This window comes from Jaculus jaculus, chromosome 8 (genome assembly GCF_020740685.1).
Source record: "Jaculus jaculus isolate mJacJac1 chromosome 8, mJacJac1.mat.Y.cur, whole genome shotgun sequence".
Classification (NCBI taxonomy): domain Eukaryota; kingdom Metazoa; phylum Chordata; class Mammalia; order Rodentia; family Dipodidae; genus Jaculus; species Jaculus jaculus.
In genome coordinates, this window is record NC_059109.1 from 108,888,901 (window position 1) to 109,031,528 (window position 142,628).

The 142,628-nt window shown below is 45.5% G+C and overlaps 4 protein-coding genes across 13 annotated transcripts in view; 1 reads left to right on the plus strand and 3 right to left on the minus strand.

Annotated features, from left to right (window-relative positions):
• The first annotated feature begins 15,100 nt into the window (after positions 1-15,100).
• On the plus strand, positions 15,101-30,767 carry Sdcbp2 (syndecan binding protein 2). 3 transcript variants are annotated; one of them, XM_045156839.1, is made up of 9 exons: positions 15,101-15,160; positions 20,363-20,435; positions 22,235-22,304; positions 23,045-23,145; positions 26,691-26,849; positions 27,403-27,578; positions 27,659-27,830; positions 29,788-29,879; positions 30,304-30,767. In XM_045156839.1, the coding sequence occupies exons 2-9, from the start codon at positions 20,382-20,384 to the stop codon at positions 30,356-30,358; spliced, it is 879 nt and encodes a 292-aa protein (XP_045012774.1). In that variant the 5' UTR covers positions 15,101-15,160; positions 20,363-20,381; the 3' UTR covers positions 30,359-30,767. The 3 variants fall into 3 exon arrangements, with proteins under 3 accessions (XP_045012774.1, XP_004668099.2, XP_045012775.1); XM_004668042.2 differs by lacking the exon at positions 15,101-15,160 and adding an exon at positions 18,820-18,881; XM_045156840.1 differs by lacking the exon at positions 15,101-15,160 and adding an exon at positions 18,820-18,881 and having other exon boundaries at positions 29,804-29,879.
• Positions 30,768-31,294: 527 nt separating this feature from the next.
• Snph (syntaphilin) lies at positions 31,295-81,933 on the minus strand. 4 transcript variants are annotated; one of them, XM_045157560.1, is made up of 6 exons: positions 81,791-81,933; positions 81,436-81,545; positions 46,028-46,124; positions 45,279-45,485; positions 41,329-41,478; positions 31,295-35,411 (listed from the first exon to the last, which is right to left on the minus strand). In XM_045157560.1, the coding sequence occupies exons 3-6, from the start codon at positions 46,075-46,077 to the stop codon at positions 34,241-34,243; spliced, it is 1,578 nt and encodes a 525-aa protein (XP_045013495.1). In that variant the 5' UTR covers positions 46,078-46,124; positions 81,436-81,545; positions 81,791-81,933; the 3' UTR covers positions 31,295-34,240. The 4 variants fall into 4 exon arrangements, with proteins under 4 accessions (XP_045013495.1, XP_045013493.1, XP_045013494.1 ...); XM_045157558.1 differs by lacking the exon at positions 81,791-81,933 and having other exon boundaries at positions 45,279-45,386; positions 46,028-46,695; positions 81,436-81,600; XM_045157559.1 differs by lacking the exon at positions 81,791-81,933 and having other exon boundaries at positions 81,436-81,599.
• A 9,080-nt stretch (positions 81,934-91,013) lies between these two features.
• Positions 91,014-129,681, minus strand: Rad21l1 (RAD21 cohesin complex component like 1). 5 transcript variants are annotated; one of them, XM_045156893.1, is made up of 14 exons: positions 129,538-129,681; positions 124,553-124,728; positions 122,806-122,935; positions 121,058-121,151; positions 118,444-118,547; positions 114,832-115,002; positions 111,490-111,585; positions 110,003-110,110; positions 108,488-108,714; positions 107,940-108,039; positions 106,125-106,240; positions 102,531-102,620; positions 97,827-97,904; positions 91,014-91,623 (listed from the first exon to the last, which is right to left on the minus strand). In XM_045156893.1, exons 2-14 carry the CDS (start codon positions 124,694-124,696, stop codon positions 91,435-91,437), a joined length of 1,647 nt encoding a protein of 548 aa, XP_045012828.1. In that variant the 5' UTR covers positions 124,697-124,728; positions 129,538-129,681; the 3' UTR covers positions 91,014-91,434. The 5 variants fall into 5 exon arrangements, with proteins under 5 accessions (XP_045012828.1, XP_045012827.1, XP_004668101.2 ...); XM_045156892.1 differs by having other exon boundaries at positions 102,531-102,617; positions 110,003-110,113; XM_004668044.2 differs by having other exon boundaries at positions 110,003-110,113.
• A 12,436-nt stretch (positions 129,682-142,117) lies between these two features.
• C8H20orf202 (chromosome 8 C20orf202 homolog) overlaps positions 142,118-142,628 on the minus strand; it is a 5,120-nt gene continuing 4,609 nt past the window's right edge. Inside the window, exon 2 of the mRNA XM_012951059.2 lies at positions 142,118-142,628. This exon is cut by the window's right edge and continues 19 nt beyond it. Coding sequence (XP_012806513.1) covers positions 142,414-142,628 — 215 coding nt within the window. The 3' untranslated portion in view covers positions 142,118-142,413.

Below are 142,628 nucleotides of genomic sequence, written 5' to 3' on the forward strand. Positions count from 1 at the left end.
TTGTGGGGGTAGCCAGCAGTTATGGGTAAGAGGCAATGTCTCTGTGCATAATGTCCCAACATGTGGCTACAATAATCTTTCCATCCCCTCTTCTGCAAATTTCTCTGAGCCATGATGGGTTTGTCTTAGGTCTACTTCAGAGATGAGGTCCTGGGAGCCTCTGCGTCTCTGGATATCTGTTTTGGTAGGAGTGTTCTCTGTGTCTATTTCCTTCACCTTTGTGCTGGTCCCAGGTTCACCAAGAAAGCAGCACTTTGCTCATTTCCCCAGTTACTCTTGATTTCAGTTGGGGCCCTGGTGAGGTGCAATGGGTTGTTTCTCTCCTCGGGATCTGCATCCATCTGAAAAAGAGAAGAAAATTCTCCAACAGAGAGTGAAGTCAGCATCAGATTAATGGGATAACCATTATTTTAGAGTGAATTTAATAGTAGGCCCTCTTATAGCCCACAATTGGTGGGAGCTTGATAATGGAGAGTGGAATCAGTTTTTTGGATATGGCTCTGACTTGTTTCTCAGTTCCAGCTATGGGTTCCATTCCACTGAGCAAATCAGTTAACCTATTGTCTGGTCCTCGAGATGTTTATTAGGTATGTCAGCATCTTGGGCAGATTCAGGTTAGGAGCCACAGATGAGTGAGACCATGCGACAATTATTTTTCTGTGATTGGGTGAGTTCACTGAGAACTTTTATTCAAATTTAATTGTATCATTTTTCCTTATGGCTATGTAGAATTCCATCATGTAGATATACCACATCTTGGTTATCCATTCGTCTATTGATGGACATCTGGGTTGATTCCAGCTCTTAGCTATTATGAATTGAGCAGCTATATTTGAGGTAGGGTCTCATTCTAGCCCAGGCTGAACTAAAATTCACTATATAGTCTCAGGCTGGCCTCAAACTCATGGTGATCCTCCTACCCCTGCCTCCACAGTGCTGGGATTAAAGGCGTATGCCACCACACTTGGCACTTTTTATTATTTTAAAAAATATTTTATTTTTATTTATTTGAGAGAGGCAAAATAGAGAGAATGGGCATACCAAGGCCTCCAGTGGCTGCAAATGAACTACAGACACATGTGCCACCTTGGCTTACGTGGGTCCTGGGGAATTGAAACTAAGTCCTTTGGCTTTGTAGACAAGTGCCTTAACCTCTATGCCATTTCTCCAGCCCTAAACAACTTTTTATAGGGGCACATCACATGCAGTTTAATTTAAAAAGCACTGTTATTAAGGAGATTTGTTATTTTGCTTTAAAAACAAACTTGGGGTATGGCAGCCACCTCTCCACCCAGCCCTTTCTGCTCTTAGGGATCCCATTTGCAGTGGGGGCAGGATGGTGACTAGGATCCCCAGCCTCAGATCTCTGGTTTGAAGTCTTCAGACTTCTCTACATTTGGGCAGTCTTGAGCCTAAATGATACTACTGGCTAGAATGTAGTGACACGACTCCACCACCTCTCAGACTTGGAGAATGAAGTACAAGATCCCTCTTTCTTCTTGGAGCCAGAGGTAGAGGATGGAAACTTCCCAAGAAGAAATCTAGAGACAGCTACCACGGGGAAAAGTGGGTGTTGATGGGTTCAAACAGTTACCCTTAGAAGATAACATATGTAATATTACTATCTACTAAGGACTTGGATGGGTGACTTCTGGATCACTCATCCAGCACCTTAGGTGTCTTCCAGAGGGCAGCATCCTTGTTAGACCACCTGGCTTGGGCCACAGTGCCGCCCACAGGCAGGAATCAAACTGGAGCCCCAAACTGATCATTTTACAGACTATGCTCCCAGGTGGCCTCCAGTACCAAAAGAAGGCTGGAGGGAGGGGCCAGGCTCCAGCTGTGTATCACCTCTCATCAGTAAAATGGAGCCAGGTAATAAGATGTGTCTTGTGGACCTTGCCAGTGAGTGATGAATAAAAAGGTTGAAGGGTGGGAGAGATGGCTCCATGGTTAAGGTGCTTGCCCGTGAAGCCTAAGGACCCAAATTTGGCTCCCCAGAACCCATGTAAGCCAGAGGCACATGTGCACAAGATGGCTGCTGAATTACTCCAGCCCAGGCCATTTCCCTCCCTGGAGCGCTGGGCTTGACCTCAAGCTCGGTCACCTCCCAAAGCCTCCTCCTCTTTCACATCGAGGGTTTCAGTACATGAATTCTGAGACCTGTTCAGACCTTAGCAGGTGGGGAGTGGGGCTGTTTGGTATCACAGCCTCCCCACCTTCTCTTCCGCTCCCTCACTTGGTAGGCTTGGTACAGATACCCAGAAATATCTCTTCCCCCAAACAGGCGATCAGAGCCACTGGACAGATACATGGGATTATGGTTACAAGGTTAGCGCCATCCTCTATGCTCCCCATGCTCTGGGTTCCATGCCTGGAAACCAGAGCATGGGGCGGGGAGAGCATTTCTGGGCCCTTTTGTGATTGGGTGGGTTCATCCAGCCAGTGGGATAGAGAAGTGACATTTGGAGCACTTGTCAAGTGGAGACTGCCTTCTTTCTGCCACAGGTGCTGACAGCCTTTGGGATGGAAGTTACACTCCTACCTTGAGGCCTGGAGGGAGGTGACATGGAAACCCCTGCCAGGCCTTGGAGGACTTGTGATGTGTGTAAGAATCAGAGCAGTGTTTGTTGCTCTAGTGTGATCTAGTCCAGCTTGGCTAGAACAGATGGCCAAAAAGCAAAACCAAAGTGGCACTGAGAGATGACGAGGAGCACACCTTTTGTCTCTGGGGACCAAATGCCCACATGGGCCATTTGTGGGGTCTGGAGCTTAGCAGTGACTCGGGGTGGCAATGAGTTGGCCCTTTGTGGGACCTTAGATGGGACAATCCACTCAAATTGTTCCTTGGCCAGATGTGGGAACAGGCCCAGAGAGAATAGGACTTGAAAGCCCACTCTGGCAGAGGAACCCTTCTACAGACCCTCTCCAATGGAGCCAGGATTCTGTCCATCATGGTTCCCACTTGACAGATAGGAAGACTGAGACCTGAGGAGGAACAGAATATGGGTCCAAAATATTTTGAGTGTCCATTCAGGGCTCTTCCACACCCTTCCCTGCAGGAGGATATCCTCTGAATGCTGACTGGGAAGGTATAAGCAGGCACAGGGTCAGGCAGAATCATTCTGGCTCAGACCCCAACTACATCTGGGCAAGAATGGCTGAGACTGACGCTCCATTTCCCAGCCTGCCATGCAGCTCTGTGTGTCCATGTAATAAAATTCTTGCTACCCATCAAAGTGGAAGTCTACCTTGTAACCTAGGACTCAGCGGACTCCTCTAGAGAGCCTATGGCTCATCTGCACAGGGCTGGGATGCAGCAGCTGCATTCTGTTGGCCACACTCAGCTGTGTGGCCCTGAGCACAGGACGACAGTCGGAGTCTAGTCTGGGGTTACTGTGAAAGAGGTGAGAACAGCTGTGCCCAGTGCCCAGCAGAGCACGCATGCAGGCGCTCCACCTGACCTGGTCCATTACCATCACCCGGCAGGTCAGGGGCAGCTGTGGAGACCTCAGCCCAGGTTAGGTTGCATCTTCCAGTCTCCGTGGGTACATCAGACTGCCCAGTAGCTTCTCTGCCCAGCAGTTGTCTTTTCATTTATGGGAATTTTTTTAAATTATTTATTTATTTATTTATTTGAGAGAGACAGATACAGAGAGAGAAAGACAGATAGAGGGAGAGAGAGAGAATGGGCACGCCAGGGCTTCCAGCCTTTGCAAACAAACTCCAGACGCGTGCGCCCCCTTGTGCATCTGGCTAAGGTGGGACCTGGGGAACCGAGCCTTGAACCGGGGTCCTTAGGCTTCACAGGCAAGCGCTTAACCGCTAAGCCATCTCTCCAGCCCTCATTTATGGGAATTTTAAAAACAAAAACTATAAAATTTTAAGGCACAATGAATAACTATATTTATAAACATTATAAAATGGTTGCTATTAGAGAAGCAGAAAAAGTAAAAATCAAGAAAGGCCACTTTTGTAAGTTACTAACTATAATAGAGAAATTTCTAGGTCAATTCTTTTAGATACTAGTATCTCTAGAAAGAGAAAGCTCAGAGGTAACCATTAGACACAACTATCTTCATGTGATCCCTTAATAAATAGCCAAGTTGGAGGTAAAAACAAACTGGGAGAAAGCAGGTAACATGTTTTTTTTTTTTTTTTTAATTTGTGTAGTTTTATTTATTTATTTGAGAGAGACAGGCAGAGAAAGAAACAGGCAGATAGAGAATGGGTGTGCCAGGGCCTCCAGCCACTGCAAACCAAGTCTAGATGCATGCACCACTTTGTGCATCTGGCCTACGTGGGTCCTGGGGAATTGAGCCTCGGACCAGGGTCCTTAGACTTCACAGGCAAGCGCTTAACCGCTAAGCCAACTCTCCAGCCCCCAGGTAACATGTTTTACAGCTTTCAGTGATCTATAATTTATGGTGACATTAATTAAGTACATAATTTGAAGATTAATCTTCTTGGCACTGAGTTATATAGCTTATAGCCATGAATGAAGATTACAGCTATGCACTATGAGCAACACATTCTGAAGCACATATCTTAGACTCCTAACGAGTTTTCACATGAACTTTAAAAAAATTATTATTTATAAACACAGAGAGAGAGATCATGGGGCTTCTAACTGCTGCAAATGAACTCTAGATGCACATGCTTCTTTGTGCATCTGGCTTTATGTGGGTACTGAGGAATTGAACCTGGGCCATTAGGCTTGACATGCAGGTGCCTTACCAGTTGAGCCATCTCTCCAGCCCCTCAGTTGAACTTTCAATTTTCAGTTAAAAACTCCAGCTTAGTAACCCAGGCCCAGAAAGCCAAGCGCCACATGTTCTCTCATATGTGGATCCTAGCTACAGATGATTGGGCTTCTGTGTGAGAAGGAAAATACTTGGTAGCAGAGGCCAGTAAGTTAAAAAGGAGACATAAAGGGAAGAGAAAGGAAGGGAGGAGGATACTTAATAGGTTGATATTGTATATATGTAATTACAATGATTGTAATGGGGAGGTAATATGATGGAGAATGGAATTTCAAATGGGAAAGTGTGGGGGTGGGGAGGGAGGGAATTACCATGGGATATATTTTATAATCATGGAAAATGTTAATAAAAATTAAAAATAAATAAAAATAAAAAATAAAAAAAACCTCCAGCTTCTTTTCTTTTTTCTTTTTCTTTTTTTTTTTTTTTGTTTTCGTTTTATCAGGGTAGGGTATTACTCTAGCTCAGCTGACCTGGAATTCACTCTGTAGTCTCAGGGTGGCCTCGAACTCACGGCAATTCTCCTACCTCAGACTCATGAGTGCTGAGATTAAAGGTGTATGCCACCATGCCTGGCTCTTATTTATTTATTTGAGAGAACAAAATTTATTTGAGACAAAGAGGCAGATAAAGAGAGAGAGAGAGGGAATGCATGTGTCAGGGCCTCCAGCCACTGAAAACAAAGTCCAGACACGTGTGCCACCTAGTGCATCTGGTTTATGTGAGTCCTGGGGAATTGAACTGAAGTCCTTTGACTTTGCACGCAAATGCCTTAGCCGCTAAGCCATCTCTCCAGCCCTCTTTTTTTTTTTTATATATATAATGTATTTTTTAAAAAATTTATTTAGAGAGAGAAAGAGGCAGGGGGGAGAAAGAGAAGAAGAGAGAGGGAGAGGGAGAGAATGGGCACACCAGGGCCTCCAACCGCTGCAAATGAACTCCAGATGCATGTACCACCTGGTGCATTTAGCTTATGTGAGTCCTGGGGAATTGAACCTGGGTCCTTTGGCTTTGCAGGCAAGTGCCTTAACCGCTAAGCCATCTCTCCAGCCTTCCCAAAACTTCAGCTTTCAATTGAACCAACTTCATGTTCTCAATAGATTTCCACAATATGCTCACTGTTTTGAGTTTCATTTAAGCTATATTTTATATAAATTTAATATTGAAAACACTGTTAAGGTATCTGTTAACCATTAATTTCTAAAAGATCTTAAATTGATGAAAAGGTTTCTAAGATCACATTTGTAACACCATATTTTGTTTTATCCACAAATCAAAATCATACAGGTAGCCTGGCATGGTGGCACACTGTGGCTTTAATCACAGCACTCAGGAGGCCAAGGCAGGAGGATTGCTGTGAGTTCAAGGCCAGAGCCTAAGATTACATAGTGAATTCCTGATCAGTCTGGGCTAGAGTGAGATGCTACCTCAAAAAAACCAGAAAAAAAAAATCATTCAAGTATTTTATTTGGGAGATTATTGATAACTGTTCGGATCTCCATATTTGTTATAGGTCTATTTAAGTGATTAATATTATTTTGATTTAATTTAGGTAGGTCATATAGATCAAGGAAATCATCCATTTCTTTCAGATTTTCATACTTTGTGGAGCATATGCTTTTATAGTATGTCCCTATGATTCTTTGAATTTCTCTGGAATCTGTTGTGATGTTACCTTGTTCATCTCTGATTTTATTAATTTGTGTCTCTTCTCTCTTTCTTTTGGTCAGATTTGCTAAGGGTTTATCAATCTTGTTTATCCTTTCAAAGAACCAACTCTTTGTTTCATTAATTCTTTGGATTGATTTTTCTGTTTCTATTTCATTAATTTCTGCCCTAATCTTTATTATTTCTTCCCACCTACTGATTTTTGGTTTGCCTTGTTCTTCTTTTTCCAAGGCTTTAAGGTGAAGCATTAGGTCATTTACTTGCGACCTTTCTAATTTCTTTTTTAAATATTTTTTAATTTTTAATTAATTAATTATTTATTTATTTAAGAGCGACAGACACAGAGAGAAAGACAGAGGGAGAGAGAGAGAATGGATGCGCCAGGGCTTCCAGCCTCTGCAAACGAACTCCAGATGCGTGCTCCCCCTTGTGCATCTGGCTAATGTGGGACCTGGGGAACCGAGCTTCAAATCAGGGTCCTTAGGCTTCACAGGCAAGCGCTTAACCGCTAAGCCATCTCTCCAGCCCCTAATTTCTTAATATAGGCACTTAAGGCTATAAATTTACCTCTTAGAACTGCCTTCATTGTGTCCCAGAGATTTTGATATGTTGTGTTCTCATTATCATTTGACTCTATAAATTTTTTGATTTCCTTCTTGATTTCTTCATTGACCCATTCATCATTTAGTAGTGTATTGTTTACTTTCCATGATTTTGTGTATGCTCTATAGCCTTTCTTGCTACTGATTTGTAGTTTAATTACATTGTGGTCAGATAGAATGCAAGGATTTATTTCAATTTTCCTGAATTTGTTAAGATTTGCTTTGTGTCCTAATATATGGTCTATTTTAGAGAATGTTCCATGTGCTGCTGAAAAGAATGTATATTCTGCAGCATTTGGATGAAATGTCCTGTATATATCTGTTAGGTCCATTCCTCTATGACCTCATTTAGTCCAGATGCCTCTCTGTTTATTTTTTCCTGGGATGACCTGTCAATTGATAAGAGTGGGTGTTAAAGTCACCCACCACCACTGTGTTTGGTGTTATCTGTGACCTTAGTTCTAATACTGTTTGTTTGATGAATTTGGGAGCCCCCATGTTAGGTGCATATATGTTTAGGATTGTAATGTCCTCCTGTTGGAGTGTGCCCTTAATCAATATAAAGTGATCTTCCTTATCTTTCTTGACTAATGTTGGACTAAATTCTACCTTGTCAGATATTAGGATAGCAACCCCGGCTTGTTTTCTAGGCCCATTTGCTTGAAACACCGTCTTCCAACCTTTCACCCTAAGGTAATGTCTATCCTTTGTAGAAAGGTGAGTTTCTTGGAGACAACAAATTGTAGGATCCTGCTTTTTAACCCAGTCTACAAACCTATGTCTTTTTGTTGGGCATTGAGGCCGTTGATATTAAGAGATATTATTGAAAGGTGTGTATTTATGTTTGCCTTTTTTTTTTTTTTTTGTGGTTCCGATTCTACCTGTGCTCTCTTGTGTTAACTAGTATTTGAATATTGCTTGTTTTTTCTAGGTTCCTTATATGTGTGCTTTTCCTTTTCTTCAGCTTGGAGGATTCTATCAAGTATTTTCTGTAGAACTAGTTTTGTCTTCAAATACTCCTTTAACCTGCTTTTGTTATGGAATGTCCTTATTTCTCCGTCTATTTGAATGGATAGCTTTGCAGGATAAAGTAACCTTGGTTGACAGTTGTTATCTTTCAGTACTTGGAATACAACACTCCAAGCTTTTCTGGCTTTAAAAGTTTGTGTTGAATAATCTGCTATAATCCTGATGGGCTTGCTTTTGTAGGTAACTTGATTTTTCTCTCTAACTGCTTTCAGTATTTTTTCTTTGGTCTGTGTGTTTGGAAGTTTGACTATAATATGGCGAGGAGATGCTCTTTCCAGGTTTTGTCTGGCTGGTGTTCTAAAGGCTTCCTATATCTGCATTGGCACCTCTTTCCCAATTTGGGGGAAATTTTCTTCTATGATTTTGTTGAAGACGCCAGCTATGCCTTTGGAGTGAAATCCTTCTCCTTCTACTATGCCCTGAATTCTTATATTTGATCTTTTCATAGTGTCCTGAATATTTTGAAATTCCCACTCATACTTTTCTATAAGTTTGTCTTTCTCTTTGTTGGACTGCATTAGGTCTGCCACCTGGTCTTCTAGCTTAGATATTCTGTCCTCTCCTTCATCCATTCTACTGGTGAGATTTTTCTACAGAGTTTTTTATTTCATTAGCTGTGTTCTTCATTGCTAGTAATTCTGACTGGTTTTTCTTTATTATTTCTATTTCCTTATTTATGTCTTGTATTGCCTTCTTTATTTCATGATATTGGTGTCCTGTGCCTTCTTTGATTCCTTTGATTTCCTCTTTGAGTTCCTCTTTGACTCCTTTGATTTTTTCTCTGACTTCTTTGAACATATTTACAATCATTCTTTTGAAATCTTTCTCAGGCATTTCCTCTAACTTGTTCTCACTGGAGGTCATTTCTGATGCATTAAAACTTTTAGGTGGATTTATATCAGCTTGCTTTTTAGTGTTTCTTGTGTTATAATGTATATATTTTTGCATCTTGGATTAAGTTAATGCTTGGATTTTCTAGCTATCTGGGTATTCTTAGCTGTATCAATTGATTTGATGTTATATATTTTCAGGGTAGGAGCTTAAGGTGTTAGGTGTGGCTCTTAAGACTCTCAGAGTATCTGCAAAGGTGCTCCTAGGGGTTGAGTTTCCCTGCTATGGGAGTATTCAAGTAGGCTGAGTGGAATAAAATACAGGTAGATTCTAAAATTTAACTAACCACTGTACCCATTCAATCAGAAATAGCCCCAAGTATGTATGCCAGAGTAGTTATTATAACAACCAGATCCTCTATCAACAAAGAGGTTAAGATTTCTGGTCTGTTGAGGGATTCAAGTCAGCTTGTGACCAAGTGAGACCCTTCTCTGGTGCAATCCCAGTTACCTTGGATGATTTTGGTCTCAGTCAAGTTGCTGCCTGGGTCGTCGGCTGCTGTTCTGATTTCTGGAGCTGGGAACTGGCTTTTCCTGTGGGGCAAACCGAGCCTGGCAAGTGTGGCCCTGCAGATCAGCACCCCTGCTGCTGGAACTGCTGCTGCTAAAGCTGCCTCTGCTGGGTCGGTCAGCAGCTGAAGCTGCTGCTGCTGAACCCACCACTGCTGCTGCCTCTACTGCTGCTGCTGCCTCTGCTGTAGCTGACACTTCTGGAGCCACTGCTGCTGCTGAAGTTGCTGCTGCTGAAGTTGCTGCTGTTTGGTCCACTGCCGCTGCTGCCACTGAAGCTGCTGCTGCTGCCGTTACTGGATCTGCTGCTGCTGGGGCCGCTGTTACCGGTGTCAGAGGCACTGATGTTGTTGCCAGACTCTGCTCCTGCTTGGGTCCCGCTGTTGGCGTGGCCGGGTCCCGGGACCGCTGCTCTGTTTGCCAGAGCTGGGCTCAGGCTGTGGGGTAGGGGAGGGAGCTGCAGCTGCTCTGGTTCTCTCACTGTTCCATGTGTTCTTCTACCTCGTGGTCTGTTCCTCCGCTGCTCACTGCCGCTCTCCCTTCACGTTTCCTGAGCTGTGGAGAGCGCGGTGTGAGGGGAAGCTCCTGCACCTGGCTTTTCCTGTGGCTGGAGCTGAGTCTGGCTGCTTTCTGGTGCGCCGCCGCTGCCGCGGTTGCCAGAGCTGCCGGGACTGCTTTTGCCGGCCTGTGTGGGCTCTGGATGCTCTGGATCTCTTCTACTTCTCTGCTGCTGCTTCAATTTCCTATACACCTCACTTTTTAGTAAAAGTGTGTATTTTGATGAGTTTTTTTGGTCTTTTTTCCCCCCTAGGCTGCTTTGGCGTGGTACCTACGCCGCCATCTTAACTGGAAGTCCATACAAGTATTTTATAAAGTCTGTAAGATATTTAGGAATGGGGTCTTGCTGTAAATCCTTGGCTGGCCTGGCACTCATTATGTGGCCCAGGCTGACCTCAAACTTGAGGCAATCTTCCTGTCTAAGCCTCCTAGGTGCTGTGATTTCAAGTGAGCACCACTGTGTCTTCTTTAAGAATATTTTCAAGGATCTGGAGAGATGGCTTGAAAGGCCCAAGAATTCAGAAGCCCAGAAATACTATCATGCTCCAAAGGGAGCTTAAGCGGGCCCCTGCATACCTCAAACTCCAGGCTTTACTCTCTGTTGGAAGCAAGTAAAGAATCCCTCTTCTCATTATATCAGAACCTGCTCCTAATATAAAACTAGGTAAAAAGGGCATGAGATAGCCCTCAAGGATGGGAAATGAATAATAAAGTGAACCACTTATTTGGTTTCTGTAAATAGCCTGCACCATAAGCCCTAATAGCCTGCACCGTAAGCCTTAGTAGCCCGCACCATAAGCTGTAGCAGCCTGCTTCAGACCACCAAGGTCATAGGAGACTGATACCACACTCTGCTACTCCCACCCAAGGACCTGTGCAAATGCTGACCACCAAGGTCATAGGAGACTGACTGGTCCACAAGGGGCTTGAACAAATTAAACTAATTGGCTTAAAAACTATGGAGTGGCACAAACTGACTGGCTCGCACCCCACGAGCTCCTGATGTTAAGAAATGATTGGTCTAATGCACAGGCTTTGTTAGAAACCCTATAAAAACTGTCCCGTTCCTGCATTCGGGGATCTGCAGTCTTCTACCCCTGCGCAGTGTACGACTGTGGGCCCCAGCGCGCTTGGAATAAAAATCCTCTTGCTGTTTGCATCAAGACCGTTTCTCGTAAGTGATTTGGGGTGTCGCCATTTCTGGGCAAAGCGTGGGGTCCTCGTTCTGGGGGTCTTACAGGCTCATCAGTTAAGGCACTTGCCAGCAAAAGCTAAAAACTTGGGTTTGATTCCCCAATACCTACATAAAAAGCCAGATGCACAAAGTGGCGCATGCATCTGAAGTTTATTTGCAGCAGCTAGAAGCCCTGGTGCATCCATTCTACCCACTCTCTCCTTGGAAATAAATTAAAAAAAAAATATATATATATATATATATATATAATATTTTTAGAATTAGAGTCTGGGGAGATAGCTCAATCTGTAAAATGCTAAGCTCACAAGCATGAAGAACTGAGTATGATCTCCAGGATCCCTGTAAATTCCAGGTGTGGTGGCATGCACCTGTAAAAATTCCAGCACTAGGGAGGTAGAGACAAGAGGATCCCTAGGGCCCACTGGCCAGCCCTTATCTAGGAACTCTGGCCAATGAAAAATTCTTGTCTCAAAGGATGTGGATGGATACCTGAAGGAAACACCTGAAATTTCCCTCCATACTCACATATGTGCACACACACAAACATGTGTCCACACATATGAACATACAAATAAATAGATCACACACATACATGTACAAAAATATTTTCAAAATTAGTTTCATATTGTACAACTTTGTAAAACTTGAAATGGATTAGTGCTTAAGGAACTTGCCTCTGAAGCCTAAGGACCCATGTTCGACTCTCCAGATCCCATGTAAGCCAGACGCACAAGGTGATGCAAGGGCATAAGGTAGTACACCTGCCTGTACTTCGATTGCAGTGGCTGGAGACCCTGGCATGCCAATTCTCTCTCTCTCTTATTAATAAAAAACAAAAAATACAAGATTAAGTGACTTGTATTTAAATGTGCAAGTTGACAACACTAAATAATAAACTCAAAACAAGTCTGTAAAATAGTTATTTTCAATGAAAGAAAATTAGGCCCCTGGGCTGGCACACACTTTCAATTCCAGAAATTTTTAGAAAAATATTTTATTTATTGGAGAGAGAGAGAATGGACATGCCAGGGTCTCCAGCCATTGCAAATGAACTCCAGACACATGCACCACCTTGTGCATCTGATTTATGCGGGTCCTGGGGAATCAAACCTGGGTCCTTTGGCTTTTCAGGCAAGTGCCTTAACCACTAACCCATCTTTCAAGCCCACCAGAATTATTATTATCATTATTATTATTATTTTGGTTTTGTGAGGTAGGTTCTCACTCTAGCCCAGGTTGACCTGGAATTCATTATGTAGTCTCAGGGTAGCCTCAAACTCATGGCGATCCTCATACCTTGGCCTCCCAAGTGCTGGGATTAAAGGCATGTACCACTATACCCGGCTACCTGTATGATTTTGATTTGTGGGTAAAAGAAAATGTGTGGTTGTTAGAAATGTGATCTTAGGAATTTTTTTAAAGATGTATTTATTTATTTGATACAGAGAGAGGGAGGGTGAGTGAGTGAGAATGGGCATGCCAGGGCCTCTAGCCACTGCAAATGAACTCCAGATGCATGTACCACCATGTGCATCTGGCTTATGTGGGACCTGGAGAATTGAACCTGGGTCCATAAGGTTTTGCAGGCAAGCACCTTAACCACTAAGCAATCTCTCCCACCTGATCTTAGGTTTTTATAGTATTTTTGGTGCTTTTAAATTTTGAGCTGGGTGTTGTGGCATACACCTTTATCCCAGCACTCAGGAGGCAGAAGTTAGGATCATTGTGAGTTTGAGGCTAGTCTGGGACTACAGAGTGAGTTCCAGGTCAACCTGGGCTAGAATGAGACCCTGCCTTAGAAAAAAAAATATTAACAGATAGACTGGATGGAGAGATTGCTTAGCAGTTAAGGCCTGTGAGGCCTAAGGACCCATGTTCAACTCCTCAGATCCCAAGTAAACCAGGTGTACAAGGTGACACATGCGCAAGGTCACACATGTACAAAAGGGGGCACACACATCTGGCATTTGATTGCAGTGGCTAAAGGTCTGACTGTACCAATTCTTTCTCCTTCTCTCTCTCATAAAGGCATGTACCACCATTCCCAGCAAAAAATTGTGTATACACACACACACACACACATACACATACATATATATCAGAAAAGGAGGATCACACTTCTAACACACCACACACATGAGTGTAGTTGGATGAGGTGTCTGAGAGGAACCCAGTTGTGTTGGGCAGTCCCAGGAGGAATGACGCAGTGCAATCACTCAGGGTGGGGTGCTGATACATCACAGGCCCCATGACAAAGCTGGTAGAACTGTGCTAACCCTGAGCACTAGATCATGAGACAATGCTTGCATGCGAGGACCTACAGTGGCACATCACAGGAATGGTTGGTGCCTCTCCATCCACATGGCCTCTTGCCTCTGAGAATTGTCATCTTCTATTATAGCTAATGTGTGCCTAAGGCTGCTGTTAACCCCATGGTTCCTTGAGAGCAGGACAACTATTCTTTTCAGAATATTGGAACCAAGATCTCTTTCTGTTTTGTTTAGAATTATTTTTTTTTCAGTTTTTTTTTTTTTACATGGGGTTTCACTGTAGCTCAGGCTGACCTGGAATTCACTATGTAGTCTCAGGGTAGCCTCAAACTCATGGTGATCTTCCTACCTCTGCCTCGCAAGTGCTGGAATTAAAGGTGTGCACCACCACACCTGGCTCCTCTTTTTGCTTTGTTACAGACTTGTCTGTGGTATCTTAGCAGTTCTAAATGCAGATGGCCAGCATGCAGCACTCACTGAGAACCCTCCCTACAGAACCATGGCAGGTCTAAGTGATCCACTACTGCACTGGTCCCAGGGAGCCCACACGTTGCTCACAGTATGCACATCAAAGTGCCACAGGCAGTGACTGCCACCTGGGGTTAGCTCATGAGCTAACATCCCTGAACCTCCACAGTGGCAGCACTTTGTCTTGTGAGTGATTCCTAGGTCTATAACTCCACCTGCCACATGGTTGCTAGGCTGTCATACTGCGTGAATAAATGCCCCTTCCAGAAAAGAACTATAGTTATAAACCTAACTATTCACCCATTTTTAAAAGAGGGGTTGGCTGGGGCAACAAAGGTCAATCCCAGATTTGTGACGTAATGCACATTACTAAACTCTCAGAGCTGCAGTTTCTGTATCTGCTTGCCCTGAGGATTAGATGAGTTAGTCATGTAAAGTACTTGGTGATGGTGCCTGGGAGGAATGATGGACAGGCCCTTCCATAGCTTCATGGTGGTGACTAAGATGGTTTGGGAGTTGGTGGGCTGTGTGGAAAGCGAAGCAGACACGGAGTTGAAAGCTGTGGCTGCCAAGGTGATTTGGAACAAAATCCAAGAGGAAAACTACAATACTAAGTTTTCATCACTTCACTAGTATCTCAGGAGCATTTCCCCATAGCTCTTTCCTTAAATGATGTAATGGTTTTGTCACCTTCCATAGAAGATGACTGATTTAGCTTGTGATGGGCATTTGGGATTTCCAGAAGCAACACAATGATGGGTCCTGAGTTCTGAGACCTCACTGTAATGGATGTCTAGAAGAATTCTAGGTGATAAAGTAATGGCCACTTTTTAAGACCCAGGACACCCATCTAACCACCCTCCAGTCAACTGTCTTCCCCATCAGCAGGAGGCGGCCTCCAGTGCTGAAGCAGAGTTCCAGACAAGTTCACACCCACAACACACCTGCACATATCAGCTGTGTGCCTGAACCCCACCTCCGAATCTAGAGTAAGGTAAAGGCCTCCTGTGGACCTGGCACTACCTTGTTTACTCAGCCTTAGGGCCTGACCTGGCCCATCCCAGTCCCTGGTGAGTCAGATGGACAAGAGGCGTGTAACACCTGTCCCAGAGCAGGAACCAGCTGGCACAAGGGCTGCCACCACCACACTCAGGAAGGAAACACTCTGCAGTGACTGGAGGACGAAGGACACCTTCCTGGCCCGCAGGTAAGCACAGGCCTGTACTGGCTGGGATAGACTGAGCTCAGCAAGACCCACTCTCATCCTATCTCCTTCTCTCCCTTGTCCCTAGCGTTCTGGGACTTCCCAGAAAGTGACAAGCTTTTCAACATTCCTCACTCCTAGAGTGAAATGGGAACAAGGGTTTCTTCTTCTGATCCCAGACCAGGTCTAGTTTGAGGGCTAAGTGACTTTCTGTACTACGAGCTTCCACTCTTGTCTCATCTCTAGTCCCTAAAAATCAGTTAGGGGCCTGATATAAAGTTAAACTGAGGCTCTGTTCTGCTCAGACTTCCCTAGTGGCTCCATCTCACACAAGGAAATGCCCAGGTCCTCACCAAGACCTACAAGTCCTCCAGGTTCTGTCTCCCACCTCTTCTCCAGCCTCTCCTCAAGGCTCCCCTTTGAACAGCTGTCTTCAGCCTCAGTGGCCACTCACCTCAGGGCCTGTGCAGCAGCTGCCCCAGTGATCTGTTCTTCTCAAGTGACCCCCATTCTCAGGGGCTCACATGGGCCTCCTGCCACTCTCCACCCTGCTTCATCTTCCTCCCCAGTGCTTCCACCACCCAACACAGCCTGCAAAGTCACAAGACTTTTCAATCCAGCTCCTCACTACAAAGTGCCTTCTTCAAAGACTGATTCTTTTGTTCATTCCTTGCTGTTGGAGGCGGCTCAGTAAGTATGTGTTGAATTGAATGATTGAATAGCTATTGTTGGATGTCTGTTATGTACAAGGTCTATTATGTTAAATGCTTTCCAAATGGAGTCCCTTTAAAAAAATCTTTTAATGTCCAGATAACTATGTAATTACTTTTATTACAAAGTAATGGCATTCTAAAGGGCCATCCATTTTCTCTCTCATGAGTCAGAGGTAGTCAGTTGGTCTACTCTCCCTTGAAAACCCTTTGGCCTTGGGGGGGGGGGGAATCTGCATTTCCCAAAATCCACTTTGCCCCTACAGGCAGTACCTCCTGAGAGGCAGGAGAGGGAGGTACATGTCAGGGGCTTAGCAACAGCCTCTTGTGGCGGCTCACCAGGTCCCTGGGCTAATTTGGCCTCCCAGGAGCTAATCCTCCACAACACAAACCCACACCTCCTTCTCCCACACTGTTCTGAAGGACTGATGAGTTGTCCACAGGAACAAGTAGGAGTCCCAGAGCTTTAGCAATTTGGAACAAATGATTTTCATTCTAAGTTCAAAGATGGGGGCTGCAGGCTCCCTTCCAGCCCTGCTGATTTCTCAGGGCCTGCTCACTCATTTGCTGTGGGTGTTATTGCTTCTAATATCAAGTATAGAAGCTCACAGATGGAAATCTGGAAAAAAGCTGGGGGAGAGGGAAATTCTGCTGGGGGGGTGGTGGTGTTGGATGAGTTCCTTTCAGAGAAGCCAATTAATTGCAGGAAGCCATTAACAGAACTGAGCCAACTCTTCCACTGCCAGAGGGAGGAGTGGTAGTCTTCTGGTGGATCTCAGCAGGGCTTTCTTTCCTCCTCCTTTTCTAGGCAGGGTTATCCTTCAAGACTTTCTATTGACTGGTTTTAAACACAGGTGGGACTGAGAAGACCAGGTGTTAGATGCCTTGCCCTGGGAAGATGTGTGAATGATGTCTACTTGTGGCAGAGAACAAATAACAGACCAAAGAAATGACTCTACTCAAGTCAAGCATGGTGAACCAGGGTTTTTTTGGGTTACTTACAGGATAGGGGACTCACAGAAAAGCCCACCCCCCACAAAAACTGCATCCCTGGAGCTCTTTGTTCAACTTAAAAGATACTCCACAGAAGAGTCTCTTCCCAGCAACTGTTTACTGCTTATATAACCTTGAGGAGGGCTTTGTGAATCTGGAAACTTTCTGAACTTGCTTAGTCTTGTAAGATCTCTTAACTTTAGCCCAGGCTGATCTCACTATGTAGTCTCAGGGTGGCCTGGAACTCCCGACAATCATACCTCTGCCTCCTGAGTGCTGGGATCAAAGGCGTGTACCATCACGCCTGGCAAGATCTGTTAAACTTTCTTATGAGCATCCCTCCCTGCTCCAGAAATGAGTGTTTCAAGTTGGAGGAAGTAGCTACCAATCACTAGGCTTTCGGCTGCTTTTCTATTGCTTCAAGAAGAGTGACTGGATGTCTGCTTTGTGCAGGCACTACTGTGCTCCCCACTGGGGGTTCCCAAATGAGTGGCATTCCCTGGCTAGTGAGGATGACAGGCAAACAATTGTAGCTCAGTGGTATTTCATCCAAGGAAATGCAGAATGCCTTGCTCATAGTAGGTGCTTAAAATATGTGTGGAATGAATGATGGCTAGCTGAGTCCATTAGATATGGTGGTCCAGGGACTACAGGCTTGATGATCCCTGCGGTATGTGAGGGTGTGGGATTTGGGGGTAGGCTTTCCATGAGCTGGGACCAGCAAGCTGTTTAGAATGAACATATGTACAGTGAGTGGACAAGATTGGAGATAGTGTCAGGAGTCAGTCGTAAAAATTTTAATGACACGTTGAATTTGAGATTCATCTTGATAACATGAGCTGGGTGGGGCTGGGCCTTCAAAAAAAAGGGGGGGGGGAAGAAAAAGGGAAAGGAAGCTGAGGGTAACCCCAGATTTCTGGTTCCGCCCACGGGTGGATTCAATGAGGGGAGGTGCAGCAGAGCTAGAGAAAACTTCAGGAGGTGGTTAAGTCTCCAAAACCCCGTGAACCCTCAAGTATGGACACACTGCACTCTCACGGGCTTGAACTTTCCATCCTTCAAGGACACATGAGGAACCTTCCTCCAGCAGGCGAATCTGGTTCCCTGGGGACCCCATAGACTCAACCGCCCGAGTCCCTTACTCAGGGCAGCGCGTCCGAATTGGCCAAGGGCAGTGTGGCGCCCGGGGACGTCAGCGTGGGGTGGGCGGGGCGCCGGGTCATGCTCCGGCCAGATTCCCGAGGGCGGGAGAGGTGACGTCAGAGCCTCGGGATGAAGGCGCTTCTGAAACCAACGGGAGGGGACCTCCGCCTCGGTACCGGGGACGGCGGCGTGTGCGGTGCCCTTCTCTGCCCGCCGCGGCCTCGACCAGAAGCGGGGGGACGCTCGCCCACCTTAAGTCCCAGCAGGCCTGCGCGGTCTCCAGCCAAGTCGAGAGGGACGCAGCAGGGCTCGTTTCACCTTCCTAACACGTCACTCCGCGACTTAACCTGGACACAGGCGCCGGGCAGAAGCTCGAGGCTCGGTCCACTCTAGTGACCCACCCGGCAAACCACAGCCACCGCCACGGAGGCCGCCATTGTGGGCTTCGCGGCCGCGAGGCATCCTGGGAGCCGCTCTCAGCCGAGCAGGCCGAGGGGCGCATGCGTCTTGGCGGCGTCTCTGCGCCGGCGCGGTAACTCGCAGCTGACCGGAGATGCCGCTTCCGGCCGGATTTGGAGCGCCGGAAGGGGCGGAGTACGAGTGGTGTGGGGATTGTGAAACTGTGATCTGTGGGAAAACTGAGGATAGATCCCGGGGGCCGTTGGGTCTGTGTCTGCTGTCCAAGAATTTGTGCACGGCTGTGACCATTTCCCAAAGGAAGGGACTGGCTCTTTCTGATCTCCTGCCCAGACAAGGATGCCTTGTCTCTAAAGGAGCAAAGTGAGGAGAATGACAGCAAGCTGGAATAAAATGATAGGCGTTGCCCCTGTCAAACCTCACATGTATCACAACTGACCATGCTTGCACTTCACTTACAAGTAAGCTGAGATTTAGTAGAAGACGATATGAACTGAACTTTAAAGGTTTACATTTGACCCCTTGAGCCAAAGGCTACCTAGATGCTGAGTGTTGTTATCCCTAGAAAAAGTCTCCCCGGAGGGTGTGCACAGAGGTTCAGGCCCCAGGTAAAAGGTGGTCTCTTTCCTCAGCTGATCTAAAGGAGAGCAGAACCATACTCCCTTCTCCCCCTCCCCACCCGCCCAGGAACTTGTCTGTGGGGAAATTTCTGGCCAAAGGTCAGCTTAAGGTAAGGGGTTGCAGCCTCCAGAAGCTAAGCAGGCAATGTGAATCAGCAAAGGGCTGGTTGGATGCTTTAGGAAGCAGGTGCCATCCCACCTATGAAGGAGCCCTGGCAGGGTGTGGCTACCCGTGGTTCATTCCGTGCATGCTAAATATATTTTTTTCAGTATAACTTAGAAATCAAGAATTTTTTTGTTTTTTTTTTTTTCAAGGTAGGGTCTCACTGTAGTCCAGGCTGACCTGGAATTCACTATGTAGTCTCAGGATGGCCTTGAACTCACAGTGATCATACCTCCCAAGTTCTGGGATTTCTGCCACCACATCTGGCAGAAATCAAGAATTTTATATTTCCATATTTCTGAATGTTGGCACTATATCAACTTCAAGGTCTAAACTAGAGCCTCAAGAGGCAAACAAGGAACATTTGGACCCTGGGTCCTTTGTTCCATCCTAAGAAGTGGGTGGTCTCAGGATACCACAGCTTTGCTTTATAAGGGAACAAGAGGGCCAAGCCAAATACACTGCCTCTGGTATCTTAGCCTCCATGCTGAACGGTAGGGATTCCCAGTGAATGTGAAGGCCCAGTTGTTGCCCTATTGGGACCACCCCACTCTAGTGAAGCAGTCAGACAAGTGGGGCACCTCAGGAGTAGTGAACAGTCAACAAGAATAAGGACAGAGCCAGTGATACAAGCAAACTGCCTGCAAGAAAGATCTGGTCTTGGATTTGAAAATTGTTAGGAAGAAGCCAGGTGAGGAGCAGGAGTTGTAGGAGTATTCCAGGCAGAGGGGCTGGTACACTGCTGTGGTGGTGAGAGGAGCTGTACAAGCACCTCACCTGGGCCTGGGATACAGAGATAGATGCTGCAAACACATGTGTGGATTGACGTTAGGTCTTGAATGATTAAGAGAAGGGAGAAGAGAATGTAGCCCGTGATACTGTCTTACTTTGCCCATGTGTCCTGGGTAGTCCCCTGGGCCTGGATTCCAAAGTCCAAGGGTCAGTGAAACATGGTAGAATTATGTGGGTGGAGATCATGTGCTTGAGAACCAGATGGATTTACACAAATCCCAGCTCCCCATCACTGATATGGGAATAGTAACTCCTCATGATGGTCTCAGAGTTCTGGGGGCACATGTGACAGGAGGTAGCTGTCATGCCATCTCTCAGGAGGGTGGGAAATGAATTCTCATCTTTACCCACCCTCTGTGCTTTGTAGGGCATTTCAGGGAGCAGTCATGTCTGCCTTGTACCCATCTCTGGAAGACCTGAAGGTGGACCAAGTCATCCAGGTAAGACATCAGGTGCTCTGTTGGTGGCCTCCCTGATGGTGGCCTTGCAGATTAACCCTGAGGGAGGCTGGATACTGAGGACCTTGGGCATTTCTGGGAGGCCCAAGGATATTCAGGGCCTGCTGGACAGAGGTGTCCAGAGGTCAAGGGTCATGGGACTCCAGCAGAAGTGGAAAGACCAAGCAGCACAGACATGTCGCTCAGTCTCCTTTCCTCCACCCCCCACAGGTAGACCCACGTGTCTAGCCCAGCTTCCCCAGGAATTCCAGGGGCATGAGCTTTGATCTGCTCAGTCCCTAGAAGCCTTTCCCTCCTGTATCCCACTGCCCTATAGTCCTGGAGGCTTTGAAAATTTGAACCTTTCCCCATGAACTTGGCTAAGAGATAGGGTTTAATGCTCTGGCTGTGATACACAGCAAATAGCTAGTCACAGGCCCAAGGAGAATAAGGAGAATGTCCTGCTAGAAAATTGCATGTCCACAGAGGCCATGTTTTTAAATTAAAAAAATATATTTAACAAATTTTAAATTTAATTAAAAATATTTTATTTATTTATTTGTGTATGAGAGAGAGAATGGGCATGCCAGGGCCTTCAGTCACTGCAAATGAACTCCAGACACATGTGACCCCTTGAGCATGGCTTACATGGGTCCTGGGGAATTGAACCAGGGTCCTTTGGCTTTGTAGGCAAATGCCTTAAACTTCTAAGCCATGTCTCTAGCCCCTACTTTTTTTTGTAAAGTGTTTTTATTTAGGCGGGGGGGGGAGAGAGAGAGAGAGAGAAAAGGAGAGAATGGGTATGCCAGGGCCTGTAGCCACTGCAAATGAATGCCAGATGCATGCACCACTATGTGCATCTGGCTTACATGGGCTCTGGGGAATCAAACCTGGGTCCTTGGGCTTCTCAGGCAAGCGCCTTAACTGCTAAGCCACCTCTCTAGCCCTGTTTATTTTTATTGATACCTTGGAGTGATACATGTTTATGGGGTGCACAAGACAGTTGGGCAGTTCAGTGCATGTTCACACTGTGGATTGATCTTATCAGAATGACTTGCAGGCATGTCCATTCCCTCAGATCTGTATCATTTCATAGTGCTGAGAACATTCCAGCTCCTCTCTATCAGCTATTCTGAAATAGCCAAAATGACTTGATGTCAGCCATAGTTACCCTACTGTGCAGTGGAACATTAGAACACTCTCCTACACCCTTTGACCATCTTCTCTCCATCCCTCCCCCCCCTTTCTAGGCTTTTTTTTTTTTTTTTGAGGTGAACCCCACAGACTGGCCTTTTTTTTTTTTTTTTAAATGTTAGTGTGAGAGAGAATTGGCATACCAGGGCCTCCAGCTGCTGTAATCAAACTCAAGATGCATGTGCCCCCCCCTTGGGTGCCTGTGTGATCTTGCACATTTATGTCACTTTGTGCATCTGGCTTATGTGGGACCTAGAGAGTTGAACATGGGTCCTTAGGATTTTCAGGCAAGCATCTTAACCACTAAGCCATCTCGCCAGCCTTTCTAGGATTTGATAGCCATGTTTTCTTTTTTAAATCTCTACTTTCCAATCAACCATTTAGCTTTTAGCAACAGGAGTGAAAAAATGTGATTTTTGTCATTTTGTGTCTGGTTTATTTTACGTAAGAGACCGCGTTTACACATGACTGGAGCTTGAGGGTTCTGGACACCTCCAACTGCAAGTTTACAAACTCTTCAGTGCAGAGTCCCCTGCCTCAGGGAGCTCTAGACTTCCAAAGTTCTTGGGTCCCAGCCACAACTGAGCAGTGTTTCTTGACTTTCCCAGGCCCAGGCCAGAGCCTCGCCCAGGATGCCCACCATGCCAACCCCAGTGGCTACTGCCTCCACACCTTCAGGTAGGTGAGCTTGAAATGTCAAAACCCTCACCCCTGCCCCAGCCTTGCTGGGCGTGAGGACCCATGCATGGGAGCGGACTTGGAATCCGGCTCTCAGGCCTGGGCAAGCCCTTCTTGCCTGGGGTGTGGCTTGGCTCTTCTTGTCACTTGCAGTTGTCTGCACCTCACTTGTCACTGTGAGGGTGCTGGGCGTGCTTCATCCCCACCGGGTCCCTTAGAGGAGACTTTGAGGAGCTGTCCTAGTGAGGCAGTAGGACCATGATAGTGGCCACATGGGAGGCCCCTAGAGGAGCCCATAGCAGTAGTGAGTCAGTCCCGTGAGAGAAGCTTGCAGTAAGGACTGTGCTTCCCTTCTGCCATGTACTGCTGGCGTGCTGGGGATACGCTTGGCTCAGAAACCTGCCCCTACCTGGCCTGTGGACCTTATGTGGCCTGCACTGCACTGGCTTTGTGTCCGATGTCTGGCTGCCGCCAGAGTTGGCTGTGTTGAATACCACAGTGGTAGTTGAGGGTCTCGTTATCTGAAGCTATTCGTGGACAAAGGCATCTCAGGCCATCTGTGGAAATGGCCTACATTACTAGTAAGCATTCCTTGGGACTCACAACATGTTTAGGGGTACAGGGTGCTTTTAGCAATGAAGCTTTTCCAGCTCTACTGAGAATGAGCAACTACTGAGGGGCCAGGCAGGGTGGCTCGACACAGGTCTCTGAGTAACACCTTACCTCTTCCTCTCCACCAGTGTGGTACCCAGACCTGGCAGAACTGGAGAGCTACATGGGGCTTTCCCTCTCCAGCCAGGAAGTCCAGCAGAGCCTGCCTCAGACTCCAGAAGGTGACACTGTAGGTATTCATCTCTTGCCTACGGTGGAGGCCAAGTGTCCCGGCTCTCTTCCCTCTTGGCCTTGCCTTTTAAACAGACTTCCTTTTCCTCTGTGTCTGACTCTCTTCTTTCCCCAGCATTCTTACTCATGACTTTGTTTCTTTGTGTCCCTTTTCGTTTTGAATCGATTTTTGGAAAAGGTATGAGGTTTAGGTCAAGGTTCACAGTTTGGCCTCCTGTCACCCAGTTGCCCCAGCAGTGCTTGTGGAAGGCAGCCTTATGCCTTCGGACTGTGCTTGACTTCTGTCATGAAGCAGCTGTCCCTCCTTGTGTGAGGTCGCCTCTGCATTTTTCTGTTCTGCCCACCAAGCCTAGGTCCAGCATCACACTGTCCTTGTTGCTGCAGCTGTAGGTGTCTTGAAACTCAGCAGGGTGATTCCTCAAGTTGCATTCTTTCCTTTGTCCAAGTTGGGTTAGCTGTTCTAATTCCATTGTCTTTCCACATAAAGTTGGCATTAACCTTGTTGGTATCTCCAAAATAGCTTGTAGAGATTGTGATAGAAATTGAATTCTGTTTGTACATTGTTTTATGAGCTGACAGCTTTACTAGTTCTTTAGATCCTGAGTATGGAAGATCTTTTGTTTATTCACATCTTGTTAGTAATGATTAGTTTTGTCACTTTGACATGCAATTCCTATGTTTGTTAGTTTCATATGTGTCTCTCTTTTTAGCGATTAGAAAGGTTTTTGCATATGTGGGCTACACATGTGTGCATGTTTGTGTGTGTGAGGTTACACGTGTGTGCAGATGCATGTGGAGGCTAGAGGCTGATATCAAGTATCTTCTTCAATTCTTCTCCATCTTGTTTATTTTGATAGGGTCTCTCACTTGAACTAGAGCTCACTGATTTGGCTACTCTAGCCAGTCAACTTGCCCTGGGGACCTCCTGTATCCCCTCCTGAGCCTTGCCCTATGGATCCCCTTTATCCATCATATGGGATGATGGGTATGCCACCATACCCTGCCAGCATTTAGGTGGGTGCTAGCGGTCCAAACTTGGGCCTTCAAAGTATTTTGCCTGCGGAGTTACCTCACCAGCCCGGTACTGGGTTTGTGGTTTTAGTTTCTGCTTGTTTTTTTGTGAGTCACAGAAATGCAACCCAGTCCCACTGAGTTGCACAGGCTAATTTCAATCTCCTGTGTTCAAGTGGTCCTCCTGCTTCAGCCTCCTCGTAGCTGGGACTATAGTTGTATGCCCCTCTTCCCAGCATAATTGGTTTTTGTATATTGACATTGTATTCTGTGACCTTGATGAACTCATTAGATCTAGGAATTTGTTCATAGTATCCTTGGAATTTTCTACTGGCCCACCATGTCATCTATTGATAAAACAGTTATTTTTCTTCTTTTCTGGTCTTTATGCCTTTTTATCCTTTTCTTGCCATTTTGCACTAGCAGGGTCTTTTGGCATTATATTTAATGGAATGACAGAATCCTAGGAGGAAGTGCTCCTGATAATAATAGAAATTATTAATTATTATTATATTATCATATTATTGTATAATAATAATAATAATAATAATAATAAATTATTATTATTTTGTTTTGTTTTGTTGAGGTAGGGTCTCACTCTAGCCCAGGCTAATCTGGAATTCACTGTGGAGTCTCAGGGTGGCCTTGAACTCATGGCAGTCCTCCTACCTCTGCCTCCTGAGTGCTGGGATTAAAGGCGTGCGCCGCCATGCCCGGCTATTTTTTGACAAATTATTTTCAAGACAAAAATTAGGGTTGGAGAGATGGCTCAGCTGTTAAGGCACTCGCCTGCAAAGCCTAATGACCTGGGTTCAGTTCCTACATACCCACATAAAGACAGATTCATAAAGTGGCTCATGCATTTGGAGTTCATTTGCAGCGGCTGGAGGCCCTGCCACAAACATTCTCTCTCTCTCTCTCAATCTCTGTCTTCTATCTCTCTCTACTTGCAAAATAAATAAAATGAAATAAAATACAAAATTAAATAAAGTCTTTTATCCTCATGCAAAATGATTTACTATTTTAAACAATATTTTATTTGCAAGCAAAGAAAGAAAGAGGAGAGACAAATGGTATTGCAAATGAATTCCAGATGCACATACCATTTTGTACATCTGGCTTTACATGGGTACTGGGGATTCAAACCTGGGCTATCAGGCTTTATAAGTAAGTGTCTTTAACCAATGAGCCATCTCTCCAGCCCATGTTTTACTATTTTAAGTGGCTTGTTTGATATTTTAAAAATGTTTTATTGGGCTGAAGAGATGGCTTAGCAGTAAAGCCTAGGGACCCCTGTTCAAGGCTTGATTCCCCAGGACCCACGCAAGCCAGATGCACAAGGTGATGTATGTGTCTGGAGTTCGTTTGCAGTGGTTGGAGGCCCTAACATGCCCAATACTCTATCTATCTGCCTTTTTGTCTGTCTGTTGCTCTCAAATAAATAAATAAATATAAACAAAAATGTCTTATTTATTGAGAGAGGTTGGGGGAGAGGGTAGCAGCATGCAAGGGTCTCCTGCCACTGCAAATGAACTCCAGTCACATGTGCCACTTTATGCATCTGGCTTGATGTGGCTACTTCAGAAATGAACCTAGGTCATCAAGCTTTGCAAGCAAGTGAACTTAACCACTAAGCCATCTCCCTAGCCCCTTAGGTGTATTTTATTTTATTTTTTTGAGGTAGGGTCTCACTCTCGTCAAGGCTGACCTGGAATTAACTATGTAGTCTCAGGGTGGCCTTGAACTCTCTGTGATCCTCCTACCTCTGCCTCCTGAGTTCTGGGATTAAAGTCATGCGCCACCATGCCCGGCTTTTATTTTTTTTGGTTTTTTGAGGTAGGGTCTCACTCTAGCCCAGGCTGACCTGGAATTCACTAAGGAGTCTCAGGGTGGTCTCGAACTCACAGTGATTCTCCTACCTCTGCCTCCCGAGAGCTGGGATTAAAGGCGTGCGCCACCATGCCTGGCAGGTGTATTTTAAATGGATCATTTCTTGATATTAATTGTCCTCAGAAAAGTGAGGTCCCCTTCCTGTAACCGACCTCATTCTTTTGGCCCCATTTTTTTTTCAAGGTAGGGTCTCACTCTAGCCCCAGGTGACCTGGAATTCACTATGGAGTCTCAGGGTGGCCTTGAACTCATGGTGATCCTCCTACCTCTGCCTCCTGAGTGCTGGGATTAAAGGCGTGTGTCACCTCCCCCGGCTGGCCCCATTTAAAAAAACATATTTTTGTTTTGGCTTTTCAACATAGAGTCTTGCTTGTATCCCAGGCTGACCTGGAATTCACTATGGAGTCTCAGGGTGTTTGGCCCCATTTTTTAGGGGCATGGACTCTGATGCCCTCTAGTGGCTGAATTGATGGAACTGTATTTCCTCTTGGCCTATGTGCGTTGAGAAGGGATGGGAGTGGGACCAGAGGTGTGGTCCATGGACTATCCCATCCTCCTTTCTCCATTCCCACTGGGACCCTAGTTTCCCCTGGGGGCATATGTCCCAGGACCCTAGTTGATTTGCTCCCCTGGTGTCTGCAGGAGGTGGTCACTGGTTCCCAACCTGGCCAATTGGTGGCACCAGTGTCTGGGAACAACCTGGGTATGCTGCGTAGCGAGATCAAGCCTGGGGTGCGTGAGATCCACCTGTGTAAGGACGAACACGGCAAGACTGGGCTGCGGCTGCGGTCCATCGACAAGGTAGGGGGCTGGTAGAAGAAGAGCCCTTGGAGGAGAGCATTCCTGTCCGGTGCTGGCCCGCTCCAGATGCACAAGCTTGAGCTTTGGGCCAGTGGCCATCAGCCAGAGGTCAGACAGTGTGAGGGGATCTCCCACCCATGGACACAGAGAGTCCCTGTCCACAGTAAGGAAGGTGCAGAGCAGGCATCCTAATGTTGGGGACCTCCTGTAGCACCTTACAGGGCTCCTGCCACTTAGAGCCCTTTTTCCCTGCACCCAGACTCCTTTAGCTCTGGTTCCTGACAACTACAGACAATGGAAGCCAAAGCCATGTGCTTTTGGAAAAGGTGGTGCAATGAATGGTTTTGGTGCTGAAATTCTGACTCAGCTTGCTCTAGCCAGGTGATCCAGTATGTTTCCTCCCCAGGAAAACAGGGGAACCATGGTGTCTCCCCTGCAGAGCTGAGGACCTGCTACATTGTAGGCATCCAGGGTGGTGGGGAAAACAACAACTCAGATGAGGGACCTTAGCTCAGGCAGTCAGGGGTGCTGACTCTGGGGCTCTGCTTCCCAGGGGCTCTTTGTGCAGCTGGTTCAGGCCAACACCCCTGCATCCCTTGTGGGGCTGCGCTTTGGGGACCAGATCCTGCAGATCGATGGGCGTGACTGTGCAGGGTGGAACACAGACAAAGCTCGCCGGGTGTTGAAGAAAGCATCATCTGAAAAGATTGTCATGGTTGTTCGCGACAGGTCAGTAGCCAGGTTTCAGCACCCTCTCTGCCTGGCCCTAGTCACATCCTCAGGCCTAGCTAACTGTCCCTCTCCACCAGGCCATTCCAGAGGACTGTTACCATGCATAAGGACAGCTTGGGCCAAGTCGGCTTCTTCATCAAGAAGGGGAAGGTTGTGTCTGTGGTGAAGGGGAGCTCCGCGGCCCGCAATGGGCTCCTTATCAACCACTATGTTTACGAGGTGAACGGACAGAACGTCATCGGGCTAAAGGTAGGCAGTGGCCCGGCCTCCAGGCACTGTGGTCTCTGTGGAGTTGTCTGGGAGGGAAAGGCTCTCGTCTGCACAGGCTGTGGATCCTGTCTCAACTTTCCCATCCTAAGGTTGCTGGGGGTTCAGTAAGATCCTGTGCTTGGCACTCTGAGCACAGTGTCACAGTGTCACAGTGTAAGTACTAGTTACAGTTCCCCATGGAGGGTGTGACAAGGGGTGTAGTAACATGGGTGAGGACACAAATGACCCAGATGTACTGGTCATGTGGACTTCTTCCTCACTGTGTGCCACTTGTCTGTGTATGATGATCAGTCATAGGGTTTCTTTCAGAAAATAGCTCTTCAGAGAACCAGTCATTTCTCAAGAAAGTGTGTGATGAGTTTTATTTTTTACAAAGCACAAAGGTAAAAGTGACCTGGGATCTTTGCTGTGGGTGTGGAATGAAGGGAGTGTCTTCTGGGAGTCCATCGCCATGGAGGATGATGACTTGTGTGGTTTTGGACTTGAACGAGCAAAAGTGGCTTTATCCTGACTTGATGCCACTTGGATCAGCCCCAGTGATATGGAGTCTCTCTCTCTCTCGTGGCCAATGCTTTATACTCATGGGGCAAGGCTGCCCAAACAAGTGGTTAGGCAGTGGCATCTCACTCCACACTGGGCACCAGCCATTCCTGTTCCATGACTGTCTTTTCTAAAAAAATATATATTTTATGTATTTACAAGCAAAGAGCGAGAGATGGAGAGAAAACAGAGAATGGGCATGGCAGGACCTCCAGCCACTGCAAACAAACTCCAGACAGATGCATGCATCACTTTGTGTTGGCTTTTCATGGGTACTGGGGACTCAAACCAGGGTTGTTAGGCTTTGCAGGCAAGCACCTTAACCGCTGAGCCGTCTCTCCGGCCTGTGGCTGCCTTGTGCCCTACTATCTTCCCTTACCTTCTTTGGTGGCATTTTTCTGGTGGCCTGTGGCTATCGAGATCAGGAAATTTCTTCCTAAAACATGTCCAAGATCCCTTCTGGTGCATTCTTTCCCCTGTCTCTGGGATGGGGCGTGGCCATTCAAAGGGCACCCGCATACTTCAAAAGCTGAGAACAGTAACATCAATTCTAAGCCGCCCAGCCACTGAGACAGTAGTGAGTCGACTCCATCCAAAGCATTGCAGTTGTTCGATCTTAAGTCCTTCCTTCTTTCTCTATTTTTAAACCTTAAGTTGTAAGAACATGTGGATATTATTCTTACATCTGCATGGATGGGTCAAGGCATCATTGTGAACTATGGGTTACTCTGCAAAGCCGTGATGCCAGGGTTTGTCCCTCTGCTGAGCAGCTCCAGGTGGCTGTGATTCTTGAGATCATTTGTCTTTTCAAAGTCTGTCTCCATCCTCTGGTCATCAGTAGCCTTCCAGGGCATATCTTCTCCCATTTACTCAGGAACTACTAAGAAACCATACAGTGGAATCCACATACATGCAAAGTGACGCGCTGCAGTCTGGGCTGGTCAGCAAACTTGGCACGGACAGGCTTCCTTTGTCACTCTCCCAGCTGCCCCAGTGCTTTCTGCAGCTCTTCCTTCTTTTATCAGTTAGCGCTTGTGGGAGACGTGGCGGGCTCAGACTGGTGGGCCGGCAGGATCCTGCAGACTCAGGTTGCCCTAGTGTCTCCCCTAGAACCTGTGTGTGGCTGGGGTCAAGGAGGTGAGTGGGCAGTGCAGACCTTTGAGAGGGGACGGGCAATCACATTTGAGGGGCAGTGCTGGTGTCAGGCCCATACAGCTGGCCCTCAAGATGGGAGTGGGGGTTAGCATGCACCTGGGGACCCCACAGATCCTCAGGTGTCCAGGGCAGCCTGCCCTCTGCAGACAGGTGTGAGTGGTCTCCTCCAGTGCTGCCCCACCAGAGGGGCTGTAGCGCTAACCCTACTTCGTAGGGGAAATCACTGTTTCCTCTTCTCCAGGACAAAAAGATCACAGAGATTCTGGCCACAGCTGGAAACGTCATCACCCTGACCATCATTCCCACTGTGATCTATGAACATATGGTCAAAAAGTAAGGCCACACCCCTCCTTGCCTTCTCCTTCCTTCCTACATCCCCACCTCCTTGCACCAGTAGTCCTGGCCTACCCTATCCCTGCTTTTCCTTTTTATTTGTTTATTTTATTTATTTGAAATAGAAAGAGTGGGCAAGATAGGGCCTCTACCCTATGCAAATGAACTCTAGATGCATGCACCACCTGTACATCTGACTTAGTGGGTACTGGGGAATCAAGCCTGGGTCCTTAGGTTTCGCAAGCAAGTGCCTTAACTGCTACTTGCTTTTCCTATTCTTTCAAGCTGGCTGGTAGCTTCTGGTGACTTGAAAGCCTTAAAGTGGGGGTAGAAGGCAGTCCCCATCGGGACCACAGGCTCTGGGGGCAGAGGGAAGGGAGAAGCAGCTGCCAGTTTCAGCCACTGTCACTGTTGCCATATCTAGGTTGTCCCCATCGTTGCTGCACCACACCATGGACCACTCCATCCCAGACGTCTGAAGCCACTGGAAGGCAGCTCGGGCTTCCCACACTCCTGCAGGAAAGAGTAGAGGATCTTGGATGACAGGTTGCAGCGGGCCTGCTGCCTGGGTTGGAGGTCTTGAGGGAAGTGTTTCAGGTGGGTGAACCTCAGTGGTGTGGGCCCATCGTTGCTATAGAGGCTTTCTTGGAGCTCCGACTCCTGGCTAGGCTGGGGTACCACTCATTAGATGCTAGGCATTTGTGCCAAGCAGCTAGCCATGTTTCAGGGTTGAGCTGGGTCCCTTTGGAGATTTTCTTCTGCCAGGAAATCATGTAGCTGACTCAACAGAGAAGCGCGTTCTTTGTGAGAGTGACCTCTTTGTCTCTGTGGCCTTTTGTCACAGGCTGTTTATACCTTAGCTGTAATCCTTTACTGACTTCTGAATAAAGATCGGATTTTAAACAGTTCCTTAAAGGTTATTGGAGATTTCCGAATCCTTGGTTGCACGACATGTCGTGGCTACGTTCCTTTCTGCAGTGGGAAGGCTAAGGCCTTTTGTGGTCACTGCCCCTGAGAGCAGTGGTGTGCCAGTGCCTCACTGGCTGCCTGCTGGCTTGGCATAGGAACATTAGAGCTGGTACAGGGAGCTTAGCACTGACTTGGGGCTCTCCTTCAGAGTGACCATGGCTGGGTTTGCATCTGCAATATGAGCCTGAGGAGTGGCTTTAAGAGTATTGGGGGTGGAAGAATGACAACGTCCAAGCAGTGCCCAGTAGCGCCTGCCTCAAGGGGAAGAGAGAGGGGATTGTAGACTGTGGCTGAACTGGGGTGAGCAGATGCCCAGTTCCACTCAGCAGGGCCTGAACAAGCACACAGCTGGGTCCTGTCTGTGCTGAGTGCCACGGTGGGTCTCCTATCCCCTTCTCCTCACCTCAAGAAATGTACACAGTACAAAGACACCAGGCCGAGGAACGTGCTGTGTTCATGCTTTAATTCAGAGCTGTCTGCTACAGGCACAACTCTGTTTGAACAAAAGGACCAAGGAGACGAGAATCAAGACCCTTCCCAGCCCCCCTTTCCTGCATCCCATGAAATCTCTGTGAAGGGGATAGCCTAAGATGAGAGTGCATTGTGGCCCAATTGCATTGTCCCCTGGGTCAGACAGTGTGAGTTCCCTGGGTGGAGGCCCTTGCTCCACAGCCTGGAATTTGCCCCCCAAATGCTGTCAGATGCATGTGTTGGGAATTGGAAAGATACTCCAGTGAAAAGCTACACCCACTTGGAGACACTGTCTGTTAACTCTGGTCAGGGTCGGCTCTGTGCAGAAGTCCTGCCTGAGCGTGGGTCAAAGGGTCAGCAGGTTGCTCGGGCTCTGGCCCTGGCTTCAGAACTAAGGAGCCACTGCTGCAGGCCACTGGGCCCCAAGGGACCAGCAGCTCCAGAAAGTGTTTCCTTACGCCCTCGATTGGCTCCAGCTGGAGGCAGGGGAAAGGAGGTCTTAAAGATTTCTGCTCCAAAAGCTGGAGACAAGAGGGCAGGTTACAGTCCACTAAGGGGCACCAAGTGGAAGGGAAGGTGAGCTTTGGGGACGAGTATTCACTGTAAGTAGGGAGGGGGGAGCATGACACAGCCCCAGTCCTGCTGGGACCCTCTCTTTTAGAGCCGGTACCAGCAGGTTGCTGTGTGCCCATCTGCAGGAGCCTCATGGGCATCACAGCCCTTCTGCATAGATGCAAGACTCTGAGGACGCGCAAGCTAAGGGCACATGCTCAGGAGTAGGCTGGGACCACCAGTCCATGGGGCCCAGAGGCTGTCCCATGCTGGGCAGCGAGCTGCTCCCCCTGCTGGCCAGGAGAGCTCTCTAGAGGTATCATCAGAACCCACAACCCCTCGCTGTGGGTTAGGTCCCCCATGACCATGTGGGTAGGTCCAGAGCCAGAGCAGGAGCAGAGGGTGGTGGGGGAGCCTCACTCACCGCCTCTATACGTCCAGGACCACCCACAGCCCAGCCCGTCACAATGGCTTCTTCAGCAGCAGAAACTGAGTAGACCTCAACCCCAGCCCCGCCCAGCTCCAACAGAACAGGAGACACACCAGGAAGGCCCCAGACAGGAAGACACCGACAGAGACAGAGGGGCTCTGAAGCTGGACTAAATCCCAATGGTGAAAAATATATTGATTGGATGTTGTCAAATATAGTTCATACATTTATTTTCTCAGCAAAGCTTTGACTGTTGCTAGGGAGATACTGTGCAGCTCCGAGAGTGCACGGTGCAGGAGGCTGGGTCCGTGGCCAGTCATGGCTTGGCTTTGGATTGCTTTTGTTCCCTGCCCCTCCATGACGCCATCCCAGTGTCCTTTGGGGCAGCCCCAGCCAGGCCTCAGACACTCAGATTTGGTTCAGCAAGGGTAGAGGTGCTCCACAAAGGATGGCTGGTCTGAGGCCCAACTGAGGCGGGGGAGCTTTGGAGGCACAAAAGTATGTGACAGAGGGCTCTTGCCCCCATGGCTGGGCTAACAGCCCACTCCCAGTGCATGCAGGCGACCATCAGGGAGGGCAGAGTGGAGGGACAGAGCCCATGGAGTTAGGCAGTGCCGTCGGGGGAGCAGGGTGAGGGCAAACAACCTTGGCAAAGAACCAGAGAGGCCCCCATGCCAGAGGGATGAGAGTCAGGATCCCACCGACTCGCCAGATGCGAGGTCTAACCTGTGACAAGTGGGTGGGCTGGCCAGGGAGGTATGACCCCTATCGGGGAAGAAGAGGGAAGTGGGGGGTCCATGTACCTTCCCAGGCTGACCAGGCCTCCCACTTGCCCTGCGACACTCCGGCCTGGAAGGCACAGCCAGAGTACCCTGCTTTGGCCTGAACAGACGGACATCATGGCTTCAGAACTCCATGAGGAGAGTCATCCTACCAGACTGCCCGCCCTCCACTGGAGGCAGCCAAATTGGAGATTTGGAAACCCTCATCCCAGAAAGCGAGCAGCCACCCACTGGAGGTCCTGGGGTGGGTAGGAACCACACCCCAAAGAGAACATAGTGCAAAAAAGAATTGGGCCTGAGGCTGGAGGACTGTGGGGTGAGCTCAAGGGCCAACAGTGGCATTCGGCTTTTCAAACCCACCTGGGATTCCTGCTCCTGGCTTCTCCTTCTGCAGATGATGTGAGTTCATCTCAGAAGGTAGAGCCCTGCCTGTGCAGAGCTACTGGTCCTGCCTCATGTCTGCTAGGGGATTCTCCCATTGGCGGCTGGGGCTTGAGCAAGGGGTCCCAGCCCCACACTGAGCAGGTCAGGCCTGGTGAGCTCACAAGCAAGATCTGACACACCCACAAGCCAAGAGGAAAACAGATTGTGGGGAGGACAGACGGACACAGAACCCACCCTGCTCTCTGCTTCTCATGGCCCAGCATGCTCTTCCTGCAGCCCGTGGTGGGGAAAGGGAGCCCCTCAGTTTGAGGATCCAGAGCCTACTCTGAGTCCTCGGGTCAGTTCTCTGCCCTTTGGGCCCTGGGTGCCTCCATCCGAGGAGAGAACACTGGTCCAGGAGCTTGAGGACAGAGTGGCTTGGGAGAGATGACATGGAGTGGAGGGGCCTGGATCAGGGAAGGTCCCCAGGTCAACATAGCCAGAGACTTCCTGAGCAGGGCCTGTCCTCCTCAGAGGCTGGGTGGACGGAGGGTCAGGTGGAGGCTCTCATAGTTGATGTCCCTTACCTTCTCTCTGAGTTTTGGGATGCCTTTCCAAATGCTTACTTCTAGCCCCTGTTAACATCCGGGGGTGGGGGAGGAAAAACTATTCCAAACCTGAAAGTAAATAAATATGGTGACGCCCGTGGGGATGTGCGTGGGGGAGAGTGGACAGCATCCTACAATCAGTGGTCAGGCCGCGGCAGCGGAGCAGAGCTGCCCACGTGGCCCCCCTCAGAGCTGGGAGCTGCTGCCTGCTGAGCTGGAGCCCGGCTGGCTCAGCGAGCGGCAGCTGATCCTGCGGATGGAGTGCAAGGCCACCGTGCAGCAGCCCCGCAGCAGGGAGCTGATGTTGTAAATGGGCTGGCCCTGGCGTCGCTGGGAGCGACAGAGCCAGGCCACCGTGGGCACAGCCGGCACCACCACGGCCAGCAGATCCACGATGTAGTGGCGACTCCAGTAGCTCTTGGGCTCCTTTTCCGTGGGGGCTGTCTCCTCCTCCTCTTCCACAGGACACACCACGCTCACTGGTAGCCCGGGGTTGGAGCTGGTTCCGGGTCGCTGTGTGGTAGGCCCACAGGTGATGGGTTCCGGGGCCTCGAGCTCATCACCCACCGTCACCACCACTGCTGAGTTGGGGTCTCTGGGCCCTGGGAGGTGAGGACCTGGCTCGGGATGCCTGTCCTCAGGGACTGTCCCACAGACCTGAGCCTGGCCCATCTTCTCCATGATGGCGTCCAGGTCAGACTGGCACTGCACGAAGTCCGTTTGGATGGCTCTCTCCTGCATGCAGCTGGCCTGCACGCCAGCCTCCATGCCACACAGCAGCTTCTCATAGGTGTTACTGGCAGGGAAGCGGGGGCCCAGGTTGAAGGAGCTGTGTAGTGAGGCTTCCTCGGGGCCACAGTCCACCCCCGATGACAGCAGGCTGCTGGCCTCCAGGGCATCCGTCCGGCTCAGTGTGTCATCGGCAGCTGCAAATCCACTGTCAGGTCCATCCTCAGCAGACACACTGGGGGCGTCACCGGGCTGGCGGTCACCACAGACAGCTGGGTCACTCAGCTTGGTGTAGGTAGAACTGCGGGTGAGGGAGCGGGCAGGGGATCCTCCCGCTGACTCCCCGGTGCCCTCCTCCTTGGCTGTGCCATTTTGGGCCACCTCCATGCTGTGCAGCAGCGTTTCCAGCTTCTTGTTCTGGATGTTGATGTCCACGAAGTATTTCTGCAGCCCCTTGTCCTTGTCGATGAGGTTGTTCTTGACAGTGTCGATGACCTGCTTGAGCTGTTTGATCTCCTTGCGGGCCTCCTTCAAGGCCAACTGCGCCTCCACTCGGTGGCACTCCTCCTCAATCCAGTCCTCTTGCATGCGTGACAGCTGCGCCTTCAGGTCATCGATCTCTGTGTCCCTGCAACAAAGAAACACACGTGCTCTCTGCCTGCCCTCCATTTGATGAGGCAAGTGCAGATGGCCCTGGGTTGAGGTAGCTCAAAGCTAGAAACCAAGGAAGGGGGAGTCAATGCCTCTTCTTCCTTTCGTCCTGCACGGAACAGCAAGGATAGTGGGGCCAGGAGTCATGACAGGCAAGGTCTCTTCTGGGGAGAGGGAAGAAATGACAGTAGGGACATCACCATTCTCACCCCTTAGGCTGAGACATCTCTATCTACATAGGAGACTAAACAAAGGTTCTTTTTTGTTTGTTTGTTTTGTGGAGATAGAATCTTACTCTAGATCAGGCTGACCTGGACTTCACTCTGTAGTCCCAGGATCGCCTCCAACTCACAGCGATCCTCCTACATCTCCCTCCCAAGTGCTTGAGATTAAAGGTGTGCACCACCATGCCCAGCATGAACAATGATTCTTTTTTTAAAAAAAAGATTTTATTTATTTATTATAGATAGGGAGAAAGAGAGAGAGAGGGAGAGAACGGGCACACCAGGGCCTCTAGACACTGCAAACGAACAGCACATGCATGTGCCACCATGTGCTTACATGGGACCTGGAGAATTGAACTGGGGTCCTTAGGTTTTGCAGGCATGTGCCTTAACCACTAAGCCATCTCTCCAGCCTGGACAAAGATTTTTAATTAATATGTACTGCTGCTATCAAAGCATAATAAAATCTTGGGCTGGAGAGATGGCTTAGTAGTTAAGGTACTTCCCTGTAAAGCCAAAGGACCTAGGTTTGATTCCCCAGTACCCGCATAAAGTCAGATGCACTAGGTGGTGCATGTGTCTGGAGTTCATTTATAATGGCTAGAGGCCCTGGTGTGCCCATTCCCTTTCTCTCCTCTGCCTCTTTCTCTCTAATAAATGTATAAAATATATTTTAAAAATAAAATCTTGCCAGGCATGGTGGCACACACCTTTAATCCTGACACTTGGGAGGCAGAGGTAGGAGGATCACAGATAGTTCAAGGCCACCCTGAGACTACATAGTAAATTCCAGGTCAGCCTGGGCTACAGTGAGACCCTACCTCGAACTCCCCCCTACAAAAAAATAATAAAATCTCAATGTAAAATAACAAAACACCATACATGAATATGACCAACCATTAAAGCAAGTTGTGAACATTTTTTTGCATGTGTGTGTATGTGGTATGTGTGCATATACATTGTGCGCATGTTCATATGTGTGTGGGTGCATGAGTACATGCATGTGGAGACTGGAGGTCAATGTTGGTCAATATTTTCCTCAATTGCTCTTCATGTAATTATTATTTTTAAAGTTCTTATTTATTTTGGGGCTGGAGAAAAGGCTTAGCAGTTAAGCACTTGCCTCTGAAGCCTAAGGACCCTGGTTCAAGTCTCGATTCCCAGTACCCATGTAAGCCAGATGCACAAGGTGGTGCATGCATATGGAGTTCGTTTGCAATAGCTGGAGGCCCTGATGTACCCATTCTCTCTCTCTCTTTCTATCTCTGTCTGTCTGTTGCTCTCAAATAAATAAATACAACTAAACAAGAAAAGATTTAAAAGTTTTGTTTGTAAGTAGAATGAGAGAGACAGAGAGAGAGAGAGAGAGAGAGAGAGAGAGAGAGAGAGAGAGAGAGAGACATGGGTATGCCAGGGCCTCTAGCTGCTACATACTCCAGACACATGCATCACTTTGTACATCTGGCTTTTTGTGGGCACTGGAGAATTGAACCCTGGTTGTTAGGCTTTGCAGGCAAGCACCTTAACTGCTGAGCCATCTCTCCATCCCTGTTACTACTATTATTATTGTCACCATCATCGTTTTGAGAGAGGGTCCTTCACCGAACCTGGGGCTCACTGGTCCATCTAGACTAGCTAGCCATTGAGCCCCTGTGCTGAGATTATGTGCTGCCATGCCCAGCTGGGAATCTGAACTCAAGCCCTCACTTTACCAACTGAGCCATCTCCCCAGCCCCAGGTTGTGGACATTTTAAGTGGAGAGACATCTGGCTAGAGACCTCTAGGGAGATGGTGGTGATGTGAGGGAAATGACTGCCTTCAGTACTGGGGTGGGGGAAGCTGATGATTTTACAACCACCCCTCTTCCAAAGGGATGAAAAATGGTAGATGAATTGGAAGAGGGTGAGGAGGTGAGGAGGACAGGGTAGCTCTCTTGTATCCATGCCCAAAGTTTCTTCTTTGCATCTACTGTCAAGGGGAGAGGCTGGGGGAAAAAAAATGGATGACAAAAGTTACAGAGCTATTCCAGAGAGAAGGGACTTGCCTCCAGCAAAATAGATATAAGGCTTTTGCTCCAAAATGCTGAGGCTTTTTCAGATCCCTCAGTTATAGATGGAGAGATGGAGCTGGCGGGCAGGGGGTGGGGTTGGCTGCAGGAGAGGGAGATGGTTGGCAAAATGTGCCATCCATCTAGACGTAAAATCAGGATGAGGCCCAATAGAGACTGGCTGCAAGCAGTGGGCTAGGAGGAAACTCACTGAGGCTTAACCAATACCTGGGGCCTTCTTCCCCCAGTACCTTCTTAGTGATGCCATCCACATGCAGCCCTTCAGCCCTATGCCTAGGTGCACGTGAATAAACTATTGATGGTGTGGCCAATCCTGTCATTGGAAATTTATGAGCTTAGCAAATTGAATGTCCCATATGAGGCACCTTTTTGTTTGTTTTTGTTTTTCAAGGCAGGGTCTGACAGGGCCCAGGCTGACATAAAATTCACTGTGTAGTCTCAGGGTGGCCTCGAACTCATAGCGATCCTCCTACCTCTGCCTCCTGAGTGCTGGGATTAAAGGCGTGCACCATCCCACCTGGCTTTTTATTTTTTTTGAAATATTTAATTTATTTGACAGAGAAAGGGTGGGGGAGAGAGAAAGAATGGGTATGCCAGGGCCTCCATCTACTGCAAACGAACTCCAGACATATGCTTCCCTTGTGCATCTGGCTTACATGGGTCCTGGGGAATCAAACTGGGGTCCTTTGGCTTTGCAGGCAAATGCCTTAACCACTAAGCCATTTCCCCAGCCCAGTCACTGATTCTTTTAAAGCCAGATTGAAAATGGGCCCAGGAACCTCTCTATACGATGTGCTGAGGGGGCTGCACCAGACCAAGAGGTCAGCAGTGACCTCCTCAGGACCACCCAATAAGGCACAGCTCAGCAATAGGTAGGTGGGGGGGGGGGTCGGTGAGCTGGAGCTGCTTTGAGTGACAAGGACAGATGGATCAACAAGCTTTTCCTTCTTCCTGCCTCTGGGTGGGAGCTCACTTGAGGCTGACCCTGCTGGTGTCTCTCCCCACTTCTCACTCATGACTGCCCCTAGAAAGAAGAGAGTGTGGAAGAAGGAACTGGGCATGCTTGGTTTAGCTGCCCCTCTCTTCTTGAAGCCAGCTGGATGCCAGGAAGCAACAGCTTCCCGACCCTGAGTAGACCTCACCGGGTGGCAAGGATGCCTTTGTATTCTATCATGACGGAGAAGGTTGGCAAGGCAGTGAGATGGGTAAAGGGCATATACAATGGAAGGGGGGCACAGCATCTGGAAGTACAGAGTGCTTGACAAAAGTACATGGTGTCTGGGATGAGGAGGCAAGCCAATGTGGGGATTATGGACATGAAATAATCTGCAAAGGAGCCAGGTATTAGGGCAAGGAGAGACTTGCCATGGCGTCCTGTGAAGGTAACTGACCAGCTGGGGGTGAGGTGAGGATGCCCACAGGAGAGCCCTCTGCCAAACTACACAGGGTGGGTAGTCTACATGCAGCTGCAGGCTGGCCTAGAGATTAAAGTAGAATGATTGCTGGCCCCATGAGGAAGTGAGTGCAAAAGGCCAGACCCTGGGCATCACTGGGAAGACGAGAAGTAAAAATAGAAACTCTCTGGCTGGAGAGATGGCTTAGCAATCAAGGTGCTTGCCTGCAAAGCCAAAGGACCCAGGTTCAACTCCCCAGGACCCATGTAAGCCAGACACACAAGGTTGCACATGCCTCTGGAGTTTGCAGTGGTTACCTTTCTCTCTCTCCCTCCCTCTTTCTCTCTTAAATAAAATAAAAATAAAAATATTAAAAAAAAAACCCCTAGAAACTCTCGAAGATTGTGGGGCCCACAGACCACTACCAGAAACCTGTACTCCTAAACTACTACAAATTCAAAATGGACCGGCTGAGCTGGGCGCGGTGGTGCATGCCTTTAATGACAGAACCCAGCCTTGGGAGGCAGAGTTAGGAGGATGGCCATGCACTCGAGGCCACCCCGAGACTGTGTAATGAATTCCAGGCCAGCCTGGGCTAGAGTGAGACCCTACCTGGAACCCCCCCCCAAAAAAAAAAAATTAAAAAATAAATAAATAAAACTAAAAACGAAAATGAAAAAAAGGGCTGGCTTCTTGGCAAAGGCTGGTGAAGAAAGACGTGGTCAGGCCATGTTGTATTCTGAAATGCCAAAGAACACAGATCTATAGAGAGACAGAAAGATCAGTGGTTGCTAGGGGCTGGGTGGCTGAAGAAGAATGGGGAATGACCACTGACGGGAATCGAGCTTCTTGTGGGGGTGACAGAAATGTGGAATGAAATTGTGGTAATGCTCACACAAGGGTGGGACTACCCTACAGCCTCAGAAATGTATGCTTTAGACAGGTCAATTATATGGTAGGTGAGTCACCTAGGATGGGGTACTATATAAAGCTAGTATACAAGAAAAGAAAATAGAAAGGGCACTGTTGTAGTGTCTGCCCAGAACTTTCGTGCCCAGCTCAGCACACATGCCTTCTCCAGCTCACGGAGGCTATGTTTCGTAGACATAGTTTAGAGGGAGTGTTTAAAGTGATGAGAGAAGAAGCACCCACCCTAAAGGTAGGTTTGCTTTTGTTGTTGTTGTTTTGCTTCCCCCCCACACCCCGCCCCAGGTTGGGTTTCACTCTAGCTCAGGCTGACCTAGAATTCACTATGTAGTCTCAGGGTGGCCTCGAACTCATTCACGGTGATCCTCCTACTTCTGCCTCCCAAGTGCTGGGATTAAAGGCGTGTGCCATCACACCCGGCTTGTTGTTGTTTGTTTTGAGACAAGGCCTCACTGTGTAGCCCAGGCTGGCCTTAAACTCATAATTCTCCTGCCTCGGCCTCCTGAGTGTTGCAGTGAGAAGCATATGCCACAGTGTCCAGCCTTCGAGTGTGGGCCTTGCAGCCAGCACCCCCAGGAAAGTCCACTGGAGTGTTGTGGGGACCTGAGAATAAGCACAGCTGGGCCTGAGCTCCTGGAAGACCCTCAGGCTGGGCAGGAGATCAGCTACAGTGTTTCCTGTTTTTTTTTTGTTTTTTTTTTAAGGTAGGGTCTCACTGTAGCCCAGCCTGACCTGGAATTCATTATGTAGTTTCAGGGTGGCCTCGAACTAATGGCAATTCTCCTACCTCTGCCTCCTGAGTGCTGGGATTAAAGGCATGCACCACCATGCCTAGCTTTCCTGATGTTTTCTATTTATTGGAAGGAAGCCAATACGGAGGGAGACTTCTGGAGCCCCCCGTGTGCCTCACTGCATGGAGGCAAAGGAGGGTTAAATGGCTGTTTCTCACCCCAAAGGGATAAGCTAGAAAGATATCCTGTGTTCCAGCTTCTTGGAAAGATATGAGCCAGGGGATCAGATGAGATCAAGACAAGCTGTGAGTCTCTGGGTGGGAGAAGAGTGCCACAGGAGGGCAGCCCATGGGACAGCACCTACCAAAAACCCTCCCACCAGCCCAAGCAGCTGCGGGAAGCTGTCATGGGAGTTAGGGGCCGGGGTCTCTACAAATGGGCCCAAGCAGGTGGATGGCAGAAAGCCACAACCTCTTCCTCCCAGGGACTCTGCAAAACCTCTTTGTGAGGGTGGTGTGTGTCCTCAGGGCTGCTCTGGTCTGCCACTCACCGGTCCTGGAGCCGGTCCTGTGTGTCCTTGAGCCGGGCCTTCAGGTGCCGGATGCACACCTCCTTCTGCTGTAGTGGAGTCAGGTACTGCTCTGGGGTAGGGGGCTTGATGCCATGGTTGTCGCTGCATAGTGTGTATTTCATAGAGCGCCTGCAAGGGGACATTCATAAGGGACGTGGGGAAGCAAGAGGACAGGCAAGGCGCAGGGGCTGGACCAGGGAACAGGCAAGCCAGCCTAATTATCTTCAACCCATGCCACCAGGCGGCTCTGGCTCCGAGCCAGGCCTACCGTATGGACCACGCAGCCATAGCCTGAGGATAGACAACCTTCTAGGAGGTGGGTTTTTATTTTATTTCTTTGAGGTAGGGTCTTAGTGTAGCCCAGGCTAACTTGGAATTCACTATGTAGCCTCAGGCTGGCCTTGAACTCACAGCCATCCTTCTACCTCTGCCTCCCAAGTGCTGAGATTAAAGGCGTGCACCACTACACCTAGCTAGGAGGTGGGTTTTAATAAAGCTCTTCTGAATGAAGACCAGGGTGGGGGAGTGGGGGAGTCAAGGCTCTTCTGCTTGTAGGAGAGGAGATATTATGTGGCACATGCATGCTAAGGACATGATAGTGTAATGGGCATGTCCTCAGAGCAGCACTGGGTGTAGGGACACCTTTATCTTTAGGGCTGGCTCCCCCTAACCCCCATGGGGACTCAGTGTGTGTCCAGAGCCCAGGCTGCAAGTGTCTATCCCAGAGGATGTGTGTGGGGGCTGGAAGTGAGGAGCAAGGGCAGGCTCTGGGTGGACATGGATGGAGGGCAAGAACTCATCTTTAGAGGAGGCGACATCTTCCAAGGTAGGAGAAACTCTCCTCCCCTGAGCTGAGAGCCCATTCAACCCAGGGACGGGCATGGGGAGAGCAGACGTGTGTAAAGTCACAGCCGTCTCCACACACGCTACATGCACACACACACACTGGCGGCAGTGGCAAGCCCTAGCCGCTTCCCTGCTCTCAGGAGATTCATGACATCTCAGTTACATGGTTCCTGCTTGGCCCTGTGCGTTCTACCGTCCTCATAGGCGAGTCCCCGGGCCAGGACACTCACACACCCATGCTCCCGTGGCCGTTGCTAGCACACGTGTGGACACCTACCCGGTCTGGGCAGGGGCCGTCAACAGCAGTACCCTGGGTGGCAGTAGGCATGGAAGCAACCAACGGCGTGTGCAGCATACCCAGACACACCAGTGCCAAAGAAGACGAGAAGATTCTACTGAGCAGGCCAGCTGCAGCCAGGGCAGAAGGCTGGTCAGGCTTTCCCGGGAAGGAGGGAGTTCCTGATTCCACAACAGACTACGGCCCGGACGGTTCCGCCCACAGCTTCCTGGCTGCCGGTTCTGTTCCTTAAGAAGCCTGCTTAGCTTCTGGCTTCAAACCACGGGAGTGTTCCCATACCCCGGAGACAGCGGCCTGGGGCCCCCACTTAACTCCTTCAGGAGGTGGAGACGCTCAGGGCAGATATATTTCATGGGTGTGGGAAAGACAGGTCCTAAGGAGGACCATTTGCTGAAGCAGTCAAGTTCAGGACAAGTTTAAGATTTCATGAAAGCTGTCTCATGTTTACTGTACAGTAGGAATGGAAGCCAAGTCACACACACACACCCTTTTGTTGTGTGTGTGTGTGTACATGGGCGCATGTGCCAGAGGACAGCCTCTGGTGTCATTCTTTGGGTACCATTCACCTTCATCTTTTTTTTCTTTTCCTTCCTTCCTTCCTTTCTTTTTTTTTTCCTTTCTCTTTTTTTGAGACAGGATCTCTCAGCCTGGCCAGCAAGTCACAGGAATCTGCCTGTTACCACCTCTCTAGCATTGTGATAACAAGACTATACCACCATGGCTAGCTGGGTTTTTTGTTTGTTTGTTTTTCTTTTTGGTATTTCGAGGTAGGGTTTCACTCCAGGCCAGGCTGACCTGGAATTCACTATGTAGTCTTGGGGTGGCCTCAAACTCATGGTGATCCTCCTACATCTGCTTCCCGAGTGCTGGGATTAAGGCATGCGCTACCACACCCAGCTTTTTTTTTTTTTTTTTATGTGGGTTCTGAGGATTAGACTCAGGTCTTCACAGTAGTGAGGGAAGCAGTTTACCAACTGAGTTATCTCCCCAGTTTCCAGGATTCTTTCCTGCTTGACAAGGAGCAGATGGAACCTGGGCTTTCTTACTCTGGTCTAAGATCTCTCTTTCCAAAAGAGAAGCAATCTACACAGCATCACCAGTGTCATTTGTGTAGCCAACCTCCTGCCCTGCAACGACCTTGGCAGGAAGATACAGACCTAAGAAGAGTAGAGAGAGTCTGTGGCGGGTAGGGGGGAGCGGGGGGGCGGGGGGGCGATGATCCGAGATTAAGCTGGTAAGAATGGAGGATTATAAGGAAGTGATTACTTTGACTCTGCCCATGTGCTTTTATAAGGTATTATATAACATTTAGCACTCATGTGTTTTTAGTCACTAGCTCTATCTCTGTTGAAAATTATACATGCATACATATATACGTACATACATACATATACACACACAGCAGATAAGAGAAATATGTCGTGATGCAGGTCTCTTGGCTATCCACACCCTGGTCAGCCTGGTTGTTTACAGCAAGGCTCTCAGGGTGGACTTCCCTCACCCTGAAGCAGCAGCCCCATTGGGCAAGAGGACTTTTCCACAGATGCAGTGTTTAGCCTGGGGGTCTGGGACTCCCCCAGGGCCTCAGAAATGCGATGTGTTAGAAAAATCTGATACTAATGACAAAGCATTGAAGTTGCCAATTATATGCTTGTCAAATGGGGAGTTGGCTCATCCCTCATGTCCCCCAGAGACTGGGGTTGCTTCGGAGCAGGATGTCCTGCACATATGTACTACCCATCATTCATGTCACCGCAGAAAATCCTGACACCTCTGGTTTCCGTGGCTCTGGACTTCCCTGCATGCAGATGGCAACCCCTCTGCTAAAAAGTGCAGACAAGCCTTGAGGGGAGGGGAGCTCTGGTCAGGCAACCTTGGGCAGATACCTTACCAGTGTTCTCTGGCTCACAACCCTCCAGCCTCACTGGCAGTTCAGGAGGAGAGTACGGTGTGCAGAATTGACACACTGACCCCTGCAGGTTATTAACTGCAGTTTCATGACAAAGGAAAAGAGCCTCACAGACAGGAAGTGGCTGAATCCAAAGCTCTGATGCTTCCAGAACTCCTTGCCACCTGCCATATTTCCACTCAGGAACAGGGCGTAGACAGCATCCTGGCTCTCACTTCCGGGTCTTTAGGGACCCATGGCACCTCTTTAAATCAGCTTCTCCAATGTGACCCTAGGTTTCAGGTCTCAGTCCACTGTCCCCAGACCACAACTCAGCATATGCCGCATGTATAATACATTTTTACCACCTCTGCCACTTGCAGTGTCCCAAGACAAATGGTGGTTACTGGCCCATACCCATCTTGCCTTCTTCCCCATTGAACCCCCATTTTACTTGGGGCCGCACTGTGTAGAGGGCAGCCCTCTCTTGCATTAGCTGAGTGTACAGCTAGTCTTGGCCACTTAGGTGGTGTCCCTTCCTAGAAAAACAAAAGCAAAGCCAAGAGGGACTTTGGCCTTTGCTGTCCTCCTCCTCCCTAGCCTGATGCCTGGTGGCCCTGGAGCCATCTTGTCATGCTGAGGACAAAAGCTGCTCCCCAAAGGCGGCGAGACAGGCAGAAAGGAGACCTCCCATGCTTCAGGAGTATCACCCTCTGTGTTGGTTCCTGTTCAGCTTACAGATAGGAGCTGAGGCTCAGAGGGGAGAAGTGACCCACTCTGGACCCCACAGTGAGTGAGTGCGCCAGAGCGGGGGATGGTCAGAATGCGGAGCTCCCGCCCCCTGCTGGGCACCAGGTTCCCAGCAGCCTGGCTAGGCTGGAAGGAGGAGCCCGTTACCTGGGTGTGGGGCTGCTGTCACTGCCCTTGCAGGAGCCTGAGTTGCTGCTGCTGCTGAGGGAAGAGGTGCCGTAGGCATCCCGCACGCTCACGGGCGGAGAGGTGCGCCTGGAGGCGGGGAGAAGAGGCAGGTGCTCATTCTGGCTGGCGGGCAGCTGTGGGCACTGGGCGAACACTGCCAGGCCGCTGCGGCCCAAAGCGCCCCCACTTCGGGGTCATCACGCAGGAAGAGGGGAAACACACAGACAAGGGTGACAGAACAGACAGCGGAAATCAAGATGGAAACCAGGAGGTTGATCCTCCTGGCTCCCCTGGGACAGAACAGAGGCCGGACAGTACTGCAAAACAACCGCGGGTCCCGTGCGCCCTTAGCAAGGGCTCTTAGATTCCAGGGGACCCTAGCCCAGGGGAAGATATTCTCGCGTGGACCAAGACACACGGGAGAAGAATGGGGCAGACAGGAGTGGTGACGGTGCAGAGGAGTCTATGTGGGTGACAGTCAAGGGACAAGGCCTTTCCTCCAGGGACAATATCGGCGGGGCAAGTGTTGGTGGAAACCTTTAACTAATTGTCATATCCACTATGTCATCAGGGACTCAACTAGTTTCTACAAGTGACAGGGGTTAGCCAGCCCATTTTAAAGATGGCAAAACCAAGACAGAATTTGCTGAAAGACACACTGAGAGCCGGCAGTGGGTGGAGACAGAGCCCCACTCCACTGGGTCTCTAAAGCCCAGGGGGGAACTCACCTGCGGGATCCAGCAGAGGCCCTTCGGCTCCCTGGCAGGGACATGGCCATGAGGCTGCGGGTCCGGGTGAGCGGCGGGATGGTCGGTGTCCCCGGGGCTGAGGAGAGAGGGCGGGTTGGGGGAGTCGTGGGGAGGGCCGGGCCAGGCCATGTCATCCTTTCGTTGGGGCCACTGCCCGGCATGGCTTCTCCTCTTGTCCTTCAGCAGGACACCCTGGGATCAGACGAGGGCCCTACAGGCCAGGCTCTGGCCACAACTGCCTCCACCAGTGAAGTTAGTGGGACTGATGCACAGGCTTCTAATACCTTGCTGGAAGTCACGATCCTAAGAGCCTCAGGGGGCAGCTAGAAATCACTGGTTCAACCCCGTGTCCTCCAAGTCAGTGAAGGTGCTCCGAGGGCCAAACACCTTGCCCACGGTCAGAGGGGCTGCAGGAGAACGGCCTCCTGTCCACCGGAGTAGCACGGGAATCTTCTACTCTACCAGCTGGACCTGTGTCTACCCAGGTCCCTGCCCCTTGGATCCCGCCACCCGTATCCAATCCTCCCTCCTTGGCAGGGGCTGCAGGCCGGAGGACTCCCGGAACAGGACCAAGAACCCCAGGTTAAGCCGGGCTGGCCTCGCTGACCATCACCTTCCCAGTTGGCACGTGGTTCAGGGCTTCCTGGCTACAAAGGAGACAAGACAGACCGACATACCAGCACATGTGTAGAAAGGTATATGGATACACACAAACGTGTCATTCTAAGGTGTGTGGCACATGTCTCCACAAACATGCTCAGACAGCAGTCTATGAAGCATGACACGTGGCTGGGCCCTCCCATCTCCATGCTGCACGCGGGCATGCCGGACCCCGTCATGCAAACATGCGCGCTGATTTCAGCACATCCCAGGAACTTGGACACGGGCTCAAAGCAAATGAAGATGGGGTTCAGCAGGCAAAGGCTCTCCCTACTTGCTACTGGGTGTCCCATAGCAGGGTGGGTCCAGCAGGAGTCACTTATTCCTGGAGAAATTGATAAGTGGATGGGCCCACTGGTTCATTCTCAGGCCTCTCTCTGGAGTGGGGGTTTTAGCAGCAAGGGTAGCCCCATCACAGTATAGGGTGGGGAGAGGCCCATGCAGTGGGTGTGGCTGTGTGTGAGCTAGCCTATGCTGGACGGCAGCCCAGAGCTCCGAGAGCCCGACCTCTCTGCAGCGAACATGCTGGTTTGGAGCCCGCCCCAGAGAGGCCTCAGCTCTCTCCTTCCACATTCAGGGCAGCAACTGCAGACAGTGGCTTTGGAGGGCTTGGCTGAGGCTGTCATGCCAGGACCTCTGCTCATGCTGGGAGAGAAGCCGTCACCAAGTCCCACCGCACACCAAGCCCCGTGCTACACACATTACGTACATCACGCCATTGACTCCTCCCAACAACCCTATGAGGAAGTGCTGAGATTAGTGTCCCTTTATAGATAAGGCATCAGGGCCACTGAGAAGGAAGGGACTTGCCCAAGTCATAGCCCAGGTGTGGCGGAGGGCAGCCTCAGAGTCTGAAGGCCCGGGTCTCCACCCCCAGAGTCCCTGGTGCGGGGACTCCCTTCTTCCCATGTCGGGACCTGCTTCTCCCGATCAGTGGCAGGGCTACCTCCTGAGTGGACAAAGGCATTGTTCAGGTGGCCTGTTTCCTGGCAGTGATACAGAATATAGCTTGTTCCCTTGGATGGCCCAGACACAGCCAGCATTGTCTGCCCAGAGGTGTCAGGTGCCAGGCTGTAGAAGCCGCTGACACCACACCAGTCACCTGAGCTGCACACTCTTCTTGGCATCACTGCCCCCACCCCTGCCATGACCTCTGGGAACAGCTGTAGGGCTAGTCCTAGAGAAGAAGCCATGGGCAAGTATGGGGTGGGGCAGCAGTACCCCTCTGCACCTATTCAGATGGGTCTGCAGGACTCTCTGCTTCCTGGGCATAGGAAGACCTGGCAGAGGCAGCTGGATGGGGGGGGGGCAGAGGATGGCCGCCATTGCTCATGGTGGGCAAGAGCTTCCAGGATCTCCTGCCATTGACTGAATCCTTCTGCGGTCAGATGAACTGCTGTGAGCTTTGTGCCTAGGCCAGTGATCTGGGATATGCTTTCTCTTATCTGGGCCTGATGTCACACAGAGCTGCAGGTTTCAGCTGTGATCATGCCACCCTGGTTATACTGGTCATGTTCCTGCTGGTGTCCCCTGCCTCCTAACTGAGAGGCCGAAGAGAGGCGGTGCCTTTAGAAGGACTTCCCCACAAAGAGAAGGGCCTCCAGCCCAAGGGAGAGCTGCAGAGAAGCCAGCAGAGCCTGGGGGAGCTCCAGGCCCGGATCTTGGGAGGCAGGCAAGGTGCCAGGCTGGCTGGGAGCTGCCTGTTGCCTGGGTACAATGAAGACTTTGTATAGGCTGTCCCTGCTATTACCTTGCGTGGCAACACCATGTCTCCCTCCTCTTGCATTCCCTCTTCCTTCCTCCCCGGCCAGGGTGGGAACGGGGTGGCATTTGTACCTAGATGTGGCTGGTAGTCTCTGGGGAGGCCAGAACCAGCCATTTACTTAGGGTGGAAGTGGAAGTGACATTCCCCTGCTGGGATGGGGCCATCCTGGTAAGGTCCCTTGTGGGAAGGCAGAGCCATCCAGGCCCAAAGGATGCTGTTTCTTCAGGATTCTGTTCTGAGATCTCAATGCACACCCTCCTCCAGTCCTCTCTCCCTGCTAGGCCCCAGACAGGAGGCACGTTGCCATGGTGCTTATCACCATGCCACCTGCTCAGCCTGGAGTCCCCAAAGGCCTATCCCCAGGCAACCACAGGCTGCCACTTGGAAAAGAAACCTTAAGCCATGGGGAATGGAGTGACAGTTTTCATTCCTCTACCCACAAGGAGACCCACCATCCCTCAGTGCAGCCTTCCTCCATTTCCCCATTGGACCCACTCCATAGCAACCCTGCTGTGATTGACCCTCCACACATCCTTTGCTGCCTGAGGACCTACTATGGGGGACAAGGAGTCAGGCGATGAAAAGGTGCAGGGATAGGGTCAAACAGATCTGGAATCCGATTCTGCCTCTTAGCCTCTGACTGACTTGGGAAAGTCTCTGAGCTCTAGCTTTAGCCCTCTGTAAGCAGGGCTGTGGTAAAACACACCTCCCGTGGTTACTGTGAGTAACATGAAAGCGTGATTGCATATGGCATGGGTGGGCGCTCCATCACACAAGAGCCACTTAAGCAACGGGAGTGGGCCAGTACTCTTGAAGTAGATAATTGCAGCGTGATAGGCCCTTCCAAACAGAAGCGTGTTCAAGACTTCTTGGCGGCCTCAGGAGGGTCAGGAAAAACTTCTAAGCAGAAAGCTCTGTTGGGGCTTGAAGAATGAACAAGAGTTCACCAGTGGGAGGACAGGAACAATGTGCTCAGAGACAGTGACTAATCCAACAGTGTGGCGTCTAGGAAGCTAGGCTGCCTGCTAAGGCACAGTGGGAGTGAAGCTGCAGATGGAGGTCGGGCCAGGGCTAAACAGAGCCCCCTGCGCTGTCCTGTGGGCAGCAGGGAGGTGAGGAAGCACTCCACAAAGGAGAAGGGCACCAGCAGAGGTGCATTTCAGGAAGCCCTGGATAGGAGCCTATGTGGACTGAGAAGGGACAGAACCAGACCAAAGGGATACCAGGCAGGAGGCTACAGTCTCCCAGTGGTGAAGTTAGGAGGGCCTGGGTCAGAGCAGCACTAGGAGCTATGGAGAAAGGGCCTGGACTCTCCTTGAAAGCTATCTGAGGCTCTGTGTTAAGTGAAATGGACAGCAAACCTTTGACCCTGGTGGCAAAGGCCTTTACACCTACAACTGTCTCGACTCCCTCTTCCTTTTGTGACCCTTGGCCTTGTCGGGACACTTCTGCATCGCTGTACCTGCCCTCCCATGGATACAGGATGTGAGAATCCGGGCTCCACCCTGCAGCCTTCCCTCTCAGAGCTTCCCCCATCGCTTCCTGTCTTGACCCCTTAGCATGCCAGGTTTGCAGCTGACACTAGGGACATTCCCTGGGGAATTTTTACAGGGACAAACAATGAACACACAGATGTTCATAACACAAGGGGAGTCAGACGAAATGGTCTCTATTGTGTTCATGGGTCTCACATTCTGACTCTAGGGCTGGTCATGTAGCAATGAACTTGCAACTAATGCTTTCCTTCTCTTCAATTACTAGAACCCTCGAGCCTTGGTTTCCCCATGTGCAAAAGTAGGAAGCTGCATTCCTTCAAGAGACACCATGGCATTTTACTCAATGGGCAAGACACAGGAAGAAACCAGGTATTCAGGTTAACCCAACATTCCAACACTGCACAAGTCCCAGGACATACCATCAAAGATCCTTTTTGAAAGCATTGGCCATCAGTAAAAGAAGAAAGAAACTTGAAATCTCAGGGACAGAACAATCTGAGCTGATGACTCAGCTGCCAACAGCTGTGCAAAGCTGAGCATGGAGCATGGCATTCAGAGCGGGGAGGGATCCTGTCTCTGCCAAGGCAACAGCCGAACACAGAACATTTCTCTGGGGCAAGCGGCGGGGCGCCTGGTGCTCCTAAAACGCTAACGCAGAGGAGAGGGAATGGAAGGTGGGACTGGTGTTTGCCAGGAGCCCCACTCTAACCTCAGAGCATCCGAAACACCAGGACACCTCTGGCTGAGGTGACTGACAAGGCTCTCCCGGCTTCAGGGCCTCATCAGCCTCTGCACACTCCTGGGCTGCTCCTTCCTGCACTAGGGATGGGAAGCTAGGTTACTTCTCCAGCTCATTTCCAGTTTCCTGTACAAGTCACCTCCCATCGGTCTCCATCCACCACCCCAGCGCTGGAAACACTGATGAGACTCATGGGATTCCTTTTTCTCACTGTGGCAACCCTGGTACAGTGGTAGGGCTGCCCCACAACTTAACCAAATGCTGCAAGGGGTTCCCATGGTAACCAGAGTGGGCTTGAGGGCGGAGGCAGTACTACATAGGAAGCCTCCAGCAGCAGCCTCAGACTCCTCAGGACTGGCATATCAAGCAGTCATAATCTAAGGAAACTTAGCTAGGGCTGTTGAGAGGGGTGGTGTGGTGGCTTGACTCTAAAATGTCCTCACAGCCTCAAGTGTTTGCGATTAAGCTTCCTACTTAGTCCCCAGCTGGTGGAGCCTTGGGGAGGCAGAGCCTTGCGGGAGGAGGTGTGTTGCTGAGGGCGGGCACTGGGGTTGATGAGCCCCACCCACGAGCTGGTGGCAGCTTTCTCTTGCTGCTGCTCTCTCTCTGCTACTGATACTTGAAGATGTGAGCTGGTTCCCATGCTTTCTCCACCACGATGAAACTACATGGCCGAAGTGTAAGCCTGGAATAAACCCCTTCCTCTCATAAACTGCTTTGGGTTGGGCGTTTTGTCCCAGCAACAAAGGCAACTGCTTCAGGTGGGCTTGGGCCTCCTTCACTTCACCGAACTTCTCATTTCTGTTCTACCTGTGCAAGGTGTGATGGTTGATCCTGCTGGCTTGGTTTGATTGAGGTGCAGCTGGGAGGTAAGTAAAGCACAACTCTGGGTGCTTGCAAGGATCTTTCTGTGTAGTGTAACGGAGGCGGGGTGACCCACTCTGAACGTGGGCAGCTCCATGCTGTAGGCTGGGGCCACGAGGGGAATGGGAGGACAAGACAATGCTAAGCACAGGCCTTCTCTTCCCCTCTGTCCCTGCTGGCCTGCCTCCTTCTTTCCCTCCCTCCTCTCTATCTCTTTAGGTCCCTGTTCCACTCCTCCCTCTCCCTCTCCGCTCCCTGGCCTCCCTGAGGCAAACTGCGCTGCTCTGCCCCACCCTCCCTGCCTTGAGGGATTGAAACCTCTGAACTGTGAGCAAAAGTGAATCCTTCCTCCCCCCCCCCCCCCCCCCCCCCGTCTTCCTTCCTTCTTTTGCTAGGCTATTTTGTCACAGAGACAAAAAAGTTGATGAAGACAGAATGTCTGAAGCCCATTTTCTCAAGAATTTTGGGACTGGGGGTGTAGCTCAATGGTAAAGCACTTAGAGAGTATTTGAGAGGCCCTAGGTTCAACCCCTAACAACTCCCCAAAATAAACTTCAAATAAAACCAGGGGGCTGGTTTGCAGGTTGTAAATCTACACGGTCTGTCTTTTCCGCAGCGAGTCTGTCTGCACTTGGTGGCTCTGCAAAGATGGATAGTAACAAGTGCCGTCACGAATATGGAGACATGCGCTGTCACCCAGCGCTGGGGCCGTGCGCGCAGAGAAGCTGGTGGAAAGTGGTTCGGCACTTCCTCAAAAAGTTCAACGGGATCCCCATCAGAACGGGCCATCCACTGCTAGGCCTATTCCCCAAGGAGTAGAACACGGGAATGATCAGGTTGCACTATTCCTAGCAGCCAAGGGTGGGGACCACCTTGTGTCAGTAGGCGAGGGTCAGCCTGGCGAGGCATGTCCGTGCACTGGGGTCTCAGCAATAGCATGGGTGAGCTCCGAAAACACTGAACTAAGCGACAGAAGCCAGACACAAAGACCACACATGATCTCACTCCGTTTACATAAAATATCCACTGTTGGCAAATCCAGAGAAAGACAGCCTAGTGGGTATCACAAGGAAGGCACAGAGAATGGGGCTTCTCTTGGGGGACTCATGTTGGATGTTTGAGATATACAATTTTGTGAATCATTATAAAACCCCGAGTTACCATTTTAAAAGGTGACTTTTGGGGCTCAGTGGCTTAAAGGTGCTTTCTTGCAAAGCCTGACAGCCCAAGTTTGATTCCCCAGGACCCATGTAAAGCCAGATGCACAAAGTGGCTCATGTGTCTGGAGTTTATTTGCAGTGGCAAGTGGTCCTGATACACCCATACTCACTTTCTCCCTGTTTGCCTCTTTGTCTCTCTCTCTCTCTCAAATAAATAAAAATGTTTTAAAAGATGACTTTTTATGGCCTGTGACTTATATTTCAATAAAACCTAAATTTACACATCCACAGAGTGCCTATTTTTATGTGTATAGGTGCATGTTTATGTGTGGGGTACATATGTGTATGCAGGCAAAGTGCCGTTCTCAGGTTTATGCATGACTTTGGATTTTGGCCTGGAACTCACCCATTAGGCTAGACTAGCTGGCTATGGAGCTTCAGACATCCTTCTCTCTCTCTCTCTCTCTCTCTCTCTCTCTTTTGCTTAACCTACATCTTTTTATTGTCTGGGATCTCTGGACAAATCCTATGGATTTGCTTACTGTCATGTCTTGACCCAGAAGAGCTAGAACAGAGTAGAAGATATCTTGCTTTTAGTTAGCACAAACACTAACCAGAGCAGGCAGGACAGCTGTTTAGGCTTCCCAAGTGGAATCTGCATTGAAACAAGGTGAAAGGCAGCTCCCCAGCTTCTTCACTGTGGGCCAGTATTTGAGGACAACAGCAACAATCCAGGACAGTTCCTGAGCTCCGTCTTATTCTAGCCTCACAGTAGCCCTGGGGGATGGCATTAGTCTACATTCATTGGATATCTTTAGGACTTGACTCTAGTTCGATAGAATGAACTAAAGTGAGACTCTATCTCAAAAACTTAAAAAACAAACAAACAAGCAAACAAACTCCAGGTACAGTGGTAGGATTACCTTGAATTCATGGCCATCCTGAGACTACATAGTAAATTCCAGGTCAGCCTGAGCTAGAGTGAGACCTTACCTCAAAATAAAAAATAGAAAGCCAAGTGTGGTGGCACACGCCTTTAATCCCAGCACATGGGAAGCAGAGGTAGGAGGATTGCCATGAGTTTGAGGTTACCCTGAAACTACATAGTAAATTCCAGGTCAGGCTGAGCTAGAGTAAAACCCTACCTTGAAAAACCAAAAACAAGTGGCGGGGGGTGGGGGGAGGGTGGTGAAATAGCTTAGTGGTTAAGGCGTTTGCCTGTGAAGCCTAAGGACCCTGATTCAATAAGCCAGATACACAAGGGGGAGCATGCATCTGGAGGTCATTTGTAGTAGCTAAAGGCCTTGGTGTGCCCATTGTCTCTCTCTATTTGCCTCTTCCTCTCTCTCTCTCTCAAATAAAAATAAAGAAAGAAAGCTTGTTTAAAAAAAAGTACTGAGGGAGGCAGAGTATTACCATGGGATATTTTTTATAATCATGGAAAATGTTAATAAAAATTGAGAAAAAAAAAAGTACTGAGAGCTGGGCATGGTGGTGTATGCCTTTAATTCCAGCACTTGGGAGACAGAGGTAGGAGGATCTTCGTGAGTTTGAGGCCACCCTGAGACTACACAGTGAATTCCAGGTCGGCCTGGAGTAGAGTGAAACCCTACCTCGAGAAACCAAAAAATAGAAATAAAAAAAGTACTGAGAGTATAAAGCTGTTTGAGTGCCCAGTGTTAAATGAGACATCTTTATAACCCTCTCCAAAGCTCAGGGAACAGAAGAGGAGGCAGGAAAGAAAGTAAGAATCAGAAGACGGGCAAGAGTGCTCCTGAATGCTGTCCTCTGGATAGGGAGTGGTGGTCGCGTTCCTAGCCTCATAGCAACTAACATCACCTGCACCAGACCTGCACAGTATTGGGCCATCAACATTCATAGACAGACTTCAAAATGGAAGAGGGATTGGTTAGAAAGCAGCTCAGTGGAAGGACAATAGAATCAAAATGGGAGAAGATTATGGTCAAAATATATGTGTGCATAAATGAAAATTGTCAGGCTGGAGAGATGGCTCAGCTGTTAAAGGCACTTACTTGCTTTCAAAGCTTGATGGCTTGGGTTCAATTCCCCAGTATCCATGTAAAACTGGATGCACAAAGTGGTGTACACATCTGGAGTTTGTCTGCAGTGGGCAAGAGGACCTAGCACACCTCTCTCCCTCCCCCACTCTCTCCTTGCAAATAAATATTTTTAAAAAGAAAATTGTTAATAAAAGTTTATTTTTTTAATTTTTAAAATATTTTATTTATGAGAGAGAGAGAGAAAGAGAACGGGCCTGCTAGGGCCTCCAACCACTTCAGATGAACCCCAGATGCATGTGCCACCTGTGCATCTGGCTTAATGGGCCCTGGGGAATCGAACCTGGGTCCATAGGTTTCACAGGCAAGCTATCACTCCAGCCCAAGTTTAAAATTTATTTTAAAGGGAATTCAATTTTCTCTTTAAATGTTTATTTAAAATATTTAAACGGGGCTGGAGAGATGGCTTAGTGGTTAAGGTGCTTGCCTGCAAAGCCAAAGGACCCAGGTTGGATTCCCTAGGACCCACATTAGCAAGATGCACAAGGTGGTGCATACATCTGGAGTTCCTATGCAGTGGCTGAAGGCCCTGGCATGCCCATTCTCTTTCTCTCTCTCTGCCCCTCTCTCAAAGAAATAAATAATAAATAAAAATAAAATATTTAAATAGTATTGTGAAAGTATTGGTGCTATTATCTGATTGTTTAACGAATATTTTCTTTATACAAAGTTATGGTACTTGGGAGATAAAAGCAGGAGGATAGACTGGAGAAGGCCAGTACAGAGGAAGAATCCCGTCTTAAATATTACTACTGTTGTCTGGCTAAACAGATAATTATGCCCATCAAACTGCCCTTAACTACTTATGTTGATATTTATATATTAATGCTACTTTCATGTTCAGTTAGAGAGAGAAGCTTCTCATTTCAGATAGCAGTGACTGCTGGGGTGACTCAAAGCTCACTAAAGGGCTGGAGAGATGGCTTAAGGTGCTTGCCTGCAAAACCTAGTGACCCCAGTTTGATTCCCGAGTGCCCATGTAAAGCCTGATGCACAACATGGCACATGTATCTGGAATTTGTTTGCAGTGGCTGGAGGCCCTGGCATGCCATTCCCTCTTGCTCACTCTCTCTACTTGCAAATAAATAAACATTTTTTAATTTTGTTTTTTGAGGTAGGGTCTCACTCTAGCCCAGGCTGACCTGTAATTCACTCTGTATTCTCAGGGTGGCCTCGAACTCACAGTGATCCTCCTACCTCAGCCTCCCAAGTGCTGAGATTAAAGGCATGTGCCACCACACCCAGCTAAAAATTTTATTTGAGAGCGACAGAGAGTGGGGGGAGAGGGAGGGAGGGAGATAATGGGCATGCCAGGGCCTCCAGCCACTGCAAACAAACTCCAGATACTTGCACCACCTTGTGCATCTGGCTTACGTGGATCCTGGGGAATTGAGCCTTGAACCGGGGTCCTTAGGCTTCATAGGCAAATGCTTAACTACTAAACTACCTCTCTAGCCCCAAATAAATAAATTAATATTTTTAGAAAACTCACTAATGTGCTGAGAAGTGACAGTGGAGTGTTCAGCACTAAGTAAGGCATCTCTATCACATTTCCCAAGACTCAGGGACCATTGCAGAAGAGGTGGCAGAAAATTGTAAGAGCCAAAGGAAGGGAAGCAGTGCTTACGGTACTGTCTTCCAGACACAGAGTGACCTTGATATGCATCCCCTCATAAGGGCTGAAGCTACCTACACAACACCTGCATGACAGAAGGAAAAAATAAATGATGATCTCTAATTAGAAGTGAGACCAAGCCAGGCGTGGTGGCACACGCCTTTAATCCCAGCACTCAGGAGGTAGAGGTAGGAGGACTGCCATGAGTTCAAGGCCACCCTGAAATGACAGAGTTAATTCCAGGTCAGCCTGGACCAGAGTGAGACCCTACCTCGAAAAACAAAAACAAAAACAAAAACAAAAAAAAAACACCAAAAAAAAAAAAAAAAAAAAGAAGAAGAAGAAGAAGAAGTGAGACCAACTAGAAAGGAGAAGGGATTCGTGGAGGAAGGATTTTGGAGTGAGAGAAAGGAAGGATGGTGGGAGGGGATTATGATCATGGCATATTGTTTGCATTTATGGAAGTTGTCAATAAAAAAGCTAAAAGCAAAAAAATAAATAAAATTTCAAAAACTAGTCAGGCATGGTGGCATACACCTTTAATCCCAGCACTTGAGAGGCAGAGGTAGGATCATCACCAAGAATTCAAGACCTGTCTGGGGCTACAGAGTGAGTTCTAGGTCAACTTGAGCTAGAGTGAGACCATACCTAGAAGAGAAGAGAAAAGAAAAAAGACCTAAGGGTCTGTCTCCTTTTCCCTAGCACTGGTATCATAGGTGCACCCCACTGTGCCCAGCATTTTACATGAATTCTGAGGAGTAAATTCAGGTTTTCATGCCTATGAGGCAATTATACTATTTCTACAGTGCCATAATGCCTGTTTTACACAACAGTTGTCAGCAGAGCAGACAGAGTCCAGAGAGGGAGAGGGGATGGCCCTGCAGCGCAGCAGTGGCAGCAGAGAAATCAGAAGCAAGCCTACATGCTGTCCTCTACTCGGCAGCAGCAAGCGCCGCGCAGAAGACTTCTTCCAAGCCATCCTTCCGTCTCCTCGCTAGCCAGACCACGTCTCTCCCTGGTCCTCTGAAAGTCAGTCTTGGAGGCAAAGGAGAATTCCCCCATCCCTGAGACCACTGCTTTTGCCTCTTCCAACAAGTGCTGTCTCCTCCTGCTGCCCAGGTATAGTGCAAGCGGGCCCCTCAGCAGTGCTGAGCCACATCACACGTTTGCTGGTGGTGAAGCTGAGCCCTGCTCTCCTTAAACCAGCTACTTTGGGCCTTCAGTAGAAACCTTCTTTGTCCCTGCCTGCCTGTTTGAAATCCCAAGATACTAAAGGGTGGATGCACAGTTCTTGAGACATCAGGGGATCAACCATTTCTTCCCGTCATGACTTCTTCCCTTCAGAGATGGTTCTGTGTCCCACAGAGGAACCCTGTGCAGGCTCTGGCTACGCTAACGTTACAGGCACCCTCTGCCAGGCCAGCTGCTTGGGCAGTGTCTGGCCAGAACCCTACATGGGTCGGCAGCAGCAGGGGAGCTTTGGGTCCCTTATCTCCAACCCCTGCTGCTCCAGGATGGCCCCTCTGCAGACACAGCAGATGTGTGGGGACAGAGGGATCACAGTGGCAAACCCAGCTCGGTGGCCACCTGGCAAGTGCCTCCTGGCAGATGGAGACCCTTTGGTAACCCTGGCCATGGCATATGTTTTCCTTGGCCTCCTGACTGATAGAGCTGTCAAGCTGCCACTACTTCTCTCCCTCGTCCCCCCAAAGTTGCACAGGAAGGGGATGATGGTGGCCTTTCAATCCCATGGGTTCTTCCTTGTCAGCAGGCCTTGGCCTTGGTGCTTAGGATCCACAAATCTATTACCCCCCACCCCACTTATTCATGCCAGTGTCTTCCCTGAGTACCAATGGGGGCTAATGTACTCTCAGAATCCTAGAGTGGAAAGGACCTTGGAAAAACTTGTCATAACCCATCAGTTTATCCAGAGATAAAGTCCAGCAAGGGTAAGTGACCTGTCTATAGTTGACCAGCAAGTGGGAGGGGGTGTTAGCCTGGGAACTGGACTTGGACCACAGCGAAGGGCCTTTGGTATCTCAGCCTCCACTCGGCCCCTGTTTAGGTTCAGGTCCAAGTTCAATAAGAACAAAGGGGAGCTTCTGAAGTGAAGAAGTCCTGGAAGGAAAGACAAGGGCTAAGGCAGGAGGAGCTCTATCAAACTTTAAGGCAGTCACAATTGACATGAAGGTGAGACTGAGGTCCAAGGAAGAAGGGGCAACTACAGCCTGACCACAGGTGCAGACATGGTCATGGTAAAGAGGTTCTGATGAATTCTGAGCTTCCTGGATACTGAGTCAAAGAGAGAAACTATGCTCACTCACTGTCTCATGGTAACAGGGCAGCAGGGAAAAGGTTCATTCTTTGTGATAAATACAGATATCCTTCTAAAACGAATGTTAAAGCTGGGTGAGGTGGCGCATGCCTTTAATCCCAGCACTCGGGAGGCAGAGGTAGGAGGATTGCTTTGAGTTCAAGGCCACACTGAGACTACATAGTGAATTCCAGGTCAGCCTGGGCCAGAGTGAGACCCTACCTTGCAAAACCAAAGAAAAAGAAAAAAGAAAAAAAAGAATGTTAAAAGAAGCATCTTTGGGGCCTGGGGAGATGGGTTAGCAGTTGGGGCACTTGCCTGGGGAGCCAAAGGACCCATGTTCTACTTCCAGATCCCACTTAAGCCAGATGCAAAGGTGAGACGGGTGCAAGGCTGCACGTGCCCACTGGGTGGCGCAAGGGTCTGGCGTTCAATTGCAGTAGCTGAGTCCCTGGTGCACCAATTCTCTCTCTCCTCTCTCTTTCTCTAAAATAAAAAGGTAGGTTTTTTATTTTGTTTTTTTTTTTTGCATGAGATTTGCTGTGGAAGTAAAGGCCTGGCCCTTGGGAGTGTGTCAGGAGGTCCCTAAGGCAGAGGAAATAGTGTCATCAGAGCTTACCCAAGTCACCTTCAGCATGTTGGATTTGTTTACAAGACCCACAGAATGAATGCCAGCAGACCGGCCGGGGATCACAGCCGCTTTTCACAGATAGCACCTTCTACCCATCTGTGATCAGCGAGCTTCTGTCTAACTGGGAAACTGGGATCCACCACATAATTAATCTCTCGATCTCTCTCTCTCTCTCTCGCTCTCCTCAGCATTTCGTGACAGTCCTGTCACATTTTCTAAGCAGAAAACCAAGGACCTGCCAAGTCCATAGCAAGAGTGACAGCGTCAGGGAAGAAGACACTGCAAGGTGGGCCAGCTCATTCTGGTCCCCCCAGGGCTCCTGGCGCATCATTTCTGCCGGAAGCCAAGTCTCCCGTATGTTCCTACAGCTCCCAGCGCTGAGTGTGGGAATGCAGCGCAGCTCACCCAAGCATGCCCGCTGTCACCCAGGAGCTGTGCCCGTCTCGCTGCAGCCTCCCTCCTCCCAGCTCTGTTCTTTCTGCAGTTGCCAGCTGCCCTGTCTACTTTAGCAGCTGGTCCCTGTCCAGCTGACTGCCGGCAGGCGGCATTCCCACATCAGGCTGCATTCTTTCACCTTTGGTTGGCTCCAGGGCCTTCACCAAGGCCTGGCATTGCTCATGCTTGCTGGAAGATGGTGGTGGATTGATAAATCCCTCTTCCCAAAAGTCTCCCCTCTCCAGAGATGCACTTCCTTTTAAATAAGCTAAAGGAAACATTTTAAAGCACTTTACAAGGGAGAGGCTGTGAATATTTAGGTACCATTTTCGGAGATTATTTTTTTGGTGGGGGGGTTTCAAGATAGGGTCTCACTCTAGCCCAGACTGATCTGGAATTCACTATGTAGTCTCAGGGTAGCCTCAAACTCAAAGCAATCTTCCTACCTCTGCCTCCCAAGTGCTGGGATTGAAGTAGGTTCTATTTTATTTTATTTATTTGTTTATTTTATTTTTGAGGTAGGGTCTCACTCTAGCCCAGGCTGACCTGGAATTCACTATATAGTCTCAGGATGGCCTTGAACTCATGGTGATCCTCTTACCTCTGCCTCCCAAGTGCTGGGATTAAAGGTGTGTGCCACCATACCTGGCTTCAAGTAGTTACTATTCTAAAAGCCTTTGGTGGGCTAGGGAGATGGATCAGTGGTTAAAGGTGCTTGCTTATAATACCTGCCAGCTCAGGTTCAATTTCCAAGTACTCACATAAAGCCAGATGTACAATGTGGGACATGTATCTGGAGTTCACTTGTAGCAGCACGAGGCCCTAGCATGCCCATACTCTTTCTCTCTAGACTTTCTTTTTGCTCTGTTTTGTTTTTTGAGGTAGGGTCTCACTTTGGTCCAGGCTGACCTGGAATTCACTATGTAGTCTCAGGCTGGCCTGGACCTCACAGTGATCCTCCTATCTCAGCCTCCCAAGTGCTGGGATTAAGGCGTGTGCTACCACACCCTGCTGTCATTCTGAAATAATAATAATAAAAAAAAAAACACTAGAAGCCATTGGTCTCAGAATGAGGTTTTCTTCTCTGAGAAGCTAACTTAACAGAAGTAGCCATGGCTCTGGGATCAAATACGCCTGCTGGGTTTGGGCTCCAAGGTCTACCAGCCACCATCTGGATGCCATAGGAATGCCACCTTAACACCGTGAGTCTCAGGTTGACGTCTGTAAGTGGGGCTGGCAAGCTCTGTGCAGGATAGCCACTATGAGCAATGCCACCCGCATCAGGTAGAACTTCTCCATAGACACTGGGGACTGCTCCTTTGTCTGGTCTGTCCTTATTCTAACGCACCTCGTGTATTTTGTCTTTAGCCCAATCTATTTGCATGCGTGCGTGTGTGCGTGCGTGTGTATGCGTGCATATGTGTGGAACTGTGGAGACCAGGGGCTGACATCAGGGGTCTTCCTCAGTCTATTTTCTTGGCTGAGGCGGGCTTTCTCACTTGAACCTAGGCCTCACTGACTTAGCTTTCCTAGCTAGCCAGCTTGCCCTGGGGATCCTTCTGCCTCTGCCTCCCAAACATGGACCACCAAGCCTGGTATTTATGTGGGTGCTGAGGGTCTGAACTTGGGGCCTTCATGTTTATATGGCAAACATTTGAATGACTAAGCCATAGACCAGACCTCCAATTCAACACAAATCTTTTTTTTTTTGGTTTTTTGTTTTTTTGAGGTAGAGTTTCACTCTAGCTCAGGCTGACCTGGAATTCACTATGTAGTCTCAGGTTGGCCTTGAACTCACGGTGATCTTCCTACCTCTGCCTCCCAAGAGCTGGGATTAAAGGCGTGCACCACCACGCCTGGCTCCAACACAAATCTTAATACAAAATATTACAGCAGTTTGTATTTCAGAAGTTCCTGGCTACAGGAATGTGTGTGTTTTTTTTTTAACCTGCTTGTTTCTACTAGAAAAATAAATAAAAAGAAAATTACAAGCCAGTAACGGTACCAAGCAACAGAATTTCAGGACACTGTCAAATTTCAGGTCTTTCCTAGAGGTCATCCCTCCGCGGCTTCCCATTTCTCACGTGCTAGCGATCCTGTTCGCTTCAGTTACTCACGGGCTGATTTCAGCAGCCAGCCACCTTTCTTTTCTTGACCAGCGCACTCAGAATGTGACACCTGTTAGCCCCACCAGCGCCCGCTCCCCGGTCCAAGTCACCACTCCCTTCTCCTCATGTACCAGTCTCCCTAGCCCCAACAGGCTCCAGTTGGTAGCTGAGGGGTTCTCGCAGAAGAGGCTCGGGTCAGTCCTCTGCTCAGCACCTCCAGGACATGGCCCTTCATCTTGGGAGAGAAGCCAAGCCCTTCCTGTGGCCAATATAAAGTCCCGTGCATCCTTCCCTCCATCCCCTAATGCCTTTGAGCTCAGTTACTCTCCCCTTATCCACTCTGCTCTTGCCACTCTGCCTTCTTGCACATCCCACCTCAGGCCTTTGCTCACAGGCTGTTTCTCTTTCTGCCTCAGGCCTTTGCTCACAGGCTGTTTCTCTTTCCGCCTCAGGCCTTTGCTCACAGGCTGTTTCTCTTTCCGCCTCAGGCCTTTGCTCCAATGGTGTCTTCTCAGTACCTCCCTGGCCACCTCATTTAAGATACAGGCTCTTGGGCTGGAGAGGTGGCTCGGTAGCTAAAGGCACTTGCTTGCAAAGCTTGAGGGCTGGGATTTGATTCCCAAGTGCCCATGTAAAAACAGATGCACAAATATGTTTGCAGTGGCATTAAGCCCTGAGGCAGCCATTCACATTCTCTTTCTCTACTTGCAAATAAATAAATAACTAAAATTATATGAGAAAAGATACATGGGCTGGAGAGATGGCTTAGTGGTTAAGGTGCTTGTCTGTGAAGCCAAAGGACCCCGGTTTGATTCCTCAGTATCCATTTAAAGCCATATGCACAAGATGGTGCATGCATCTGGAGTTCATTTGTACTGGCTAGAGGCCCTGGTCAGCCCATTCTTTCTTTCTATCTGACACTCTCTCTCCTCTCAAAAAAATAAAAATATTGCTGAAGACTCCACATACTTGGGTTGCAAGGTCACCAAGAAATCCTGTTGGAGCTGAGCTGAAAAACTCCCCTGTGTAGAGCAGCTAACGGAAAGCTGGAAAAAGCAATGTTGCATGCAGTTCCATGGGAGAGGGAGAAATCACCAATGGAGATAAACAACAGTGGACACTGCAAGCCTTGTATCTTGCCAGCCAGGCCAAATGAGTGAATGAGTGCAATAGTGGCATGTCTGTTATGGGGAAAACCAACTGTCCTCTAATTGAACTGGAGGCCCACTTCATGGGAGGGAATACATCCCTGATACTGAAAACCTACAACAGTGGTAGTCATAAGCCCTAGGGGTGTAATGTCTGCTGGTGTCTGGCTAAATGTATATACTATGCTCACCAAACTGCCTGGCAAGCACTTCTCTCAATGTTCACACCTATATATTAATACTACTCTCACTTTTGGTTAGAGAAGCTTCTCTTTTCAGATGGCAGTGACCTTGGGATGACTCAGAAGGCATCACAGTACCGAGAAGAAGAATGCTCATTACTGAAACATCTCAGATTATCACACCTTCCAAGGCTCAGGGTACATTGCGGAAAGGGTGGCAGAAAGAACATAACAGCCAAAGGAAGGGTAGGACAATGCGCTCTTCCAGACAAAATGGCCTGGATATCCACGACCTCACAGTGTCTGACACTACCTACACAAGACCATCATAATAGGAAGAAAAGATGATGACATCAAAATAAAAATGAGAGACTGATTGAGAGGGGGGAGGGGAATGATGGAGAGTGGAGTTTCAAAGGGGAAAGTGTGGGTGTGGGGAACTACCATGGTTTAATGTCTATAATTATGGAAGTTGTCAATGAAAATAAATAAAAAATAGAAGAAAAAGATTCAAGCTCCTATCCTCAGCACTTCTTCCCTTTCCTCTCCTTTATTTCTATTGTCCTTAGTAACCTCTAGTGTATTTATGTATTTGTTTATTATGTCTAGGAATAGTAAGAATATATGCTCATTTTGTTTTTGATTTTGTCCCTAGTCCCTACCCCAGTACGTACTAGCCTTCTGGCATTGATGCAGACTTGCTGAATGAATAAGTGTGCATGTTTGGGGTGATGCCATTACTCAAGGAAACCTGGGCTTCTTAGCAAGTCAGTGAAGGGTAGAGAAAGCTGGGGTGCTTTGTTTACGTGACTGGAGTCTACATACAGGATCTTAGGTAGCAGGCTTGGCTCTCCTGCTAGGTTGTGAGTAGGCAGGACTTCATTCATATCTGAGTCCTCAGGGTGTAGCAGAAACTAGCATGTCAAACCATGACAGCAGTTTGTGCGTATGTGTGTGCGTGCACATATGTACATGTATGTGCATGCATGTGGAAACCAGAGGACAACATCAGCTATGCCATCTGCCTATTTTGAGACAAGACCTCTCACCTCTTGCCAATTAGACCAGACCGGTTTCCAGCAAGGTCAAGAATGTACTTGTCTCTGCCTTTCCAGAAGTAGGATTGCTACCTTAGTGTTTTTATTTTTTTCACTAACATGGGTTTTGGGAATTGAACTCAGGTCCTCCTGTGAGGCAAGCACTTTACCAACTGAGCTACATCTCTAACCTCCAAAGTACTAGTGTTTTTCTTTTCTTTTTTTTTTTTGCGGTAGAATCTTACTCTAGCCCAGGTTGACCTGGAACTCACTATATAGTCTCAAGCTGGCCTTGAACTCACAGCAGTCTTCCTACTTCTGCCTCCTGAGTGCTGGTATTAAAGGCGTGTGCCAACATGCCCAGCCCAAAGCAATAGTTTTTTTTTTAAAATATTTTTTTTATTTATTAGAGAGAGAAAGAGGCAGGAGAAAGAGAGAATGGGCATGCCAGTGCCTCCAGCCACTACAAACAAACTCCAGATGCATGCACCCTGTGCATCTGGCTTACCTGGGTCCTGGAGAATCAAACTGGGGTCCTTAGACTTTGCAGGCAAAAGCCTTAACAGCTAAGCCATTTCCCTAGCCCCCAAAGCAATAATTTTAAAGCTGCTGTTTAATCCATGTCTCCCAGAGGTGAGGCCTTATCCTGACTACTCCAGGTTCATTCTCTCCATTTACTCTGCAGGCTGAGGAGTATCTGGAACACAGAAATCATCCAAGATGCCCCTCCAAATCACTTTCCACTCCTTTGAAACTTAGTTAGGTGCACTGGCAACTCCAAATCCTCACAGCAACCATCCAAGAGATATCAACAAAAAACCAATTACAGTTTAATCTACTTTATTCATGGATTCTACTTTCTGCATTTTTTTAAAACAGGTATTGGGGAATCACACCCTAGATCAGCAGGGTTTATAGGCAAGCACCTTTAATGGCTGAGCCTTTATTGATGGATTCTACATTTGTGAATTCATCTACTTGTGGATATTTATTTGTAGTCCTTAAATTAATGTTCTCAATTCTTTTCCAGTCATTCATAGACATGCACAAAAGACAAACACATTTGAGTTACCTGGTCTGCATATTCCCACTTGAGGACCAACAAAGTGACCTTGTTTCAGATCTTACTGTAAATAGAGTACAGCTCCACATGCATAAAGATCCACATACTGACACAGTTTTAGCATTTTTGCTCATAATTTTGCTGTTTAAAATAGGCTCCAGCCAAGTGTTGAAGTGCTGCCCTGGGTACAAGAAGGCTCTCCTATGACTCACAGAGTAAACACATGGGTTACATGAGCTTCATTCAGGCAGGAGTCACAGAGCTGTTGGCTGTGCGTTTGTGTGTATGAATCAACATAGTGAATAAGGTATTTTCAAACAAAAACACAGACCAAGCAAGGTTATGTGTTGATGAAAATGTAACTGAAGGCCTACAGGAACCTAATCCTATATTTCCCTCAGGAGCAAGGGCTCCTACAGGATAAGTCAGTGTTTACTGCAACTTTGTAAACTATAATACTGTGCCAAAGAGAGAGCGAGCTGGGCATTCTAAACACAGCTATCCTTTCACAGATGTGCACATAGCAAGGCTGGTTGCAGTCATGCTCATCCGCATATCCTAGGCTCTGTAACAACGTGCACCAGCACAGTGGGTCCCCTGTAATGATCTTGTAAAACGAGAACTCAGAGGAAAGAGCCAGAGACTCTTCAAATCTCAGCTCAGAGTACCCATGTGCCCTTAAGACAATAGGCTTCGGGCTGGAGATGTGTCTTTGCCATTAAGGCACTTGCTTGAGAAGCCCAAGAATGCACGTTCAAATCTCCAGGTCCCATGTAAACCAGACACAGTGACACAAACATGCAATGTTGCATATGCGCCACAAGGGGGCGTCTGGAGTTTGTTCACAGGGGCTGAAAGGCCCTGGTATGCCTATTCTATCTCTGCCTCATTTTTGCTCTGTCTCTCAAAAATAAAATTAAAAAAAATTAGTCACTTCCAGGAACAATTTCCTTAGCCATTGTATGAAAATGAAGTGCCCAGCACACAATAAGCCCTTTGTACATGGCTCATGCCATAGCTGGACTAGGACTTTTAGCAGGTAACAAGACAATTTTGGAAAACGATGTATTTGGTTAAGCAGAATGAAACCTAGGGACTCCTCTTCTTTTTCCTCTTTGGAACACTGACTTTCTTGCTTGCATGGGCCTCAGCTGTATATGTTCAGCATTGGTGCCAGCAGGGCCTACTGAACAAAAGTCCAGGAACCCGAGGGTCAGAGGCAGAAGGTGCTCTGAAGCAGCAACTACAGTGAGCCCAAACTTGCAGCTAGTATATATCCAGACCTCTTTCCTTTGACCTGCTTCTGTATGTAGCCAACACTTATAAATCGAGAGATTTCATGTTTTCTTTATCTTTCTTAGTGTGTGTGTGTTATATGCATATACGTGGGCACATGTGTACACATGTGTGTGCATGTATGTAAGCTTGCCCTGAGAAGCCCCATCTCCACTTCCCAAGTGCTGGAATTTAGGTAGGTTTCCATGCCCACCTGGCATTTCTGTGGGTTCTAGGGATCCAAATTCAGGTCCTCATGCTTATGTTTGCAGAGCAAGTGCTTGATCCACTGAACTATCTCCCTAACACCCCACCCTATATTTTCTTAAAAATCCAGATTTCTGGTTTATCTTAAACTACCAAACTTCTTACAGCTCAATGCCTAACTTCTAGCATGGGAATGGGGGTCTGAGGTTGCAAAGTTGATCCTTTCCAGAATTTTTTTTTTTTTTTCAAGGCGGGGTCTCACTCTAGTCCAGAATGACCTGGAATTCACTATATAGTCTCAAGCCAGCCTCAAACTCATAGTGATCCTCCTACCTCTACCTCCCAAGTGCTGGGGTTAAAGGTGTGCACCACCATGGCTGGCCTCTTTTTCCAGAATTCTGATCAGAGTTCTTGCTCTTATTATTGGCTTGCAAGGAGACAGAGAGAGAATGAATGAATGAATACAAATGAATGGACGTGCCAGGGTCTCTACCCACTGCAAACGAACTCCAGATGCATGCACCACTTTGTGCATCTGGCTTTATGTGGGTGCTAGGGACTCAAACCCAGGTCATTAGGCATTGTAGGCAAGTGCCTTAACTGCTGAACCATCTCTCCAGCCCTGGTTTGTCAGCTTTCTAACAAATGTAGGCTGAAGATCTGAGGTCGGGGTACAGGATGGATGCCCAAAGTCTGTAAGTGGTGGAGCTAGAACTGAAATCACAAGCCTGAGCTCAGAAACCGTGGCAGAGCACTGTGCGGGGGGGGGGGGGGGAGGGGCAGATCCCAGCCCTGTGGTGCTGTTTAGGTTGGTCCCAGCATTTGTGAGGGGAATGAACATTTGTGAGGGCTCATGTTGAGCCCTTCGAGATAAGGCCACTGGGCCTGGAGAGGTAAACAGGGAACCAGTTCTGGTTGCAGCTGGCAAAAAGCTTACTTCTTCCCAGCAGCTGTTGCAGGCTGACCCCAACTCTGTAAAACAAAAGTTGGGGGAAGGCTTGGTCTTCAGTGGTTCTGTTGATACCAGGTTCCCAAATGTGCTTCTCACCTGGTTTTCCTGTGAGTGCACAAGAGCTTCGGTGTGGTACAAAGAGTCAGCACTCTGTCCCAGGACAAGTCTGAGTCAGGAATCTAATTTTCAGCAGAGCACTGGTCATGAACTTGGCTTATTTCTCAACTAAGGCTCCACTGCATAGACGTGAATGGATGATGCCTCCCAGGAGCCTGGCACTGCTCAGTAGGCCATTTCTTCTCCTTAGGAACTGTGTAATTCACCATCTCAGGCATCACAGTCTGAAACTGGGTCCTTCACTTGGTCTGGGCTCTTTTTTCTTTTTTTTGCTTTCCTTCTTTGAGACAAGTCTTATGTAGGCCAGGCTGGTTTTGAACCCCTGATCCTTCTGCCTCCACTCCCAAGTGCTGGGATTATAGGCATGAGCCACTATTATTTTAAATATGTCCTTTAAATATAATTATAGAAGTAGCATGCTCAGGCTTGGGCTGCAGGTCACTGAGAAACCAAGCTGAAGCTGAGCTGAAAACTTCCTCCCTGTTGACTAGCTGGCAGAATGCTGAAAAGAGTCATGCTGTATGCAGCCTTTTGGGAGAGAGAAGTCACCAATTGGTGTTGACCAGCCATGGACCCTACAAGCCTTAAGGCTGGCCATCCAGGCCAAATGTGCCAGCTGGTGCAATAGTGGCAAGTCTGCTATTGGGGAAACCAACTGCTCTCTTATTAGACTGAAGGCCCGCTCCACAGGGGACAACACATGCCTGGTACTGAAAACCTAGTGAAAAGCCTGTGGCAGGGGAGTGCCAACTACTGTTCTCTGGCTAACTGCATATATTATGTCCACCAAACTGCCCTCTAAACACTTATGTGTATGCCCGTATATTAATGCTACTGACACTTTAGGTTAGAGAAGCTTCTCTTTTCAAATGGTGGTGATCACTGGGATGACTCAAAACTCACCATAGTGCTGAGAAGTGACAGTGAAATGTTCAGCATTAAGTGAGACATCTCCATCACACCCTCCAAGGCTCTCATTGCAGAAGAGGTGGCAGAAAGAATGTAAGAGCCAAAGGATGTGGAGGACTGTTTACAATACTGCCTTCCAGACACAAAGTGGCCTTAATATTCATGACCTCACAGTCATTGATGTTACCTATACAATATCTGTATAGTAGGAGGGGAAAAATGATGGCATTGAAATAGAAGAAGAGAGACTAGTTGGAAAGAAGATATTCAATGGAGGGCGGTGGGAGGTTACGATCATGTTGTATTGTCTATATGTATGGAAGTTGTCAATAAATAGCTAAAAAAAAGGATATAGCATGCTCAGAGTGAGTGTACTTGAGGAATGGGTGCTGTTATTTTTGCATGGTTCTGTCCGTTGATTTATCAATCATCTACCTACCTACCTACCTATCTATCTATCTATCTATCTATCTATCTATCTATCTATCTATCCATCCATCCATCCATCCATCCATCCATCCATCCATCCATCATTCATTTAAGAATTGCCCAGGGCTGGAGAGATGGCTTAGTGGTAAAGCGCTTGCCTGAGAAGCCTAAGGACCCCGGTTCGAGGCTCAATTCCCCAGGACCCACGTTAGCCAGATGCACAAGGGGGCGCACACATCTGGAGTTCATTTGCAGTGGCTGGAGGCCCTGGCGCACCCATTCTCTCTCTCTCTCTCTCTCTCTCTCTCTCTCTCTCTGCCTCTTTCTCTCTGTGTCTATCACTCTCAAATAAATAAAAATACTAAAAAAAAAGAATTGCCCAGGTGAGGCTGGGGAGGTAAGTGCTTACTTCACAAGCATGAGTTCCTGAGTTCAGATCCCAGGTGCTCATGTTGAAGGCAGGCATGGTAGTGGGCACCAACAGGAGGGAGGCAGAGACAGAAGGATCTCTAGGGCTTGCTGGCTGGCTTGCTTAGCAGAATCACTGAGCTCCCGATTTAGAGAGAGATCCTGCTTCAAAAAATAAAGTGGGGAACAAATGAGGAAGATATTCACGTCTATCTCTGGCCTCCATGTTCATACATGGGGCACATGTATCAACACAAACACACGTGTTCACACATGCATGAAAAAGCATGCACAACGCACAAAGAATTGCCCATATGGTCTCATCTTCGTAGAAAGTGTTTTATGGGCTGCAAAGTATTCCAGCATTAGTCCAACATGGCAAACTTTTCCATTGTGTTGGATGTTAAGACTTTCGCACTATCAGAAACAATATGATAATTGCTATCATTGTGCACAGTGATCGTTCTGTGTTGAGGGTTGTTTCCTCATGGCAGATGCCTGCTGGTGGATTTGCAGGGTTATCAACTCTGAATGTGCTGTCAAACTGCTTTCCTGATGGGGCAGGCTGCCAGCTGACTCTCCTGGCATCTGCAGTTCGGCCATTGTATTTTGCATGTATGTGACTTGCTTTCAGTGTTATAGGTGCTCACAGTTTAGAGGTGGCCTAAACTTCATGCTTACATTTCTGACCAATGTTGGACCCACTGAAGATTATAGGGAATTCTGGAGTTGGACTGAATACATTTTGCTTGATGAGATGGCCATGAGTCTATGAGTACAGGGGTGGAAGATTATGGATTAAAAGCGACATGTTTGGATGTCATGTTGATAAGGGGTGTACTTGTGATAGGTAATCCCATAGCTATTTTTAAATTTTTAAAAAATATTTTACTTATCTATTTGAGAGAGAGAGAGAGAGAGAAAAGAGTGTGAGAATGGGCATACCAGGGCCTCTAGCCACTGCAAATGAGCTCCAGATGCATGCACCACCTTGTGCATCTGGTTTAAGTGGGTACTGGGGAATCGAACCTGGGTTCTTAGGCTTTGCAGATAAGCATCTTAATGGCTAAGTCATCTCCCCAGCTTACTCTATTTCAAAATTTATTTGGTTTATTTGTAAGCATAGAGAGAAAGAGAATGAATGAATATGGGAGCACCGGGGCCTCCAGCCACTGCAGATGAACTCCAGATGCATGTGCTACTTTGTGAATCTGGCTTTATGTGGGGACTGAGGAACTGAACCTGGGTCATTAGGCTCTGCAGGCAAGTACATTAACTCCTGAGCCATCTCTCCAGCCCTGTGATAGGTGATCTTGATTGGATCTAGAATCACCTAGGAGACAAATCTCTGGGCATGTCTATGAGAGACCCATCCTAACCACGGGACTCAGGTCCCATACTGAATAAAAGGGGAAAGTGAGCTGAGTACAAGCTTCCATTGCTCTCTGCTTCTCAGCTGCAGATGCAGTGTGACCAGTTCTGCTCGTGTTCCTGTCACCATGCCTTCCTAACCATGATGGAAGGTAGCCCCAAACTGCAAGCCAAGATAAACCCTTCGATTATTTTTTGCCAGTATTTTGTTACAGCAATGGAAAAACTAACTAATCCAGTGCCTTCAATTACTGGCCACTGAAGAAGTGAGACAAGGGGCCCAACACTGCTTCTGCTTAAGACCTGCTCTCTTTCGCCTGGACGGTTGACCTCTGGGACTCCTTACAATATCCATGCCCTGCTAAGAAGCTCAGACCAACTCCCAATCAGGCTCGGAGCTCCCAGGGCATACCTCCTTCTGGGAGGTGGTAAGGGACTATCCTCCTTCTGATAGCTCACAGCTCAGGCTCACAGTGGCGAACAGCCTGGATTCTAAAGAGGAACTGTGGGGGTTGGAAGAGGAGTATTAAAATACAGCATTTGAGCTGGGCCTTGGGATGGATCTGAATATAAGGAGACAGCAATAGTGGCAGGAACCCATTTTCTTAGAGAGGGAACAGGGCAAGTACAATCATTGAGGCGGAGAGAAGCAGCATGGAAGAAAGACTATCGATCTGGGGTTGAAGGTTCCAGGGTCACTTTCCTGAAGTTACAAGCATCAAGGTTCCTTCTCTAGTTCTTGGCTCATCCTAGTCATGCCCAGGGTTAGGAATCTTGCTCTGAAGAATCTGGCTAAGAGCTGAAGAGCAAGGACTGGACAAACACAGGCCTCATCGCAGAACAGAAGGAGGGAAAAAAAGAGGAGGAGCAAAGGGACAAAAATGGGCTAGGAGAAGTTGAGCTCTGGACCCCGCTGTTAGGCAGGGCAGCCTCCACGTAGTGGCTGTGGGGCCTTGGACAAGGTGCTCATATTTTCTGTAACCCGACTTCTCTCTCTCTCTCTTTTTTTAATGTTTTATTTATTTATTTGAGAGCGACAGACACAGAGAGAAAGACAGATAGAGGGTGAGAGAGAGAATGGGCGCGCCAGGGCTACCAGCCTCTGCAAACGAACTCCAGAGGCGTGCGCCCTCTTGTGCATCTGGCTAACATGGGACCTGGGGAACCGAGCCTCGAACCAGGGTCCTTAGGCTTCACAGGCAAGCGCTTAACCGCTAAGCCATCTCTCCAGCCCCCGACTTCTCTTTTGAGAGCAGCACTTTCCTCGGTGGGCTGCCAGGTGCTGTAAGGTCCCACGCTCCGTGTCTGCATGGAGGGCAGCGTTCCAGCTCAGCGGAGAGCAGCTGAGGCCCAGGGGAGGAAGGCCTCCTGCCTCCTGCTGCACACTGGACCTTTTTCCACATGGGCTCTCAGGAGATCGTCCCATCTCCCAGACAGAAACAACTGGTTGTTCTCTGGAAGCTTAGAACATGGCTCTGGTGGGAAGCAGGTAACACAATGTGTCTGCAGACCCAGGCTGGTAAGTGGCAGAACTGGAGATGAGCAGAGGATGACTCTGATGCCAGAGCTCACCCCAATGGTGCAGAGCTCCCGGGAGAGTCAGGGCCGCTTCAGGGGATGGAGCAGAGGCTCCCCCACCCTCTGGCTCAGAGCTTCAAATGAGAGGAAAGTGGTTTCTGTCACCCAGTTGCCTCACTGCAGAGGTGATGTTTAGCAGGCTTTTCTCCACTGAGCTCAATGTCCAAGGTCTGCCACTCTGGAAGGTGGAGTGAGAGGATGGGAATGGTGTGATGAAGACAAGGGGCTGGGTGGGAAGTGAGAAGGGAAATGGTGCACACTAGTCTCCCAAAGAGGCTTGGGGCAGACTCAGGATTTACTCTCTCTCTCTCTATATATGTATATGTATGTGTGTGTGTGTGTGTGTGTGTGTATCTACCTGTCTCTCTCAAATAAATAAATAAGTTAAAATAAAGGACTTGTTTATTATGAGGCAGTATGGTATAGAGAGGAGAAGATAGCTTTGATTGCAAAGTTGACCAGCCTGTCTGTGTTGGTTCTTACACAGCAGCTGTGTAACGTTGAATAAATTACTTCCCCTCTCTGAGCCTCTGTATCCTCCTCTATAAAGTGTGGATAACATATGGTCAGTGGGCCTGAATTGGTGTGTTTTGTTTATTGTGTACCGGACATGGAGCCCAGGCAGGGCCAGGAGCACAAAGTGTGTGCAACTGTAGCTGATATGCACCTTCGTCCCCCAGCCCTCACAATTGGTGTGGCGGTTTGGTTCCTGTGTCTCCCATAAACATAGGTATTCTGAATGCTAGGTTCCCAGCTGATGGCAATTTGGGAATTAACACCTCCTGGAGACAGTGTCTTGTTGGGGGTGGGCTTATGGGTATTATAGCCAGCTTCCTCCTGCCAGTGTTTGGCACACTCTGCTGTTGCTGTTGTCCACCTGATGTTGGCCAGGAGGTGATGTCTACCTTCTGTTCATGCCATCATTTCCCTCTGACTTCATGGAGCTTCCCCTCAAGTGTGTAAGCCAAAATAAACCCCTTTCCCCCACAAGGTGCTCTTGGTGGGGTGTTTTCTGCCAGCAATTTGAACCTGACTGTGGCAATTGGCTGCCTGCTTCTCTTTCCTCCAGTAGTCTACGTTTTGTCTTTCCTCTGGGCCTGCTCCACCCCCCAGGCCAGCAGCCACATGATGTGGTGGTTTGACTCAGGTGTCCCCTGTAAATGTAGGTATTCGGAATGCTAGGTTCCCAGCTGATGGAGATTTGGGAATTAACGCCTCTTGGAGGCAGTGTATTGTTGGGGGCAGGCTTATGGGTGTTATAGCCAATTTCCCCATGCCAGTATGTGGCACACTCTCCTGTTGGTATTGTCTACCTTATGCTGGCCAAGGGGTGATGTCCACCCTCTGCTCATGCCATCGTTTTCCCCTGCCATCGTGGAGCTTCCCCTTGAGCCTGTAAGCCAAGATAAACCTCTTTTTCCCAGAAGCTGCTCTTGGCTCTGTGTTGCACAGATCCAATGTGCTCTCTGAAGCATGTATTCTGATAGCTGGCGCCCTGTGCTCAGAGGCACAGAGTCCAGTGACATGGACTCTAGTACCAGCACATCTATGTGCCACGCTTCCTATGCCATCCTCCAGTCAGGCTAGAAAGCTCCCCGAGGGGAGGGCGCACATGTTGGTGCCTTAGGTAGACACTCGGCACACACTGGATAAGTGAGTAGATGTAAATAGTTCCTTGCATTCCCCGACATGGGCAGAATAGAACCTTACTACATCAGGTGCTGGATGGGTACTTAATGCGTGGAGACACAAGAAGGTAAACTGTTATCAGTAGCTTTCATCAGAATCCCAGAAGGCCCTACGTTCATGTCAGTGGGGTTTCTCCTGCAAATTAGGAACTCTTCTCAGGCCCTTCCTTAAGAACACTCCAGGAGGGTTCAATGGTTAAGGTGCTCTGCAAACCTGCTCACTGGGGTTCAGATTCAGCAAAGCTGGACACCAAAGTGGTACATGTGTCACCTCCCTATGGCCATGGAAGGTAGAGCCCAGAGAACCCCAAAGCTTGCAGGTCAGCTAGTGTGGCCTTCCCAGCAAGTAAACAAGAAAGACTCTGTCTCAACCATGGTGGAAGGAGAGGACCAACACCTGGAGGTTGTCCTATGATCTCCACATGTGAGCCCTGGCATGCACACGCCCATACACACAAACCCACACACATACACACAAATACTGTATAAAACTAGTTAAGAAAAAGAATGTTCTAGGCATCCTCTACAACCAGAGCCCAATGTGACAGAGATACATGCAGACTGACTGCTTGCTGGCTGATCACACCCCATCACAGCAGAAGGCAGCAACACCTCAACTACAAGGCTGGGTGGCTTCCACAGACAGCACCTGCTCCTTCCAGAAGCATCCCCTCGCGTTGTCTCTCAATATGGCTCCTATGTTAGGTTTCACGGTTCATCCTTCAAGACCCCTCTTGTAAGGCTGCCCACCAAGCTCTCAGAAGTCCCACAGTAGTAAGTTCTGCATAGGGCCAGCTTCAAATGGGCACAGGGGTGCCTGGAGGCTTCAGTCCCCAGACAGTCCTGAAGGTGCTATCCAAAGCAGAGGGGCACCATTAGGACTTCTGAAGTCAAAAGCAGAAATGAAAGGTTGCAAGCTCTAAGTAAGGCCAAACCTCCAGCTTTGCACAGTAGGCTTGCCCTGACCCTTGTCTACCTCTCTGGCCTTGGCTCCCATCTCTGACCTTCTCTGTAGACCAGCCAGCAACTGCTGAGGGCTGCAAGTCTAGCATTGAAACCTACTGCAATGGCCTGCCCCAGACAGAGTTCACTATGTGAACCTGAAAATGCTGTCTCGTTGGCTACATTTTAAAATTTGAAAGTTGTCACAACAATTATCCAGGTTCCTGTCTTTCAGATCAGCACTCAGAGAAGACTGAGCCCATATCTTTGCAGGCAAGAGAGGCTGTGCAGGATGGCAGCTGCCTCTTTCTAGGGAGCACTCAGAACTGCTTCAGTCCTCAAACAGCCCAAGCCAGCCTGCTTGGGTTTTGCAGACAACTGCAATGGAGGCACCTTGCTTTTGGGTTTTGGTTTGGTGTTTGGACCTCTTAATGACCTTAGGAGACAGAGAACTTCACTCCCCCAGTTTGTAGATGAGGAAACAGACTTGGAGAGAAAATGTAACTTGAAGATTTAACCCTAAGTAGAATGACTTCAGTCAGCACAGGGACACTTGTCTGTGGCAAATAAGCCAAATGTGGAGAAGAGATTTTTTATTGTGGCTATTATTTGTGGTGCTAAGGCTGGAATCCAGGGGTCTGTGCCTCTACCTCTGAGCTCTTCCTTCTGCCTACAGTGAAGGTTTTAAAAAGTGGACTGTATTCAACTTAAATTTGTACCTCTTTTTTGGAGGGGAGGGTTTGAGGTAGGGTGTCACTCTAGCCCAGGCTGACCTGAAATGCACTCTGAAGTCCCTGGCTGGCCTCAACTCACAGTGATCCTTCTACCTCTGCCTCCCAAGTGCTGGGATGAAAGGTGTGTGCCACCACACCTGCCTTGGTATCTCTTTTTTTTTTTTTTTTTAACTGATATTGTCATCTCCTACAATATCATAGTAAACAGAATTCTTAGGTGTCATTTGAAATGTTCTTATCTGGAAAAATAAAGAGCTGGTTAACTTAAGCCAGACTTCCAAATGTGTAGACCTCTGTGAACTTCAAGTGCAGGAACTACAGTCTTGCCACACAGCCTTCCTGTCCCCACAGGACAGCAGGCTCCTGATGCTCCTCCCGGTTCCAGCCACATGACAGAACATACGAGGATCTACCTGTGTGTCTCTGTCTGCATCATCCTATCTTTCAAGAAGTGGCTTTGAATGGAGTCGTTCCCAAGCTCTGTCCCTCTGGAACATCCACAGAGCATTTGTTCATGCCTCCTGTTCCCTTATCTTACTCTTCCTCCAGTTACAGATGCCTGGCCCTGTCCACCCTTGTTCCCCCTAAATTGGCTACAGAACAGAGCAGGTGCCGAGCTCAGCCATCACAGCTTCAAGAGCTCTTGTAGATCACCACCTCTGATTCCCAGTTTGCTCACATGGAAGAGCAAGAGGCTTGACTTCAGGCCCTGCAATGAGCAGATGGCAGAGTGGGACAAGGTCTGAGTTGGCTCCTTCGTACTGGGTCTTTCCACTGCACCAGGCCGCCTCACAGACACTCCTCTGTGGATGGCTCAGCACCTCGATTCAGAGGACAGAGCTGGGCATGTGACAAACACTTCATAAATATCCATCCATTAAAAGATGCAGGGCAGCCTGGGGACATGAGCCTCCCTCTGCAAGGGCCCCGGGTACAGTGTCACCCACATCAAGCCTGCATTTAGTACCAGTTGTCCATGCCAGAAAGAAAGTCCCCTCAGGCCTACTGACCTAGACACAGAGATCATGTGGCTCGGAAATGAAGTCCCCCCTGGGTGGTTCTGACCCTGGTTCTACTGCGTCATCTTGGAAAAATGTCTCTACCTCCCTGGGTGAGCTGGTTTTCCAGATGCTGGAGTGTTGAGAGGAGTCAGGAAGAGAAGCTTCCCAACCCAGCTAGGTGGTCACAGATACTGGACAACTTTTTAATAGCATTTAAAAGTCCTGCTTTTGCCAAGAATGGGGGCACACTCTTGTAATTCTAGTACATGGGAGTCAGAAGCAGGAGGATATGAGTTTAAAGCCAGCCTGAGTCTCTGTCTCAACAAAATAAAAACCAGAGTCCTGCTTCTGGAAGTCACTCGGGACAGAAAGGGCTCTGATCCACCTGGAACAAACAAATGGCCAGTTCAGCAGGAAGGGTGACGCAGTGAGCTTGGTGGTCGGTCCTTCAGACTCTGGGGCTACCTTCTGAGCTGCTGGGAGGAAGTACCCAGAGGTTTCTGTCTGGGCCAATCTGGGTAGAATCCTATTGATATTGATATTGCCAACTCCGTAGAGGCAATAAGATGGCAGCAACAACAGCTCTCTGAAGCCTCCCTGACTCACCAGGCAGAAAGGACCAGCTCTTGCCTGCCCCTCTGCTCCCCTGATTAAAACCTATCAGCATGTCTCATAGTTCCTAGGCATCTTTTTAAACCTACATATTGAAGTATCTTTCTCCCTGACTTAGACGTGAGTGTCTTTGAAACAGGGATCACCCCTTACTATTTCCCATACACCCCATGCTTTTGACCCAGAACCTTGCTAGTAAACAATAACAAATGCTGAGCACTGTGAGGCAGGATCAGAAATCCCCCTCACTCTATGCCAGAACATGGTGACACTGAGGCTCTGAGATCCAGTCAGTATGTCCAGTCCATCTGAAGGATGGCAACACTGACTACTCACGGAGACTGACTTATCCAGGTTGACCTAGTCAATTCGAGTGCCCAGACTCCCAAGCCAAGGTGCTTCCAGTTGCATACTTCGCATGTTCTACAGCATGGTAGCTGCCACACTCAGAAAAAAAAAGTGCCTGTCATAAGTGCCCTCCAGGCCTCTGTAAAGGAGCACCCGCCATCCGTCAGCACAGCCAAGCTCACGGTAAGAAGTCCGCAGCCCTGACTCACACGCTCTGCAGTTGAGCCCAGCACATGCTCCGCAGCAGTCACTCCCAGGAGATGCCCGATCACTCTTCATCATCCTGCACAGCTTTCCTGATTCTGGACCCCATGTCTATGCACGTGTGACACACGCCACATGTGTGCCACAGCAGGGTATGTGTGTGGAGGCAGCGGGATCTTTGAAACGACAGTGACTTCTGCCTGTGCAGCCTCAGGCATGTCCCTAATCTCTCTAAGCTCAGTCCTCTTACTTCCTAGTGGGTGGAATTTGTGATGAGCATCCCCTACAATAGGTAATGGTCTGCTATTGGTAATGATATTATGAGTGAGAAACAGTTGTCCTTTTTTTTTTTTTCCCCCTGAGGTAGGGTTTCACTCTAGTCCAGGCTGACCTGGAATTCACATGTAGTCTCAGGGTGGCCTTGAACTCGCAGTGATCCTCCTACCTCTGCCTCCCAAGTGCTGGGATCAAAGGCATGCACCACCATGCCTGGCTTCCATTTTTATTTTTAAAAGTTCCACTTGAGGGCTGGAGAGATGGCTTAGCGGTTAAGCGCTTGCCTGTGAAGCCTAAGGAACCCGGTTCGAGGCTCGGTTCCCCAGCTCCCACGTTAGCCAGATGCACAAGGGGGCGCACGCGTCTGGAGTTCGTTTGCAGAGGCTGGAAGCCCTGGCGCGCCCATTCTCTCTCTCTCCCTCTATCTATCTGTCTTTCTCTCTGTGTCTGTTGCTCTCAAATAAATAAATAAAAAAATTTAAAAAAAAAGTTCCACTTGATAAAATTTTAGAGTGAAAAGGGGTTCTAGGGATCAGCTAGCTATCCCAATCCCTTCAGTATGTTGTTGGGAACACAGAGACATTGAAGTGGGGCTGATGGGTTCAAGGTCGCACAATGAAGTGGCAGTCAAATGGGGCCTAGGACCTGCCTGGATCTTCTGATCTTTTCTGCTACCTCTCTGTCAGTTCACTTGCTTCTCCTGGCCTGTTCCCCTCCCTCATATGGCAATGGCTGGAATCATTCTTACCAAATCCTCTTTCCCTCACAGTCGTATCTGACTCCTAACGGAGTGCCATCTGGCCCCATGTACTAGCGTCACTTCCTTCCCAGGCACATCTGGCCCCTTTGGCCTTAATCAGGAGCCCCAGAAAAGCAGGTAAAATGCCTGTTAGCTGCTGGTGATGGCAACAATTAGTCATCATAATAATGGCAAGCAACATCTGTATAGTGTCCTACATCTCAAAGTTCTTTCGCCCACATCAACTCATTGTGATTTCTCCCTAATCTAATTGGTCTTGGAACCTTAACTCCTCAAATTTACTCAATTCAACCCTCACTAGGCACTTACTTTGTGCCTAGTCATGGGCCTGAGGCTGGAGATGCTGAGAGGACCAGAGGACCAGCCTGGGTTTCTGCCAGGAGTAGCTCAAGGTCTACCAGGGATTTAGGACATGCGTGGGGGTGGGGGCGGGAGGAGGTGATGATATTTTTTTGGCTAACTGATACTGCAGCAGAAGCCCTGCCCCACTCTTGTGTGTGTGTGGGGGGGGGGGGGTGGGGAGAGGGCTGCCTTTATGTTGCTGTCAAAAGGCAGAAGATACCTGGAATAAACTAGAACAAGAAAGAATGGGTGATGGGCTGAAAGTGACAGCAAGAAGGAATATAAAAAACAGAAAACATTGGCACCAAGACCTTGACTTCCCTGTCTTGGTCTCAGGAGAGATTCCAGGGAGATGGAGGATGCAGGTGAGATCTGGAAGACTTGTTGCCTGCTCAAGATTCAAGTGCACAAGATTTAGATGCTTTGGCTCACTTGGAGACCTTGCATGCCAGGGTTCCCCAAGCCCATGCCTGGGCTCTAAATAGCTCCCCAAGACCATCATTTTGCTAGAATGATATTGCAGCTCTTGTGGAATGTTTGCACCTCCTGGTTGCTGTCCAGACTGGCATCTTGGTGGCTCAGTGCATTTCAGCATTCATTATTCCCCAGCAGGGACACCTTGCCCAGGATGTGTATTAGCCTGGTGGGGGAGGGGATGACTCCTTCCCTCCTTCATCTATCTACCCAGGTCTGAATCCTGGAGAAGTTACTCTATGCCCGGCATAGGCACTGTCTCAGGAGCTTCCATGCTCACCTCATTTTCCCTGTAGAAGACCACTCTGAGGCAGGGTGACCCCCTCTCTCCAGGTGTACAGATGAACTAACTAAAGCTTGGGGAAGGGAAGTAACCTGTCAGCTGCAGGGATGTCACCTCAGAATTGTCTGATACCTTAAGTGCCCCGAAGTTCACATGGTCAATGTTTCACTTGAGAAGGCCACAGTTGAAAAAGATCAATCAAGGAGACCCTGGTTATTCATGGATTTAAATTTCGATTGCTTTAATCCAGAGGTCGCCCACATGTAAAGAGTATCTCCGGTGATTTTACTAAAATTGTATAGATCACCGAATCTAGCTCTTGCAGCGAACAGACACGCAGACAAACACCCACGTCCAAAGAATTGTAAGATGGCTACTTGTGGCCCACTGGCAGGTTGAGGCTCAGGAACCTCAGTACTTTCCTCGCACAGCTTTACCTGAAAAGATCAGCTTTTTCTGGGAAGTGTCTCTAGACCCCCAGGCCCAGCCCACACTACCAAATGGGCAGAGACGGCCAAGGAAACACGCAGCACGTGACCGGCCCTGCCATCAGTCTGCAGGCTTGAGGTAGGAATATGGGCTTCCCAAGCCAGCAGGTGCTTCCAGCAGCCTGGCTCTCTGCTGGGGAGTGGAAAGAGAAGGCCGAGGATGTATCCTATGGAAGCTCCGGGGATACTGAGGCAGACCTCTCACTCTAGGGTCATGAGTATTTTTTGGGGGGGGGCAGATCTCCTGCAGGGCTCTGATGTTCCTCAGAGGGTTAGATGGGAAGGAAGCAGTCATTGACACTTGACCTTGGGCGGGTGTGGGGGTTCCAAAGAAGCAGCTTATGTGCTCGCTGAATGCCAGAGGAGGAAAACAAATAGGGACGGGTGGTGGTGGGCGGGGGGGGGGGGGCTAGTTGTCAAAAACCCTCCTACTCAAAGTCGGAGGAAAACCTTGGGCTTCTCCCCTCCTGAAATCAGCATCTTCTAAATTAGTGAAATTTCACCACCGGGTGGCTGTGCTTGGGAGGATGTGGGGGGAACGGAGGGGGGATAAAAATGAGTCACGACTGATTCCTGCTTGGTGGCGTCCCCCCGAGGTCTGTGCCGCAGTCGGCGGTGGCCAGCCGCACCCCCTGCCCTCCCCGGCGGCCGTGGAGCAGCGCAGCCCCCTCCCGCTCGGCCGCGGCCTCCTCACCTGAGTCCACTGGCCCTCCGCAGTCCAGCCGGCTCGGCTCGCACGACTCGGGCGCCGCTTGGTGCAGCGCCTCTGCAGTCGCTGCTGCTGCAGCCGCGATCAGCAGCAACCTGCGGCGGTGGGGTGGGGGTGGAGAGAGAGAGAGAAAGAGAGAGAGAGGGAGAGAGAGAGAGAGAGACAGGGGCGGGTGAGCTCGGGCGGCCGCGGCCAGGCAGCTTGGAGGGCAGGGTGCCCGCCGCCGGCCCGGGTCAGCTCCTGCACGCGGCCCGCGGCCCCACCCCCGCGCGGCCACTCTGGGGTGCGGCGGGCGCGGCTGCACGGTGGGCCCGGAGGTCCCCGGGGTCCTTGTCATCACCTGCGGAGGCTTCCATGGCTTTGGCTGCCGGGGGCAGAGCAGCCGAGGAGCTCTCGGGAGCCCTCCGGAGCCCCCGCCGGAGGCGGCTAGCCGGGTGCTCGCCGGGGCTGGGGCTGCCGGGAGGGAGCGGTGGAGGGCGGGGAAGGAGAGAGGTGGATGGGAGGGGGGCACGAGCCAGTCGGCAGCTCTCCGGCAGCTGCGTAAGCCGCCCGTCTTCACTTTCCGTCTTAAAGAGATAGTTGGTCTCGTTCCCCAGGGCCCAGGAGCCGCGAACACCTGCGGCCGCCCTGGGAGGGGGTGCTCGCGCACCTCCGCACTAGGGGGTGTCAAGAGCTGGGCGATGGGGCGGGGTGGAAACCCTCTTGACACTGACAGGTTGTGGCCCTGGGCAAATCCCTTCACCTCTTGGCCTCAGTGTTCTCATCTGTAATACGGGTTCTCTCCTTGGCATTCAGTGAACTCATGTTAAGTAGTAATTTTATGTAGTCGCCTTTCGGGATGTTTTGATCCCTCTTCCTTCTCCCCAAACTAAGGGTGAGTACTATGGTGATTTAATACGAGCAGGTTTTGGCTTTCTAAAGAAAAGTGATAGCAGGAATCTTAAAATATCCGAGGGCAGAAACGTTATCGTTTGAAGAATTAAAGTCTTAAGTTGGGAAGATAAGCAGTCTCACTCCAAGATGCTCATGGTGAATGGGTCTCTTCAGTCTTCCACCTGATAACCGTGGAAATAGGGGTCAGAAAGTTCAGAAAACAGGATTTCCACTTCCAGCTTTCCACCGCTAATCATGCAACTTTAAGTTAATTTGCTGACCTGGCTTTTCACCTGCTCCACGGGGTGGGGGTGGGAAGGGCTCCCTCTTTCTGAAGCAGCCCTCTCTGATGGAGTCTCCTCTGCTCACAGCCATCCGGTGACTTCTCTGTCACCTTCTCTCTGTGGTATCACCTGATGTAGCTCCCTCACCACTTTGCTACTCCATTAAGTCGTCTTCCTTACCCGGCCTCCACTTCCAGGCCTTTATTTGCTGTCTCCATGGCTTGGAACACTCCAGATTTCCACAGTACTCCTTCATATCCACTAGTTCCCTGCTCACATCCCACTATCTCAGGGAGGCCTTTAGTCATGGTTAGTCTTGTGAAGGTGTTTCCAGAGAGACTAAACTAAGGAGAGGAAACCCACTTTGAATGTGGCTGGCACCATCCCTGGGCTAAGGTCTCAGACTGAATAAATGGGGAAAAGAAGGAAGGAAGGTGAGTACCAACACATTTGTACACACATGCATATGCCACAGGTACACGCACACACACACACACACACACACCAAAAAATACCATTTCAAATACCCTATTCATCTTCTGAGTAATGATATACAATTCATGACAACAATAAATAAGCATTTACTGAGAACTGGCTACTTCTCTTTATGAGTATAGCAAACTCCCAAATGCATTCATTCATTCTGTTTCTTCTCTCTCTCTCTTTCCTGAACAAGGACACATTGTGCACAATGTGACCAGCAATCTCACACTTGCTCTGCCATACTTTCCTCACCCTAATGGACTGTATCTATCTCAAACCATGAGTTAAAATAAGCCCTTCCTTCCTTCCTTCCTTCCTTAAGTTGCTTTCTGTCAGGTACAGAGTCACAGTGATGAAACACCTTTAATCAACCTACAAAAAAATAACTCTTTTCATTTTCTTTTGTCTGAGTTTTGCAATTCAAAAGTCCATTTACTAACTGCTTCACTTATCACCCCTACTAGATTGTATTCTTCATGAGGAAAGGAACTTTTTTTTTCTTACTATATATATCCTTAATGCTTGGAACAGAACCCAACACATAGTAGGCGCTCAATAAATATTGGCAGAGAATGGAAGCAGGCATGCATTGTGCTGGGTCTGTTTTCTTTCTTTCTTTCTTCTTTTTTTTTTTTGAGGTAGGGTCTCACTCTAGCCCAGGCTGACCTGGAATTCACTATGGAGTCTCGGGGTGGTCTCGAACTCATGGCAATCCTCCTACTTCTGCCTCCCGAGTGCTGGGATTAAAGGCATGCACCACCATGCCCAGCTTGTTTTATTTTTTTTTAAGGGGGGAGCTATGGGGGAGGGAGAGAATGGGCACACCAGAATCTCCAGCCACTGCAGTCAAACTCCAGACTCATGTAACACCTTGTGTATATGTGCAACCTTGTGCACTAGCATCACCTTGTGTGTCTGGCTTATGTGGGACCTGGAGAGTCTAACATGGGTCCTTAGGCTTCACAGGCAAGTGCCTTAATGGCTAAGCCATCTCTCCAGCTGGCTGGGCCTGTTTTCTAAGAACAGTCAGCCACATGCCATCTGGAAGTCCTATGTCTGATGCCTCTTAAGCCAGTCAGTCTGCCTACTCTTGCCAAAACTGAACTTAGTACCTTCTATTCTCCATCCCAAGTTGAGTTTTCCAAGAGAATTTGTATAAGTCTCTTCACTGACTAACATTATGACTTTGTAGTACTGGCTTGCTGTTCTAGAAATGTGTAATATTTATAATGTATATAAAGAAATCATTATCTTAAAGCTCCTGTTACTTTTCAAAGTCATTTTTTTCTCTAGCTCTAATTTACATAAACTATATTATTTTTGTGCAGTGAATATTTTTGGCATTACTTATATTTTCCCAATATATTTAATTAACTGGAATTTTCCTGTCAGATATTCATTATTGTGTAAAATTATGAGAGATTGTGGCAGAAATAGGACATTAAGTTGAAAAAACTGTGAAATGTCAAGGCCCGATGTCTCAAAAATGTAATGCAATATTGGCAAGTGGACAGAGGAAACATTTTATCTGCCTTAGTGGCCATTTAGACCATACAAGTGATTTCTTTATAACTTGAAGCAAACCAAAGGAAGCCATGTCACCACTGTGTGTTTAGTGGGAGATTTCTGAGATTGTCCTCATTTGTTTATTTTGTCTTCCTCCTGCTTCAGTTTGCTTGGTACTTAGGAGGAGACTACATTTCCCAGAAATCTCCACTAGGGATGTCCCCAAAGCAAAAGAGTGCTTCCATCCATATTATTCCCATCTGGAATGGTATCAGCTAGTCACAAATTCTCCTGAGCCTCAGAAAGCAGGTGAGAATCAGTGTTTACTTATAATGTAAATTGCAACAAATTAGGGTTCTAAGCATAAAAGAAGATGAAATTATTCCAGAGAAATAGGTAATTTTGTTTTGTACTAACTGGGAAATACTTCAATTTCCTTTAGCTTTAATAAAGCAATTTTCATTCCAGTTCTGAGGTAAACACCCTCCTCCCACTGCACACAGCAATCACATCTCAACAAATTCATGTGGTAGCTGCTCGAGGATTTTGAAAATACTGGCAGGCAAATTGGGAAAAGGCCAGAGGTGGATGAACCACTAAGGTGGAGGTGAACTTGGCATTTGTGTTTCCTCTGATACCTTTTCTCAGGACAGAACAAAAATCTGAAATTGGGAATCAGCATTGGAAACTCTTCCAAACAATCCCTCTCTTATTGACGCGAGGACAAGGAAAGGAGGCTTCTGATGCTGAGTGAGCCAGGCAAGTCATTTTTCTTTTCAAATCCTCTCTCCATTTTCTCACAACCTACTTCCCAGGTAGCCCTGCAGCGGAGGGCATGGCAGGAGGTAGCCCCGGGTGGCTATCACACCGAGAGGAGAAACTACCCCCATCAGCATAGGTGGGATCCAGGCAAGGTGAGCTCTTGCTAGTTTTCCTCTTTGTGGGCCCTCCCACCACCGGACTGCAGGTGCAGATGCCAATGTGGGCGGTAGACAGGAAGTAAGGCAGAGCCAGGCACACAGAGATCCACTTACAGTTTTCTGATGGATGCCTAATGACAATGATATCAAGGAAACTTTCCCATTACTAGTAACTAAAATACTAAAAAAAAAAGAAATGTCCTGGAAAAACATTCAGAGAAAAATGATGCACTAATTATGTAGGGATAATCATTTGAATAAATGTGATTTCTTCTCAGAACCCATACATGGATGGGGGGAGGGCCTTAGGGTAAAAGAAAATCAAGTTTAAATGGTAAAAAAGAAAAGAACTGCTAACCAGATTCAATGATATCTTTTAGGAATGTAATCAAAATGAGGACATTCTCAGACAAGACTGCCAGTAGACTTGCTTGAAAAGAATTGTTAGAGAAAGTTCTTTGGAGAAAAGGGACATTATGTCAGAAGGAAATGTGGAGCATGAGGAAGGAAGGAGAAAGAATAAAATGACAAATATTCAAGTGAAGTTAATAGATGACTCTTGTCTTCTTGAACTTTTTTGTTTGTTTGTTTTGTTTTTCAAGGTAGGGTCTTGCTTTAGCCCAGGCTGACCTGGAATTCACTATGTAGTCTCAGGTGGCCTCAACCTCATGGCAATCCTCCTATCTCTGCCTCCGCAGTGCTGAGATTAAGGGGATGTGCACCACACCTGGATTTTCTAGAATTTTTAAACATACATTTAATAGTTGTGATTATTGATAACAATTACATCATTGTCTGATGAATTTTTGTTGTTGCTAACATACATTATTACAATCTAATGTAGCTCAATTCATATTTGTTATAATCCTAAAGCGAAGGGGTCACCTCTTAGTATTCACCATTGCCATCTGTTATATATTATGACTCAAAAAATATATAGGATTTTTGGAAGTTTGAAACTATCATTTTTTTTTTTTTTAGGAAAGTCCAATGGACTGGCTTTTTTTTTTAAATATTTTTTGTTCATTTTTTATTTATTTATTTGAGAGTGACAGACAGAGAGAAAGACAGATAGAGGGAGAGAGAGAGAATGGGCAAGCCAGGGCTTCCAGCCACTGCAAATGAACTCTGGACACATGCGCCCCCTTGTGCATCTGGCTAACGTGGGACCTGGGGAACCGAGCCTCAAACCGGGGTCCTTAGGCTTCATAGGCAAGTGCTTAACCGCTAAGCCATCTCTCCAGCCCTGGACTGCCTTTTTTAAAATGTGTGCATGCATTCGAGAGGATTGGCTGCCAGGGCCTCCAGACATGTGTGTCTCCTTGTGCACTTGTGTGCATCTGGCTTACGTAGGACCTGGAGAGTCAAACATTAGTCCTTAGGCTTCACAGGCAAGTGCTATGACTGCTAAGCCATCTCTCCAGCCTAGAAAACTTTCATTTAAATTAATGAAAATAACTGAAAATATATTAAGATTCCTAAACATTCAAATGGCCACTATTAAATATGACTTAAATATCTGCTTTAAAAAACATATCTAAAATTAAGTGATTATTAAGGTGCTAGCCCCAAAGCAATTAAAATCTAAAAACATTAGTACTGGCTTTCTACAATAAACTGACTTAGCCAAAAATGGCCTCAATATTTATTCAGGTCTTCCTTTTCCATTATTATCTCACTGACTGATAACAAAGGTAATGAACTCAAGACTTTACACTGGCTTGGTTACTGCTGGTTTTCCATCTGCTAAAATGAGCTTGCAAACTACGTAAAAGCTGGGACCAAGTTTGTCTTGCTTACCACTGTATCCCATAGCACTCTACACAGTGCCTGGGTAAAATAGGAGGCAATTAGCAAGCATCTGAACTTTGACCCTACATATTTTGGAGGATATGAAAATGCATTTAAAAAGCAATAAAAGATAATGTTTGGGCTGGGGAAATGGCTTAGCGGTTAAGGCATTTGCCTGTGGAAGCCTAGGGACCCCGATTTGATTCCCCAGGACCCATGTAAGTCAGACGCACAAGGAGGCACATGCATCTGGAGTTCGAATGCAGCAGCTAGAGGCCCTGGCATGCCCATTCTCTTTCTATCTGCCTCTTCCTTTCTCTCTCTCTCAAATAAATAAATAAAATATTCAAAACAATAATGTTTGACTATTAATCTCTTTGGCTTTCTGATCACTATGTGATCTTTCCTTGTATAAATTGTATTATAGTAGTAAAAAGTAAATTAATGTAGTCTTTAGCCTGATACAAATACATCCTGTAACCCCAAGTCCTTCCAAATCAATTCAAATCAAATATAATTCATACCAAGTTCTATGGTGAAAGAGAAAATATTTCTTTTCTTAAACTGAAAGCAATGCAAGGATGTCAATTTTCACCACTCCTACTTACATTGGAAGTTTTAATCATTGTTACAGAGTAAGAGGAAAAATAAATGACAGACATACCAATTGTAAAGGAAGACATAAAACTGTCTTTCTTTGCATATAACATGATCATGTAGAAAACAAAGTATCTATAGAAACAAAAACCTAAATCCACCTAGAATTAATTTGTGAGTTTAGCAAGCTCACAAAGTTAACCTATCAAGGTCAATTGTATTAATAACAAAATCACAGAAATAGAAAATAGCTTAATGATTGCCACAGACTAGATAAGGGGAAAGAGGCAGGGGACTAGGAGATAGAACAAATAATCCCTGTGATGGAATCACTCTGTTTTTGTTTTTTTTTTTTTAATTGCAGTGGTGGTCTCACAAGGCTACACCTGTGAAAACATTGAACAGAACTACATACACATGCAAATACACAAGGGTATATGTAAACAGTGAAATCTAAATACAGCGAGTAGATGGCATCAACCCAATTTCTTGGCTGTGATGTTGTAGTCAAATTATGTAAGATATTACAATTGGGAGAAATTGGCATATGGTTTCTGTGAGTTGTTTCTTACAATTATACATGTATTTACAATTATCTCAAGATGATAAGTGGACTAGAATTCTCATACATTACTGATGCAAATGCAAAATAGTATGTCCTCTAGAAAATAATTTGTATAAAGTTAAACATACATTTATCATATGTGGTAGTCTGAATGTGAATCTATGTCCTCCATATCCTGGGGTATTTTTATCAAGCTTACAACTTAAGTTTCCAATAGCCTGCAGGTGAGGTGTCACTGGGGGCATATCATTCAGCCCAGCCTTAGGTGTGTGGAGAGTTAAGTTTGAGCTCTGGCTGTTTATGTTTGCTGTCTACTGGTGTTGGTATTGTCTCTCTGCTATGGATCTATGGAAGTGAGCCAGCTTCTTCTGTCATGATGAAGCTTCTCCTGGATTCTATAAACCTGAAATAAATCCTTTCCTCCCATGAGATGCTTCTAGTTGGGTGTTTGTCCCATAAACGAGAAGGCAAACTGCAACAGAAAATTGGTATCTAGAAGTGGGGTTTCTGATGGATGAATCTGAACCTGTGGATTTTGGTCTTGAAAAGTCTTGCAGTGCTGTAAACAGAGCTTTATGGGGTATTTTGATGAGAGTTTCAAAATTCTACATGTGGAGAATTATGGACTGTGAAGGCTTGGCTTATAAACTTTTAAAGGGGATAGTGAGAGCTTGGTTGGAACTCAGCTACTAGTGGAAAAGCTGTGTTATTCTGCCCATGCCTAGAGGGTATGATGAAGGTTGAATTTAAAAGTAATGGACTGGTGTGCTTGGTGGAAGGAACAGAACAGAAAGATGTACAGTTTACCACAGGAAAAATTCAAGCAAGCTTGAAGTTACAGGCATACGTATTGGTTTTAGGTTACTGAATCTACAATTTTGTTAGTTCCCACCATTAAGGGTCGGACAACTGCTTTGCATTGGACTAATGGCTATGATGCCCTAAGGTTGAGCCACTGAAAGTAGGTGGCTTGAAGGAAGACTGATGAAGGAGTATTCTGCTCTTCAAGGTCAAGATGTAGCCTCTCACTGGATTTCCAAATTTGGCTGTTACACAACTGGTGCTGATTTTGAAAACATGAAAAATGCAGGTCATGAAATACACATGGTTCCAGAAGCCACTAAGATGTGGCAAAGTAAAGCAAGGTTAAAAATCCCTGTATGGAGATCCAATAAGGCCATTGTATGCAGCTATGAAGATGGACCGTGGTTTGCGGTACAGACCCGAAGTTGTTTTGGATATACCAGGACTGTGGAACAGCTGTGATAGATATATGCCATGCCATATGTATAAATTTATAGAATTGTACCAAAAACTAAGAAGTTAACTTTTGTATGTTATTCTAAAAATAAAATTTAAAAAGCAATCTTGACATTTACATCTTATAGTTGGTATATTCAGAGACTATTTAGAATTTAGTTGTTTGCAGAATAACTCCAGGTACAATATATTTAAAAGTACTTATAGGTTTCATTTTACAGTGTACTTTGAAATTCACAAAACATATGAAAATCTCCTGACCCAAGCTTCACCAAGGGAAAAAAAAAAAAACACAAACAGTAAATTTTTTTTTTAAAACTTTAAAGATCAGATTTATTTGGAGAAAACAAAACAAAACAACCCCCCCCCCCCCCACAAAACCCACAACCCAAGGATGGGATTTTACATCTCAAGACATCTTCAAGGTAATGTCTACAGATTACAAATCATTTTCATAGAAGATATTTTTGTACAAATTTTACATGTTCAGGAATGGGACATGAGTCAACCCCTGTTTTGATTTTAACAGAGGAGCAAAGAAGGCGAGTGGGATAAAACAGCATTTTTACTTTATTTTTTTTTTTAGATGCAACTAGTTAGAAGGAAAATAGACATGAAGAGGGCCAACTACCTTTCCATTGTCTACAACCAGTGGTTTTTGAAAAACTCATTCAACCTTGGTTCTTTCTCTAAAAGCCCATTTCCTAACTACTAGTCAATCAAGTCCACTGGATAAGCGATTTGCTATGCCCACTGCTGCAGCACACATAAATCAACACCCCTCCCGGCAGGGTTTGCAAATAAGACCAAGACATCATTTGTCTAAGTATCCCAACTGCCCACAATGGGGAAGGATTCCATCTACTGAGCTGACCCCTGCAGAGATACACATCTTAGCAAACTACTTTGTTGCCAAGAGAAGCCTGGACCTTGTTAAGTAGTTCTTTTATATCCTTTATTCTCCCAAAAGAGAGAATAAAGGATATAAAAGTAAATGGTTTTAATGTCAAAAATACTCAGTAAACACAAAGTAAAACAGTATTTATTTTAGTGATCTTTATCCAAATTGTAGTTTCAGATAACTTATTGAACAAGTGCCTGTTCATTTCCTTAACATAAACATATTTGGTTTTGCTGAGACATTAATGGTGACTATAATAATTATTATATACTAAATAAAAAATTAAATACCTATAAATAGAATAAAAGCTACTCAGGTAGTTTAAAACAAAATAGCTTTATAGTCTTTAATTAAGATATTAAAGACCATGACATTAGGCCCTTTTCAAGGATCATATGTACTAGATTAAATAAATTATTGCCTATGTACAGATAAGAAAGTGTTAAGGATTCATTAACCCCACAAAGTTTAAGTAAAAAATGCATAATAATCTTTTTTTTTTAAATCTTTGAATGTTTCTTAGAGGTATATTGCATTTTAAAAATGTATCCTAAATGCAACATTCAAATCAGGTGAACAATAAATGCCATGCATTCAAATTAGCCTAGTTAAAACAGTACTTAGCTGTAATGCTTCTGTTAATTCTGGCTGAGATTATGCTAACCTCCCAGATAGGGAACAAGAGGTCAGTCCATCTGTGAAATACACCAAACCTTCAGCAGTTTCCACATAGCCTCTGCATTAAATTGAACAATCTGTACAGAAATGCCACTGATGACAGAACCTGCTTGTTCTGGATTTTCTTCACATTTTATAGAACATTGGTCCAACTGTTGCTATAATATCTTCATAGGGAGCACTCTGATGCAGCTCAATAGCCTGCTGTTTTTTTAGGACAAGAAAGGTATAAAATTTGACAGCTGTCTGCTTTTGGTCACTATTTCTGCAGAGCTCCTTTAGGCTAAAGGACTGCATTCCCCTCTTGTTGGAGTCCTGGGAAAATAATCAGAAAAGAAGAAAGAGGAACAGAACCATTACAAGTAATGTAGGCTGTGAATGCATAGTGAATGACTAAACACTTAAAATTTTGATAAGTGATTATGATATCCTTAAATGGAGAATTAGCATGACTCCTTAATAAGCTTATAAAAACACCACAGATCAATGAAAACAAACTTGGTTCATTGAGAAAATGCATGCCAATGAACTCTAAAGTATTATGCAAATTTGTGTTATGAAAATATGAGTAGTTTTAAAAATTGATATTAACATAAACACTTCCTATGGAAAGTCCAACTAGTCTACATTGCAATCAGAAAAAAAAATTCATAGGTCTTTCTTTGGGAGACTTCAAATACAATAGAAACACATGATTGGCCTACCAGGCTTCTTTTCCTCAACAGTACTCCGGATGGGGAGTCTATAAAGCAACCTTAATAGTAAGGGTAGAATACATTTATAAGTTTCAGTGGCAGGAGAATGTAACTAGGCAAACATCGAGTCTCCTTCCCAGATACAACTAAATTACAGAATAAAAATGTAGCTCCCTTAATGAACAGAAGGACTTGGTATCACATTCCTGTAAAGTATAGTTATTTAGTTAGAAACACTGCAGCAAATACTGTCCAGTATCCTGTGCCTTTCATACACTTTGGATGGTTAAAAAGCACTTTTAGAAACATGTAGTATGAAAACAGACAGGATGTTATGGAGGGAGGGCACAAGGGAGGAAAAGAGGGGGAAGAGAACAACATTTGAAATACCACATAATAAAAGGGGTTCTATTATATTGTCTACAAGTTTGGAAAAATAATTAAGGGTGTTACATAGATAATAAACAAATAAAAAATGAGGTAATGGACTCATACCAGACTCCTCACAAAATCAAGAAACCTGATGGGAAGACAGCAGGGGACAGCTGAGCAGCTGCTGAAGAACAAACAGGACCAGCTGAGCAGCTGCAACTCCAGGCATCCTGCACTGTCTCCCATCCCCCAACAGTCAGTGCCGCAGTGGACCATCAGAGAACCACAGGCCATCCGGCATAGCTGATCAGAACACCAGATCCACAGCGCAACATGAAAAGATCGAGGTAGGCATTCAGCATTGGCGCTACAACCCAAAAGGTAAGGAGGCTAACTGACACAAAAGCAGGTACATAGGCCTGCACTGGAAGTTCTCATCTCTCTTTCCATGTCAGACCAGGTTATGAGTTGCACATTCTTGGTTGGCTTTAACATTCTCAAATAAGCTGTATTTGGGATTGACAATTATTGTCATTGACATTTTCTGCTTCCCAGTGTCTTTGTCTTTTTCTTCTGTCATTATTGGGAGCAGGGTCTAACTTGGCTCCAGGTTGACCGGGAACCCATTTCAGACCAGAAATCTCAACCTCCTAGTTGAGAGGATTAAGAGTGTGGGGCAACACACCCCCTTAGTGACTTTGGCTTTATTATATTATCTATTTGTTTTTGTTTTTTGCTTTTTAATTTTTATTTATTTGTTTGAGAGCAACAGAGAGAGAAAGAGAGAGTGGGAGAGAGAGAATATGGGCGCGTCAGGGCCTCCAGCCACTGCAAACGAACTCCAGATGCATGTGCCCCCTTAAGCATCTGATGTATGTGGGTCCTGGGGAATCGAGCCTCGAACTGGGGTCCTTAGGCTTCACAGGCAAGCGCTTAACTGCTAAGCCATCTTTCCAGCCCTTATCTATTTGTTTTAATCCCCAGTCTTATATAAATTCTCTCTCTCCCTCATTCTTCCTCCTTCCCTCCCTCCCTGCCCATCTCTTTTCTCTCTTTTAATAAATAAAAATGGTTGGGATTGAATGTGTGTATCGTTCAGTTGAATTTTAGAATTTTCAGTAAATTGCTCCACCCAGACTACTAGTGTTGCAGTAAGGTTTGCATTGCTGGCAGACATCGCCTGACCAAGAGAAGCTTTTAGGAAAAAAAGTTTATTTTGGCTTACAGACTCAAGGGGAAGATCCATGATGGCAAGGGAAAATGATGGTATGAGCAGAGGGTAGAAATCACTCCCTGGCCAACATAAGGTGGACAGCAGGAACACAATGGCAAGGGGATACCAGCTATGATACCCATAACCCTGCCCCCAACAATACACTGACTCCAGGAGGCATTAATTTCCAAATTTCCATCAGCTGGGGACCTAACATTCAGCACACCTAAGTTTATGGGGGACACCTGAATCAAACCACCACATTCTGCCCCTGGCCCCCATAAACTGGTAACGATCCATGATGTAAAATGCAATGCACTCATCCAACTTTAAAAGTCCTCAATACCTGTGGAACACAATGAAGGCAGTCTAAGAGGGAAGTGAAATATCTCTATAATGAAAACTTTAAAACACTCAAGGCAGAAACTGCAGAAGACATTAGGAAGTGGAAAAACATCCCATATTCTTGGATTGAAAATGCCAATCTTACCAAAAGCAATCTACACATTTAATGCAATCCACATCAAAATTCCAAAAGCATCAATCCCAGAAATAGAAAAAAACAATCATAAAAGTCATTTGGAAGCACAACAGTCCTAGAATATCTAAAAAAATTTTGAGCAACAGAAATAAGGCTAGTAGTGTCACCACACCTGATTTTAACCTACATTACAGAGCCATAGTGTTGCAGTCAGGTTCACATCGCTGGTAGAAATCACCCAACTAAGAGCAGCTTGTGGTAAAAAGAGCTTTATTTTGGCTTACAGACTTGAGGAGAAGCTCCACGATGGCAGGGGAAATGATGGCATGAGCAGGGGGTGTCTATCAACCCCTGGCCAACATAATATGGACAACAAGAACAGGAGAATGTGCCAAACACTGGCAAGGGGAAACTGGTTATAACACCCATAAGTCCATCCCCAACAATACACTCTCTCCAGGAGGTATTAATTCCAAAATCTCCATCAGCTGGGAACCTGGCATTTAGAATACCTAAGTTTATGAAGGACACCAGAATCGAACTGCCACATTCTGCTCCTGGCCTCCATAAATTGATAACCATACAACTTGAAAAATCCCCATAGTTTTTATCAATTCCAATAATGTTCATACATCCCCATAATCCAAGATCTTTTTTTTTTTTTTTTGAGGTAGGGTCTCACTCTAGCTGAGGCTGACCTGGAATTCACTATGTAGTCTCAGGGTGGCCTTGAACTCATGGTGATCCACCTACCTCTGCCTCCTGAGTGCTGGTATTAAAGGCGTGCGCCACCACACCTGGCTCTAAGACCTTTTAACTGAGCTACAATACCAAAAATAACCTCAAAAAAACCCATAATGGCACAGAACAAACATTCACTGCAAAAGATGGCATTGGGCATAGCAAAGAAATACTCAAATGCATGATTTAAACAGGGAAAACACCAAACTCTGTAGCTCCAAGTCCAACAACTCTAGCCAGTGACAAGTCTCCAAGTCTGATAGCTCTAACCAGCAACAAGTCTCTGGTATTCCAATTCCGCCCCTCCAGCTAGGTTACTCATAGTCCTAAAAAACCTCATCAGGCTGGCAGCTTTCCTCAGCAGCCATCTCGTGGTCCCTGCATCTCCACTGGGTCTCCACTGCAACCCATGGTTCATCCTCACTGCCCCATGGGGTCTCCACACAGACATCCAGCAAATCTGCTTCACACTGACCATGACCATTTCCAAAATACAAGACTGTGTTGCAAACTCAATGACTCTCTCTTTCCTGTATTTCTTATTCTCTACTATACCAGGTAGGGTGCCAATTTGTTATTCCAGGGGAAATAAAGCAGACTTTGAAGAACAGAACACTCCATGAGCACTTAGGCCCCTTCAAAATGCTCTACATTCCTCTTGTTGCCCCAGTGCAGGTCAGATGGTCCAATCTCAAAGGTTGTAATCTCTCAACTGCAGCTGAAGCAGCTGAATGGGCAGCAGTTCACCCAAAGATTTTTGTGTGTGTGTGTGCCATTATCCCTCTGCTCACACCAGTTCATTTCTATGCAAAGCAACCCTGCACAACTTCTCAGGACACGGGCAGAACAGCAAACTTCTTATACAAACTGCTAGTCCAGATCCAGCAAAGCTCTATCTCGCCCTCACAAGCCAAACCTCACAGTCCATAGTTCTTACTGCATTCAGGTCTTTCAACTCTGACCAGAATAGTCCATCAAGCTGTACTGACAGCACTGCAAGGAGGCTCTTAGGCCAAGGTCTCAAATCCTTCCACATTCCTCTTAAAAATCAGCTCCTAAAGGCCAAAGCTATAGCCAGGTGTCTAGCAGCAATCGCACTCCTCAGTACCACTTTATTGTTGCAGTCAGGTTTGCATTGCTGGTAGAAATCACCTAACTAAGAGCAGCTTGTGGGAAAAAAGAGGTTTATTTTGGCTTACAGGAAGTTCCATGATGGCAGGGGAAATGATGGCATGAGCAGAGGGGGGACATCACCTCCTGGCCAACATAAGGTGAACAGGAACAGGAGAATGTACCAAACACTGGCATGGGGAAACTGGCTATAACACCCATAAGCCCACCCCCAACAATACACTCCCTCCAGGAAGCATTAATTCCCAAATCTCTATCAGCTGGAAACCTAGCATTCAGAACACCTAAGTTTATGGGGACACCTGAATCAAACTGCCACACATAGTAACCAAAACAGCTTGGTACCAGCACAAAAACAGACACATAGATCAATGGAAGAGAATAGAGGACCCAGATGTAAGTCTGGGCAGCTACAGCCACCTGATCTTTGACAAAAATACCAAAAATACTCATTGGAGAAAAGACAGCCTCTTCAACAAATGATGCTGGAAAAACTGGATATATATCTGTAGCAGGATGAAAATAGATCCTTATCTCTTTCCATGCACAAAAATTAAGTTCAAATGGATTAAAGACCTTAACATCAGATCCATAACTCTGAAACTGCTAGGGGGAAAAATAGAGGAAACTCTTCAACATACTGGCATAGGCAATGACTTTCTGAATATAACCCCAGTTGCTCAGGAAGCAAAATCACTAATCAACCACTGGGACCTCATGAAATTACAAAGCTTTTGTACAGCAAAGGACACTGGAAATAGAGCAAACAGGCAACCTACAGAATGGGAGAAAATCTTTGCCAACTATATGGTTGACAGAAGATTAAGGTACAAGATATACAAAGAACTCAAGAAACTAAATAATAAGAAATAAAAAATCCGAATTTGAAAATGCACTATGAGCTGAACGTGGTGGCAACACCTTTAATCCTAGCACTTGGAGGCAGAGATAGAAGGATCACCATGAATTCGAGGCCATCTTGAAAATACATAGTGAATTTCAGGTCAGCCTGACTAGACTGAAACCCTACCTCAAAAAAAAAAGCTATAGAACTAAATAGAGAGTTCTCAAAAGAAGAAATATAGATGGCATATAAACATCTAAAAAATGTTCTACATCCTTAGCCACCAGGGTAATGCAAATTAAAACTACTTTGAGATTCCATCTGATTCCTGTCATCCTGTCAGAATGGCTGTCATCAAGAAAACAAATGACAATAAATGCTCGTGAGGATGTAGAAAAACAGGAACCCTACTACACTGTTGGTGGGAATGTCAGCTGATACAGCCATTGTGAAAACCAGTGTGGAGGTTCCTGAGACAGCTAAAAGTAGATTTACCATATGACCCAGCTATACCACTCCTAGGCATAGATCCTAAGGACTCACTGCACTCTACCTTAGAGATTTTTGCACATCCATGTTTATTGCTGCTCTATTCACAATAGCTAGGAAATGGAACCAGCCTAGATGTTCCTCTACTGATGAGTATATAATGAAGATGTGGTACATTTATATAATGGTGTGGTAAAGAAAAATAAAATCATGAAATTTGCAGGGAAATGGATGGACCTGGAAAGGATTATACTTAGTGAGGTAACCCAGTGCCAGAAAAAAATGAGGCAATAAGTTAGATAACAATACAACTATAAAGTTTATAACAAAACTTATACTACTCATTATCACATAATATTTGAGACAGAGACTGGTGTTTAATATCCAGTCTCTTCTGAAGTTAGCCCTACGTATATCACTCAAGACCATCTCACTCCAGTGGAACTTCAGTAAAAACATAAAATTGCTTTGTTTTCATAAATATCTAGGTGCTTAAAGTCAATATTTTATTTATTTTTAAAAATTAAAACAGAGCCAACAACCCTATCTTACCCGTAATCTATTTAACATCTGGAATAATCTTCGATTCCATATATCCACCTCAACAGTTTGTTCACTGCCTGATGATTCCTATTTGAATAATAAATAAAATATTTCATTTAAGCAAATTTTACTAAATGTTTACTATTTTTCCAAGCATAATGTCAACTACAACAAAAATACAACTGTAATACCCAGTTCTGCCAAATAGTTAGTTTGTAATGTGATAAAGGAGAAAATGACACAAATACCTGTGGCAGGATTATGCCTTACCTCTCCAATTTGTATTTTGATAAGCAGATTCAAGGTGGGAGATTCTGTAGTCTTTGTTGGTGATGTAGCCCAGAGCTTGTGCCCTTACTAAGTTTTAATACTAAAGATATAAGTTCAGCCACTTTATATATATATAAAGGGAGGGAGGGAGGGAAGAAGGGGAAGGGAGGGAGAGAGAGAGAGAGAGAGAGAGAGAGCGCGAGCGCGAAAGGGAAAGGGAAAGAGAGAATGCGCACGCGCACCAGGCGTGGTGGCGCACACCTTTAATCCCAGCACTCGAAAGGTAGAGGTAGCAGGATTGCGGTGAATTTGAGGCCACCCTGAGACACATAGTGAATTCCAGGTCAGCCTAGGCTACAGCAAGACCCTACCTTGAAAACCAAAACCAAAACCAACACACACACACACACACACACACACACACACGTGAATATGAATGGGTGTGCCAGGGCCTCTTGCCATTGCAAATGATCTCCAGAGGCATGCCCCACTTTGTGCATCTGGATTTAGGTGGGTACTTGGGAATTGAACCCAGGTAGTCTGGCTTTGAAAGCAAGTGCTGCTGAGCCATATCTCCAGCCCAAAATTCTGCTACTCTTGACTGAGATTGTCCCAGTATGGTCAATCTGAACTCAACTGACAAGAACAAATATAAAGCTGTAGAAAAATGGTTGTTTTAAGGCCTTTACCTGAACTTTAGCTATTAACACAGACATACTAAAAATTGGTATAAAGGGCTGGAGAGATGGCTTAGTGGTTAAGGCACTTGTCTGCAAAAATCTAACAACCAGGGTTTGATTCCCCAGTACCAATATAAAGCTAGACATAAAGTGACGCATGCATCTAGAGTTTTATTTGCAGTCACTAGTGGCTATGGTATGCCCATTCATTCTCATATTCTCTCTTTCTCTTTTCTATCTCTCTGTCTCTCTCTTTGCTTGAAAATAAACAAATAAATAAAATTTAAAAGTTGGCATTTATGGCTGGAGAGATGTTTTAGTGGTTAAGGTGTTTGCCTGCCAAAGGACCCAGGTCGATTCCCCAGGACCTACATAAGCCAGATGCACAAAGTGGTGCATGTGTCTGGGTTTGTAGCAGCTGGAGGTCCTGTTGTGCCCATTCTCCCTCTCTCTATCTGCCTCTTTCTCTCTCAAATAATAGAATAGAATAGAATAGAATAGAATAGAATAGAATAGAATAGAATAGAATAGAATACCATATGTTAAAAATTAGTGTTTAGGGGCTGGAGAGATGGCTTAGCAGTTAAGGTGCTTGCCTGTGAAGCCTAAGGACCCATGTTAGAGTCTGCAGATCCTGCATAAACCAGACACACAAAGGTGAGGCAAGCACAAGGTTGCACCTGCCCACTAGGTGGCACAAGCATTGAGTATTCCATTGCAGTGGCTGAGGCCCTGGTGTGCCAATTCTCTCCCTCCCTTCGCATCTCTCTCTCTCAAATAAAAAAAATTAAAATAAATTGGTGTTTAGGGACTGGAGAGATGGCTTAGTGCTTAAGGCACTTTCCAGAAAAGCCAGAGGATCCAGGTTCAGTTCCCCAGTACTCATGCAAAGCTGGATGTACAAGGTAGCACATTCATCTGGAGTTCATTTGCAGTTGCTAGAGACCCTGGCAAGCCCATTCTTTCTGTCTGCCTCTTTCTCTCCCTCCACACTCTCACTTTTTCAAATAAATAAATAAAATTGGTCTTCAGTAGTTTGACAGTTGGTTTAGAAAACTGATTTTGTCTAAATAAGGTTTTAACTCACTCACTGCCTGGCATGTTATATGATTAGGTACATTCTGTTCAGCCTAACTACTTTCAGAAATAGCTAAGTATTTTAAATGCCAAGCTGAAATCCTTTTATAGGAATTTAGTCCATTTCCTTATGAACTAATATCTTATGAACTGAGAATAGAAACTAGGCTTAGGAAAGGTGTTGATCTATATTATGAAACAACAATAAAGTGGACCTACATAGGTTTGGGGACATGCAAGTGGCTTTGTTATGACTCCTGTGTCATTTTTTCCTAGGCTAGCACTGATCCTACCAGTCAACAGCACATGTTACCCTGTAACAGGTCCACTCAGTTTCTAACATCTAATATAGCTTTGGAGCCCAAAATGCTTCCTTATCTAATATAGCTTTAGAGCCCAAGATGCTTCCTCAAAGTGTTCACCATCTTTGGACTCCAAGATGATTTTGAAAGACTCCAGAATATTCTGCCTGATATTTTGGATCCTTTAAGGCTAAAGGGACTGACTCAGTCCCAGAGCTGCTGGATCCCCATCCCCACCAGCTATACTGGCTTTCTATGCTGCATCATCTGCCAATGAGACTGATTTGAAAACATGGTCACTTTTTTTCCTGAAGAGTTTCCCAAATACCTCTAGCTAAAATTTATTTTCATTCCTTCTGATATATCCTTGGTCAAAACAGTTCACCCACTTTATTACTGTTGTTATTATTATTATTAGTTTTTCAAGGTAGGGTCTCACTCTAGCACAGGCTGACCTGGAATTCACTATGTAATCTCAGGGTGGCCTTGAACTCATGGTGATCCTTGTACCTCTGCCTCCCCAGTACTGGGATTAAAGGCATGCACCACCACACCGGCTCTCCACTTTATTATTAAATATATAAGTGTTATTTCTGAAACACAAAAAATTCTTAGTTATATCTTTAGGAGAAACCACATTTTCATTGATCTTTAACAAAGTTAACCAGAAAAAGCTTAGAATAGTCTGTGTATGTTGCCAATGCTGGTCCATTTGATCCATGTGAACACTGACAGTGAATCCATTGTGTGGAAAGTCCAGGGGATGAGTAAAAGGCTAAATTTGTGCCATGTTGCAGTTTGTGCAACCATATTTGAAAATAACCTGTGTCTATGGAAACAAAGACCATGGTGAAAATGGTCAATTCACTTCTAGCTGAGCCATTTGACTGTTTCAGGTGAAAAGTTCAGGCTACTTATTCTTTCTTCCCTAGATTACCTAAAGAACTCAGTCTGTTTTACATATATGTAAAAAACAAGCTAATAGTTTTGCAACTCACTATAAAAATAACTTATTTAAAAACAACACCATTTTAGTAGGTGTTTTAATAATATTAAAAATTTTTTATTTGTTTTTTTCAAGGTAGGGTCTTGCTCTAGCCCCAGGCTGATATGGGATTCAGTATGTAGTTTCAGGGTGGCCTAAATTCACAGCAATCCTCCTACCTCTGCCTCCTAAGTACTGGGATTGCAGACATGCACCACCATGCCCAGCTTGATAGTATTTATTAAAAATTTTTTTTGCAAATATTCCCTACAATCTTAAAAATGCCCTCAGCTGGGAAGATGGCTCAGCAGTTAAAGGTCCTTGCTTGGCAAAGCCTCCTGTCTTGAGTCAATTTCCTAGTACCTATGTAAAGCCAGATGCACAAAGTAGTGCATGCACATGGAGTTTGTTTGCAGTGACTGGCACACCCATACAATCTCTATTTCTCTACTCACAAATAAATAAAAACATTTATTTTTTAAAATTATTTATTTATTTATTTGAGAGCGACAGAGACAGAGAGAAAGACAGATAGAGGGAGAGAGAGAGAGAGAATGGGCGCGCCAGGACTTCCAGCCTCTGCAAACGAACTCCAGACGCATGTGCCCCCTTGTGCATCTGGCTAACGTGGGAGCTGGGGAACCGAGCCTCGAACCGGGTTCCTTAGGCTTCACAGGCAAGCGCTGAACCGCTAAGCCATCTCTCCAGCCCAATAAAAACATTTAAATAAAAACAGGTCATCAGTACTCTGAGACAAGTATCGAAGAAATAAAGTAGTGGTGCACAGAGGGTCAGGTAAGTCAAAGCTCTCTTCTGTCTTTGCTATGAATATGTGGCCCTTTGAGCATGCCATTTTCTTTTTCTGATTTTTTGAAGGTCTGGTATCTATACAGCCTTATACCATATGATGTTGAGAAAAGGAGGACCACATTATTTTTTAAATAAAATTTCAAATACTTTACACTGTAACCCTAATATAGCATACTCTCTGGAACTAAGAATAATTTAAAACAGCAATTCTCAACATTTAAAAACCTGTCACTACCTTCAATAAGCATAAAAACTCATACATTCTTTCTTTAAAATCACCTGTAGTTTCAAAATAAGTCAAGAAAAGAAAGAAAAAAGGGCAATTTTGCATGCTTCATTAAACTAGCATCTCTTGTGGTTGAGCCAGAATAGCATGGGCTATGGATTCCAGGCTTGTCCTTGACTTATGAGCTTCCTGCCTGGCATGCATACCTTGCCTAGCTGAATACAGATCTTCAAATCACAAACTTAAATTCTAAATTTAGAAACTGACATGGCATCTCTTTAAATCAAATTTAAAATAAATAAAGTATTAAACATTTAGGAAGAAAGCTCTTAAGAATATCCCCAAGACTATGCCTATACTAACCAAGTCAACTGGACAATTTTCTTGGGCCCAGGAGGCATTCATTGAAGATGATTGCTCAGCAGCTTCAGAAAACATCTCAATAATATCCTGCTAAAGCAAATTAGGGGACAATCGATAACTCTGCTAGTGGCTGTAACAGGGAAATTTTAATTTTATTAATTTTTTAAATCACGTAAGAGTGAATTTTTCAAACCAGTTTAAGTACTATCTACATTTGCAACATATTAGTTCTGAAATGTCCCAGATACGCATTCCCTAATTTATAGATCAGTTTTTTTTCCCCTATTTGAGTCCCACAGATGAAGAACCTACACATTCCTTCACTCTGTTTCCTGTCCCTTTCCTTCCTACTTCTCTCTCCATGGCATAGTTTCTACTGCTGAGCTGCAGCCACTTTCCTTGGCAGCATTCTCTGTAGCCACCAGTCTCTGACCAGCACCACAGAGCAGAGGAAAGAAGCTTCCAGTGGGCAGGCAAAGAGGTGATGGTGAAGGATGGACAATTAATACCCCTACCCAAGGCTACGACAGGGTTCTTGCCACCACTGTTGGAGCTATCACTGACAAATGAGAAAAAAGAGCTGTGTCCTCTGAAAGGGGCACAAAGACATAAAGGAAGAAGGAAAACAGAGGGCCAAAAATTTTCTACTTCCTCCTTGCCTCCTCTTCTTTTCATTGGTATAAAAACTGTTGGCCCCCTTTCATCCTGAAGCTATCACTAAGCTTCATTCTTTAGTTTTCATCTGCAATCTTAGTTAAGAGTGACTTCTAACATACTTCCCTTGAGGTTTCTTTTTACTTCAGCTGTAAAACTGGTTAGATGGCACTGTACTTTACTCTCTTTTTTTTTTTTTCTTTCCATTTTGGTTTTTCATGGTACAGTCTCGCTCTAGCCCAGGCTGACCTGGAATTCAATATGTAGTCTAAGGTTGGCCTCGAACTCACAGCAATCCTCCTACCTCTGCCTCCTGAGTGCTGGGATTAAAGGTGTGCGCCACCATGCCCTGCTGTATCTTACTTTTTATCATAGGTTTGTAAAACCTGTTGTGTTCTCTTGTATTATTATTTTTCTTTTTCTAGGCAGGGGAGTCTCACTCTAGCCAAGAATGATCTAGAATTCACTCTGTTGCCTCAGGCTGTTGGTGAAATTCAGTGGATCCTTCTATTTCTTGTGCCACTACACCCAGGTCATGGTTTTCTTTTCTTTTTGCTTGTTTTGTTTTTTTTGAGGAAGGGTCTGGCTCTCTAGTCCAGGCTGACCTGGAATTCACTATGTAGTCAAGGGGTGACCTTGAACTCACAGTGATCTGCCTACCTCTGCCTCTTGAGTGCTAGGATGGGATTAAAGGTATGTATTACCATGCCCAGCTCATTAATCTCTTTTTCTTCCCATGTCAAATACATGGAAAAATCAATTTTTTCCCAAAAAATCATAAACTATGCTAGTTTTCCTAATTATAATTTCAGTAGGTGCATTCTAAGAAATGTCTAAGCCCAAAAGAAGAAGATAGCACTGTAACTAACCTATTATATCATTATTTAGTATATTATCAAATATTTAGTAAAATGCTTTATTTTTATTTTGTGTGTGCATGTATGCATGCCACCACACATGTGTGGAGGTCAGAGGACAACTTCACCTCTTTGAAACAGGGTTTCTTAGCCTTGCAAATGACTATCAGACTGCAAAACAACCTGAGACCTGCTGGCCCATGAGCTTTAGCTTCTCCTGACTCTGCCTCCCATTGTCATGGGCATGTTGTGATCATAGATACATGGGCCACTTCATGTGGGTGACTGGGAACTGAATCCAGGCTGGCAGGCTTTGCAAGCATGCTCCTTTAACCACCTACACATTTCTTCAGCCCCACACTTCTTTCTTAATGCATTATGAAACTGTTTTTTGCTCCTGAGGTATTACAGTTTCAATGTGGGTGAACTTTGAATTCCATGAATGGTTATTAGAATATAGTGCTGATGGAATAGACCAGAAAAGCACTGGTTTATTTTTATCTAGTGAGACTATAATACTTAAGAGACAATTGAGAAAATATTTTAAAGTATATGGTTTCCAACTATGTTTCCAAACAGCTATGATTTTCAAATAAAAATTATACCTTCAAACAAAATTTTAAAAGTGTTTTGTTTTCTAATTTCTTCAAACTGACATTTATTTTGTTTTAGTCATAGATTTTTACAAAATCTTTTAGACTAAAGGTCAAGAAAATCGTTAGGAAAAAGAAATAATTCTTGGGTCTAAAACATTCTTAGAGGTAGGAAGGATGAAATTATAAAGAGAAACAAAAAAATATAGATTGGCTATAGCCCCAAAAGATTTTCTTTTTAAAAAGTTAAGTTGAGGGCTGGAGGGATGGCTTAGCGGTTAAGGCATTTGCCTGCAAGCCAAAGTACCCAAGTTTGATTCCCCAGAACCCACGTTAGCCAGATGCACAAGGGGGTGCATGTGTCTTTCTCTGACAAATAAATAAATAAATAAATACTTTAAAAATTTACTTTATTTTTATTTATTTATTTGAGAAAGAGGCAGAGAGAGAGAATGGGCACACCAGGCCCTCCAGCCACTGCAAACAAACTCCAGATGCGGCCCCTTGTGTATTTGGCTAACATGGATTTTGGGGAATCAAACCTGGGTACTTTGGCTCTGCAGGCAAATGCCTTAACCGCTAAGCCATCCCTCCAGCCCTAATTTTTTTTTTAAGGTTAAGTTGAAGGGTCTACTATGGTTTTCAACATTTAGCCATTTAGATTTAAGTATAACCATTCATTTAATGTTTCATGTGAAATGCTATTTCAGTATGAAACTACCTGATGTTGTGATTCACTACCCTAAGCCTTCTAGGGAATACTGTCATGCAGATGAAAATCATGTTTTATCCTTCAGCATTGATACTTATGTAAAAAAATATCAAACAAGATGAGATAAAATGTGGAAGCTATAGAGTCTCCACATAACTGTCACTGTACAAGTTTATTTTATAAGGGGCTGGAGAGATGGCTTGGCAGATAAGGCACTTGCCTGTGAAGCCTAAGGACCCAGGTTTGATTTTCCAGGTCCCATGTAAGCCAGATGCACATGATGGCACATGTGTCTGGAGTTTGTTTACAGTTGCTAGAGGCCCAGGAGTGCCCATTCTCTCTTTCTTGTTCTCTCACTCTCACTGTCTTCAACAGAAAATAAATAAAAATAAATCTTTAAAATTTTTTTATGGGCTGGGGAGATGGTTCAGTGGACAGAGCTCTTCCTACTCAGGCGTGAGGACCTGAATTCAGATTCCCAGTACCCATATAATGCTGGGTGAGCATGATGGCCTGCCTATAATTCTAGCATTTGGGAGACAATAATAAAAGATCCCTAGGACAAGCTGGTTAGCTAGACTGGTTCAATCAGTGAGCCCTAGATTCAATGGAGAGATTCTGTCTCAGAAAATAAGGTGGGTAAGGATCCAGGAAGACACACAACATCAACCTCTGGTTCCCACATGCATATGCACACGTGTAAACACACACCTATACACATGCACGCACTTCCAAACACCCACAAAAATATTTGTATGGTTCTCTTTAGTTAACTTACCTCAGAGTTAGCATTTTTATTGATGTCCTCATGAAAGCTATCCTCAATCACATCCATGCAAATTTGGGGTTTACCTAACTGTTTGTGGGAATTTGGTTCTTCCATCATGGAGGGCTCTGAATTATCAAGGAAGTGAAGAAAATTTCATCAAGATGCATTGCAAACTTGAATTGGTATATGGTTGTTATAAAATAAAACTTCTGACAGACAACTTTGAATATAAGAATTTTAAGCAAAAGATTAAAAAATGGCTCCCCTGAGTCTCATATTTCTTTTCTTTTCTTTTCTTTTTTTTGGTTTTTTGAGGTAGGGTCTCACTCTGGTCCAGGCTGACCTGGAATTAACTCTGTCATCTCAGGGTGGCCTTGAACTCATGGCGATCCTCCTACCTCTGCCTCCCGAGTGCTGGGATTAAAGGCGTGCGCCACCACGCCCGGCTCATATTTCTTTTTTAAAAAATTTTATTAGCATTTTCCATGATTATAAAAAAAATCCCATGTTAATTCCCTCCCTCCCCCGAGTCTCATATTTCTATCTTCCCTTTCCCCTCTTCTGCAATCTATCCAATTCCCATCCTCTCCAATCATCTCTCCACATCAACTCCCACAATTTATTTACAAGACAACATGGATAGTTCAAGCTCATTGTGGAATACTCTTCAGTAGATTGCTTTGTTTTGGTTTAGGTTTTGAAGCAGGGTATCACTCTAGTCCAAGCTGACCTGGAACTCACTTTGCAGTCCAGGCTGGCCTTGAACTTGGGGCAGTCCTTCTATATCAGCCTTCCCAGTGCTGAGATAAAAGGTGTGAGCACACCCAGTTTGATCAGTAGATTTTATTTATTATTTATTTATTTATGAGAAAGAGGTAGAAATATAGAGAGAATGGGCACATCAAGGTTTCTAGCCATTGCAAATGAATTCCAGATGCAAGTGCCACCTTGTGCATCTGGCTTTTCATGGGCATTGGGGAATTGAACCTGGGTCTTTTGACTTTGCTGGCAAGAGCTTTAATTGCTAAGCTATCTCTTCAGCACTTGCTCAGTAGATTTTGATGCCTTCAGGAAAGGAAGCTTACCATATAAGTTGGATTTATTACTTTATAATTTTTCAACCATAATAAGTTATTATAAATATTCCAGGGGCTGGAGAAATAGCTTAGTGGTTAAGGCACTTGCCTACAAAGCCTAAGGACCAGTCTTCAATTTCCCCAGTGCCCATGTAAAAACCAGATGTACAAGGTGGCACCTGCATCTGGAGTTGGTTTACAATGGCTAAAGGCCCTGCCACTCCCATTCTCTCTTTCTATCTGCCTCTTTCTCTCTCTCTCTTGCTCTGAAAGGAAGGAAGGAAGGAAGGAAGGAAGGAAGGAAGGAAGGAAGGAAGGAAGGAAGGAAGGAAGGAAGGAAGGGAGAAAGGGAGAAAGGGAGAAAGAAAGAAAGAAAGGGAGAAAGAAAGGGAGAAAGAAAGAAAGAAAGAAAGGGAGAAAGAATTATAAATATTCCATAAGTCTGGGTAGATGGCAGTATCTGCATCTCAGGTTAATTGCATTATATAAATATTGTTCTTATTACTGATTTCTCAAATTAGTTGTTTTTGGAATGTAACATTATCCTGCTGGATATAAAGATTTTCTTTTTGAGGGTTTGTGAATATTGCCTTTTAGGGTGGGGGAGGTGGGGAAGAGTAAGATAAAAATGGTCCACATACTATGTGTGCATACAACTCTTTTTTTGTGTGGTATTGGGGCTGAAATGTACGTGAGATTTTGTTTCTAAAGCATTCCCCTCAACACCAACAGAATTAGGGAGCCATACCTACTGTATCTTGCTCTCCCACTTCGTCCCTCACTGGTTCTTTCTGCATCAATCTTCTTGAAAGTTTAAAGCCACAGGGCAGAAAGCTCTTTTCAAACAACTGTAAAAAACATTTATATGTCTAGTTTAAAAAATATTTTATTATTTATTTGCAAGCAGAGAGAAGGGAAAGAGAGAATATGAATGAGTGAATATAGGTGCATCAAGGTCTTTCATTCCTGTAAAAAACTGCAGATGCATATACCACTTTGTGCCTCTGTCTTTACGTGGGTCCTGGGGAATCAAACCTAGGTTGTCAGGGTTCTAAGCAAGCACCTTTAAGCACTGAGCCAGTTCTCCAGCCCTATTTCTAGTTTTTGTATTAATAAAGCAATTAAATTAAGCACAAACATATGCTAAAAAGTAAAAAGCTATAATTCATATAACAAATATTCAATGAAGTAATTTAAAACAGGTTATTTTTTCACAAGTTCAAATTCTATTATAAATATGAATTTATTGATTTAGAAACAAGCATTGCGGTCATGCAAAATGATGGAAACAATTACCACTTTCAGTTCAGCATGAATCAAATTCTGGGTAGCAGTTGACAGAAGTGTATCTACTCCTCCCTTCTTCTTCCACATCATCAGTCTTCGTGTAGGAGGTGCAAGGTCCAAAGTCATGAGAGTGTCCGCAAAGGAGATGAGTTGTTTATACATAGTTTTGCTACTTATCTCCTTGACTGGATCTATGAGCAATTTCCTCTTCTTACTTTTCCTTTTCTCAGCAAGGTCTAAAGAGAAATGGACTGTTTGTATAGCTTGGTAAAATGATATGCTAGGCAGTACATATGTCAGAAATGTATACCACAATACAACCTGCAGAATTGCATTGTAAAGAGAATCCTTCTATTCCCCGAAGAATGCTCTGCAAGGTTTTTACACAGCTAGTGTACCTGAGCAGTCAAGAGCTGACACATTTTTAACATGCTGCTTAAAAGTGGTTTGGAGGATGTTGTTGACCTGCCAAGTGGCCAACTGAAGAAACATGGATCAGAAGCTATACTGTGAGAAGAAAGTAACCCAATCTAGAGGTTCATGGAATAGTGTAAATTTTGAAGTATTAATTAGTATTTGCCAGTGTATTTTCCCTCCCTTACTGAAATTTATATATGAATTCAACACAGGTAGCTAAGTCCATACCACTCAGGAAGCAGAAGTCAAGCTTTTCTCTAGCAAATTCCCTGAACTGAACTCAAGTTTTAAAATGTTGAGTTTCCTAGAATTGCTGGGAGTCTCAAAAATATGGCATGCTCCAGAATCAGAGTCTGTGAAGAGATTTCTAAGAGGACACCCGGTGTTCTCCTCTGCCAAACTGGACACATGATTTGAACAGCACTGAATATAATGAATTTCCTTCACACTGTGACTCAAGTTCCCTGTAGGCAGCTAGACCTTTTCAAATATCCAACAAGGCTACTGATTGACTAATAATTGTGGAGAGATGAAATGTTACAGATTCAGAGATAAATAATCTTGGGCTATCTTTAGCCCCCTTTATTACCTACATTAATATCTGACCTAATATCCTTGAGAGTATTGGGTGCAAGTGAAACCTCTTCAGAATGTACTAACAGACCACACTAGCTTCCACTAACCCAAAGATTAAGAGTGTCAACGGATTACTTAGGCCTAAAGCTTACAGCAGAGATTTTCCCATTTTGTTGTAACCTGCCCCCTGATGTTTTCACAAACGTATTTGAAAAGTGCCTTGGCTTATAACTTCTTTTGTTTTGTAACTATAAAAATTTCATAAAATTGCTAATATGTTGGAACCTGGAATTTTTTGGGGTGGGTAACCTAAATCTGTGTTCCCAGGCCATGGTCATTCATATTTGACTCCAGAATAAACTATCTTTTATTCCCTCTGAGGTGAGAGCTGTGCATTTTTCATGGACAACAATTTTCTCCCACTGAATTATAAATACTATTACTAGATTGGCGTTCTATAATGTTTCGTGGACTGTTCATGTATCTCAAAGCAAATAACAGCAATAAATGTAAAAACATAAAACCTCTGACCTAAAACATCAATTGGGTCAAGAATAAATCCTTCCTCTTCATTTGATAATGATGTTCCATCCATTTTTTTATCTTCAGGTAAATGCTGGTCACCTGGATTGTTGGGCTCTACTAATTAATGGAACCACAAAAGTAATCAGAAAAAACAAAAACAGTGATTAGAAAAACATATGATTACAAGTTATAACAATGAAAGTGAAAAATAATTGACAATATACTGCTGGAATCATAGGTGAATCTCAATGAAGACAGAAAGGCTCAGTAATTAAATGGTCTGGGACCCACAGTATTTGAGTGAGTCAAGTATCATCACCCTCTTGCACATAAGACAACTTAGGCTGGGCTACTGTTACAGCAAACATGACAATAATAAAGAAATAACAGGGGGAGGGAGGGCATTATCATGGGATATTTTTTATAATCATGGAAGTTGTTAATAAAAAATTGAGAAAAAAATAAATGAGTAACAGACATTTGAGGTTTGACTACTAAAAAGTATATGTTCTATTGAATCACTTATCAATTTATCAATCAACTCAAAAAGAACTGTAATTAAATTGTTATTGCCCAACACTTCTTACATTTTTACCTTCTATTATCATGTTAGAAAGCAAATATAGCATCAAAAATTATGGCCGGGCGTGGTGGCGCACGCCTTTAATCCCAGCACTCGGGAGGCAGAGGTAGGAGGATCGCCGTGAGTTCGAGGCCACCCTGAGACTACATAGTGAATTCCAGGTCAGCCTGAGCCAGAGTGAGACCCTGCCTTGAAAAACCAAAAAAAAAAAAAAAAAAAAAAAAAATTATGAAAAAGGGCTGGAGAGATGGCTTAGCGGTTAAGTGCTTGCCTGTGAAGCCTAAGGACCCTGGTTCGAGGCTCGGTTCCCCAGGTCCCACGTTAGCCAGATGCACAAGGGGGCGCATGCGTCTGGAGTTCGTTTGCAGAGGCTGGAAACCCTGGCGCACCCATTCTCTCTCTCTCCCTCTATCTGTCTTTCTCTCTGTGTCTGTCGCTCTCAAATAAATAAATAAATAAAAATAAAAAAATGTTTAATAAAAAAATGTTTAATAAAAAAATTATGAAAAATAAAATGGGATTAATTATACTTTTAATTCTTAAGAAAAATTAATCAGAAAGACCTCAACTCATCTGAGGTACTTGGTAGCAAGTAAAAAATATATATCATCTTCAAAATTTAAATTTCTTATTGCATACAGATTGTCAAACCATATCATATATGTGACAAGTTTTTCTTACCATGTAACATTTATTTGTAGGATTTGAAAGCATAATGTTTTGTCAGAATATATAAATGTAATCTACTAAATCCAATCCTGGTTAAGTACTTTCTCAGAATACAACTTCTTATGGCATATTGTTTAGAGTCAGGCTGAAAGAGTCTGTAAGACTACTTACACTAAGAAGTTCTTGGGCTTAATTTGAATATTAATATATGTTTACTTTCTACACAAAAACTTCAACATACCTATCAAACTGCTGAGAGACTCAGGAAGCACAGGAGTTTCATCGTTCAAATGCATGTCTTCAAATAGAACATTTTTATCATCTTGCAATAGATTATCTTAAAAACACAATAAATATTTTTCATACAGACTTGTATCTGTTATCTGGTTGCTAAATAGTTATTAGCATTAGTTTATACAAGGTGTTGATACCCCAGCTTCTTAAATTGCAGAATAAAACCTCATATGGGGCCATGTAACAATGTGGAAAGTGCTGTTGTAAAAAAACTGCTAGCAACCAAAAATTAATGAACGATCAAATGCATAATAAATTCAACATGCTTCTAGCACTGCTTACCTGTGTGGCATTTTTTGACTTCACTGCAGCCTTGGTTCTGAAGATGCAACATGAACTTCAAACCGTGTATGCTCTCGTGCCACATAATGCCAACTTACACTGCCAGAAACATCTTCACGCAGATTAAGACTACTGTATGGTATGAACTGCAGTGTTTCTATTGCATATGTAGTTTTCTCCTCTTATAGAAACATGATGATTTAATTACAGAAGGCAAAGACATTTAACATTTTCCTATCATTTCTCAGCATGTTTCAAATCAATATATCTTTGTATATTGTGTTAGAATGTTTCATTTAAAAAACTGCCATTTGATGGGATGGAGAGATTGCTCAGTGCTTGCAAAGTCTGACAGCCTGGGTTCAATTCCCTAGTACCCACATAAAGCTGGATGCACAAAATGGCGCATGCATCTGGAGTTTGTTTGCAGTGGCAAGAGGCCCTGGTGTACCTATTCTTTCTCTCTGTATATTTTCAAATAAATAATACACTATATTTAAAAATTGCCATTTGAGTTGCTAGCTTGGGTTTCATTTTAAACTTAAAAAAATATTGTATTTCTTTATTTATTTGGGAGGGGGAGAAGAGGCAGAGAAAAGAAATAGGATGGGTGGGCCAGGGCCTTCAGCCACTACAAATGAACTGCAAACACATACACCCGCTGTGCTCTGGCTTATGTGGGTCCTGGGGAATTGAACTGGGGTCCTTAGGCTTCACAGGTAAACACCTTAACCACTAAGCCATTTCCCCAGCCCCTTAAAAAATTTTAAGCATTTTTTTTGGGGGGGGTTATTTAAAAAAAAAACTGTTAAATAAATTTTGGCTTGGGATTAGGACAGGATTTCCTAAAATTTCTGACATGGCCCCAAACACATTTCTGCCATCTTGTATGAGCATTTTGGTGAAGCAGTGTTCTCAGTGCTGATGATATAAAAATGATCAACTCTGGAAAACACTGAAGATGTCCTGTGTCCTATAATACCAAAAGTTTAACTACAACTTACTTTTTTATAAAAATAAATACAACCATCTCATTAGTATAGAAATTTGCTTTCACCTTTAATAGTAGTAAAATTATTGCATACCAAAGAATTTTTAAATTTTTTATTTTTATTTATTTATTTGACAGAGAGAGAGAGAGAGAGGGAATGGGCATGCCAGGGTTTCCAGCCATTGCAAATGAACTCCAGATGTGTGTGCCCCCTTGTGCATATGGCTAACATGGGTCCTGGGGAATTGAACCTGGGTCCTTTGCCTTTGCAGGCAAATGCCTTAACCACTAAGCAATCCCTCCAGCCCCCAAAGAATTATTTTAAAATAAATTTAATTTAATTATTAAGACTTATATACCTATTCTATGATACTTGTATAGCTGAGGTCATATAAAAATTTCTTGAGCGTAGGCTGGAGAGATGGCTTAGCAGTTAAGGCATTTGCCTGTAAAGCCAAAGGACCCTGGTTCAATTCCTCAGGACCCACATAAGCCAGATGCACAAGGTGGCACATGTGGCTGGAGTTCATTTGCAGTGGCTAGAGTCCTTGGAGTGCCCATTCTTTCTCATAAACAAATAAAATATTTAAAATTTTTTTCTTGAGCAAAAAGGAATTATGAATGGAAAACATTTAAAAAGTCAGGCTTTTCAGGCAAATTAGAAAATTTTTGTGTGTGTATGTATGTGCATTTGTGTATGCTTGTGAATGCAGGTGTATGTGTACCATGGCATGTGGGGAGGTCCAAGGACAACTTTTGGGTTTGTTCTCATCCTTCTCCCTTTTTATTTGTTTGTTTATTTTTTCCAAAGTCTTACTGTAGCCCAAGATGACCTGAACTCACTCTGTAGTCCTAGGCTGGCCTCAATTCACATTAATCCTCTACCTCTGCCTCAAGTTCTGGTATTTAAGGTATGTTCCCCCACTTTATTTGAGGCAGGATTTCTCTCGCTGGAACTCATTCTGTTGTTGCTCTTTGCTGTACTAGCTGTGAGCTTCTGGAAAATTCTGCTATTTCCACCTTCCATCTTACCATCAGTGTGCTGAGATTACAGAAGCCTGGGGCTAGGGCTAGGGAGATTTCTCAGTGGGTCAAAGGTACTTGCTTGCAAAGTCTATGTGGCTGGGTTCAATTTCCTAGCACCCACATAAAGCCAGATCTAAAGTGGATTATAGAAGACCACCACAACTTCCACATTTTTATTTGGGGTCTGGGGTCTGAGCTAAGAGTACTTAGGCTTGAGGGGCAAGTGCTTTATTCCACTAAGCCATCTCGTAGTTCCTACACTGGATTTAAAAAAAAATTATTTATTTGAGAGCGACAGACAGAGAGAGAAAGAGGCAGACTGGCAGAGAATGGGCACACCGGGGCCTCCAGCCACTACAAAGGAACTTCACATGAATGCACCTTGTGCATCTGGTTTATATGCGTACTGGGGAACTGAGCTTCGAACTGAGGAATTGAGCCTTGAACCAGGGTCCTTAGGCTTCACAAGCAAGAGCTTAACTGCTAAGCCATCTCTCCAGCCCCTGGAAAATTTTTAAAGCATATTTCATATAAATAGTTAACAATCTTTAAAATATGTATGTAGCTTTACAAGTGTTAGTCTCTCTGATTTATATTATTATTTTATATTAATATCACAATTTAAATATAAAATAGTACAGATATCTATTTTACAATTTGTGCTAATGAAGATAATGTTTTCTAACATATAACTTAGTATATTTTGTGAGAAGTATACAAACTTCACATTTTCCTCTCCCAAAATTACAAATTTGTAGTAGTACAAATATAGGTAGTACTTCCCAATTTCTATAAATATGTGTTTAAACAGATGGGTATTTATTTTAGCCTAGCATAAATACATCACAGACTCAGAAAATTTGTGTAAATAAATTAACCTATAATATGCAGAAACTATATATATATATAAATAATTTGATATAATAAATCTAACTTATTATATTAATATGATTGAAATAAACATGATTTATATATGGCCAGAGGGCATACCAATCATTTCTCCTGCAGCTCCTTCATCTCCAAATCCATCTCCATTGTCATAGAACACAGATCCTTCTCCATGGAAGCTTTCAGAACTATGTTCAATTGAAGGGCCACTGGAGTTTGGTAATATGTTGTCATCAAAAAAGGTATGTCTTCTAAGAATTTCAGGTTCCTCTCCTGTATACATGTATATAATAATGCTAAGTTAACCACAGAAGCACATGCTTTTAGAGTTAGATGAAACTGAGATATTATCTAGTGTAATTCACTCTCATTTTATCAATGAGGAAAGGCTGAAGTCAGTCAATCAACAGACTTGTCTTCTACCTTAATGATTTCCTAATATAACAGAAAAAAATCTAAAATACTAAGTAGTTTATAGTTATATAGTTTATCATTTAATCATCTCCTTGAAGTTCAAAATACTATGGAATAGACTGATTTCCTCTACCTTAGATAGATCAAGTTTTGCTTGATCATGTATTGTTTCATATCATTTCAAGAATGATTGTCTGAACAATTCAGCCATAATAAAAGTTTGGAAAATAAGGAATATATATGCTTTCTTAGAAAAATAGAAAGGTAGGTAAGATATTAAAAAATGTGCTTTCAACATCCATTCCATTAATATTTTATCGACAGTGATAGGAATTGAAGATAGACCACTAAAAAAAACAAGTCTAGGGCTGGAGAGATATATAATATATATTTAAATATTTTATTTTTATTTATTTATTTGACAGAGAAAAGAGGGGGAGAGGGAGAGAATGGGTGCACCATGGCCTCTAGCCACTGCAAATGAACTCCAGACATGTGCATCCCTTATGCATCTGGCTAACATGGGTCCTGGGAAATTGAACCTGGGTCCTTTGGCTTTGCAGGCAAATGCCTTAACTGCTAAGCCACCCCTCCAGCCCATAAATAAAATAAATATATATATATATACACACACATACATACTTTTTTGGTTTTTCGAGGTAGGGTCTCACTCTAGCTCAGGCTGACCTGGAATTCACTATGGAGTCTCAGGGTGGCCTTGAACTCACGGCAATCCTTCTACCTCTGCCTCCCAAGTCCTGCGATTAAAGGCATCTGCCACCATGCCCGGCCAAATAAAATATTTTTTAAAGACTGCTAAAAACATAACACTGGGGCTAGAGAGATGGCTCAGCAGATAAGGCACTTGCTTGTGCTGCCTAATGACCTGGGTTTGATTCCCCAGTATCCACATAAAGTCAGATGCACAAAGTGGTGCATGCATCTGGAATTCATTTCCAGTGGCTAGAGGTTCTGGCAAATCACGGTCTCTCTCTCTCTCTCTTGCAAATAAATAAATATTAAAAAATAAACCTCTACAACACTGATGGGCATGGTGGTGTACACCTTTAATCCCAGCACTCAGGAGGCCAAGGTAGGAGGATCAATATGAGTTTAAGGCCAGCCTGAGACTACAAAGTGAATTCCAGGTCAGCCTGGGTTATAGAGCAAGATACTATCTTGAGCCCCTCCTTCCCAGACCCCCCCGACAAAAAGCCCACAACATTTGCAGCAAAGTTTGTAGAGTCTCTTAGGTATCAGACCACACATATGTCTTTGTCAACTCCAGACCTTTTTAGCTAATATGAGACCCACTCTGTTCTTAAGTATGGTCCATGTGGAGGTACTGGCCCATAATAAAATAAACATAGCAATTAGAAGTAAAGATTTTAAAAGTTTTATGACAAATTATCAGGGTATTTTTATATGTTTACTCTGCTGACAAAAACTCAATGCTTGAAGTTTTATTCTTTCCAGTAGTTCATTTTCAATTCTAGTAATTCACCCACTATATACATAGAATACTTATTGAAAATTGACAAAAATTGTAAGGCCAGTCTTTCACTACTTATTGAGAAACACAACTGTAGCTATCAAGAGATATAGAGAATGAAGATGAGAGATTGTGGCTGAAGATGTAGCTCAAGCATTACTTCCTTGATCCCCTCCCTACTCCAAACAGGTTTGGGCTATTTCTTCCTATGGTCACTGCTTTGTGCACTGTAAAAAACCCAAAGACATGGGTCTAGTGATATGGCTCAGCTGTTAATGGTGCTTGCTTGCAAAGTCTGAAACCCGAGTTTAAATCCCCAGTGCCCACATAAAGACAGATGGACAATGTCGTACATGTGTCTGAGTTCATCTGCAATAACAAGGGCCCTGGTTTCATTTGCAGTGGCAAGGGTGTGGCATGCCCAAACTCTCTGCCTTCCATTCTCTCTCTCTTGCAAATAAATAAACAAAAATGTATTTTTGAGAGAGAAAGAATGAGAATGGGTGTGCCAGGGCCTCTAGCCACTGCAAATGAACTCCAGATGCATGTGTCACCTTGTGCATCTGGCTTATGTGGGTCCTGGGGAATTAAACCTGGGTCCTTTGGCTTTTTAGGTGCCTTAAGCCATCACTCCTGCTCCACAAAAAATTATTTAAGAAAAGAAGAAATTCAGGGACCAGAGAGATGGCTCAGCAGTTAAGGTGCTTGTCTACAAAGCCTAATGATCCGGGTTTGATTCCTCAGTACCCACATAAAGCCAGATGCACAAAGTGGCATATGTATCTGAAGTCTGTCTGTAGTAGCTAGAGGCCCTGGTGCATGCTCCCCCTCTCCCTCTCTCTGCTTGCAAATAAATAAATCAAAATATTTTTTAAAAAATTCAAATATAAACATGAAATAGATTCTACCCTCATGCAACTTGTAGACATTATAGAAGCCATATAAGTCTGACACAAAACAAAGTGGTAGATGCCAGAAATAAGAACAAGTATTACATAGTTGAATTGTACTATATCATGTCAATTGTATTTTAACATTTCAAAAGTCAGTGTGTTTTGCTGGGTATGGTGATGCACGCCTTTAATCCCAGCACTTGGGAGGCAGAGTTAGGAGGATCACCATGAGTTCAAGGCCACCTTGAGATTACATAGTGAATTCCAGGTCAGCCTGAGCTAGAGTGAGACCCTACCTCAAAAAGAAAAAAAACCAAAAAAAAAAAAAAAAAACCAAAAACAGTCAGTTTGTTTCATAATCAGTCTGTATATTCAGTGTGGTAGTTTTCCTCCCTCTCATCCACAGCTGTTTTGAAATCCATTTCTTAAAACTGATATTCATCATACAGTGGAGAAAATATATTTAAGGGAATTTTATGTAGCCTGTATGTAAAACTTCACACACATATATATGTTACCTATAGTAACTGTTAGTTTGCATGTCTCTCCCAGCCTAAAGCTTCTTGATTGCAGGATCTGCTTTCCTGTTTTGGGGGACAACAGGGTCTTACTATACAGTTCCAGCTGAGATTATATGTTTATGCTACTCTGCCAGACCCCAGAACCTGCTTCCTTAAACTTTGGCACTGCTATTGTCTATGACAGTAAGAATTCACAACATAGTTGTGTAATACAAAAGAAGTACACCCTAAGAGAGTCTTAACATTGACATGTTTACTAGAAAAAGGCAAAGAAATTTTTATTGGGCACATAAAACTATCCATTCTATAAACATCACTACAATCACTGTTTTAGCACAAAAATGCAAATGTAATTGATTATGGCTAGTGATTTTAATTTATCAAATATTCTCACCAGAGCTCTCAGCTTGAAAAAGATCATTGCCAAAATCTTCTCTCAGTGTAATTTCTTCAGGTTTGCTTTGGTTGTAAGTGAAGTATTCTGAGGCATCAATCACACTACAGAGAAATAAGTATGAGGAACACATATGAACAGAACACAGTGATTTTATATCATACTGAAAAAACTAACAAAAGATTTATTATAACAATTCTTTACAAACTTGAATGTTTAATATACACATATCTAAAAATATTTTCCAGCTTCACAAACCTGGTTGTTCTCAGTCCTTCTCTTACTTGTGCTAATCCATGGCATCTGGTATTGATGTTTATTCCTGCTATGTGTCCTTCCAAGTGTGTGTGCTGTAATCTAATCACCAATGTGATGGTTTTAGGAGATGAGGCTTTAGGAGGTGACTAGGTTATAAAGGGTGGGCCTTCAGGAATAGTTCAGGAATAGGTTAGTGTTGTTGAGTCCCCAGAGTGCTGTTTTGATTTTTTTTTTTTTAACCTCGTGAGGGTATAGCTGCCATCTGTGACCTAGGAAGCAGTGTCAGTAGACACTGAATTTACTGGCATTTTGACTTTGGTCTTCCCAGCCTTTAAGGGGAAGTATCACAAAATGCATTAAGCTGGACAATTTATAAACAATAGAAATTCATTGCACACAGTTCTGGAGGTTGGGAAGTGTAAAATCAAGGCATCCGTAGATTCAGTGTTTAGTGAAGTATTCCCCATACGCAGTATCTTCATGCTGTATTCTCAGGTAATGGAAGTACAAAGAACTTTCCTTGGCCTCTTTTCATAAGGGCACTAATGTCATTAATGTGGACTGTACTTTCATAACCTAATCACACACAAAGGCCCCTGCCATTTAACACTATCACCATGGGGACTGGGTTTTAGCAGGTGATTTTAGAGGAATTCAAGAATTCAGATTCAAACCGTATGTTGTCTAAAATATAATTTACTTCCTTCATTCTCCTTTTCCTAAACCTATCATTCCCTAGTTATCCTGGTTTCAGTAAGTGGTAACTCCATTTTCATGCCCCCAGTCATATAGTCTTTCTTCTTTCTCTTAGAGCCACATCCAGTTCTACAGATTCCATTGACCCCGCCTTCCATACATATTCATAATTTGACTGTTGCCATGTTGGTAAAATGGAGTCTGAGAACTAATCACACTTGGGCTTACAATAATCTTCTCACTGACTCTCTGCTTCTTTTCTTTCCCCTTTATAATAAGGTAGCCAGAGGGAGGCTGTTGAAGTTAAATCAGATCTAGTCGCCCCCTCTACTCTCTAATCAAAACAGATTGTGCTTCCTCTTTGAGAAAAATGAAAGTTCTACTATAGCCTACAGTGCCCTGCACACTTGCATCTCCTGCCATTTTTCTGGTCTCATCTATCCCCCACTCAGCACTTCATTCCACTTGACCTCACTTGCCCCCTTGCTGTTCCTGAAAGTGTCCTATATGTGGTGTCTTAGAACATTTCATCTCCCCTTGCCCTAGCTGGAACATTCTTCCCCACATTAATGGAGGCTTGCTCTTTTAGTTCCTTTAGGTTTTTTTAAAAAAATAATTAATTAAACAGGGAAAGGAGAAGGAGAGAGAGAATAGGCATGCTAGGGCCTCCAGCCACTGCAAACAAACTCCAGACACGTGTGCCCCCTTGTACATCTGGCTAACGTGGGTCCTGGGAATTTATTTATTTGAGGGGGGAGAGAAAGAGGCATATATATAGCGAGAGAGAGAGAGAGAGAGCGAGAGAGCGGGTGAGTGAGCGCATTCACGTGCTTGCGTGAATGGGCATGTCAGGGCTTCTAGCCATTGTAAACACACTCCAGATGCATATGCCACCTAGTGCATCTGGCTTACATGGATGAATACTGGGGAACTGAACCTGGGTCCTTAGGCTTCGTAGGCCAACACCTTAATTGCTCTCCAGCCCTCCTTCAGGTTTTTATTCTTACTTTATCAGAAAATCCTTTCCTAATGATGCTAATTTATATCAGTTTTTAGTTTTCTTCCTTTTTGATCACATGATCATCTCCCAGCATACTGCATATATATACATATTAAAATATTTTATTTATATTTATTTATTTGAGAGAGAGAAAAAGACAGAAAGAGAGAATGGGCATGCCAGGGCCTCCAGCCACTTCAAACGAACTCCAGTTGCACGTGTTACCTAGTGCATCTGGCTAATGTGGGTCCTGGGGAATCGAACCTGGCTCCTTGGGCTTTGCAGGCAAGTGCCTTAACCACTAAGCCATCTCTCTAGCCCCTGCATATATCCTTTATTGTTGGTCTCCTCCAACTAAAATGTAAGACCCATGAGGCCAGGAGCTATGATTCATTAACTGCTATCTCTCCAATGCCTGGCATGGGAAAGGTATTAATGAATATTTAATGAATGAATATACTGTCAATATTACAAACTGCATTCAATAATATGATAAATTATTGTTATTGTACTTTGGAATTTTATACCAAATTTAAGTCTTTGTCAACTCAAAGTGCATTTGTTCATTGATACCTATATTATATTTTCCTTCATAAAAATTTGAATAACCAAGCAATAAAATATCAAGAAAATCAGGTAAAAGCAAATAATATAATTTACTTTATATTATAGTTGTCAAAATCATGAAATTCTTCTGGCAATGTGATAGCATTGTAAGCTGCTTCAAAATTCTCTTTTGGGAGGTCAACCAGTCCTAAAATGAACGAAAACCCACTTTCAATAAGCAACAATGCTAGGTAGAATAAGAAACTTTAATTAAATCCCTATTGCTTCTCATAGAACTATTGATTAACCTCTTTAACTGGCTTCCTGTATCCACTCCTGCCTCTCTTTAGTCTATTCTCTATAAAGCAGCCAGAGTAACATCATTTTCAAAAGCAAACATGTCAGATAATTTCCACACTTGAAATGGTTTTGTGATTTCCTCAGTACATTTATATAAAATCCAAATTTCTCACTGGAACCTCTCTAGTCCTGTGAACCAATCAAGCATCATCTAAGAAAACTCTCTTTCTCATTTATTACGCCCCACAAGCATATTAGCCTTTTTGTTCCCTAAAGCCAAGCCGTTTTGTATTTCAAGACTTTGTTGTTATGGTTCCACCTGCCTCTTAGGCCATTCCCCCCAGGACCTCTTACATAGCTAGATGCTTCTCTTTTTAGGTCTGAGCTTAAAATTTATCCTTTCAGAAAGGCTTTTCCCAACTATCTTAACTAAAGTGAACTTCTGGATCTGGGGAAATTGGTCAGTGGTTAAAGCACTTGCCTGCAAAACCTAACAACCAAATTTGATACCTCGGTACCCATTTACTTCCAGATGTACAATGGTGGTACATGCATCTGGAGTTTGCAGCACACCCATTCTCTGTCTCTCTCTGCTTGCAAATAAATAAAGTGAACTTCTGTTTTTCTCTGTTGTAGTGCTTTGTTAATAGTTCTTTGTAGTAAAATCACAATCTATAAATATTATAAGTTAAAAATATTTTCATTAGCTGATTTCCTCACAAAAACTACAAGGGACCTTGTTTGTATTATTGGTGCTTGTATTCCAGAGTCTAATGCCATGTTTGGTACAAAGTATGTGATGATGTGGAAAATGATGAATGTCTTGAAAGTGGAAAATGTTCTATGGAAATTAAATTTTTTAAAAATATTTTTATTTATTTATTGGAGAGAAAGAGAGAGTACTGGAGCACCCGGGCCTCTTGCTATTGCAAATGAACTTCAGATACATGTGCCACTTTGTTCATCTGCTCACACATGGTAATGGGGAATTGGACCTGAACTGGCAGGTTTTGCAAGCCTGTTCAAGCAAGTGCCTTTAACTGCTGAACCATCTCCCCAGCCAGAAATTAAAATTTTAATGTGCCATATTTACAACACATGTAAATATGTAGCACTGTGGAATGCCCAATAACTTTGATAATATTTCAAAACAAGCATGCAACTTAAGAGTCTTGAGAATTCTAAAAGCAGTGAAAATTATTGTTATTTTGTGAGTCACATTATTTCAAATTTCTCTCATAAAGGCAAAACCTGATATACCAAACAAAATGACTCATTAAAACAGAATATCAAAATTTCTTCTCCAAGTGTGATGACTTCAAGGTAAGGATATTTCTTATATAAATATACAAAATATTACCAGTTTTGGAAAGCGCAGCATAGAAAAGGGGGAAGGGAAAGCATAAAATTTAAGCACAGACACTTAAGATTCAGTCAAAATGAAGATTTCATTTGCTATACACTCATGGAACCACAGCATGCTGCCAATTAAAAGAGAAACCCAACACAAAAATGTCAAAAGGAGCCAAGAAGAATGACACAAATTAACACTGTATATATACCTGGGCGAAATGTCATCTTCATCTTAAGAAATGCTTCAGTGCAATCTGCCAGAAGATATTTCACCTTCCTATTATAGATTCGAACAACTCCCAAAAGAAGGTGTCCTGAAGTTCGAAGTGCAATTTTCACCTTTCAACAATTTTGAAGTATACAAATAATAAAAATTGGGCACATCAACCTTGTTCTTTGAAAAGTATAGAAATCATTTTTAAAAAGCAAATGTTATTTTAAAATAAATCACTTAGTTTTTCCTCACCTTATAAAATGATTAACTTTTCCTGTTTATTTAACAAACATGCTCTAATGTGGCATTTAAGTATAAAGCATGCTATAATTAATATTATGGATGAATATAAACTCTACAGTCTGCCAAAATGGGTTCAAACCTTGGCTCAGTTCCCAAGGCAGAGTCACTTAACCTTCTTAAAGTCACTAAGCTTTCAGTTTCATAAAAATAATTTAAACAACTTATTGACTAATTCAGCTATAATTTATCATGTAATTATTTTGTGTCCGACAGGGTCCAAAGAGCTTTCCACATGTCAATTTAATTAATTTCCACAATAACATTTATTTACAGAAGCAAAATCCAGGCTCAAATATGTTAAGTGATGTGTTCAAAGTTGTATTAAGTGATGGAGCAAAGAGTCAAATATAAATTTGATTGACTCAAAGTTCAACTAGCTACCATACCTCACTGAGGCTACAAGAGCTGACTTCAGGGGATTATTGTAAAAAACAAATAAATTATCAAACATAATATCTAGCCCAATGCACAGCACACTGAAGCTTTTAGTTATAATAGAAAATACTTGAAAAAAATACTTACCCTATGAAAACATTAAGATATTTAATGGAAATGCTAATAGCTGTTTTATAATAATAAATAGCATCTTCTTACTTATTATTTTTCACATTTTTATAAGTCTTCCTTTACCTTCCCCAATCATTCATTTATCATTTTCTTTTTTTAAAAATTTTTTATTTACTTATTTGAGAGCGACAGACACAGAGAGAAAGACAGATAGAGGAAGACAGAGAGAATGGGCGCACCAGGGCTACCAGCCTCTGCAAACGAACTCCAGACGTGCGCCCCCTTGTGCATCTGGCTAACATGGGACCTGGGGAACCAAGCCTCGAACCGGGGTCCTTAGGCTTCACAGGCAAGCGCTTAACCGCTAAGCCATCTCTCCAGCCCTCATTTTCTTTTTTTAAACTTCATTTTTATTTATTTATTCGAGAGAGAGACAGACAGAGAGAAAGAGGCAGAGAGAGGGAGAGAGAGAATGGGCACACCAGGGCCTCCAGCTACTGCAAATGAACTCCAGATGCATATGCCCCCTTGTGCAACTGGCTTACATGGGTCCTGGGGAATTGAACAGAGGTCCTTTGGCTTTGAAAGCAAACACCTTAACTGCTAAGCCACCTCTCCAGCCCCTCATTTATCATTTGCTGAGGAATACTTATTAGATACCTACTATGTATATAGTATTTTGTTAGGAAATGAAAAAGATTTTAAAATATGCATAAACCATGGCCTTTATCCTTTAGGCACCAATATATTTACAATATCAACAAAACCTGTAAATGTTTATGTTCAGACAATAAATGCTATGGAATTAAAAAAGATCATTTGAGAAGTAAAATTATCTTGGAAATATAATTTCATGATATAAATGCATTTTAATTCCTTTCCCCTCCAGAATTCATGGTTAATGCAAACTATGATTTTAATCAGTAACATACCTTTGGTGAAATAATGTTTTGAATAGTCATCTCTATATTACATTCAAATACATGGGCCTTTGTGAGTTTCTTCTCCCAGTGAGCTGCAAGCCATATTTTGGCCAAGGGTCCTCGTTTACTCATAAGCACATGGGTGTAGAACATATTGCCTATATTCCTTAGTTATAGTTAAGGAACTAGTGAGAAGACAAAAAAGATATCTTAAATTTGATAACAAAAACCTTTCGGGCTGGAGAGATGACTCAGTGGGTAAGGCGCTTGCCTACAAAGCCTACTGACCTGAGTTTGATTCCCCAGTACCCACCCACATAAAGCCAGATGCCCAAAGTGACACATGCATGTGGAATTCTGTTGAGGTGGCTGAAGGCCCTGACATGTCTCCTCTCCTACCTCTCTGCTTGCAAATAAATATATTAAAAAATTTTTTTTTTGTTTATTTATTTGAGAGAGACAGAGAGGGACAGAAAGAGGCAGAGAGAGAGAGGGAGAGAGAATGGGCACGCCAGGGCCTTCAGCCACTGCAAACGAACTCCAGATGCATGTGCTCCCTTGTGCATCTGGCTAACGTGGGTCCTGGGGAGTCGAGCTTCAAACCGGGGTCCTTAGGCTTCACAGGCAAGTGCTTAACCGCTAAGCCATCTCTCCAGCCCAATATAAATATTTTTTAAAAAGAATTTTAAAAACTATTCACTGCTATTGCACAGCAAGCACAACCACTTCACTAATTCAATAAAAGAAAACTCAGGTTATTTCTTAACACAATGTATTATTCAATTAAAGTTATTTTCTTGTAAAAAAAAAAAAGAAAACCTTATTTAAAATATGATTATAAATGACTAAGATCTTGTAAGTTGTGAACCACTACTGGTTGTGGTTCTAATCAATGATATCTCTTCTTAGACTTTATTTTCTCCCACAAATAATTTGAGTTCTCTACATGAGACATGAATGTAAAAGGGGTAATAGTGGGAGGGAAATGTTTAAGTAGAGATGGGGTAGGGGAATGAGGGAGAGAAGGGGTAGTGGGAAGATGAATCAAAACTATAGATATCTGAATAAGCTATGTGGAAACTTGGTACTTGGTAGGCCAAATAAAATATAGTTAAATTAAAAAAAAATTATCTCAAGAGAACATGAGAGAAAGAAACAGGTAGAGAGAGAGAGAGAGAGGAAAAAAAATGCATGTGCCAGGGTCTTCAGCCACTGCAAACGAACTCCAGAAGCATGTGCCATCTTGTGCATCTGGCTTATATGGGTCCTGGGGAATGGAACCTGGGTCCTTTGGCTTTGTAGGCAAGCATCTTAACCACTAAGCATCTCCCCAGCCCTATAGTATAGATTTAAAAAAGTTTTTGAGCAAAGGTTCTCTAGATAGGTGGATAAAGCCGCTACCAGAAGCCATAGGTAATTAATTGTAAATTCCTGTGCCAGGGATGAGATATCTCCCAATGATGACTTGTTGGCCAGGAAGGTTTCAGAAGTCTCTAAAACAATATAGGCTACTACCATTGCTCTTGGTTGCCCACCAAAACTAGATAGTAAGTCTCTATTGCCAAAGACACCATGTTTTAGTTGCAGGACACAGCCAAACTAAGATGGAACTGAGCTGGAGGCTTTCTCCTTGCCAGGCACCTTTCTTCATGTCTGAGATACTATGAATGTGCTGGGGGAGAAAAGCCATCAACAGTCTTACCCAGATGTGGACCCTGTGAATTCTACAACTGACTTGCCGGGCAAGATATGCCTACTGATGAAACATTGGCATGAAGACTATGGGAGTACCAACTGCTTTCAGATTGGATTTGAGGCTTGCTGTGCAGAAGGGATTTCATGCCTGGTACTATAAACCTGGTCAAAAGGCTAATGGCTAGGGATATAGGTCCTAGGGGGGAATCTAGTACTGTGTGCAATAGACATCATACCAAATTGCCTTCACTGAATTCTAAATATCTATATATTAATCTATTGTTTACATAGGTTAGTGCTGTTTAACGCCTCAATCACAGAGGTTTCTTACTACAATGGGCAGTGGTTAATGCAGAGAGGTATAGCTGGGAAAACTGCAAAGAATAAGTAAGTGACTACTGTGTATTTAGCTTCAAATAGGACACCTAAACTACCCTCACCAAGGCCCAGGGAACCTCACAGAAGAGAGGGCAGAAAGAATATAAGAGCACAAGGTTGGGAAGGAGAGCTAAGAAACCTATCTTCTGTATATGACACGGCCATTACACTCATGAGTTCATAGTAGCTATGGTTTCCAGTAAAACAGTAAGCCTGTCAACACTTCACCATAGATGGGGGAAGGATATATGAGAACCCACACCTCCCAGAGTAGCTAATGACCGATAATGGTAGCTTCAAGAACTAGAAGTCAGGTTCATCAGTGATATAGTCACTGGTAAATAACCTTCCACCCAAGATCATGCAAGCAATTCTAATTTAACTCAATAAGTTAAAAAAAAAAAGACTGGGGCTGGAGAGATGGCTTAGCGGTTAAGCGCTTGCCTGTGAAGCCTGAGGACCCTCGTTCAAAGCTCGGTTCCCCAGGTCCCACGTTAACCAGATGCACAAGGGGACACACGCGTCTGGAGTTCGTTTGCAGAGGCTGGAGGCCCTGGCGCACCCATTCTCTCTCTCTCCCTCTATCTGTCTTTCTCTCTGTGTCTGTCGCTCTCAAATAAATAAATAAATAAAATTTAAAAAAATTTTAAAAAAAGACTGAAAGATGAGAATTAATAGGGAAGAAGGGTGTTCATGGAAGAGGGAGGGGGATGAGAGGGTAACTGAGGGAATAAAATAAAAATACATTATATACACGTATAAAAATGTCAAAATGGAGCCGGGCATGGTGGCGCACGCCTTTAATCCCAGCACTCGGGAGGCAGAGGTAGGAGAATCGCCATGAGTTCAAAGCCATCCTGAGACTACAGAGTTAATTCCAGGTCTCAGCCTGGACCAGAGTGAGACCCTACCTCGAAAAACCAAAAAAAAAAAAAAAAAAAGTCAAAATGGAAAAAATGAATAAAAACTGAACAAAAGAATTTTGAGTTCTCCTCTTACTAATATGGTAAAATAAAGGAAAAAATGCTGAAAACACTGGAGACTGAAAGAGAAAATGATAGAATAAGAAAAGTTATTAAAATCTAAGGAAATGATAATCACTTTTTCTAAGAACTTAAGAATTTGATAAATACTAGATCACTGATTTATATCCACTTGTTAAATTGCATTATTCTTTTCAAGATGCTCAATAATATATTATTAATAGTATTTATTATTGTCATTATTTGGGCCAGGGTCGTACTTATAGCCCAGGCTGGTCTTCCTGCCTCAGTCTCTAAGTTTAATTATAATTAAATATATTAATGTTGAAGTTAAAGCAATAGAATGCTGTTGTCGATGGCACTGTAAAGCTCTATTAACAAAACCAAACATGAGATGCTCCAGCATTCTGCTCTGCTCTTTGAGAAGAATCAAATTATTGCTTACATATAAGTCACCTTAAACCTCCACTATGGACGTTTTTCTAAGTCTTCGTAAAAGAGAACACTGAGCCCAAATGAACATGGACACGAAATCAGCCACAGAATTAAACACTTGGGTCAACTTTGATCAATGGCCGTTTCATCCGTCAAAATCAAGCTAAAGGTTCCGCAATCTACCAAACCACACTGCCCCAAGAGACCCCTAGAGACTGCTGAGGCTCTACTTCCTTCCTATGCATGTCTCCGTGTATTGGAATGAGTTCCAACTTAGCTTTTCGGATTATTCCCAGACTGAAAAGCTACTTTTTTGTGTTTGATTTTTATTTTTCAAGGTAGGGTCTCACTCTAGCCCAGGCTGACCTGGAATTCACTATGCAGTGTCAGGGTGGTCCTGAACTCACGGTGATCTTACTACCTCTGCCTCCCGAGTACTGGTATTAAAGGCGTGGGCCACCACTCACGGCTGAAAAGTTACCTTTTCAACAGAAAAAAAAAAATCTCTTAGCTCTTTTAAAAAATATTTTTGAGGGCTGGAGAGATGGCTTAGCAGTTAAGCGCTTACCTGTGAAGCCTAAGAACCCCGGCTCGAGGCTTGATTCCCCAGGACCCACGTTAGCCAGATGCACAAGGGGGCGCACGCGTCTGGAGTTGGTTTGCAGTGGCTGGAGGCCCTGGCGCGCCCATTCTTATTCTCTCATTCTCTGTCTGTCTGTCTCTCTCTCTCCCTATTTCTCTGTCACTTTCAAATAAATAAATAAACAAACCTAAAACCAAAAAAATTAAAAAAATATTTTTGAGAAAGAAAGCGAGACAATGGGCACACCAGGACCTCTAGCCACTAAACGAACTCCAGACACATGCACCGTCTTGCGTATTTGCCTATACGTGGGCCCTGGGGGAATCGAACCCGGGTCCTTAGGCTCTTCAGGCAAGTGTCTGAAGCGCAGAGCCATCCCTCCATGCAAGCCACGCCGCTCCTTATGCATTCCTCACCCACTGACTGTCCTGAGCACACATCAGCCTTCTCTCCCCCAGACCCATCTCCGATCGCCCAGAAGCCCTCGAGTTTATTTATTTGTATTTTTAGAATTGAGTTTACTTCATGTAAAGCCAATTCAACGCTCATCCGAGGAGGAAGGATCCGCGACGGGGTTACTTCGTGGACCGTCACCCGGGGGCGGGAGGCCCGTGGCGGGCGAGGCGCGAGGACGGGACGGCCCAGGAGCGCGCGGGGGACAGGAGGACGAGACCCTCCCCACAGCAAGACCGGGGCGAGGAAGAGGCCGTGTGGCCGGGCAGGGCCGCGGCGGAGGACTCCCTCCACAGACGGCTCCTCAGCGAGGGACACGGAGGCAGGGAGGGGGTGGCGGCGTGCCCGCGCCCGAGGGGCCCCGGGGTTCCTCCTCAGGCCGCGAGCTGAGGGGTCCGCGCGGTCCCCATCACCCAAGCCCGCCTCCCGCCCTCCGGCCCGCCCGGGTCCCGCAGGCCGCATCCTACTTTCAGCGGCGGATCTGAGTCTGAGGAAAGGAGCGCGCCCCAGGACCACCGCGGCGGCGGCGGCGAGCGGGGAACACCGGGGCCGGAGAAGGTTCTAAGATGCCGATGGACGTCTGCCTCCAGAGGGCAACCAGGCGCGCAGGGGGCGGGGCGGCCGGAGGAACGGCTGAGGCAGGTGGTGGGCGCGGCCGGGGGCGCGGCTGGAGGGGGCGGGGCCAGGGAATCAGGAGTGGCTGCGGGGAGAAGCCGGGATGGGGGCGGGGCCTTGCGAGGGGCGGGGCTATGGAATCAGAGGAGAGGCTGGGGAGAAGCCGGGATGGGGGCGGGGCCTTGTGGGGGGCGGGGCTAGAGAATCAGAGGAGAGGCTGGGGAGAAGAGGGGATGGGGCGGGGCCTTGTGAGGGGCGGGGCTATGGAATCAGGAGAGGCTGGGGAGAAGACGGGATGGGGCGGGGCCTTGTGAGGGGCGGGGCTATGGAATCAGAGGAGGGGCTGGCGGAGAAGACGGGACAGGGAGAGGCGGGGATGGGGTCGGGGTCTGGGGAATCAGGCTAGGCTCGGGAGAAGCCGGTATGTGGGCGGGGCCTGCAGAGGGGCGGGTGTGGGGGAATCAGAGGAGAGGCTGCGGTGTGAAGATGGGACGTGGGGAGAGGCGGGGCTGAGGGCGGGGCTGGGGGAGGGGACCTGGAGGAATAAAAAGGCTGGAGGGTTGAGGAGCTGAGTTGGGGGCGGGCCTGCCGAGGGGCGGGTTTGGGGAATAAGAGTCGGGGCTGGGGGTTTAGAAGGCAGGCGTGGGGGGTGGTGGGGAGGAAGGGGGATTTGGGGATAAGGCGGGAGTTAGGGTGGGGCTGGGTGCCTGGAGGTGTAAGGGGGCGGGGCGTTCTGGTCGGTAGAGCGCAGCTGCTCTTGGCCGTCTGGGAACATTCCTCTCCATCCTGTACAAAGATGGAACTCGGACTGCCATTAGGTTCTCCGCCACTCTCGTGGTTTCACTGTGAAAGAAGACCCTTCCGCCCGGTCGCGGAACATATCTGGGAAACGTCCTGGCACGAATGATTTGTTCTCTAGGAGCCTCCGTTTTTCTCATCTGTTTTAGAAATGATGATAAAAGTACCCACCGCACTGGGTTACTTTTAGTCCCAGAACTGGGGAGGCTGAGGTAGGAGGATCGCCACGTGAGTTCGAGGTCTTCCTGGGACTACAAAGCCATCCAGGTCAGCTTGGGCTAGAGTGAGATCTTACTTGGGGTGGGGTGGGGTCGTGCTCGCACCGAGAAGTATTGTAAAAACAAACAAACAAACAAACAAATGAGATGATTCACATAAAAGTCCTGAAGTAAAAAGTGCCTAATAGATGTTGGATATTATTACTGCTATTGTTATTAAAAAGATGGTTCACATTTACATCCCTGCCACCTTGCTTCAGTAAACACTTGTTTACCTGGAATATCGTAGCTTTCAATAGCTAAAAGCCAATTGCTTAACCAACACTAATAAATCTTGAAACAATCATAGATTGCCTCATCTACTCTTGAAACAACCTCACAACGTGGTTTTTAGTTTTCCCACTTGCGTGTTAAGGACATGATCCAGAGCAGAAAAGCAACCCTTTCAAGGTCACATCATTGGGCGGTAGAGACAGGATTCAAACACAAGTTTAGTTCCTATTTTTCCACCTTAGGGCATGATTTACAGGGATCACCCCAGCAAAGATCTTGGATTCTCCATGGATGCTGCCTCAGGAACCACCCGCAGGTGCTTCTGTAAACTTTGCAGAAACTCTATGTATCTGTAATCCTTTGAGATCGATGTCTCTTTCCACTGCAATTGTCTATCACATGATGTTGATGCAATAACGGATGTAGCTGAGGGAAAGTTAAGTGCTCATTTCATTTAGGTTCAGAGAAATCTATTTATATGGTCCACTGTCACTTCCAAAGTTAAGTTATCGCCAATCCATCTCAGCGTTGGAATGGCTTCCAGAAACACAACCATCGCCCACAAAGCTGACTCAGCCACTAAATGAATACGAGTGTTGGGCATTAAATTGTGTTAGTGCCTTGTGTCAGGAGTATGTGCATAAGGATAGGAAATAAGATTCAAAACATACAGAGCCAAACGCTAATCCATGGGAAGTTTTTCTAATCAGACACACTAACCATAAGTAGAAGATTTGGTTCTCACGAAAGTCCAGTTACAGCAGATATCTATTATGCAGTCCCCATATAAACATGCTACATAGTCTTCTTCCTGTCTCATCAGAAATGCACAGACTAAAAAAATCAGTCTTGTATTTGTTGACTGCAGGCATGTAGCAGCACTGTAAGTTTCATGTTGTGTGGTCTCGTATGGGGCGGGTCATGTTGTAGGTGGGGTATCTATCTGTATGGTCTCATTGTATTGAATGGGTCATGTCATATGTGGAGTATCTGCCTCATGTTGCCTGGTGCTTGTAGATGAACTGTCCTGCAGAGCATAACAATGTCCTCCTTCATTAAGAGGAACAAATGTATTTCAAATAATGAACACTGTTGGATCATTTAATAATCTAATTTGATCTAGTGAATCATATATTAATTGAGAAATATTTAATTTTTTAGTATTTTTGATATGAAATACTGATATGGGTGAAGAAAATATAGAACTTACAATATGCCACTACAATGAGAACCTCAAAAAATAAATGTGTTGGGATGGAGAAATTGGCTCAGTGGTTAAGGCCCTTGCCTGCAAAGCCTTACATTGGGGTTCAGTTTCTCATACATACTATAGTATATATATATACTATACTATAGTATACTAGTATAATTCATTTTCCATATGAAGCAAAACCGGGGCAGTTCAGAGCAATGAAACAGGCAACGTTAGCTACTGACTAAGTTTTTACTTCCTTTCCATGTGCAATGAAAGAGGTAACCACTGTGTTCTATATTTGGCGCCACCTAGTGTCTATGTAGAATAATTCTTCAGAGAATCTCCCGGGGTCCCCAAGGCCCACAATAGGACTAGCTTGCTCCTTTGCTGTCTTCGGGGCGAATTGTTGAAAGGGCAGTGGAAGAGGAGGCTTTCTTGTCCTACAGAACTTTTTTTTTTTTTCAGTATAGTATCGTATAATACTATACTATACTAGTATAATATATTACTAATATAATTCATTTTCCATAAACACTCACATAAAGCCAGATGCATGAAATGGTGCATGTATCTGGAATTTGTTTGCAGTGGCAGAAGGCCTGGGTGTGCCAATTCTCTTTCCCGCTCTCCTTTTCTCTCAAATTAAATAAATATGTTATGTGTGCTAATCAACTTTCCATTGGTGTGGCAAAATGCATGAGACACTCAATTTAAAGTAGGAAAGTTTTACTTTTGCTCACAGCTCAGAAATTTCAGTCTATGGTCAGCCTTCATTGGCTTCATTGCTGTGGGGCCTATGGTAAGGCAGAACATCATGGCAGGGAGTACCAGTCACTTCATAGTGGCTGGGAAGAAGAAAGCGAGGAGAGAGTGGGGGAGGGGTAGATGGGGGAGAGAGAGTGAGAGAGATGGGGGGGGGAGAGAGGGAGAAAACATGAATGAGAATATCCAGTGTTCTATTTTCTTCAAGAGCATTCTCCAATTACTAACTTCCTTTCACTAGGCTCCACCCCCTAAAGGTTCCATCCCTTTCCAATAGCAGTGTAGGCTGGCAGCCAACCCTTATCTATGGACCATTGGGGAAACATTAAGATCCACACTACAACATTATGTTTCTAGAGTGTGTGAGTTTATGATACTTGTTAGCTTTTGAAATTTTGTAATTTGCTATTTCTCTCATTCTAAAAAAAAAAAAAAAAATCCCTTCCTAATCTAACTCTGCATTAGTGACTTCACTATCCTAAAGAGTAACTCAATGTTTTTAATCGTTAAGCTCTACAAACTTGAACTCTGCTCCTGCCCAGCCACTTCCGTTTGTTCCCTTGGCTCCAGCCTTTTGAGTGTCATCTCTGCCCATGGCTTAGGAAGTACCTGTCCCCTCACAGTATCAGGAACTTATGTGTAAATGAATGGACGAGTGACTCAGCAGCTGGAATGCTAGAGTTTCAACTGCGTGAAGGCATGAATTTTGTGATTTGCACACAACAGGTACACCCAGGGCCTCTGCATGCACGCCTGTGCTTCACTCCAGCCAGGGTACGAACTGTTTTAAATATTTCGTAATGGATCTGTGCTTCTTCGGTCCCAGACAGTATGTCTTTCTGTTGCTCTCAGGTATTCCCAATTTACAAAACATTTTCCCAACATCCTTTCTCCATCTTGGAGAGGTGTCTTTTTTCATTTTGGAATAAAAGGTAAAGGGGAGGGTCAGAGAATTAGTGACTTGTCCTAGGTCACTCATTCAATGGCAGAGTTTGAAGTTCAAAGTCAGAATCTCAGTGAGATGCGGTGGCTCATGCCTGTAATCCCAGCACTGTGGAGGCAGGTTCCAGGCCAGCCTGGTCTACACAGTGAATTCCAAGACAGCCTGGGCTACAAGAGTGAGAACCCATCTGAAATAAAAAGTTCTCTAGGACAAGAAAGCCTCCTCGTCCACTGCCTTTCCAACAATTCGCTCCGAAGACAGCAAAGGAGCGAGCTAGTCCTATTGTGGGCCTTGGGGACCCCGGGAGATTCTCTGACGAATTACTCTACATAGACACTAGGTGGCGCCAAATATAGAACACAGTGGTTACCTCTTCCATTGCACATGGTAAGGAAGTAAAAACTTAGTCAGTAGCTAACATTGTCTGTTTCATTGCTCTGAACTGCCCCGATTTTGCTTCGTTGGCCATGGTCTTTTGGGTCTCAGTCCCCTCTGCTGAGTGGGAATGCCCACCAGTCAGGTGGAGATAATTTCCAGTTGTGGTCACTTGGCTTCCTTGGAGCACTGGTCCCAGGACCTCTGATGGATACTGTGATAGTTAATCTTGTCAATTTGATGGGATTTAGAATCACAATGGAAACAAGACTCTAGTTTAGTTTAATAGGAGTTGGAAGACACCCTAACTGTGGGCAGTACCATTCCATAGACTGGGATCCTGGACTGAATACAATGGAGAAGGTGAGCTGAGCACAAGCATTCATCTCTCTCTGCTTCCTGATTGCAGATACAATGTCACCAGATGACTGAAGATATGCCATGCCTTCCGGGTCACATTGAACTGTACCTTTAAATTAGAGAGAGAATGGGTGTGCCAGTGCTTTCAGGTGCTGCAAATGAACTTCAGATGCATATTGCATGTGTCACCATGTGCATCTGGCTTATATGGGTCCTGGGGAATCAAACCTGGATCCTTTGGCTTTGTAGGCAAGCGCCTTAACCACTCAACCATCTCTCCAGACCTTAAGTTGCTTTTTTTTCAGGTATTTTATCACAGCAACAAGAAAAGTAACTAGTACAGATATCAAATTCCATGATATGCACATCCCTTATACAAAATGGCATAGTATTTGCATAGCACCGATGCACATTTTTCTGTACTTCTTATAATACCTAATGCAATGTAAATAGCTGACATTCTGTGTTGTTTAGGGATTATTAACAAGGACAGACCCATATTCCCTGTATATTTGCTGTCCTGGGTTTGTGGGTAATAGTGTGGAATCCATGGATGAAAGGCTGTTCATATATGACATGCTTAGCCATGTACATCGGCCAGAGAAGGGTTGGCAAAAGGAGTGAAAGGGAGATGCCCTTTTGTTGATTTCCTTTTGTATTGTTTTTGTATTTTTATTTTTATTTATTTGTGAGAGGAAGATATATAGAGATAATGGGTGTATCAGAGCCTATAGCCACCGCAAACAAAATCCAAATGCATGTGCCACCTTGTGCATCTGGTTTTTCATGGGTACTGAGAAATCGAACCTGGGTCCTTAGGTTTTACAGTCAAGCACATTAACCACCAAGCCATCTCTCCAGCCCTATACCTAGCATTTTTGCACAGATTCTGGGATTGAACTCAGGCCCTCATGCTTGTGAAGCAAGTACTTTACTGACTGAGCTATTTCAGCAGACCTAAAGTTCTTACTTTCAATCAATCTTACTGTGTCCCATATGTATTGATGATGACGGTGGAAGAATGCAGAGTCTTTTGAAGGGGTCTGATTGCTGAAGGAGTGTCCTGTTCTTCAAAGTTGGCTTTATTCCTTCCTGGATTAACAATTTGGTAGCCTACCTAGTACTATGGAGTATAATAAATGCAGGAAAGAGAGGGTCATTGAATTTGCAACATGGTTTTGTAGTTTGGAAATGGCCATGGGCAGAGTGAAGCAGGGTTGTTGGATTACCTGTGTGGAGTCCTGATGGAGCCATGAGGATGACCTGTAGGTTGCACTGGAGACCCAGTGAGATGCCAGGACTATGGGATGGCTACCAAGGAGATCTGCTTGCACTGGATGAAGTTTTCCAGGACTGTGAGTAGCCTAGCTGGAGGGGTGGAATTGGAACTCTAGAGGCTCATTACTGGTTAGAATTATTGGATTTGTAGACTTGTCACTGACTAGAATTGTTGGACTTGGAGTTACAGAGTCTGATGTTTGCTCTGTTTAAATATTGTATTGTTTGAATATTTCTTTGCTATGACCAATGCCGTCTTTTGCATTGTGAATGTTTACTATGTGCCATTTTTTCTTTTCTTTGTTTTTTTGTATTACAGCTCAGGTAAAGGACCTTGGACTATGAGGATGTTTGAACATCAATGGGATTGATAAAAACTATGGGGACTTTCAAAGATGGACTAAATGCATTACATTTTACAACATGTATGGTTATCAGTTTATGGGGGCCAGGGCAGAATGTGGTGGTTTGATTCAGGTAACCTCATAAACTTAGGTGTTTTGAATACTAGGTTCCCAGTAATGGAGATTTGGAAATTAACACCTCCCAGAGGCGGTATATTGTTAGGGGCAGCCTCATGGGTATTATAGCCAGTTTCCCCTTGCCAGTGTTTGGCACACTCTCCTATCGCTGTTGTCTACCTGATGTTGGCAAGGAGGTGATGTCCACTCTCATCCCACGCCATCATTTCCCCCTGTCATCATGGAGCTTCCCCTTGAGTCTGTAAGCCAAAATAAACATTTTTTCCCTCACAATCTGCTCTTGGTCAAGTTGAGTGTTTTCTGCCAGCAATGTGAACCTGACTGCAACAATGATGATAATGATGAAAAAAAAAAAAAAAAAAAAGAAAGAAAGAGAAGTATACATATCCACTGTAGTAGTTTGAATGTGAAATGTTACTCATTGACTTGTGTTTGAATACTTAATTCCCAGTTGGTGGCACCATTTGGGAACTTTGTAGAACTTTTAGGAAGTGGAAATTTGCTGGAGGAGGTGTGTTTCTGGGATAGGCCTTGGGGTGTTACATCCCAGCTTGCCACACTTAGCCACTCTCTCTATTCCTTCCTTGGTGATGTGAAGATGTGAGACCTGGCTATCTGCTACTGCCGTGCTTTCTCTGCCACAATGAAACTTATGAAACTGTGAATTGGAAATAAACTCATATTTTCCATAACTGTTTCTGGTCTGATGTTTTGTACCAAAAATCAGAAATTAATTGCTTTACTTACTGTTGAAGTTACCTGACCAAAAGCAGCTGATGGGAGGAAAGCATTTATTTTAGCTTATAGACTTGAGGTGAAACTCCATAATGGTAGGGAAGATGTGGCATGAACAGAGGCTGTACATCACCTCCTTGCCACAGCAGGTAGCAAACAGCAGCCAGAGAATGAGCCACACACTGGCAAGCTGAAGCTGGCTGTGACATCCAAAGCTTCCCCCCCCCCCACAACACACCTCCTCTAGCAAGGTTCCAATTCCCAAATTGCCACCAGTTGGGTAACTAGTATTAAGAACAAGTGAATTTTGGGGGGACACCTACTTTAAACCACCACACCTACCTTATGCCAACAACTTGTCTAGGTGTTGAAAATTGACCTAACCAATTGGTTTGTTCCTTCTCTTCAGATTCTGTCTTCAGGAGGTAGCAGGAGAGTGGAATTTGTAACCTGTGGAGGCAGTACTGAGAAAATGCAGACAAACTAGAAAGTACAGATCAGACTGGACTAAAGGAGCCCAGCTCCATGCTGCAAAGAAGCATAGGCCACAGGAGGGGGGGTGTGTAAGATTTTCAGCTGACAGATTCAGGTGAGGTCCCAGGAAACAGCTAGTGTCACCTGCCAGGACTGTAAGCAAATCAGTCTTTGAAATGCATGGAGCCACAGCCTGATTACAGCCACTTGAGAGACTCAATGCAAGACCTGCTTGTCAGAGCCCATGAACCCCAGAACTATGGGAAACAGGATTTACAGTAACCATGAGTGGCTCTTAAATGATAAATAAAATGATCACTGCTGTTACTTTTGTTGTTTTTTGTATATGTATATGTGGATGTGTATGTCTTCATGTTTGTATGTATGTGGGCACACTTGTATGTTCAGGTGCACATGCAAGTGTGTGCACGTGTGTGTGAACTTAATGTTGGAGATTTTCCTCAATTGCTTTCCACCTTACTTTTAATTTTTATTTATTTAGTTAGTTATTTTTTACTTTATATTTTGCATTTTTCTTTTTCAATGTAGGGTATTACTCTAGCCCAGGCTGACCTGGAAGTTACTATGTAGTCTCAGGGTGGTCTTGAACTCATGGCAATCCTTCTACCTCTGCCTCCCAATTGCTGGGATTAAAGATGTGCACCACCACGCCCAGCTATTTTGTATTGTTTATGAGAGAGAGAGAGAGAGAATGAGAGAAAGACAGAGGGAGAGAGAACGCACCAGGGCCTCCAGCCACTGCAATAGAACTACAGATGCATTTTCCACCTTGTGCTCATGTATGATCTTGCATGCTTGCATCACCTTGTGCATCTGGCTTACATGGGACCTGGAGAGTAGAACATGAATCCTTAGGCTTCATAGGAAGCAACTTGACTGCTAAGCCATCTCTCCAGCTCTATTTATTTATTTATTTATTTTGGTTTTTCAAAGTAGGGTCTCGCTCTAGCCCAGACTGACCTGGAATTCATTATGGAGTCTCAGGGTGGTCTTGAACTCATGGCAATCCTCCTACCTCTGCTTCCCAAGTGCTAAAATTAAAGGCATGTGCCACCATGCTTGGCTTCCACCTTATTTTTTGAGACAGAGTCTCGACTTGAACCTGGAGCTCACTGACTCTACATTGGCTGGCCAGCAAACCCTGGGGATCCTCTTGTTTCTGCCCCCCAGATCTAGGATTACAGGCACACCACCATGCCTGGTTTTTAAGTGGGTGCCAAAGATCTGAACTCACATCTTTATGCTTGTATGGCAAGTGGTTTACTGAATAAGCCATCTTCTCTGCCCTTGAAACCAGTATTTTAAGTTTGGGGTCATTGGCACATGCTTGGTAAGGTATCATGGTTGGCCCAGGACCAGAGCCCAGTGTGACAATCTCCTACCAGTGAACCTTGAGGCTTGTGCTGCAGGTTTCACTATTGAACTGCACTTGAGTCTTTAATGACTGGTCCTATGGGTTCTTCCTTTGGTCAGCATCCTATGTGTAGATCTTAGAGGGCTGGAGATATCATTGAGGTCAGCTAGTGAGCACCAGGGGGAATGTGTGGATCATGTTCCAAAAGGAACATGCAAGGGTTTATTTTGTTTTGTTTCTGGTAATATAGAAAAACAGGTGTGTACACACCCATGCCTGGTATCCAGGGTGAGAGGAGGAGGGGACACAAATGACCAAAGGAAGGACAAATAATCCTCCAGAGGGGTGGGCTGAAGGGAGCTAGGTCTGACTTTCCAGACTGGTGGAGAAATAAGGATCGGCAGTATTTGGCCCGTAGGACAGCTGTGGGAACCTGGGACAGATAGAGAGGGTACTAGATGTTAACTGCGCCTGGGAGACCAGTGCCGTTTCTGCTCTGTACGGCTGGGCAGATAACTCTCTTGATGAGAGTTGCTAACAAGCTTGTCTACGTGTAATTGGCACAGTTTCACAAATTGGGGTTGAATCCTGCAAGCTGAAATTTATTAGCCTTTTCCAGTGTGACATGATGCAGAGGTACAATCCCATTCAATCTGCACACCATATCTCCCCTTTTAATTATTATTTTGTTTATTTATTTATTTGAGAGAGAGAGAGAAAGAGAGAGAGAGATAGAAAGAAAGAGAATGGGCTTACCAGGGCTTCCAGCCACTGCAACCAAACTCCAGATGCATAGGCCACCTTGTGCATCTGGCTTATATGGGTCCTGGGGAATCGAGCCTGGGTCCTTTGGCTTTGCAGGCAAGTGCCTTAACCACTAAGCCATCTCTCCAGCCCTATTACCTTTTTCATAGATGAGGCAAATGGGGCTCAGAGAGTCTGAGCAACGTACCTAACCTCAAAAAAGCAAGACATGGCAGCATTGAGAAGAAACTAAAACTCAGGCCAATGACTGTATTTGTAATCAGGGTCAAGCATGTCGAAGTCATTTTGTCTTTTCCATTTAATGATGCTGGGAATCAAATCGAGAGCCTCATATGTGCTGGGCACATGCTCAACCACTGAGCTACAGCCCCAGCCAGTTCTAGCTGGGTTAGAACCTTACTATGTAGCCTAGAGCTAGCCTCAAATGAATGGCCATCTCCCTGCTTTGGCCTTTCGAGTGCTGGGATTAAAGCTTGTCCTGCTATACTGGCAATATTTCAGATTGATGATGTTGACAATATCAAGTACTGGCCAGAACCAGAGCACAAGAACTCTTGGACAACGTGCTCAAAGTGTTGTAACCACACGCCCCATCTTGGACACTAACAAGCTTTTGTTGTAGGCTTGAGCATTCACGTTCCTCCAGTTCAACTCCCTGATATGTATTCTGGAGACTCTTGAGCACTGCAAGCACGGCTCCAGCGGCACTGGTAAGTATAGCAAAAACTGGCTGGCAAGGCGGCTCAGAGGCTAAAAGCATGTGCCACGGGAGCTTGACGGTTGGAGTCTGGATGCTCATAACTCACACACAGCTGGATGCAGCAGTGCGTGGGTCTGTAATCCCACCACGCCTACATCAGTGAGAGGTAGAGACAGGAAAATCCCACGGCTCACAGGCCAGCTAGTCTGACACTCTCAGTAATGAACAAGAAGAAACAAGAGAGACCCTGTCCCAAACAATGTGGAAGGCGAGGACCAACACCCCAAGGTTGGTCTCTGATCTTCATGCATGCTCTGTGCCATGTGCACACCCCCCAACACACACACACACACACACACACACACACACACATGCGCACACAGGAATAGCAAAATTTAGGTCTACAGGGAATACATAGGAAACAGAAAACTTAATTATTTTGAACACAAGAATTTAATACAAAGAATTGTTAACTAAGGGTCAGTTAACTGGTTATGGAGAGGTTATAAAAAGCACACTAAGCAATCACAGGAAGCCTTGAGGGAACAAAGATGAGCCCATGAAAACCCAGAGCACTCAGAGGCCGAGCTTGCAGAGCTCATGCAGAGAGCTGAAAAGGATGCTGTGGTCAGGGGTCTGGGGTCCAGTCTGGATGTGCTGACCCAGCTGGTGCTAGCTGCCATGAGGTGACACTCCCAGGAACAGGAAGCCCACAGGCCACTACAGAGGACTCAGGAGTCATTCCCTCCTCTCTCCTGCCTTGGCGTCTTCCCCTGCACTGCGAATTCACAGACTATTGGGAGGGTTAACAGCAAGGTACTGGCAATGCAGAAGCGTGGTTAGCAGGACCCACATAACAATCCCAGGGAAGGACTATGATTGGTTCTGTCAGGTCACATGCCCACCGATTGAACCAATGTTAGGGCAACCATGACTTATAGAACTGTCCAGGCCAGGTGGCATGCCTATCCTTATGTCCACAGTGGCCATCGGGCCTGTTGCTATCAGATGAAAGGGACAGGAAGTATGCTAGGAACATAGAAAAGAGCCACTAACTCACTCCAGGTGTTCTAATTTTTTTTAATTATGGCAATACCAGGTAATGTCTTTGAACATCAAGCTCTTCCTTATTTTGTTTTTAATATTTTTGCTTATTTGCAAACAGAGAGAAATGAGGGGGGATGGACATGCCAGGGCCTCTAGCCACTGTGAATTCCAGATGCATGTGCCAACATGTGCATCTGGCTTATGTGGGTACTGGAGAATTGAACCTGGGTCCTTATGCTTTTTAGGCAAGTGCCTTAATCATTAAGCCATCTCTCTAGCCCCCCCTTCCTTGTTTTTAACAGTTGCCTTCTGAGAAATTCCCAATGAAAGGATGACCAGTATGAATGCTGGCTAAAAGCTGTATAACAGAGTTGTACTTTAATATATATATATATATATATATTTTAAGGTAGGGTCTCACTCTAGCCCCAGGCTGACCTGGAATTCACTATGTAGTCTCAGGGTGGCCTTGAACTCACAGTGATCCTCCTACCTCTGCTTCCCGAGTGCTGGGATTTTAAATATTTATTTTTATGTATTTATTTGGAGAGAAAGAGAAAGAGAGAGAGAGAATGGGCACATGCCAGGGCCTCTAGCCACTGCAAACAAACTCCAGATGCATGTGTATGCCCCTTGGTGCATCTGGCTTTACATGGGTACTGGGGAATTGAACCTAGGAGGTTAGGCTTTGCAGACAACTGTCTTAACCACCGAGCCGTCTCTCCAGCCCTCAGGGTGGTATGTTTAAGTCATGTTAACATCCAATAACTTATGCTATTCAAAAGACTCTGGTGAGTAATAGAGACACAGAGAAGTTGAGTGATGCATACAAGGACACACAGCAGATGAGGGCAGAGATAAACGCAGAGCTCTGACTTCAGGACTCTCATTCTAACACTCTCCCCACAAAATGCGAGGGTTTAAGGTGAGTGTGGTGGCTCTGGCCAGTTAAGGAAGGGAGCTTCGTCTATTCTCTTCCCCTCGGAGGAGCTGGGCTAGCCCCTTCAGTGAGGAGGGTTGGCAGCTCCTGCTCTCAGAGCCCAGTCGAGCTCGGACAGGTGACATGCCTTGGCTGGCCCTGGCATCCTCCCAGTGGGCACTCTCAGCTCGCAGCTCTTCCAGGAGGCTGTGAAGATGACGCAGTGTGAGCAGAAGCTGTTGGT

Excerpts from the sequence above, each read along its gene's own strand:
- Sdcbp2 (XM_045156839.1), top strand. The coding sequence starts at position 20,382 with ATGTCTGCCTTGTACCCATCTCTGGAAGACCTGAAGGTGGACCAAGTC. Across the intron at positions 23,146-26,690 it reads AGACTCCAGAAGGTGACACT|GAGGTGGTCACTGGTTCCCA; the intron begins GTAGGTATTCAT and ends TGGTGTCTGCAG. Across the intron at positions 29,880-30,303 it reads TATGAACATATGGTCAAAAA|GTTGTCCCCATCGTTGCTGC; the intron begins GTAAGGCCACAC and ends TGCCATATCTAG.
- Snph (XM_045157558.1), bottom strand. The coding sequence starts at position 46,209 with ATGCCGGGCAGTGGCCCCAACGAAAGGATGACATGGCCTGGCCCGGCC. Across the intron at positions 41,479-45,278 it reads GACAGCAGCCCCACACCCAG|GCGCTCTATGAAATACACAC; the intron begins GTAACGGGCTCC and ends GTCCCCTTGCAG. Across the intron at positions 35,412-41,328 it reads CAGGACCGGCTCCAGGACCG|GGACACAGAGATCGATGACC; the intron begins GTGAGTGGCAGA and ends TCTTTGTTGCAG.
- Rad21l1 (XM_004668044.2), bottom strand. The coding sequence starts at position 124,696 with ATGTTCTACACCCATGTGCTTATGAGTAAACGAGGACCCTTGGCCAAA. Across the intron at positions 110,114-111,489 it reads GTCTCTCAGCAGTTTGATAG|TAGAGCCCAACAATCCAGGT; the intron begins GTATGTTGAAGT and ends TCCATTAATTAG. Across the intron at positions 106,241-107,939 it reads GGGAGAGCAAGATACAGTAG|AGCCCTCCATGATGGAAGAA; the intron begins GTATGGCTCCCT and ends TTGATAATTCAG.